This window comes from Bombina bombina, chromosome 1 (assembly GCF_027579735.1).
Source record: "Bombina bombina isolate aBomBom1 chromosome 1, aBomBom1.pri, whole genome shotgun sequence".
NCBI classification, from domain to species: Eukaryota; Metazoa; Chordata; class Amphibia; order Anura; family Bombinatoridae; genus Bombina; species Bombina bombina.
In genome coordinates this window covers 869,309,965-869,439,787 of record NC_069499.1, presented here as the reverse complement: position 1 = coordinate 869,439,787, position 129,823 = coordinate 869,309,965, and the positions used below count along the sequence as shown (strand labels likewise).

General features: G+C 38.6%; 1 protein-coding gene across 1 annotated transcript; it reads left to right on the top strand.

Moving 5' to 3' along the window:
* The first annotated feature begins 39,862 nt into the window (after positions 1-39,862).
* On the top strand, positions 39,863-117,273 carry TMEM231 (transmembrane protein 231). The gene is made up of 8 exons (XM_053699522.1): positions 39,863-39,986; positions 40,333-40,502; positions 40,940-41,106; positions 69,647-69,775; positions 75,217-75,360; positions 79,553-79,634; positions 79,731-79,836; positions 116,499-117,273. The coding sequence occupies exons 2-8, from the start codon at positions 40,364-40,366 to the stop codon at positions 116,668-116,670; spliced, it is 939 nt and encodes a 312-aa protein (XP_053555497.1). The 5' UTR covers positions 39,863-39,986; positions 40,333-40,363; the 3' UTR covers positions 116,671-117,273.
* The last annotated feature ends 12,550 nt before the right edge of the window (positions 117,274-129,823 follow it).

The window sequence follows — 129,823 nt, the reverse complement described above, 5'->3', positions numbered from 1 at the left end:
TTTCCCTCATGGGGATCGGTAAGCCATTTTCTTAGACTTAGAAAGAATAAAGGGCTTATTATGGGCTATTAACTGGTGGACACTCTTAAGGGCTAAATCGATTGTTTATTTAAGTTGTTTGTTAAAGTTTGAAGTAGTTTTCACACTTTTATTGTTTGGGGAACATTTTTATCGCCAGGCACTAGTTTAGACACCTTCTCAGTCAGGAAGGGCCTTTCACTATAGTAGGCAGAGCCTCATTTTCGCGCCATTATTGTGCAGTTTCTTTTGAGTGCAGTGCATGCAGCTGCATGTGTGAGGGTCTGGTATCCACTGAAAACGTTCCTAGAACCCCCCTGGGATAGATGAAGTCGCAACAAAGGCTGTGGCTGGGACTGTAGTGGGGTTAAAATTGCAAACGGCTCTGAATTCCACATTTTAAGGGTTAACAGCTTGAAAATTGGGGTGCAATACTTTGAATGTATTAAGATTGTGGTGAAAATTTGGTAAAGATTGGATAATTCCTTCATAGTTTTTCACATATTCAGTAATAAAGTGTGCCCTGTTTAACATTTAAAGAGACAGTAACGGTTTTGTTTTAAAACGGTTTTTGTGCTTTATTAACCAGTTTAAACCTGTTTAACATGTCTGTACCTTCAGATAGATCATGTTCTGTATGTATGGTAGCCAATGTGGTTCCTCATTCAAATATATGTGATAATTGTGCCATAGCGTCCAAACATAGTAAGGACAGTACTGTCACAAATATTAAAGTTGCCCAGGATGATTCCTCAGATGAAGGAAGTAGAGATAGTTCTATATCTTCTCCTTCTGTGTCTATACCAGTTATGCCCGCGCAGGCGACCCCTAGTACTTCTAGCGCGCCAATGCTTGTTACTATGCAACAATTGACGGCAGTAATGGATAACTCCATAGCTAATATTTTATCCAAAATGCCAGCATTTCAGAGAAAGCGCGATTGCTCTGTTTTAAACACTGTAGAGCAGGAGGGCGCTGATGATATTTTTTCTGTCATACCCTCACACCAGTCTGAAGTGGCAGTGAGGGAGGGTTTGTCAGATGGAGAAATTTCTGATACAGGAAGAATTTCTCAGCAGGCAGAACCTGATGTTGTGACATTTAAATTAGAGCATCTCCGCGCATTACTTAAGGAGGTGCTAACTACGCTGGATGATTGTGACTCCTTGGTCATTCCAGAAAAATTGTGCAAGATGGACAAATTCCTAGAGGTCCCGGTGCACCCTGATGCATTTCCGATACCTAAACGGGTGGCGGACATAGTGAATAAGGAGTGGGAGAAGCCAGGCATACCTTTTGTCCCTCCTCCTATATTTAAGAAATTGTTCCCTATGGTCGACCCCAGGAAGGAAAACAGTCCCTAAGGTCGAGGGGGCGGTTTCTACACTAGCCAAACGCACGACCATTCCCATTGAGGACAATTGTGCTTTCAAAGATCCTATGGATAAAAAGTTGGAGGGTTTGCTTAAAAAGATTTTTGTACAGCAAGGTTACCTCCTTCAACCTATTTTGTGCATTATTCCTGTCACTACAGCGGTGTGGTTCTGGTTCGAGGAACTGGAAAAGTCGCTCAGTAGGGAGACTCCATATTAGGAGGTCATGGAAAGAATTCACGCACTTAAGTTAGCTAATTCCTTTATTTTAGACGCCGCTTTGCAGTTAGCGAGGTTAGCGGCGAAAAATTCAGGGTTTGCAATTGTGGCGCGCAGAGCGCTCTGGCTAAAGTCTTGGTCGGCGGACGTATCTTCCAAGACAAAATTGCTTAATATCCCTTTCAAAGGTAAGACCCTTTTTGGGCCAGAATTGAAAGAGATTATTTCAGACATCACTGGGGGAAAGGGCCATGCCCTCCCACAAGATAGACCTTTCAAGGTTAAGAATAAGTCCAATTTTCATTCCTTTCGCAATTTCAGGAACGGACCGGCTTCCAACTCTGCAGCCTCTAGACAAGAGGGTAACGCTTTCCAGACTAAACCAGCTTGGAAACCAATGCAAGGCTGGAACAAGGGTAAACAGGCCAAGAAGCCTGCTGCTGTTACCAAAACAGCATGAAGGGGTAGCCCCCGATCCGGGACCGGATCTAGTAGGGGGCAGACTCTCTCTCTCTTTGCTCAGGCTTGGGCAAGAGATGTTCAGGATCCCTGGGCACTAGAAATAGTCTCTCAGGGTTATCTTCTAGAATTCAAGGAACTACCCCCATGGGGAAGGTTCCACATGTCTCACTTATCTTCAAACTAAATAAAGAGACAGGCATTCTTACATTGTGTAGAAGACCTGTTAAAGATGGGAGTGATACACCCAGTTCCATCTGTGGAACAAGGTCAGGGGTTTTACTCAAATCTGTTTGCAGTTCTCAAAAAAGAGGGAACTTTCAGACCAATTCTGGATTTAAAAATTCTAAACAAATTTCTCAGAGTTCCATCGTTCAAAATGGAAACCATTCGAACAATTTTACCTACAATCCAGGAGGGTCAATATATGACTACTGTGGATTTAAAGGATGCGTATCTACATATTCCTATCCACAAAGATCATCAGTTCCTAAGGTTCGCCTTTCTAGACAAACATTATCAGTTCGTGGCTCTCCCATTCGGGCTAGCCACTGCTCCCAGAATTTTCTCAAAGGTGCTCGGGTCCCTTCTAGCGGTTCTAAGACCAAGGGGTATTGCAGTGGCACCTTATCTGGACGACATTCTAATTCAAGCGTCGTCTCTTTCCAAGGCAAAGGCTCATACAGACATTGTTCTAGCCTTTCTCAGATCTCACGGGTGGAAGGTGAACGTAGAAAAGAGTTCCCTGTCTCCGTCGACAAGAGTTCCCTTTTTGGGAACAATAATAGATTCTTTAGAAATGAAGATCTTCTTGACAGAGGTCAGAAAGTCAAAGCTTCTAAACGCTTGTCAAGTTCTTCTCTCTATTCTGCAGCCTTCCATAGCTCAGTGCATGGAAGTAGTAGGGTTGATGGTTGCAGCAATGGACATAGTTACTTTTGCTCGAATTCATCTAAGACCATTACAACTGTGCATGCTCAAGCAGTGGAATGGGGACTATACAGACTTGTCTCCAAAGATTCAAGTAGACCAGATGACCAGAGACTCACTCCGTTGGTGGTTGTCCCAGGATCACCTGTCTCAGGGAATGAGTTTCCGCAGGCCAGAGTGGGTCATTGTCACGACCGACGCCAGTCTATTAGGCTGGGGCGCGGTCTGGAATTCCCTGAAAGCTCAGGGTCTATGGTCTCGGGAAGAGTCTCTTCTCCCGATAAACATCCTGGAACTGAGAGCGATATTCAATGCTCTCCGGGCTTGGCCTCAACTAGCGAAGGCCGGATTCATAAGATTCCAGTCAGACAACATGACGACTGTAGCTTACATCAACCATCAGGGGGGAACAAGGAGTTCCTTGGCGATGAGAGAGGTATCCAAAATCATCAAATGGGCGGAGGATCACTCCTGCCACCTATCTGCAATTCACATCCCAGGAGTAGACAACTGGGAGGCGGATTATCTGAGTCGTCAGACTTTCCATCCGGGGGAGTGGGAACTCCACTCGGAGGTTTTTGCCCAGTTGACTCACTTATGGGGCATTCCAGACATGGATCTGATGGCGTCTCGTCAGAACTTCAAGGTTCCTTGCTACGGGTCCAGTTCCAGGGATCCCAAGGCGACTCTAGTGGATGCATTAGTGGCGCCTTGGTCGTTTAACCTTAGGATCAAACAGGAGAAGGCCTCAGTGATTCTGATAGCTCCTGCGTGGCCGCGCAGGACTTGGTATGCAGACCTGGTGAATATGTCATCGGCTCCACCATGGAAGCTACCTTTGAGACAGGATCTTCTAGTACAAGGTCCATTCGAACATCCAAATCTAGTTTCTCTGCAGCTGACTGCTTGGAAATTGAACGTTTGATTTTATCCAAACCTGGGTTTTTCAGATTCAGTGATAGACACTCTGGTCCAAGCCAGAAAAACTGTGACTAGAAAGATTTACCATAAAATATGGAAAAGATATATCTGTTGGTGTGAATCCAAAAGATTCTCCTGGAATAAGATTAAAATTCCTAAGATCCTCTCCTTTCTCCAAGAAGGTTTGGATAAGGGATTGTCAGCGAGTTCTTTTAAAGGACAGATTTCTGCTTTATCTGTCTTGTTACACAAACGCCTGGCAGCTGTGCCAGATGTACAAGCTTTTGTACAGGCTTTGGTAAGAATCAAGCCTGTTTACAGACCCTTGACTCCTCCCTGGAGTCTAAATTTAGTTCTTTCAGTTCTTCAAGGGGTTCCGTTTGAACCTTTACATTCCATAGATATCAAGTTACTATCTTGGAAAGTTCTGTTTTTGGTTGCCATCTCTTCTGCTAGAAGAGTTTCTGAATTATCTACTTTGCAGTGTGATTTACCCTATCTGGTGTTCCATTCAGATAAGGTTGTTTTGCGTACCAAACCTGGTTTTCTTCCAAAAGTTGTTTTCAACAAGAATATTAACCAGGAAATAGTTGTTCCTTCTTTGTGTCCGAATCCAGTTTCAAAGAAGGAACATTTGTTACACAATTTAGATGTAGTCCGTGCTTTAAAGTTCTATTTAGAAGCAACAAAGGATTTCAGACAAACTTTGTTTGTCGTTTATTCTGGTAAGAGGAGAGGACAAAAAGCTACTGCTACCTCTCTTTCTTTCTGGCTGAAAAGCATCATCCGATTGGCTTATGAGACTGCTGGATGGCAGCCTCCTGAACGTATCACAGCTCACTCTACTAGGGCTGTGGCTTCCACATAGGCCTTCAAGAACGAGGCTTCTGTTGATCAGATATGTAAGGCAGCGACTTGGTCTTCTCTGCACACTTTTGCCAAATTCTACAAATTTGATACTTATGCTTCTTCGGAGGCTATTTTTGGGAGAAAGGTTTTGCAAGCCGTGGAGCCTTCTGTTTAGGTAACCTGATTTGCTCCCTCCCTTCATCCGTGTCCTAAAGCTTTGGTATTGGTTCCCACAAGTTATGGATGACGCCGTGGACCGGACACACCAATGTTGGCGAAAACAGAATTTATGCTTACCTGATAAATTACTTTCTCCAACGATGTGTCCGGTCCACGGCCCGCCCTGGTTTTTTAATCAGGTTTAAAAATTTATTTCTCTATACACTACAGTCACCACGGCACCCTATAGTTTCTCCTTATTTTCTACTAACGGTCGGTCGAATGACTGGGGGGGCGGAGCCTGGGAGGGGCTATATGGACAGCTCTTGCTGTGTGCTCTCCTTGCCATTCCCTGTAGGGGAGGAGAATATCCCACAAGTTATGGATGACGCCGTGGACCGGACACACCGTTGGAGAAAGTAATTTATCAGGTAAGCATAAATTCTGTTTTTGCTTATTTTTAAATAACATTGCTCTGATTTTCAGACTCCTAACCAAGCCCCAAAGATTTATGAGAATATCGTCAGCTACCTTCTCCAGCTTGCTCCTCTTTGTGTAAAGGGTCTTTTCATATGCAAAAGAAGGGGGAGGGGGGGAGTGTCTTATTTCCCACTTGCAGTGGGCTTTCCAGCAAACTTTTCAACAGAGCTAAACCGAGAGCTTCTAATACGTTTTTAAACAGTTTTATAGTGGATTTTTATATCGGTATCTGTGCATCTTATTCTTTATAGTAGTGTCTATTACATACAGTTATATGAAAATTAGTGTATACTGTCCCTTTAAGGGGTTTGGTGCCTGAGATTATCCTGATACTTTATAAAAATTAAAAAAACCCCAGTAATAACTAGTACTAGAAGCATTTTTGCTAATAGGAGTATATTGCAAAAATGTTTCTATTTCATATTGAAACACACCCATGCACATGTCAATTTTGACCGTTCTAGTCTACTTTTTTGTGTTAAAAAAATGTGTCTCATTAAAGTGAAAATCAATCCTAGCATTTTTGAAACGCTAGGATTGACTATTGAAACAAATAAAGGGGACTTTCATTCATGAAGTATAAGATTTATTTGTTTCAACCGATTGCCATTCTTAGCTGCTAATGAAGCCCACTGAAAAAAAAATTTTTGCTAAAAGGTGACGTTTTCACCTCTTTAGCCAATAGCCGTGCGGTAAATTTGGCTCCCAAGGGCGCCAAGCCGGATTTACCGCACGGCTATCAACTAAGAGGTGAAAATGTCACCTCTCAAGGAAAACAGCGATCTGCCGTGGGCTTCCTTAGCAGCTCAGAACGGCGATCGGTTGAAACAAATAACAGAGCTTTCTACGTGAATTATCTTATACTTATATCTCCTCTAGTACCTCACCTTTCCATGGGCACTGTCCCTTTTCTCCTCTCAGAGATCCAGTACAGGAGCTCTCTTTTCCACTGGAACCGTTCCTGCCCGGGGCCCTGGGGGTCAGTTTTTACTCTGTCCCGATAAGGGGCTAAGGTCGGGTCATTCAGGGTCTCATGGGCGAAGTTGGAGGGGGATGCCCAGGGGGTTTGGTCGGAAGATGGGGTTGGGGGGTAAAGTTGGGGACAAGGGGAAGTCGGGCGGAATGTCTCACCTGGGTCCCCGGAGCTGGTGCAGTAGCTTGGCGTCTGGCTGGCTTGCTGGCGAGTGGTTACTGAGTAGGCATCTGGGGAGTTATTCCTCACAAAGGCTGAGGCCAGGTGGCCGAGGTCATTTCCCAACAAGACCTCGGCTGGTAGCTGTTGCATGACGCCCACCTCTACATCACAGGAGTCGGCTCCCCAGTTCAGATGTACCCAAGCTGTGGGGGTATGTAACACGGCTCCTCCAGCCACCTGAATGGCAAGGGTCCTCCTGGTTTGACTGGATGTTGGGGGCTAAGTGGGGTTGGATTAGGGAGACGGTGGCACCAGTGTCCCTTAATCCCTGGGCAGCTTGTCCATTGACCCAGACGTCCTGGCGATGGTGCCGGCAGTTATCTTGGGTCACCAAGCTGACTTCATGCATAACGTCAACTTCCTAATCTGGCCATTCTGCATAGCTATCAAGACCCGCTGCATAGACACAGTGGGCAGCGGCCTGGTAGGTCCTGGCTGGAGTGGTCCCCCACTGGGCCGGGAAGGAGTACCTCAGCTGCTGGACTGAGCGTTTTCTTAGCTTTGTTGGACAGAACCGTTGGAAGTGGCCGAGTTGTCCACACTTGTAGCACCTCCCTGTATTGCTGGCCCCGGCCGGGGAAACAGGAGCCGGCGGGGCTTGGGGCTGCCGGGGGACTGTTGGGGGTCAAGCAGGAATGGCAGCAGAGAGGGGTACGGACGGGCATTCTGGGGCCGTCTGGCGCCGGGCATCCACATACTGATCTGCCAGGGCGGCTGCTTCGTCAGCTGTGGTAGGTCTTTTGATCTTGACCCAGTCCCGTACCTCTGCCGGAGTGCGGTTATAAAACTGCTCCAAGAGAACGAGCTGTACCGCTTCATCAAGGGTGGATAGGTGGCAACCCGTGAACCATGCGTTCAAAGACAGGGCTAACTGGTGGGCCCACTCTGTATAGGGCTGCCCCTCTTGTCTTTTCAGTTCTCTGAACTTCAGCCGGTGCACCTGAAAGCACTGCCGGCCAATTCCAGGAGCAGGATAGTGACTCGGTCAGCATCAGCGACCCCCTGCAACCGACACTGGGTCTCAAAAAGCTGAAGAAAGCAGTCAATCTCCTCCCCCCCATCATCGTGGAAAGCCCAGAAGGCGGCATGGGGTAGCTTCTTGGGTCTGGTAGAAGAAGCTAGGGGGTCCGGAACAATTCCCTCCAAATACTTCTGCAGCTCCATCAAGTGTACCTTAGTGGCGTCGGCAATGACTCGAGTAACAATCTCCTCGGGGGGTTAGATTCATAAAGGTCCAGTCACCACTGGATCTGCCTCTGGAGATCCGACATGGTGGTCTCTGGGGTTGAGGCGGTACTGGGCCGTATTGCTTTGGTCGTCATCCGACCCACCCGCTGGCTCGTTAGCCTGATCACCCTCCATCAGCTCAGCTATGAGTGCAGTCTTTGTCTTGTTACCAGCTACTCCTCCTCGGGCTTGCAGTAAACTCTGCAGTTCGTCCTTCCAGAGCCTGTGATACTTTTCCATCCGGCAAGGACTTCAGGTGGTTGTTTGGACGTTCCAGGTAATCGGAAGCAACCCACCGTTGCCATCACTGTGATGGATCCCGGCTACCCCGATTGGGTAGCTCCGCCAATAGATCCTCCCGATGCCTGGAACCTGCCGCTATGTAGCAGAGAAAGTGATTATAGCAGGAGCCCACCCAAATAACTAGGCAGACTAGCATTCAAGTGAAACAAGAACTGATTTTACTGGAAAACACACACTCCTTTTATACACAAATACAGGGTCTTATCTTGCTCCCAAATCTCCCGCAATTCCCGCCCCTCCAGATAAGCTGGCACCTGCCATAGCAGCCACAGTCCCACAGAGACCCAGGACTCAGGGGTGGTGGTCCCCAGATGCCACAGTCCAAAAAGTGGCGTGATTTGTTACTGGGGACTGGAGTTACAGCCCAGTAAAGATAGGGGGTAAGGGTGTCCGAAACCCCTGATTCTCAAAGGAGCTCCCATCCCGCAATCACCCCACTTCTTGTTTTCCCTAGAGGCTTCCAATCCCCAAAAGAGCGGAGCTCTGAGGCAAAGGGCCGCTGGAGCGACCAGGGGTAAAGTTAGCGTTTGTCCAGTGTGAAGCAGCCGACTGGGAGTTCCAGGAGCCCGGCTAGCCTGAGAGGGGTTAGGCGGGTATCCATTGCGGTGCGGCCGGCCAGCAGTTCCAGGAGCCTGGCCAGCCTAGAAGGGTTTTCCCGGGCAGAGATCAGCTTTTCTCTGACAAAGTTCACATTACAAAACAACAGGTCTGGGAGATCACGGTTGCTCTCAGGAGCCCAAATCTGCTGAGAAACAGGAGGGTATGAGGTAGTAGGGTGTAGAGGTTTAACCCTTGCAGTCTGGTATCCGTGACAGGTTTTATCAAGTTTAACAAATAAACAAACAGTTTGAAACTCAAGTCTTTTTTTTGTTAACGTTCTAAAAAGTTAAAATAAAGTAATTTCAAACAATTGCTATTGAATTACTGAACATTAATATTTTTTCCTTGAAATATTTTTTAATAAACATTGTTAATGAACTAGTACAACTGTATTTATTAACTGTAAACTTTTAATTAACAGAATTAAATAATTTCTGATGCCAGTCCATCCATATCAGCAGTATGATAGCCCATGTAAAATGTGTCTGTAGCTGGATAATGTCTACTGATGTTAGCCATGACACAGGCAGGAATAGGCTTTCAGTTTTTTGTGTATTTAGGTTTTGTGCTTTTTTAGGTACTTAAATTTCGGTTCCCCTCTTTTAAATGTTTTAGGTCATTTTTGGTGATAACATTTTGTAAGTCAGTATGTAAAAAAAAAAATCAGGTAGAGCATACTATTTTAAAATAGTTTGCAATTTACTCCTGTTATCTGATTTGCTTTGTTCTCATTTTATTCTTAGTTGCAGAGATATCTAGGTAGGTAGCATGCACATGCCTTGAGCACTACATGACAGTAAAAAAAGCTTATCTTCCATCTTTTCCAAAAATAGATAAGAAGACAAATAAGAAAATTAGATAACAGAAGTAAATTGGAAAGTTGATTTAAAATGATATGTTCTGTGTGAATAACGAAATAAAATTTTTGGTATAATGTCACTTTAAAGGGACATGAAACCCAAAAAATGTCTTTCATGATACAGATAGAACATGGGCCTTTAAAAAAACTTTTCAATTGACTTCTATTATCAAATCTACTTAATTATCTTGGTATCCTTTGTTAAAGGAGAAGCTGTGCACTACTGGAGCTAGCTGAACACATCTGATGCACTAATGAAAAGAGGCATTTGTGTGCAGCCCCCAATCAGCTTCCAGTTATTCATTGCTGCTCCTGAACCTACCCAGGTATGCTTTTCAACTAAAGATACCAAAAGAATTAAGCAAATTGGATAAAAAAAGTAAAGTGGAAAATTGTTTAAAACCGCACGCTCTACCTGATTTATTAAAGAAACTGTTTATGTTTCATGTCCCTTTAACCCCTTAAGAACTTGTCTTTCTATGGGGTTTGTGTTACTAATAGTGGGGTTTTGGTTAATAACAGTCTCGGTCTAATGGCGAAACTGTGCTATTTCCGGTAACCAGAAGGGAGGAGGGAGGGTATAAGAACACTTTTATAAACAAGGAAACCCTTAACGACTGGCAACGTACATAGTACGTCACGTTCGTTAAGGGGTTAATTATCAAATCCACCCTGTTTTCATCAATTATTAATTATACAATCTATATATATTTGTGTAAGTAATAAGAAAAAAATATAAGTAGTAATATAAATAAACCTTTTGTAAAGATCTTGTATGCATCTAAGATGCATTTCGGCCGTGAAGGGCATCGGTCAGAGATTCTGGTGATTTCCTGGTAAAAGAGATATGTTTGTTTCTGGTACTTATAAGCGGGAAACCCCATAACAATCAGCTTGGCATTCATTATTTTGGTGAATTTGGAAGCATCAATTATCTGACTGTATCTAACTCTTTACTGTCATATTTACTATCCTGTATGTGTCATTTTCTGTTTTTTTTTTTTTTTTTATGTTGTAACCACCAGTGGTATTGTATATATTAAATATTTATGTCAAATATATTTTCTTGGTCCTGGTGATACTTAGCTGTTTTAGCGCAAGTACTTGTGTATATTTTATATTGATTTTACTGTGATCGCTTTCAGAGGGCTTACCAATTTTGCTGCTTGCTTGAGTCACGGCAGTTTGAGGAGATTAACCCCACTTTTCTGTTTTTCATCTACTTGACTGCAAAGGGCTCCAATGCACTTATATAGCACTTATATATATATATATATACATACATACATACACACAAATGGAAAAGAAGGAGCTGGTCATTTCAATAAAGTGCCGTTTTAAATGATTAAACAGCACTTTATTGAAATGGTGAGTGCCTTCTTTTCCATGTGTGAATACTACTTGCTGGCACCCTAGCGGACAACTTATAGGTGAGAGTGCGCTCTATTTGACTTTATATATAGATACAGTATATATATATATATATATATATATATATATATATATATATATATATATATATATATATATATATATATATATATATATATATATATATATATATACACAGGGAGTGCAGAATTATTAGGCAAGTTGTATTTTGGAGGATTCATTTTATTATTGAACAACAACCATGTTCTCAATGAACCCAAAAAACTCATTAATATCAAAGCTGAATAGTTTTGGAAGTAGTTTTTAGTTTGTTTTTAGTTATAGCTATTTTAGGGGGATATCTGTGTGTGCAGGTGACTATTACTGTGCATAATTATTAGGCAACTTAACAAAAAACAAATATATACCCATTTCAATTATTTATTTTTACCAGTGAAACCAATATAACATCTCAACATTCACTAATATACATTTCTGACATTCAAAAACAAAACAAAAACAAATCAGTGACCAATATAGCCACCTTTCTTTGCAAGGACACTCAAAAGCCTGCCATCCATGGATTCTGTCAGTGTTTTGATCTGCTCACCATCAACATTGCGTGCAGCAGCAACCACAGCCTCCCAGACACTGTTCAGAGAGGTGTACTGTTTTCCCTCCTTGTAAATCTCACATTTGATGATGGACCACAGGTTCTCAATGGGGTTCAGATCATGTGAACAAGGAGGCCATGTCATTAGATTTTCTTCTTTTATACCCTTTCTTGCCAGCCACGCTGTGGAGTACTTGGACGCGTGTGATGGAGCATTGTCCTGCATGAAAATCATGTTTTTCTTGAAGGATGCAGACCTCTTCCTGTACCACTGATTGAAGAAGGTGTCTTCCAGAAACTGGCAGTAGGACTGGGAGTTGAGCTTGACTCCATCCTCAACCCGAAAAGGCCCCACAAGCTCATCTTTGATGATACCAGCCCAAACCAGTACTCCACCTCCACCTTGCTGGCGTCTGAGTCGGACTGGAGCTCTCTGCCCTTTACCAATCCAGCCACGGGCCCATCCATCTGGCCCATCAAGACTCACTCTCATTTCATCAGTCCATAAAACCTTAGAAAAATCAGTCTTGAGATATTTCTTGGCCCAGTCTTGAAGTTTCAGCTTGTGTGTCTTGTTCAGTGGTGGTCGTCTTTCAGCTTTTCTTACCTTGGCCATGTCTCTGAGTATTGCACATCTTGTGCTTTTGGGCACTCCAGTGATGTTGCAGCTCTGAAATATGGCCAAACTGGTGGCAAGTGGCATCTTGGCAGCTGCACGCTTGACTTTTCTCAGTTCATGGGCAGTTATTTTGCGCCTTGGTTTTTCCACACGCTTCTTGCGACCCTGTTGACTATTTTGAATGAAATGCTTGATTGTTCGATGATCACGCTTCAGAAGCTTTGCAATTTTAAGAGTGCTGCATCCCTCTGCAAGATATCTCACTATTTTTGACTTTTCTGAGCCTCTCAAGTCCTTCTTTTGACCCATTTTGCCAAAGGAAAGGAAGTTGCCTAATAATTATGCACACCTGATATAGGGTGTTGATGTCATTAGACCACACCCCTTCTCATTACAGAGATGCACATCACCTAATATGCTTAATTTGTAGTAGGCTTTCAAGCCTATACAGCTTGGAGTAAGACAACATGCATAAAGAGGATGATGTGGTCAAAATACTCATTTGCCTAATAATTCTGAACTCCCTGTATATATATAAAAATAAATATGTCTTATGTGTGTACATATTGTCAGTATATTTATAAGAATCTTAGCAGTACTCTCCAAACAATGTGTGAGTATATGGCAGGGTTATAACTGAATATATTTAACAATCTTTCTTTAAACTGAACCCACAATCAAATATGCATATGCTAAGACAATAAAATTAATATAAATACCTGAATTCTCTATTATTAGTAAATATCTATGAACACATTGAAATATATATATATTTGTAAGAATCAGAATATGAGTCAATATTATACGTGTTGATTACCTTGATGACCTTTTTCGTTCACGCCCACGGTGCTTTTCCCTTCTCATTGGATACTTTTGGGGAACGCTCCCCATTGGTTCAGTATATATTGTCGCTATGGAAACGCATCTTTTAACAGTTAAAGGGACATTAAACACTTGGAGATGGTAATATAAAATGATAAATTGTATATAATAAAACAACTCTGCAATATACAGTACTTTCATTATTTATTTTGTCCTCTTTGTCTGTAATTCCATTCTGAAATTGTGAGCTTTTCAGTTCCTGTTAGAAATGGAAGTGTAGAACACTGTTAAATAAAGCACAACCATTGGCTGCACACTCTAGTGACCTATTTATAACTGACCCTAATTGGCCACAGCAGAGAAGGTAACACAAGTTACAACATGGCAGCTCCCAGTGTTTTATAGACACTAAAACTTTAGACTTATTTTGTCACTTTTTAAACAACTAATGAAACTTTAAAAAAATACATCTACATGTTAGTCATGGACTAATCTTTTCGTTGAATGCATCATTCTATCTAGCATGTATTTAGTGTTTAATGTCCCTTTAAGTCCCTTGACTGTCATACTGGATTCTGGCCATCGGGGGGCAGCGGACGAACAACACAGCAATACATTTAATAATTTCTAAACATTTTACAATATTTCCCATATAATGATTATATTAAACAATACTATAACATTGCATTAATCACTTACAATATTAATTGTAGATGGGGTAGTATCATATCATTTTTCTGATTATTTTGATATGAAACATCATGTGTCTTTAACATTATATTATATTAAAGTACTTATACTGCTAATTATTAGCTTAAAATCTATTAAAAATTGTATCAATATCCTGGCATTTATATACAAATACAGCCTATATCATATTCAGTACTGCACTGTATTCCAACATGAATATACTATATTTCATATTTCTAATAAATCCTGGATGTATGAATCTTGTCTATGTAGATCTGAAATAAAAGTGTTATTAATAATTTCTTTTTAGGTCCACAAATATCTATTTATATTATTAAAAACACAGAGGCTAAGACATTTTATGCTTTCAATATATATATATATATATATATATATATATATATATATATATATATATATATATATATATATATATATATATATATATATATATATATATATACACACACACACACACATTCATTTCTATGCAGGCAATCTTGTATTTAAAAGAGTTAACAGTTACTCAGCACTCAAAGATAAACAATATGTGAATGCAAAATGTTGAAGTAAAGACCAAGGAGAAACAAACATGACAGTCAGCACCCCTCTCTCCTGTCCTGTGTTGCACTAATTGGAATATAAGCCTAAGAACTTGGGCAACTGTATATTTTATATATATTAGACCATATAATTTAATAACAGGATCTAAGTTAGGGGTTATATTCAGTAATATTCTTCACCTCATTAACCTTTATTCAATCTTGTATTTAGTATTTTCAGTAAATTTCAAAATTACCTTGTAACATGTGTCTATAGCTCACAGGGGGTCACTTAACAGGCAGCTGTCAAAAGCCATAATTTCCTTAATATGCCTGTATCCTCAGATCCATTCCCAGATAGAACGATTCTTTAGCAGGCAGGAAGACCATATATGAGCATGTACCTTTTGAGATTCCAGCAAGCTAATTTCCATCTCATTAGGCCTCAAAGACATATCCCAGACACCCCGTCCCCACTCACTGTATGGGGTAAGGGATGTTTGGAAATGGCTCAATGGTTTTTATCCTATCTCAAATTATAAACTCTGTTCTTTCTCAAAATCACTTTTACAAATTCCTTTAAGTGATTGTTTTAAGTTCAATAGACCAAATGTTTTATTTTCCTCATTTGGATGTTTAAAGCAACTTTGCATACTGAATGTGGGAGGATGGGACATGAGTTTCAAGTAAATTTTTCTGAATGAATCATTTGGAATTGGTTAGTCAAATATATAATATATATATATATATATATATATATATATGTATTAATCTTTACATATACCTTGACAATATGTATTTATGTGTTTATATGTGTATATATGTCTGTAAATACATATATACGCATATACATATTTACACACATAGAAACATATATATATTTGTTTGAGCCTGAGGAGGGGGTGCTAACCCCGAAACGTTGCTCTGTATGTACTGCTGCCTTAAGTAAAAAGTGTTGAATTGACTTTTTGAGTGTCTGCCCATTCTTTTCTACATATATATGTATATGTATGTATCTCTATGTTAAAGCCCTTTGCCTGCCTTTTTTTCCCTAACACCTGAGACCTCATATCTTTGACCCTCTATATGTTTTTTTAATATTTTTGATTAGATAGTGTTATTATGAGTGTAACTGTACTTTGTAATATATTTTTGATGTTTTGTGACACTTTTTTGTTAACCAGAGCTATGAGGTTGTGCTATCCCGACGTGTGTTAACTTCAATTGCGCTCAACCAATTGTGTTTACTTTCAACTTGTAATACGAGAGAAAAACCTGATGCGTGCAAACACCTGGGACAAACCATTGTTGTTTTTTTTTATTCTTTTTATTGAGGTATTTTTACAGCGGTAAAATTAGAAGGAAAAAATAAGACAATCAAAAAAGAGCGGAGTGAATAAATAAAATAACCACTTTGGTGGTGAAATCATACACGAAACATAATCAAAAATACAAATACCTTGTAAAATACCATTAACAAAATGAAAACATATACATATTTTATCAATGAACATTACATCATATTCGATTGTCATATCTTAAGAAAATTTACTTTTCCCAGAAAGAATCACCTTCTGGGATATAGTAGAAATCAAAAATGTTAAATAAACATTAACCCAGAAATTGGGACTGCAACCAAGCGGGGGAGGTGCAAGTGTGACGTCATCACGCAGCGCGGCGAGGTGCAGAGCAGAGCTGCACATGTGAGTTAGCCGACGCTACTCCTAAGGTGGTAAGGAGACGGAATTACGGCGGATATCAGGCCGTGTCTCCAGCCCTGCTTTAGGGAGGCATACTGCTGGATGGATACCGTGAGGCCAGTCCGGTCCAACAGTGGGGCCTGTGAGTAACGCCGGGCAGAGGTGGTGGCCAAGCTGCAGTCACAAAGCACGGGAAAGGTCTATGGGCGTGTGAGGAGCAGGTGCCCTGACCTAGGAGCAGAACCAGGAGTGGAAGTGGTAGGAGGAGGATCCTGGACTGCACTTAGTCTCTCACAGGGAGGCTTTCACCCCCGGATGATAGGGCTGTATGGGCCCTGGATGCATGGACACCTGGATACATGGAGAGAGGTAAAGAGCCCAAGGCTGGAGACTTAAAACTATAGCAAATTGCTGTGACTGTTGAAATATATTCTATACTGTGAATTACTGCCACTTTTTTTTAACAAACTATCCTCTCTCCATCTTATATAAATCGCTAATTCCATTGCTAAGAAAGGGAGAAAAGGGATTTATAAAGCCAATTATCCGCCTGTGTAGAAGTGTAAAAACAGGGGTGAGAAAAACATACTGCTTTCTATCTGTTTTTTTTTCTTCCCTTTTCTTACTGGCTTGGAGACATACTATAAAGATTTTAAAATGCCATTAAAACATATAAGAGTGGCTATCTAAATCCACCTAGTATTTGATTGATGGATAAGTATCTTAAGCAGCAAAAAATGTCTCCTAAGTTAAAGGTCATAGACAAGAAGATCAATAAATCAATAAATTCTCCTAATAAATCCTGCGCAGAAGAAAAAACTTCTGAGGCCTTGGATGCCACAACAATTGCTATGCAGGTATCCGAGCTGATTATACCTAAGATCGAAGAAGTGAATGCACGACTAGACGCCATCATGGGGGAAATAAGAGCTCAAAATGAGAGAATAAGTTATTTGGAACAAAGGATTTCAGACTATGAGGATAGTCAAACCATATTAAATGCAAAGTTGGAAGAAGTAATCTCACAAAACAAAATTCTTACAAATAAGATGGAAGACTCCGAAAACAGAGCAAGGCGCAACAACCTGCGAATAATCGGGCTGCCTGAAACAGTAAAATCTCAGGATCTAAAAAAGTTCGTGGAAGAAACTCTCCCAAGTCTGATGGCTATTCAACAACAAAAGTCAATGTTCACTGTGGAAAGAGTGCACAGATTGGGCAGAGAGCAAGAGGGGACGGAGCAAGGCATAAAGAGATCACGACCAGTGATTGCCAAATATCTTAACTACCAAGGAAAGAATGAGCTTATTCAAGCATTCAGAAAACAACAACCCCTACAATTTAATGGAGCTAGAATCCTAATATTCCAGGACTTCTCAGCAGAGACTTCACTTAAAAGGAGGAAATTTTCCCCTATTTGTTCTCAACTAGCACAGGAGAAGAGATTTTTTTCCTTAATGTACCCTGCCAAACTTAGAATTAAGTCTGGACCCAATACCTATATATTTGAAACCCCAGAAGCCGCACAATTGTTCTTAGAGAATGAATCAAAACATTGAGCTTGATTTAATGAGAGTCCTTGATTTAGTGATTTATAAATATTTTATTTTATTTTTTTATTTTTTTTATTTATTTTTTTTTTCCTTCTCCATGTCTCTTTTAAGGAGAAACGTTTTTTTTTTGTTTTTTTTTTTTTCTTCCTTCTCCATGTCTCTTTTAAGGAGAAACGGTTTTTTTTTTTTTTTTTCCTTCTCCATGTCTCTTTTAAGGAGAAACGGTTTTTTTTTTTTTTTTTTTTTTTCCCCTTAGATATGAAGGTATCTGTACTTGAAACACATACGAAAGGTGCACCTGATGATGATATTACGAATATTTTGACACAATTTTGTGAAATTGAACTAAAAAAGTCTATTTGTTGTTATAGAAATGGTTTCAGCTTCACCCAGTAAACACGATTTTCACTGTTTTATAGATACAATGTATAAAGATATTTATGTATTAGGAATTGAGATATGCACCACAGTTTTAATTAAGGTTAGGATATATACTTTGATTTATTTTTGTGAAATTGTTTTTGAAGGATTTAACTTCGACGATAGAAACGATTTGATGTACAAATTCTATCTACTGGTTTATATCACCATTTTTCTTTTTGTTATAAATGTGTATGTCTGTGGTTCTTTTTTTTGAAACACACACGAAAGGTGCACCCGATGATGATATTACGAATATTTTGACACAACTTTGTGAAATTGAACTAAAAAAGTTTATTTGTTGTTATAGAAATGGTTCCAGCTTCACTCAGTAAACACGATTTTCACTGTTCTATAGATACAATGTATAAAGGTATTTATGTATTAGGAATTGAGATATGCACCACAATTTTAATTAAGGTTAGGATATATACTTTGATTTATTTTTGTGAAATTGTTTTTGAAGGATTTAACTCCGACGATAGAAATGATTTGATGTACAAATTCTATCCACTGGTTTATATCACCATTTTTCTTTTTGTTATAAATGTGTATGTCTGTGGTTCTTTTTTCTTTTTTTTTTTTTTTTCTTTTTTTTCTTTTTTTTTCCTTTCTCCTCCTCTCTCTCCCACCCATCCACATATCCTTGGGCAATTTTTTATATACAGTGTTGCGCCTTCCAATTTGGGTTTTATTCCATCTCTCTATTTAGCGATAAGATATCCTGCAAACCTAGCTTCAAAAATAAATATAGTTAGAAGATAAAGGTTATCTCATGGAATGTGGGAGGAATTCACTCCCCCATTAAAAGGAAAGCGGTGATACATTTTCTAAGTAAGAAGGCACTGGACATCATCTGTCTACAGGAGACCCATCTCTCCGATGCCGAACATAACAAACTTAAGATACGTGGGTTTTCGCAAACATTTTTCGCTTCATATAGGAAAGCAGCCAGAGGGGTGATGATCTTGGTCCATAAAAACCTTGGACAAGAAATCATTAAAGTAGTGAAAGATAGAGAGGCCAGGTATATAATGGTTAGAATGAAGATTCAAAACCAATTCTTCTTAATAGTTAACTTGTATGGCCCCAATAGTCCTGATGTTGCATTCTGGACCCGGTTAATTAAGAATATCTTGAAGTTTGCAAAAGATAACATAATTATAACAGGAGATTTTAATATTACCCCTAACTCGAGCATTGATAGAACTAGAATGGGCCTAAGCAGGAAAAAAGGGAGCTATACAAGAACCCATCATAAATACGAAGAAAAAATCTTTAGTCTATTGACCCAATCAACTAATCTTATAGACATTTGGAGAACTATGAACCCTAATTCTCGGGAGTTTACATGCCATTCTAAATCCCATAATACCATGTCTAGACTAGATCTATACCTAGTATCAGAAATCTTGGCTCCTAGAATCTCTAAATGTGAAATTCTGGACTTCACTCTCTCCGACCATGCCCCTGTAATATTACAAATTCAAGTTAAGAAATCTTATACATCTAACTCTTTTTTCTTCCCAGTCTATTTAGCCAACTCAGATAAATTTAAGTCCTTTTTGGAAAAGGCCTGGGAAGATTACTGCTCCTTTAATGCTCACAGTAGAAATAATACACTTATTTTCTGGGAAACGGCTAAAGTATATCTAAAAGCAGAGATAATATCATATATGGCGAGATTAAAAAAGAAGCAAGTTTCTAGATACCATGATCTATCTAATAAACTTAAAGAGGCTTATGCTAGTTATATGCAGAACCCAACTATAGTAAACAGAGAAATTTACTTCTCTAATAAAAAAAATAGGGATAATTTTCTATTACAACAAGCCCAAGAATCAATACAAATCAAAGCAGCCAAATTTAAAAGATATGGCAATAAAGCAGGCAAATTCTTAGCATCCATCTTTAAAACACAAACTCAGAGAAAGCCTATTGTGGCTATTAGAAAAGATAAGAGTATCACCTCAGATCAGGAACAAATGGCTCTCTTATTCCGTAATTTTTTCACAGACCTTTATGCTTCACAACAACCACAAGCAGAAGACATTGATCGATTTTTAGATTCTATTAAGATACCATTGATATCAGGAACAGACTTGGAAGCGCTAGATAAGCCTATAAGTGACCAGGAGATAGTAAGGGTCATTAAATCACTAGCTAGAGGAAAATCTCCTGGCCCAGACAACCTGCCCTTGGAGTTTTATATGGTACTATTAGAAAAAATTACTCCAGTCCTAAAGGACCTATACAAAGGGTACTTTGAAGAAAACATCAGGGTATCAGAAGATTTTAAGAGAGCAAACATCGTACTAATCCCTAAACCTAATAAGGATCCCCTAGATCTTACAGCTTACAGACCGATATCCCTGCTGAATCTTGATTATAAGATTATGATGAAGATTTTGGCAGAAAAATTGAAGCTAATTGCACCTAAAATTATACACGAGGATCAGGTGGGATTTGTGAGTGGAAGATCATCTGAGAAAAGCATTAGAAAGATACTCCATGCTATCTCTCAGTACAGTGACGGGGATTCTGCTCTGCCGGAGGCCTTCCTGCTATCTTTGGATGCAGAGAGGGCCTTCGACAGAGTGGAATGGCCATTTATGTTCAAAGTTATGGTTAAATACGGATTTGGAAGTAAGTTCTGTACCTTTATTAGAAACATCTATTCAGATGCAAAGGCATCAATTATGATCAATAATGAGTTAACTCAATCTTTTACACTTTTTAGAGGCACGAGACAGGGGTGTCCTCTTTCACCCCTACTTTTCAATTTAGTTCTGGAGCCACTGGCAATCAAATTAAGGGAACTTCTTACAGGAATTAATATAGGTAAGGAATTGCTAAGAATATCCCTATTTGCCGATGATTTACTTTTGTATGTCAGTAATCCAAAAGATACCATGGACATGGTCTTAGAACTTTTAAAGGATTATGGCAATGTCTCAGGGTACAAAACTAATTTGGCAAAATCAAAGGCAATTTGGTTGAAAAGGAGTAATAAACAGCAAACCTTTGAATTTATTGAATCTAATGCCTTGGAATATCTAGGCTTGAAACTCTCTGTTAACCCAGATGACTGGTATCACGACAATATTCTTTCAGTCCTCCAAGAAACCATGATGAAATTAAGAAGTTGGGCAGCGTTACCGGTTTCAATCTCGGGTAAAGTTAATCTCTATAAAATGTTCATAGTCCCAAAAATTTTATATCCATGTAGAATGCTTCCCTTGCTTATAAAAAAAATGGACCTATGGCGCTTCAATCGGGCACTGAGATATTTTCTTTGGAGTGGGAGAAAACCCAGAATAAAATTGGAAATACTATACCAACCATATTTGGGAGGGGGGATATCACTTCCAAACCTGGAATGGTACAATTTAGCAACATTAATAAGATTTCCAATTGAATGGCTTTTTCAGTCATTTAAACTATCTAATAAGTACTTAGAAGAACACATATGTGCTCCCTATTCTATGGGCTTTATATTACATGCAACAAATAAGATTTTGGGCAATACAATTGCTAACCACCCCTTATTGAAGGATATCTTAAAAGCATGGAGGAATACCATGAAGTTGCTTGGACATCCCACAGCGGTCTCTAAATGGCTACCTATTCAAGGTAATTGGCACTTTCCACTAGGTAACTCAGCCAACCCTTTTAGTCTATGGTCACCTTCCAAAGCTCTCTCGATTGCAGAGTTCTATGATTTTAAGACTAGAAAATTTCATAAATTTACAGAATTTCAAAATATCTTTCCGGCAGCACAGAAGAAACATATGTTCTACTTTTTGCAAGCCACAGACTATATACGAAAGTTACTGTATCTGTTTCCTCAGACTTTCCAAGACCACCCATTAATGGATCATCTTAAAATGGAAAAGTGTTCCGTGACTTCTATATATAAAATTTTAAGATCGGCAGAGACGGAAAAATATATAGAATGGGCGAAGGCATACTGGGGAAAGGTAGTAAGCTTGATAGACCCTATAGATCAACTAGAGAACAGTTTAAAGACTGCGTTAGCTATCTCCCCTTCAACTTATCTAAGAGAAACGCAGTTTAAGATTATCAATAGAGACTACCTCACCCCACGGCGGGTAGCTAAGTGGAATTGTAATGTTAAAATTTTTTGTATTAAGTGCCATTTAAATGATCCAGATCTGGGTCACCTACTGTGGGAATGCCCGAAAGTAAACCAATTTTGGCATAAGGTAGCCTATCTTCTTTCCCAAATGACAAATATTGAAGTGAGGCTTTCAATAAATTCTATAATATTACTGAACCCCTGTATTTCATGGGGGAATAAAAAGAGATTCATTCTAACTGCGATACTTAACCTCAGAAAACTTATTTTTGACAACTGGTGCAAACCACGAGCTCCATCAATCAAAGAAGCAAAAAATCTTCTTTTTGATAGTGCAATAATAGCAGCCCATGACTATAGGCTTGAAAGGAAGAAAGATAACTCATATTTAAAAACTTGGAAAGACTTTATTCTAGATCAGGGTAGAGACTTTACTGCTAACATAGAAGGTATCATTAACATTCAAATATAGTGAATATGCCCCGAATTGGAGGTTTAAATGGATAGGTTTGGATGGGGCGGTGAGAAGGGAGGAGATTATGTTAACTTTGCTCTTTTTTTTTTTTTTTCTCCCTCTTGGACTCTCCCCATGAAAGATGCATGATTAATGCAATATAACACTATATAAAATAATGGATGATTAGGCGGCCTAGTTGGGCATAACAGACTCATCACCCCCCCCCCACTTTTAGATTTGCTAACATATATGTAAACTCTTGACAAATGTATTTGGATATATGTGAATATCCTACTTGTAATGTTTATTCTGCCACTGTACTTTTTCAAGATTATAATAAAAATATAAAAAAAAAAAAAAAAAAAAAAAAAAAGAAATCAAAAATGTTAAATAAACATTAACCCAGAAATTGGGACTGCACAAAACTCCTAACACTTAAGTTAATCATCTTAACCATCCTTCGGGAAAAAAAAAAATTAAAAGAAAGAGAGAGAAAACAAAAACAAACAAAAAACAAAACAAAAAAAAAACAAAAAAAAAAAAGAAAAGAAAAAAGGGGAGGGGGAATGGAGCCTCTCCTGTCGCCTCTCCCCCCCTCACCCCCATGTGTCCCCCGCTCTATCCCACCTCTCTGGCATTGGACACCCATAAGGGTGGAAACAACCCATGGAGAACTAGGTCTGCAAAGGTCTGGGAGCTCAAAAATGGCTTCAATATACTCTTCTGCACTGATAATGGGTAGGACTTGATTATCGGAAGCCATCTATGAATAAATTTACTAATGAGTTTTTCGGAAGAGAGCTGAAGATGAAAGGCTTCATAAATTATTTGGAACTGGATTTCTCTAAGAAAAAGGGTAAAGGATGGGGCCTTATGCGAGCGCCAATTTTTAGTTATAAGACACCTGGCCACAAGGATAATAGTTATATACGAATCTACCAGTGATCTTTCTAGATGTGTATTTATTCTAAAAAAAAATACCATGTCAGCAGTAAGACAGCTAGTTAGATCAAAAGACCGATTAACCCAGTACTGGATTTTCAACCAAAATTGCCTTATTTTCGGGCAAGACCAAAACATATGAATTATATTGGCATTCGGATGCGAACAACGCGGACAATGGAAGATTTGTGAAGAGTAACATCGCGCCATTCTGGAAGGGGGGAAATAATATTTATTAATAAGTTTAAAGTGAGACTCTTTTACTGACACAGGAACCATACATTTGTATACTATCTCCAAACTCTGCAAAATCCATTCAGGAGTTATAGCGGTGAACGTATTCTCCCAACTTTTACAGATTTTATCTACTGTTAATGCCCCTTGTTTAGCCAACATTATGTCATATGTAAGTGAAATTGAAGTATAACCTTTTCTAAATTTATCAAAGCAAGTATTGATTTCGTCCCAACGGGACACCCAGTCCCCTGATGGGCGATGCTTAAACACAAAATGCCTAAGTTGAAAATAAGCGAACAGATTGTCCCTGGGTAAATTAAAAAGTTGAAACAACGAACCATATGGACTTATGAATTGAGTCTCTGAAGTGACTTGAGAGACCCGTGACAAACCATTCTCTTCCCATTTCTTAAAAACCTTGTATTGTACCCCAGGCATAAACTCAGGATTGCCTCTTATGGGCAAGAATTTTGAGAAATGAGGATCAACTTCTAAGATTTTACAGAATTTCTGCCAGGCCACAATTATATTTTTAACCAAAGATAATGTTTTAATTTTAGGGGGAAGATGTTTAATTACATTATGCACGACCGCTTTTAATGAAAACGGGGCAATGCATTGTTCTTCTAGTTCAATTGTCGAGAAGTAGTTTGAATCGGTTAGCCAGTCAAATGCAAATTTAGCTAGCGTAGCGATATTATACAGTTTTAAACTAGGAAGGGCTAGGCCAGCAGAACATTTTTTTTGAGTCAATTTCATCAAGGATATTCGAGACTTCTTATTACCCCATATAAATTTAACTATATTTTGATCAAAATTATTTAGATCCTTTTTTAAGAGAAATAACGGTAAGTTTTGTAGGAGATACAAGATCTGGGGGAATACGATAAATTTTATTAAGTTCACTCGTGCTGAGATAGATAAGGGAAAGGAGGCCCATAATTCAAGATTACTCTTGAGCTTCCATAACAATGGTTCAAAATTCAAATTATACCATTTCAACGGGTCTCTGTGGAAAATAATACCAAGATATTTAAGTCTATCTACCACTTTAAAGGGGTGATTAGAGCAGCTTACCCTTGACTTGGAAATCCACAATAGTTCACTTTTTCCATAATTAATTTTGTACCCTGAAAAAGAACTAAAATCCGTCAGGATTTGTAATACTAAGGGTATCTGCGCTTTTGTTTTCTCTAGGAACAATAAGAGGTCGTCAGCATAAAGAAGGGTCTTGAGAGTGTGTGGCCCTATTGATATTCCGGATAACTTTTGCCTTAACCAAATGGCCAAAGGTTCTAGAGCAATATCGAATAGCAGGGGTGATAGCGGACATCCCTGTCTCGTTCCCCTGCCTAATAATATCCTATCAGATAATATGCCATTGATTAAAAGATATGATATTGGTGCCCTATATATTTTATGCACCAAATTCATAAATTGATCGTGAAACCCAAATTGTTCTAGAACCCGAAAAAGATACTGCCATGTAATGGAGTCAAAGGCTTTTTCTGCGTCTAACGTCAGAATAGCCATATCTGTGAGTGCTCAATTTTTTTTTATTTTCTCTCTGTTCCACATGTAATCCAGAAGCATGACTACTTTGCGTATATTTTTAGTAGAATTGCGTCCCTGAATGAAACCCGTCTGATCTGGGTGTATAATCTCGCCTAATCCTTTCACCAGTCTATCTGCAATAATGGAGGTTAAAATTTTATAATCGGTGTTAAGCACCGATATTGGTCTATATGATGCTGGATCTTCTCTTTCCTTGTCTTTTTTAAGAATTAGGGTAATATTAGCAGCTGTAAATAGGCTAGACATGGTTTTATTAGAAGAGAAGTAGGCATTGTATAGCCTTTCCAATGTGAAAGTGACCTCATGAGAATATATTTTATAGTATTCTGAGGGAAGAAAGTCAGGTCCAGCTGCCTTATTTAATTTTTTTTTTTCTATCGCTTTAAAAATTTCTTCCCCCGTGATGTGTGCATTTAGTTCTAAGAGACGATCTTTAGACAATTGGGGAAGTTTGATCTTTGACAAGAAGTTATCCATGTTTAACAAATTAACATCCGTTTTGTTGTAGAGATTTTGATAAAAGTTATGAAAAACCTTTCTAATGTTTTCACTATCCCTGTATCTTTGATTACCTTCTTTAATAGCCATAATGTAGTTTTTACTCTTCCTATTCCTTGTTAAGTTAGCAAGATGTTTTGCTGAGATCCCGTGGTAACCTTTGAACTTTAGGTTCAATTTAAGTTCTTCTCTATGCGATCTTTGCTTGAGAAAGACCTCACGATTATTTTTAGCTTCGCAGTACTTATTCCAATTAATAGCTGACCTAACATTGTAAAAGTTTTTAAGAGCATTTTTCACATGGTGTGCTAATTGAATTTCGGTTGCCCTATTTTTTGTATTCAAAGCGTATAAATAAGATTTAATTTCCCCTCTCAATACAGCCTTAGAGGCCTCCCAGAATAGCTCAATGTCATTTAGTTGGGCAATATTAAAGGTGACATAATCCCTCCATTTTTGCTTTAGCCAGAAAACAAATCTGGGAATATTATAAAGAAACCTCGGGAATGTAAAACTTTGATTTTTGTCTTTTGGCTTGTGCAAAGATGGGAAGGCTAATGGGATAATAGCATGGTCTGATATAATTATATCATTAATTTCAGGTTTAACTTTTAAGATGGATAGAGATTCTGAAATTAAAAACATGTCAATTCTTGAAAATGTATTGTGTACTTTAGACTCGCAGGAAAATGTTATCGAATCTGGATTCTCAATACGCCAGATGTCTAGGAGTTTAAGTTTCTGCGAAAATTGCTTCAAACATTTTGCCCTTTTATTATACTCTTTTTACTTTTTCTGAGTTAATCTATCTATTTCAGGGCATAAAGCGACATTAAAATCACCCCCTAGAATCAGATTCTGAGAAACAAATGGAAATAGCTTAAGTTTGATTTCCTCCCAAAATATGGGAGTATGAGCATTTGGTCCATAAATATTACAAAGTCAACATTGTTAATCACAATTTGTAAAATAATTAATCTAGCTTGCGGATCACGTTCCACTTTTTTAATTGTATACTCCAGATTTTTATGTAAGAGGATAGCTACACCTGCCTTTCTATTATTGACTGGGGTGGCAATGACCTCTCCCACCCATTTTATCTTTAATTTCAGAATCTCTGAATCTTTTAAATGTGTCTCTTGTAAAAATACTACCTCTGGGTGGTGTTTAGCTAGCGTTTTAATAATGAGTTTACGTTTCATTGGGGAAGTTATGCCACCTACGTTCCATGAAAGTATATTAAGGTTTTGGCACATATTTAAAATCAATCAGCTTTTCTAGAGCAAGACGGTTAAAGGAGCCATACACACAAACCGTGTGGAGGGAAGAGACGAGCAAGGAGCGAGGGGAAGAAAAAAAAAAACAAGAGGGAGAAAAAAAAAAAAAAAAAAACATATTTCTAAAATACTAAAAACAAAAAACACCAATACTAAAACAACATACCATTTACCTAAATTCTTAAATGTGCTGAAGCATTCAGACATAATATAGATGAACCACATAGGATATTCAAAATAAATATCTATATTCCTTTCGGGGAGTCTTTCCCTTATATTTCCTTTTCCTTTTCCTCCTCCCCCTTCCTTCAAATAAAACTCCATACAAGGTCAATTGGCCCCTACAATATTCCTAGCTGCCAAAAATTCCTGCGCTTCACCTATAGTATTGAGCGTGATTTGTTTATCTTGAAATTCTAAGACAATTTTAGCCGGATATAATAGACGGGCCTTAAAGCCATTATGAATAAGCTGGGAGCAGTAAGGGGCCATTAATTTCCTCTTAGATGAGGTTTCGCTAGAGAAATCTTGAAATAATAATAGTTTGTTGTTATCTATTATAAGGGCATCCTTCTTCTTATAGGCTTTCATAATTTCCAATTTATCCTGGAATTTCAAATATTTAACTATACTCATCCTATTCCGGGGTGAACCATTTGAGTTATTTTTGGGGGGACCTATCCTGTGGGCTCTTTCCACAATTAGCGGTATTTGAGCAGGGGCAAAACCTAAAGCTTGTGGAAGCGTTACTGATGTGAATTTCATTAGGTCTTTATATTCTATCATTTCGGGCAAACCTATAATTCTTATATTATTTCGCCTGGAGCGATCCTCCAGGCGATTTAGTAGGGTATTAATTTGAGATTCTTGCGCATGAATTTGCGAGTCTTGGGTGTTGGTTAAATCCTCTAAGTCTGAGATCCTATTCTCAGCCTCTGCCAATCTATTAGAAAAATGTCTAACTTCGGTGGAGAGAGCTAAGATGTTGGTAGAGATATTAGCTAGTTCATTTTTAATATCCTTGAATTGAGGCGCTATCAACTCTGATAATTGTGTTAATACAGACTGTGGGTCTGGCAAAGGGTTACCCATCTCTTGATTAACCTCTGAGCCACTAGTGTCTTGAGCTTTTGTTTTCCGATCTTTTATTTTGGGGGGCATTTTTGGTGAACTGTGTTTTCCTTGTGTCATGAATTTTTCCATAGGTCGGTGATAAAACAACTTATAAACAACAAAAATGTGTATATCTATATATGTATATACCTATTTTAAGTGTGATACCCTTTTTATATTTTTTTCCTTTTTCTTCCCCATTCTTCTCTCCCTTTCCCTCCCTCTCTCTTTCCTTTCTTGCTTCTTTCCCCTTCCCCTTTTCTCTCTTCCCTTTCTTGCACCCTCTTACTCTTTTTTGTGTGTGTGCGCGGACCGTTATGGGTCCAGTGTAAGTTAAAGTGTTAGCGTGTAATATTACTTCTTTCTACTAAAACAAAAATCGATCGTGAAAAGGTGAACTATACCTAAAAAATAAAAAATAGAACAATATCTTTAAGTGAACATGCGTGTAAATTAAACCAAAAACAAAAAAAATAAAAAACAGAGTGACCCCCACTATATGGAACAAGATTTGCTCTGCTCGAGATTTTAAACTTCTTTCTTTTTTCTCCTTCCTTCCCTCTCTCCTCTCTCTGCCTCCCCCTCTCTCAGAAAAAGAACCTCATTAATAATAAAGGGCTAAATTTATAATTACTTCTTAGTCAACAATGATCTAGCAATCGCCCTTAGTGAAAAAATTTTCTTCTCTTATCTCTATTTTTCTCACTTTTCCTTCTCCTTACACCTTTTTCCTGTAAGGAATTACTCTTTCAAGAATCTAATTTAGGCTTTACACAAGTAGACTTTTACTCAAACACTGAGAATATAAACTTTAGAAAAGAGCTGATTATTATGTCACAATACACCAGTCCTAACTCTCTAATGGCTGCTTTATTACTTTTAATACTATTCTTGCTTTTTTTTTCTTTTAATACAAAAAATGAGTTTCTGGATAAAGTACAAACAATTCACAAGAAGCTGATTCTACTTTATAGCTGATTCTAATTTCAGCTTTGCAACTTACGAAATGAAATATTTATTCAAACACTAAGAATAGTAAACTTTTAGAAAAGAACTAAAATATTGTATCACAATGCGGCAGTCCTAATTCTCTAATGGCAGCCGTAATACTTTTAATACTATTCTTTCTTCTTTAGCACAATGGAGAGAAAAATAAGGATTAATAGACCTAAACACTCTTAGGTCTTTTTAGCAATGTTCAACTTGTAAATATCTTCTCCAGATATCAGGAACTTCAGGTAACCAAGTGAGTCTCTGAATAAAGTACAAGCAGTTCACGATAAGCTGATACTGCTTTATCACTTCTGTAGCTGAACAAAAGAAAGACACCGTGAAGCTATAGATACTCCAAATAAAAAACTGGTAGACTCTGCAACAACGGTCCCACAATTTGGTAATGATTTATGTAATTGTCACATAGTCAGCTATCAATATAGCAGTAACAGGTGTCACCTCAAAAGCAAACGTACAGTGTCAGGCACCCTCCATTAGTGAGCCCACCGGCTCAAGCGTAAAATACTGGGAACAAGGACTTGGTATAATACTTGCAGTTTCTTTGGGAGTATAAGGATCCAAACCGGTACCACAGTCCGAGTTTCCACTTTGAGAGATCTGAAGAAAGAGCGCGTGCCCACTTGAAGCAAACTGTTGCTTACGGCCGATGATCCGTGTCTCGTCAAACAAGAAATGTTCCTTCGGTAGCCGGCGAGCAAAAGGTTTACTCCAAGGGGATAGGGGGTGACACTCGGATCCCTCCGTGAGTCAGCAACCCCTCTCAACCACAAGCGAGCAACTTCTGCCGCCCGGCCTGGGGCTCGTCACTTACTTTCGACTGAGCCACTACTCCAGTATCGGATATCCTTCTTGCGGATCACTTGCACCTGTGTGATACTTCTGTGGTAGCAGCGGATTACACCGCACGTCTTTAGGCTTCCTACAGCTTGACACCAGAAGGCGACTCTGTGCCCAAACAAGCCCAGGTGAATGTAGGCCTCGGGGCTGTAAGCGTGGGGAGATGGAGCGCGGGTACTCTGTTCCAGCAACCGCTCTGGAGGATCACTTTGACGTGAAGGCTCCTCCCCAAACAGGAAACCACTCAACATTGCAACGGGACAAACCATTGTTAGCGCTCCACTCGTAATCTAGCCCTATATGTTTACAATTTCCACTACAAAGGCAAATTATTAATTGCTCTATTTGAAATAGAAATTAAAACAAATTATGTACCTGTTTAGTCCCAGTACAATGATGACATTGAGGGGACATTCTGCTGTTTTCAATTAATCTAAATTCAGTCTCTCCACCACAAGCAAATGATAAGTAGCTGCGTGGGTATGTTGCTGGGTCAGGTTTGTCTCAGCATGAGGTCGCTGCTAGGAAGAGTATGTATGTGTATTAGCGTTTAAAAATAAATATTAAAGAGCAATATACATTTTGGGGTATTAAAATATCTAACTTACATCGCAATGAAAGTGTCTTGTTTGCACGCTAAATAAACATTAATTGAGGGTGGCTGAGTGCAAATGCGGTGTACTATACTTATGTCAAAGAAGGAAGTGATAAAATTAATTTGCGCACGAGTATATTACTGAATATAACTGCACATGTGCTTGGGTGTGCGCATCAAGTAATTATGTATGCATATTTCCAGTGATTGGATAGGCTGCATATTAAATTAGGTGTAGATTTAAAGGGGCATTCAAACCAAAATTGGAATCCACATGGATACATTTCAGTTTTGAATAGAAGCATTTTTGTAATATTCATGTATAAGCAAACATGCTTCTAATAAAAGCTGTAACTGTTTCAAAAGTGTATGCACCGTGCACAAAACATTTTAAACATAGCACTTACTCAGAGAGCCTAAGATGCTTTTACCAACTGGTAATGACTCGATTTGTTATTTGTTGACATGATTACAACCCCCACTTGCACTCTGAGCAGCTGCAACATTTAAAATGCTGGTGCAGTGAGAATATCTATCTATGCTTCACATGCACATGCAGAGAAAAATGTTAAAGTGATGGTAAAATTTAGACAATAAGAATGCTGCAATAAAAAATATATTTATTTGCAAGTAAAACCACATTTTTTTTTATTATTATTATTGATATATTTTATAATAAAAGATTTATAATCCTAATTGGTATTGTCTGTTCCTCCACCCCCTTCATTTCCTCTTTTTGTCTGGGCTGTGATGTATAGAGCAGTCCCACCCACTCTCTACATAGGCTTTCTATGGGCTTTAAAGGGGCTTGATTTCATGATTGTCAACTGACACACATGTTGATTGGATGTTCACTGGATTTGTCATTTTAAAAAAAAGAGTTCATTCATGTGGGCCTGCATAACATTGTAATAGAAGCATTATTATATGAACTAATGTAACCCTTTCACAGATAGATTAAAAACAAAAAAAAGGTACACATATACTTTTTTAATGGAAAAGATTACATTTATGGCATTTTATTATTTAAAGTTTACAATCACGCTAAACGCTAAAACAATGATAACTTACTAGAAGCATTTTTGCCTGTACATGTATATTGCAAATATGTTTCTATTCAAATATGTAATTCATCTATGTGCATTTAAATGTTGACTGTGTCAGTGTATCTGTGAGTAACATGAAATAAACTACAGATATACCACATGATTTGATATTCCATTTTAGTTAAAGGGACAGTAAACCTAAAAAATAATGTTATATAGTTCTACACATAGTGCAGAATTATATAACATTATTTAGGTGCTATAGCTATAAAACCCTTTTTTCACTTTTAATATTTAAAAAACATATCGCTTTTACAGACCCGCTCTCTGCTGAGCGGGTCTGTTTTTTTTAGTCAGCGCATGGGGCCAGCTGTATAGTCACAGCCCGGCCTGACCGCGCCATAGCATTAAGTGAAGCTCGCTCCTGCTGTCAGACAGAGCAGGAGCGACCTGCACTTAGTCTTATGGCGCGGTCGGGCCGGGCTGTGACTATACAGCTGGCCCGATGCGCTGACTAAAAAAAACAGACCCGCTCAGCAGAGAGCAGAGAGCGGGTCTGTAAAAGCGGTATGTTTTTTAAATATTAAAAGTGAAAAAAGGGTTTTATAGCTATAGCACCTAAATAATGTTATATAATTCTGCACTATGTGCAGAATTATATAACATTATTTTTTAGGTTTACTGTCCCTTTAATATCAAATTTGACATGAATTGTGTGGGCTATAGCCATAATAGATCAACCCCCCTTTTTCCTGATTAACAGAACATCTGAGAACAAAGGAATTGCTTTCAAAGATTTCCTGCCTAAAGTGTGAAGTTAAGGTGCCACTGTAAGTAAATATTTTCTATGCCTGTTACTAACTAACCACCCGAAATACGCTTTTTATCAATAGCATTTCATTAACATATCTCTACCGTATATCAGAAATCTTGTCTGCAAATTTAATTGTTTTCCAAACCCACTCCGTGGGTATCCTTTGCTCTGTACCAATCCGCTTACAATACCTAGGTTTCAAAATGGCGCTTTAAACACAAAGTTATTGGTTTAAGTATTTTGAACATGCAGTGCTGAAAATAGTGGGCAGGATAATGTGACATCATCGGCGAATAAAATATATAACTTTTAGATCATTATGAAACTTCGTTTTGGAGAAAATATAGGTCAGTAGGTTTTAATTAATGTTTATTAACTTTAATATGTTAGTTGTTTAGCTTAAAAATTATAACAGAAAGTAATCCTTTAAAGTTCCTATCAGATCACAAGTCAGAATGTCCCAATTATCCATTTCAAAGGAGGCCTGGGTAAATAATTTTTCCTTATCTTAAAAAACAGTTGCTCCGTCTGTAAGAATAGGGGAATATACAAACTTACTCAGAGGATACAGCTGTTCTCATACAAGTGTTAAATTGTCCCTGCTGAGACCTAATTCACATTCTCAGTTGAAAAGGCTGTTGGCTCAGATAAACAACACTTGAGAAACTAGATCTCAGATAAAGGATTTGTGCCTAATTTTCATGTAGTTTATGATACTCAAATGAATATATATATATATATATATATATATATATATATATATATATATATATATATATATATATATATATATATACAGGGTGAAGGAAGGCACTCACTGGTCTTTTCATCAAATATTTATTTTCAAGCGTGACGTTTCGGGGACACACTCACCTTCCTCAGACTCTTTGGTCTGAGGAAGGGGAGTGTGTCCCCGAAACGTCACGCTTGAAAATAAATATTTGATGAAAAGACCAGTGAGTGCCTTCCTTCACCCTGTATATTTACCTGCTGGCACCCTGGCACTAAAGAACTTTGAAAGTGAGAGTGCTCTCTATATACTATATATATATATATATATATATATATATATATATATATATATATATATATATATATATATATATATATATATATATATATTCAGACAACATATTAAATATGAACACATGAATCTGGGAGATTGTCTATGCCTAAGAAGGGCAATATGGGTACGAATAAATGGATATGAAATTGTCTGTTTGTATAATATTAAATGTGAATGTCTGCTAAATGAAAAATATAAATAACATCATATGTTTTTATACACTCGGCAAGAGATATACAGATATGAAATATTTATATGGGATAGTAATAAATATGAAACCACATCTGATTAATGATCTCAAGGTATGTATGTGATATCAAAATGATAACTGAGATATTAATTAGATCCATGCTAAAAGTATTAAAATCCTTTTAACTACCCATATATTTTAAATGCATAAGAATTACTTTGTATTATGAGAAATATATCATATCTAGTCTTGAAATGCTCAGGATGAGTGGTATGACGTGGTCCAATACACATGGAACATGTGACTTATTGATACTAGAAAATATAATACATTGTAAAAATATATATGAATCTATATGAAACTGTAGCAGCATTGATGGTAAAACTGCATTTCTGGTTATCTGCTGCCAGCTATAGTTCAAAAATGGTATTACAACCAAAAGGCATTTGGCTACTCTGGGAGGCGTTTCCCAAAATAACCTATGAGATGTTCAGATCCGAGGGCAAATCAGAGACAAGCACCGACAAGGGCCTATCAAAATCTTGTGGGAATGATTAAAATAAGGGGTGTCACACACAGTAGACAGAGGACACAGACTCAAAGAAGCATACATTTTGGAGAGGAAAATACATAGAGGCCCATTTACCAAGCTCCGAATGGAGCTTGAGGCAGGGCTGGATTTACATCTCAGGTGCCTGTAGGCACAAAAACCTGAAGCGCCCCCCCCACCCCCCCCACCCCCCCCTAGAAAAAAGTGGAAAAAATGAGGACTTTTTTTTATTATTATTTAGGACAACTAAAAATAAATATTAGATGTAAAATTACATTTTCCCTTTTATGGAGATACACAAATACACACACCAATTGCAATATTTGTTGTAATGGAAGCTACACCAAAAATCAATATTCACTTGACTCAAATGGCCATACAATTTCTATTATGTATAACAAAAACAAATCATGTTAAACTTTGAATGCAAAATATTCTAAAGAAAACCCTATTTAAATGGACATCAAATGTGACAGTTTGCTGGGCATTTTATTATTGCACTAGTGCTTGCAGAGAAGTGTGTTAGCCTCTTGCAAAAGAGTTAAACACATAGTCAATGTCAGTTCTGAGACAGCAATACACATCTGTGCAGACCCAGATGGGCTCATAGGACATGTTTATTGACAAGCCATTAGTGTATTGCTTTTCTGGAGATGACTTTGACTATGTGCTTAACATTTTGTTGGAGTCAAACACAGTTTTGTGTAAACAATAGCAATATTAAAACTAGCAGCATGCAAGCTCATCACCATCAACAACCTGTGCAGCCAGTGGAAGAAAATATAAAATGTAGGGAAAAAAATCTTGTAAACTCTGATATTTTTGGTACAAACACACACAGATGTTACATTTATTTTGTTCTGAAATATAAATATCATATGATGTTGCTCTCAAAGGAAAACATGGAATGTTGTAGATTATATGTAATCCAGGGGTCAACAAATGTGTTTAAAATTAGAATTTAGAAATTCAATGGGAGGGGTTTAGTTTTAATCTTTGCCCCTCTCTCCTTCATGGCTCCCTCAACTGCTGTAACATATTCCCAATGAAACACTCGACTTTGTAGGCACCTGGCAGCACAATTCTTACTAAAATAAATGCCCTCATAAAAAAAAAAAAAAAAAAAAAAAAAATTTTTTTTTTTTTTTTTTTTTTTTTATTATTGACAGGCAGGCGCCCCTCACTGCAAGGCGCCTGTAGGCACATGCCTACTGTGCCTAATGGGAAATCCGGCCCTGGCTTGAGGGCCCGTGTTTCTGCAGGGGGCGGCATTGCACCAGCAGCTCACAAGAGCTGCTGGTGCAATGCTGAATACAGAGAGCGTATTGCTCTCCGCATTCAGCAAGGTCTGTCGGACCTGATCCGCACTGTCGGATCAGGTCCGACAGACCTTTGATAAATAGGCCTCATAGGCTTTGTGCCAAGTAGATTCTCTGCCATTTTGGGACACTTTCTTGAATAAAGGAAGATAACAGTTTAGAGTCCTGTACCTTTGTGATATAGTGGATAAATCCTTCTACATGACCCACATGAAATTCTGGAAACGGAATAATCATTTGGTTATGTGGTAACGTAGGGTAGTGACTATAATATAATATTTTAAAGCAAATACATTCATTGTTGCTACAGTTAATTGAAGTTAATAATTTTAAAAGGGTACTTTGTATTTTATGCTTATATCCATAGTCCTGTGTAGTCTTAGCTAGTCACATAAATTGGCTGTTTGCATTAATAATAATAATATATACAATTTCTGGTGTATTCAATTGAAGTTATATAGAATCATTTGTGGGCTAAATAACTTAATTATACTTGTCTGAAAGTTATCTTAAATCTATTGAAATCAGTAAGATTTGGGTGAAGTATCTTGGTATATTGTTTATCTGAACACTGTGGAGTTTGCGGCCCATATTGTGGTATTTTAATGTAATTCATTGTGAATAAGGTAAATTGTAAAGGTATATTTTTATGATCTTTGTATAGAATATTGTAACAGCATAAGTGTGTATCATCTGATTCATAATCTGGTTTCTATAAATATAATTCAATGTGTTTATAACTTTAACTAATATAAAGAATTTAGGAATAAATATTGATTTTAATTGTTTCGTATATGCATTTTTAAATGGAGGTTTGTTTTTAAGAATAATTATTAAATAAATTATATTATAACCCGGCCATATACTGACAACTGGAATGTCCCTTTAATGTGGGGTGGAGTTTAGAATGCATACACTGGCAATGAACTATGCTCTGTTTAGATCTTATTTTATAATTTGGAGGTAGGTTCAATTTTTTTTTAATACTTTAAAATAAAAGGGACAGGGAGGGATGGGGCAGCTATACTACAGAAAAGGGTTTTTGTTGGTGTGGGGTGCCCTAACTAATGATTGTGGGAGGGAGGAGGAACACTATGCTACAGAAAAAAATAAAATAATAATAAAAAAGTTAAACATTATATATATATATATATATATATATATATATATATATATTTTTTTTTTTTTTAAAGGCAGTGTATAGGCCACAGTTAGGACAGGGTTTAGAGAGCTGTTGGGGGGTGTAAGGGGGGATCCTACACTGCAGAAAATATTAAAAAAAATATATATAGTTTATTAAAAAAAACATACTGGCAGTACTTAAGATGGGGGTGACCGGGGGGGGGGGCAGAGAGCTGTTTGGGAGGAATCAGGTAGGGATCAGGAGTTGGGAAGTGTCAGATGGGAGGGTAATCTCTACACTAAAGCTAAAATTAAATTTTTAAAGGGACCTTAAACACTGAACTTTTAGTCACTAAAGTTTTAATGCTTTTAGTGTAGGTTATAATGTTTTAAACCAAACCCCATTGCTATTTTTTTCATATGTAAGCCTATCTTCTAATAATTCATTTGAAACTCCCCCGTTTCCCCATTTTTTTTTATCAGCCGTGCAGATGCTGCTAATGGTCTGGGCACTATTCCGGATGTGGCTTACTGTGAGTGCGCACGCATGCAAACGTCGCACTATCCAGCATACACACAGCAGTAGCAGCGATCGTAAGCATGTCTCAGGCAAATGAGAGCTGACAGCTAACTGCTCGATAGCGAGTTTCATAGTGATTGAATGTGATCTATGTCAGATGAGAGGATGTAGTAAAATATATATATACACATTACTACATCCGCTCATCTGACATAGATCACATTCAATCACTATGAAGCTCGCTATCGAGCAGTTAGCTGTCAGCTCTCTTTTGCCTGAGACATGCTTACGATCGCTGCTACTGCTGTGTGTATGCTGGATATTGCGATGTTTGCATGCGTGCGCACTCACAGTAAGCCACAAGCCACATCCGGAATAGTGCCCAGACCATTAGCAGCATCTGAGTTTCATGGCTGCAGTCATAAAAGCACGCATGGTTATTAGACACCTCAGGCACACGCATCACGTGATCGCCAATATGAGGAGAGAACGTACGTTACAACATGGCGGCCACCACCGCATTCAGTAGGTGTAAAATTGAAAAATAAAAATATTTGCAAAGAACTTAGATAGCAAAGTAAAAAAACCAAATACAATTCAAATCTATAAACAGTTTGTAAAAATACATCATAATTACATGTAAACAGAAGGTGTTTAGGGTCCCTTTAAGCAGAGATAGGCACAGACAAAGGCTGTGGCAGACATTTTCCAAAGTACAGACATTAGTGAAGGACACCAAGGTACATTTGAAATTACAAACATTATTTAATAGTGCTTGGTGTTATTATACTGATGCGGATACCACTGATCCTATAACCAGCCCTCCTCTGGCTATACCCATGTGCCAGTGTCACTACTGTGTCATTATATAGTGCTGGGTGTTATTTATACTGATGCAGATACCACTGACCCTATAACTAGCTCTCCTCTGGCTATACCCATGTGCCAGTGTCACTACTGTGTCATTATATAGTGCTGGGTGTTAATATACTGATGCGGATACCACTGATCCTATAACCAGCTCTCCTCTGGCTATACCCATGAGCCAGTGTCACTAATGTGTCATTATATAGTGCTAGGTGTTATTATACTGATGCAGATACCACTGATCCTATAACCAGCTCTCCTCTGGCTATACCCATGTGCCAGTGTCACTACTGTGTCATTATATAGTGCTGGGTGTTATTTATACTGATGCAGATACCACTGACCCTATAACTAGCTCTCCTCTGGCTATACCCATGTGCCAGTGTCACTACTGTGTCATTATATAGTGCTGGGTGTTAATATACTGATGCGGATACCACTGATCCTATAACCAGCCCTCCTTTGGCTATACCCATGAGCCAGTGTCACTACTGTGTGATTATATAGTGCTAGGTGTTATTATACTGATGCAGATACCACTGATCCTATAACCAGCTCTCCTCTGGCTATACCCATGTGCCAGTGTCACTACTGTGTCATTATATAGCGCTGGGTGTTATACTGATGCAGGTACCACTGACCCTATAACCAGCCCTTGTCTGGCTATACGCATGTGCCAATGTCACTACTGTGTCTTTGTATAGAGCTGGGTGTTATTATACAGATGCAGATACACATCCAGTATTTCACTCTGGCTTTATTTATTCCATAACTTATCACCCAATATCGCTAGCAGTCTCTTGACAAGCCACTAACTTTATTCACACTACATATTTTTTTTATTCCTATTATTTAATCAGAAAGAAAAGATATACTAAGGTTGTGGCGGACACTGCAAGGGCTAGTCACGGACACAAGTGTCCGTGTACGGACACCTTGCCTATCTCTGCTTTAAGCCACCTAATTAACCCCTTCACTTGCCGTGAATAATAGGTGTGGTACACAGCTGCAATTAGCAGCCTTCTAATTACCAAAAAGCAAGGGCAAAGCCATATATGTCTGCTTTTTCTGAACAAAAGGATGAGAAACTTTTACAACCATGTATGCCATACAGTATGTAAATAATTTCAGTAAGAAACCCAAAGTTTGTGGAAAAAATATACATTTTTTTTTTATTTGATCGCATTTGCCTGTGAAATAGGGGCAGGAAATATACCACAACGGGCCTAGGTCAATACCTTGGGTTGTCTACTTAAAAAAAAAATATATAGTGTATATAGTTTTGACAGATAAATAAAAAAAACAAGACTTTATTTCTGTTTAAATGGAGTGATAGCAAAAATGCTAACAATTTGATGCTATTTTTGGCAAGTTTTTCTCTAGGGGTTAAACAATTTATTTGAAAAAATACATATGAAACTAATGCTAATCTTTGCTTTTATTATTTACTGTTTAATATTTCACTAGTTGCAAATGTTGCATCCTGTAATCAAGAATGTATTGGTTTTTTTTCTTGTCAGTCAGCTATCTCAAACTTCTATTTCAAACATAATATCGTTAGAAAGCTTACATTACTGTAACTAATATACGCTATAAAAAATATGTCTAGTAACAGAAATCTATGATTCACCCAGCAATGCAAGATGAACCAGGATTACGCACATTGCACAAGTTCATTTTTTTTTTAATTAATGTATTGCATCGTTCTGTCACACAGAATAAATAAATAATCGATAAAGCAATTGCTTCCGCTCAGGACCTTATATGCTTCCGGGTAATGGCGTCGGTTGCTATAGCAGCCACAACTATGGAGAGAACGCCAACCGCTCGCGGAGTGTCAGAGATTGCACAGCCCGAGCTTTGAGCAAGAAAGAGAGTAACCGGGAATTATAGCGTGACCGCGCCCGGTGCATTACTGGGAATTAGGTGACGTCACGTGTAGAGTATACCACTAAACTCTTACTGTTTCTAATAACTAAACCTAGCAGGGCACATGCATTGCAGAATATTTTACATATTTACTCTGTAGCCTGATAACAAACACTTACCATGTCCTCTCCTCTCTAAAATTACAGCAACCTTGCTTTTTGTTACAATCCTGACATCCCCCAAATGTAACACAATTACACAACACATATTGCCTCTTGACCTCTTTCTACAAACATGTGCAAGTAATAGTTTTAGTATCATATTATGAACTATTCTTTAGATTACAGCATTGTGTAAAACATTGGTGTATGTTTAATAATATTATGTTCTCACTCATTTGTAGCTCTCAGCACTTGTGGTAAAACAAAGTGACAATGACAATGTATGAAGTCTACGCTCACCCAGCGCTTCAGAGGTACAGAGCTGGCATCTGCTCCAAGGCCACAGTGTTCCTGCTAATAGTCCTAGCGTTAACCTACATTCCACCATTACTAGTTGCATTTCGCAGTCAAGGTGAGATTTTACTATTAAAGGGACAGGTAACCCCAACATTTACTTTCACGATTTGCATAGAACAAACAATTCTAAACAACTTTCCAATTTACTTCTATTATCAAATTTGTTTCATGATCTTGTTATCCTTTGCTGAAGGAACAGCATTGCACTACTAGCAGTTAGTTGAACACATTTAGTTAGCCAATCACAAGAGACAAATATGTGCAGGCACCAATCAGCAGCTGGCTTGTGTAGGATATGTGCGTATTGTCTTTCAGCAAGGGATACCAAGAGCTTGAAGCACATTTGAAAATAGAAGTTATTTTAAAAGTGTATGAAAATTGCATGCACTATCTGAATCATCCAGGTTTCATTTTGAATTTCCTATCCCTTTAAGTTTTGTACATGAAATTATTAAATACAATTTGATTGTTATTTTTGTTTGTGTGTTGTAGGTTTTTGGCTGAAACAAAGTACTTATGAAGAACAACCAAATGTTCGTTTCAAGTATGAGGTTTTGCTAATAGCTCTGAATAGCTCAAGAGGGAGTTATGTGGCTTGGAGCACTTTTCAACAATTTAACAACCTAGTTGGAGACAGACTGAGAATACCTCTGGTGTCGGTAGGTTCTTTTATAAAAAATAAAATTAAACTCCCATTAGGATCCCATTCTTTTTAAAGGGACATGAAGTCTACTTTTTTGTAACACATATCATACAATTTTAAACAACTTTCCAATTTACTTATTTGATCAAATTTGCTTCTTTATCTTGGTATCCTTTATTGAAGGAGCAGCAATGCAGTACTGGTAGCTAGCTGAGCATCAGTCACGAGAGGTATATATGTTTAGCCACCAATCAGTTGCTATCTCCCAGTAGTGCTTTGCTTCACCTAAGCTTACCTAGGTATACTTTCCAGCAAAGGATACCAAGAGAATAAAGCAAATTAGATAATAGAAGTACATTGAAAAGTTATTTAAAGTGCCATAAAACATTTTGAGTTATGTGCATATTATAAAATGGTCAACTGAGGTAAAAGAGTGTGTGAAAAAAATTGTCAAAAAAAAGCTTTTAAGAACTTTAATAAAATTTCCAAAAAATCTGGAATATTACTTACACTTTAGTATTTCCAAGTGTAGCTTGCTCCACCCCTCTTATCAGTGTCCTAGTCCAAACCTTGTGCTATCATGCTATCCTATAACAAAGTGTGCATGTCACGATAGTTACTTAAAATTGAATGCGCTATCTGAATCTTGAACAGTGACATTAAACAGTGCTCTTTTGTTAACAATACATATGTTGAATCAAAGTAAACTTAAAAAACATAATTTATGTAAGAACTTACCTGATAAACTCATTTCTTTCATATTGGTAAGAGTCCATGAGCTAGTGACGTAAAGTTTCCCAAACACAAAAATGCCTATAAACACACCCCTCACCACACCCACAATTCAGTTTAACGAATAGTCAAGTAGTGGGGTGATAAAGAAAGGAGTAAAAAGCATCAACAAAGGAATTTGGAAATAATTGTGCTTTATACAAAAAAAACATAACCACCATAAAAAAGGGGTGGGCCTCATGGACTCTTGCCAATATGAAAGAAATGAATTTATCAGGTAAGTTCTTACATAAATTATGTTTTCTTTCATGTAAATGGCAAGAGTCCATGAGCTAGTGACGTATGGGATAGCAATACCCAAGAAGTGGAACTCCACGCAAAAGTCACTAGAGAGGGAGGGATAAAATAAAAACAGCCATTTCGCTGAAAACAATTAATCCACAACCCAAATATAAGTTTATTCTCATAAATAAATGGAAAAACTTAAATCATAAGCAGAGGAATCAAACTGAAACAGCTGCCTGAAGAACTTTTCTACCAAAAACTGCTTCCGAAGAAGCAAATACATCAAAATGGTAGAATTTTGTAAATGTATGCAAAGAAGACCAAGTTGCTGCTTTGCAAATCTGATCAACTGAAGCTTCATTCTTAAAAGCCCAAGAAGTGGAAACTGATCTAGTAGAATGAGCTGTAATTCTCTGAGGCGGGACTTTACCCGACTCCAAATAAACTTGATGAATCAAAAGCTTTAACCACGATGCCAAAGAAATGGCAGAAGCCTTCTGACCTTTCCTGGAACCAGGAAAAGATAACAAATAGACTAGAAGTCTTCCTGAAATCCTTAGTAGCTTCAACATAATATTTCAGAGCTCTCACCACATCCAAAGAATGTAAAGATCTCTCCAAAGAATTCTTAGGATAAGGACACAAAGAAGGGACAACAATGTCTCTATTAATGTTGTTCGAATTCACAACCTTAGGTAGGAATTTAAATGAAGTCCTCAAAACTGCCTTATCCTGATGAAAAATCAGAAAATCAGATTCACAAGAGAGAGCAGATAATTCAGAAACTCTTCTAGCAGAAGAGATGGCCAAAAGGAACAACACTTTCCAAGAAAGTAGTGTAATATCCAAAGAATGCATAGGCTCAACCGGAGGAGCCTGTAAAGCCTTCAAAACCAAATTAAGACTCCAAGGAGGAGAGATTGATTTAATGAAAGGCTTGATACGAACCAAAGCCTGTACAAAACAGTGAATATCAGGAAGTTTAGCAATTTTTCTGTGGAATAAAACAGAAAGAGCAGAGATTTGTCCTTTCAAGGAACTTGCAGACAAACCTTTATCCAAACCATCCTGAAGAAACTGTAAAATTCTAGGCATTCTAAAAGAATGCCAAGAGAATTTATGAGAGGAACACCATGAAATGTAAGTCTTTCAATTTCGATAATCTTTCTAGAAACAGATTTACGAGCCTGTAACATAGTATTACTGAATCAGAGAAATCTCTATGACTAAGTTCTAGACGTTCAATTTCCATACCTTCAAATTTAATGATTTGAGATCCTGATGGAAAAAACGGACCTTGAGACACAAGGTTCGGTCTTAATGGAAGTGGCCAAGGTTGGCAACTGGACATCCGAACAAGATCTGCATACCAAAACCTGTGAGGCCATGCTGGAGCCACCAGCAACACAAACGATTGTTCCATGATAATTTTGGAGATCACTCTTGGAAGAAGAACTAGAGGCGGGAAAATATAAGCAGGTTGATAACACCAAGGAAGTTTCAACACATCCACTGCTTCCGCCTGAGGATACCTGGACAGGTACCTGGGAAGTTTCTTGTTTAGATGAGATGCCATCAGATCTATTTCTGGAAGGCCCCACATCTGAACAATTTGAGAAAACACATCTGGGTGGAGAGACCACTCTCCCGGATGTGAAGTCTGACGACTGAGATAATCCACTTCCCAATTGTCTATACCTGGGATATGAACTGCAGAAATTAGGCAGGAGCTGGATTCTGCCCAAACAAGTATCCGAGATACTTCTTTCATAGCTTGAGGACTGCGAGTCCCACCCTGATGATTGACATATGCCACAGTTGTGATATTGTCTGTCTGAAAACAAATGAACAGTTCTCTCTTCAATAGAGGCCAAAACTGAAGAGCCCTGAGAATCGCACAGAGTTCCAAAATATTTATTGGTAATCTCGCCTTTTGAGATTTCCACACCCCTTGTGCTGTCAGATATCCCCAAACAGCTCCCCAACCTGAAAGACTCGCATCTGATGTGATCACAGTCCAGGTTGGACGAACAAAAGAGGCCCCTAGAACAATACGATGGTGATCTAACCACCAAGTCAGAGATAGTCGAACATTGGGATTTAAGGATATTAATTGTGATATCCTTGTATAATCCCTGAACCATTGGTTCAGCATTCAAAGCTGGAGAGGTCTCATATGAAAACGAGCAAAGGGGATTGCGTCCGATGCTGCAGTCATGAGACCTAAAACTTCCATGCACATAGCTACTGAAGGGAATGACTGAGACTGAAGGTTTCGACAGGCTGCAACTAAACTTCTCTTGCCCATTAGAGACAAAGTCATGGACACTGAATCTGTCTGGAAACCTAAAAGGTTACCCTTGTCTGAGGAATCAAATAACTTTTTGGTAAATTGATCCTCCAACCATGTTTTTGAAGAAACACTAGTTGATTCGTGTGAGATTTTGCAGACCTTAAAGACTGAGCAAGTACCAAGATATCGTCCAAATAAGGAAAAACCGAAATACCCCGCTCTCTGATTTTAGAGAGTAGGGCACCGAGAACCTTTGAAAAGATTCTTGGAGCTGTCGCTAGGCCAAAAGGAAGAGCAACAAATTGCTAACGCTTGTCTAGAAAAGAGAATCTCAGGAACTGATAGTGATCTGGATGAATCGGAATATGAAGATATGCATCCTGTAAGTCTATTGTGGAAATATAATGCCCTTGCTGAACAAAAGGCAGAATAGTCCTTATAGTCACCATTTTGAAAGTTGGTACTCTTACATATCGATTCAAAATTTTTAGATCCAAAACTGGTCTGAATGAATTTTCTTTCTTTGGGACAATGAATAGATTTGGATAAAACCCCAGACCCTGTTCCTGAAACGGAACTGGCATGATTACCCCTGATAACTCCAGATCTAAAACACACTTCAAGAAAGCCTGAGCCTTTACTGGGTTTGCAGGGATGTGTGAGAGAAAAAATCTTCTCACACGCGGTCTTACTCTGAATCCTATTCTGTATCCCTGAGAGACAATACTCTGAATCCATTGATTTTTGGACCAAATTGGTCCAAACATCTTTGAAAAATCTTAATCTGCCCCCTACCAGCTGAGCTGGAATGAGGGCCGCACCTTCATGCGGACTTGGGGGCTGGCTTTGATTTCTTAAATGGCTTGGATTTATTCCAATTCGAGGAAGGTTTCCAATTGGAAGCAGATTCCTTGGGGGAGGGATTAGGTTTCTGTTCCTTATTTAATCGAAAGGAATGAAAATGGTTAGAAGCTTTAGATTTACCCTTGGGTCTTTTATCCTGAGGCAAAAAAACTCTCTTCCCCCCAGTGACAGTTGAAATTATTGAATCCAACTGAGAACCAAATAACTTATTACCTTGGAAAGAAAGAGATAGCAATCTGGACTTAGAAGTCATGTCAGCATTCCTAGATTTAAGCCATCAATTTTGATGATATAAAAAATGGCATCACAAATAAAATTATTAGCATGTTGAATCAAGATAACAATGCTAGACAAATCATGAGCCAATACTTGTTGCGCTAAAGTTTCCAACCAAAAAGTTGAAGCAGCTGCAACATCAGCCAAATAAATTGCAGGCCTGAGAAGATGACCTGAATATAAATAGGCTTTCCTTAGATAAGATTCAAGTTTCCTGTCTAAAGGATCTTTAAAAGAAGTATTATTGTCCGTAGGAATAGTAGTACGTTAAGCAAGAGTAGAGATAGCCCCATCAACTTTGGGGATCTTTTCCCAAAACTCTATGTAACTGCTGGCAAAGGATACAATTTTTTAAACCTTGAAGAAGGAATAAAAGAAGTACCAGGCCTATTCGATTCCTTAGAAATCATATCATAAATAGCATCAGGAAATGGAAAAACCTCTGGAATAACCACAGGAGGTTTATAAACAGAATTTAAACGTTTACTAGTTTTAATATCGAGAGGACTAGTTTCCTCCATATCCAATGTAATCAACACTTCTTTTAACAAAGAACGGATATACTCCATTTTAAACAAATAAGATGATTTGTCAGTGTCAATATCTGAGGCAGGATCTTCTGAACCAGATAGATCCCCATCAGAGAAGGATAATTCAGCATGTTGGCGGTCATTTGAAATTTCATCAACTTTATGAGAAGTTTTAAAAGACCTTTTACGTTTATTAGAAGGCGGGATAGCAGACAAAGCCTTCTGAATGGAATCGGAAATAAATTCTTTCAAATTTACAGGAATATCTTGTGCATTAGATGTTGAGGGAACAGCAACAGGTAATGAACTACTACTGATGGATACATTCTCTGCATGTAAAAGTTTATCATGACAACTATTACAAACCACAGCAGGAGATATAGGGGCCTATTTATCAAGCCGTCTACTTTACCTGCCTTCGCCGGTTCAATACGCCCGCCTAAGCTCGTCTACTATCGCCGCTGCGGACCTGCAAAATTTCGCCTAAGTTATCAATAAAGCTGTCAAAAAGCCGCGCACCAAGTACGGGGCGATGAGCAGCGGACTGTGAGAGTTATCACTCATCCGATCTCGCTGCTCTTCGTTTTTTTACAGCTTTATTGCTAGCCTGTCACTAAGCACTCACACTATACTACACTGTTCTACCCCCTATATCGGCGCCCCCGGAGCCCCCCGCAACTCAATAAAGTTATTAACCCCTAAACCACCACTCCTAGACCCTGCCGCAACTCTTATAAATGTATTAACCCCTAAACCGCCGCTCCCGGACACCGCCGCCACCTACATTATACCTAGTAACCCCTATCCTGCCCCCCTATACCGTCGCCACCTATAATAAATTTATTAACCCATATCCTGCGGATCCCAGACCTCGCCGCAACTAAATAAATAGTTTAACCCCTAAACCGCCGCTCCCGGACCCCGCCGCAACCTATATTAAACTTATTAACCCCTAATCTGCCCCCCTACACCGTCGCCACCTATAATACATTTATTAACCCCTATCCTGCCCCCCCTACACCGCCGCCACTGTAATAAAATTATTAACCCCTAAACCTAAGTCTAACACTAACCCTAACACCCCCCTAACTTAAATATTAATTAAATAAATCTAAATAATATTTCTCTTATTAACTAAATTAATCTTATTTAAAACTAAATACTTACCTTTAAAATAAACCCTAATATAGCTACAATATAAATAATAATTATATTGTAGCTATTTTAGGATTTATTTTTATTTTACAGGCAACTTTCAATTTATTTTAACTAGGTACAATAGCTATTAAATAGTTATTAACTATTTAATAGCTACCTAGCTAAAATAAAGAGAAATTTACCTGTAAAATAAAAACTAACCGGATGGATGAAGATTGAAGACGCCGCTTGGAAGATGACATCGCCCGGATGGAAGAATTCTTCAGCGCTGCCTGGATGATGACTTCATCGGATGGAAGATTTCTTCAGCGCCCCTTGGATGATGACTTCTGCCGCTCCGGATCTCATCTTTGGTTCCATCGATGGTCGGCTGGCTGAAGACGACTCAAGGTAGGATGATCTTCAAGGGGGTAGTGTTAGGTTTTTTAAGGGGGTTTGGGTTAGATTAGGGGTATGTGGGTGGTGGGTTTTAATGTTGGGGGGGGGGGGTTGTATTTTTCTTTTACAGGCAAAAGAGCTGAATTCTTTCGGCCATGCCCCGCAAAAGGCCCTTTTAAGGGCTGGTAAGGTAAAAGAGCTTTGAACTTTTTTAATTTAGAATAGGGTAGGGCATTTTTTTATTTGGGGGGGGGGGGCTTGTTATTTTATTAGGGGGCTTAGATTAGGTGTAAGTAGCTTAAAATTGTTGTAATATGTTTTAAATGTTTGTAACTTATTTTTTTTATTTTTTGTAACTTAGCTTTTTTTATTTTTTGTACTTTAGTTAGTTTATGTAATTGTATTTAATTGTAATTATTTGTAGGTAATTTATTTAATTAATTTAATGATAGTGTAGTGTTAGGTTTAATTGTAACTTAGGTTAGGATTTATTTTACAGGTAATTTTGTATTTCTTTTAGCTAGGTAGTTATTAAATAGTTAATAACTATGTAATAACTATTCTAACTAGCTAAAATAAATACCAAGTTACCTGTAAAATAAATATAAATCCTAAAATAGCTACAATGTAATTATTAATTATATTGTAGCTTTCTTAGGGTTTATTTTACAGGTAAGTATTTAGTTTTAAATAGAAATAATTTATTAAAGTATAGTGTAGTGTTAGGTGTAATTGTAACTTAGGTTAGTTTTTATTTTACAGGTAAATTTCTCTTTATTTTAGCTAGGTAGCTATTAAATAGTTAATAACTATTTAATAGCTATTGTACCTAGTTAAAATAAATTGAAAGTTGCCTGTAAAATAAATATAAATCCTAAGATAGCTACAATATAATTATTATTTATATTGTAGCTATATTAGGGTTTATTTTAAAGGTATTTAGTTTTAAATAGGATTAATTTATTTAATAAGAGAAATATTATTTAGATTTATTTAATTAATATTTAAGTTAGGGGGGTGTTAGGGTTAGGGTTAGACTTAGGTTTAGGGGTTATTAATTTTATTACAGTGGCGGCGGTGTAGTGGGGGGCAGTATAGGGGTTAATACATTTATTATAGGTGGCGACAGTATAGGGGGGACAGGGTAGGGGTTAATAGGTATTAAGTAGGTGGCGGCGGGGTCTGGGAGCGGCGGTTTAGGGGTTAATACATATATTATAGTTGCGGCGGGGACCGGGAACGGCGGTTTAGAGGTTAACATATTTAGTATAGCTTGCTGTGGGCTCCGGGAGCGGCGGTTTAGGGGTTAACATATTTAGTATAGCTTGCTGTGGGCTCCGGGAGCGGCGGTTTAGGAGTTAATCAGTTTATTAGAGTGGCGGTGGGCTCCGGGAGTGGTGGTTTAGGGGGTAATAAATTTATTTAGTTGCGGCAGTGTAGGGGGGGGGGACAGATTAGGGGTGTTTAGACTCGGGGTACATGTTAGGGTGTTAGGTGTAGACATCTAGCAAACAAAAAGTCCCACACTAAGATAGAGCTATGTGTTGGTCGACTTACCGCGTCCGGTCCTAGGGAGGGGTTCTCTCCTGTTGTTGGTCTGCGGGCTGTATCTTGATTAGCGGTCGTCCGCAATCTGTGTCCGTGTGCCGGTTTCCTTCACCTTAGCCCAAGATTGAGCTCCTTGATTCCGCCGATAACAACCAACTTGAACCCCCGCCCTCCTCAGACGCGTGCGGCTCCTCCTATTGGTCAGCGATCTGTGACATCATCACCCGGTGAGTGTGCCATCCAATACACGGGAGGGGGAGGGGAGGAGGCGCAATACCTCAACTGTGCTCTCCGTAGGGATCCGATAGTTCAAAATAAACAAAGAAAGACAGGAGCACCAGTGGATGTGTTCAGCGTTTTATTCGCCATTAACGCTGTAGTAAAAGCACTCGAAAAACAACAACAAATAACAAATGAAATGTGCTTCAAAAAATGAATGATGAAATGTGCTCCAAAAATGCTGACAGCAGCTGATTGTTCAATGGGATGTGAAAGTGAATGAACAGCTGACGCGTTTCGGCAGTGTTGCCGTAGTCTTAGCTGAATAAAACTTAAAAACAAGCGCCCTTTTTCTAGGGCTAACCTTCCTCCCATTGGACAATCTGTTGAGCCAATCCAGAGCTATTGGTAATTGACAGCTGCGAGTGCAGTTTAACCCCACTGTTACTCCTTGTGCCAGATTGTTATTAATACTTTATGCAATCCAAATAGTTTTAAATCTTGTCAAAGAGATGAAACAAAACAAATTATGCCAAATTCATTAGATATATAAACCAGAAATGCACATATGTCTGGGACCACGGAGTGGTAAAAATAATAATAAACATAATAAATACATTGAAACAAACTCCTGTCTCATGTTTAGCGTAAACCATATGTTATATATGTGCACCTAATAAACCAGGATTACTCTTTTTTTTCCCTTTACTGGGTAGATGAGTTAAATACACTCTAACTATACTCAATTTGTTCATAGTAGTAATTAGAAATAAATATTTGTAAACTGTCTAATGCTTCGCTAAAGGCTCCATTGTATACACCCCTGAAGGTATGTAATCTAAGAAATGTTGGACCTCTTACGCCCCACTCAGTACCAATAGTATCAATAGTGTTGGGACTCTAACAGTCCCTCTCAGTACCAATAATTTATCAAATCATAGGCTGAGTTCAATCCTGAAGGTGTTCTGGTCTTCAATTTGAAGATCCAGAACACCTCCTGTCTACCTAGGGCTTTCTCCCTATCCCCACCTCTAGATGGCAATGGTACATGTTCTATGGCCTTCCACCTAAAACTCTCTGTGCTTTTTGAGTGTTCGAGTGCAAAATGCTGCACTAGTGGTGTACTTGATTTTCCTGCTCTGATGGTAGAGAGATGCTCCCTGATCCGTGATCTGATCTCACGTGTTGTTAACCCTACATATTGGACCTTGCACAGAATGCAGGTAACAAGTATATTACATACTTGGACCTGCACGTGATGCATGTTTTTATTTCAAATTGTTGGCCTGTGACGGTGGACTGAAATGATTCCCCACATTCAACTTTCTCACAGGCCACACAATCTCTGTAATTGCACCTGTGCATGCCTTTTATCACTAGCCATGCTGACCCCCCTGATTGGCTTGTTTTGACCCTAGTGGGCGCTACTGAGTTCCCAATGGTTTTATTTCTCCTGTAAGAGAACTGACAACCCAAGCTGGATATATTTGTTAGATCATCATCTGCAGAGAGCATTTTAAAGTGCCCTCTGATGATGTTGCAGATCCTTGGATATTCTACTGAATAATCTGTAAGAAATGTCAGTCCTTGTCTGAAGGCTTTACTTTCTCTACACTCTTTGGATTTCAATGTGAGTAAGTTGTCTCTATCCAGGTTCCTAACTGACTCTTGGGCGTTCTTTATTGTTGTATGCGGATAACCCCTATCTTTCAACCTTTTAGCCAATGCACCACTCTCTCTCTCAAAATCTCTTGGGAGGCTGCAGTTTCTTTTTACCCTCATAAATTGACCTTTCGCCACTGCTTTGAAGAGGTTCTGAGGGTGACAGCTCCTGGCGTGTAGTAGAGTATTGCCCATAATGGGCTTCCTGTAGATAGTGGACATCACTTTTTCGCCTGTCTTTCCAATTAGAGTCACATCAAGGTAATTGATGTTTGTCTCCCCAACCTCAAAGGTGAATTCTATCCCTTTGTCATTGTTATTGAGATATTCAACGAACCCGGGGATACTGGATAGACCCCCCTTCCACACAAAGAGAAGGTCATCAATAAACCTTTTGTAAAATATTATATCCTTTCGGTGTGGGTTTCTTTCTCCAAATATGTGGTCCTCCTCCCACCAACCCATGAATAGGTTGGCGTAGGAGGGGGCAAACTTGGCCCCCATGGCCGTGCCACATATCTGGAGAAAGAAAAGGCCATTGAACTCAAAAAAGTTGTGGGTGAGTAAAAAGGTGTAGACATCTCCCATAGGAATGAATGGGATGTCTGGCAGCAGCGAACATGAACTTTTGCTATGGTCAGACTCCCATTGATTCCTATGGGATCCGCCGCCTCCAGGGCGGCGGATTGAAAACCAGGTACGCTGGGCCGGAAAAGTGCAGAGCGTACCTGCTAGTTTTTTGATAACTAGCAAAAGTAGTCAGATTGTGCCGCACTTGTGTGCGGAACATCTGGAATGACGTAAGAATCGATCTGTGTCGGACTGAGTCCGGCGGATCAAAGCTTACGTCACTAAATTCTACTTTTGCCGGTATCAAGGGCTTGATAACTAAGGCGAATCAGCCTCGCCACAAATACGCTGCGGAATTTCAGCGTATTTGAGGTTGACGGCTTGATAAATAGGCCCCACAGCCTCCACAAGTTTTCAACAAATGCACTGAGCTTTGGTAGAACTGTTATCATGCAGCAGGGTTCCAACAGTGATTTCTGAGACAGGATCAGATTGAGAGATCTTGCAAATGTAAGAGAAAAAAACAACATATAAAGCAAAATTTATCAATTTCCTTATATGGCAGTTTCAGGAATGGGAAAAAAAGCAAACAGCATAGCCCTCTGATAGAGAAAAAGGCAAGAGACATATAGGAATGGGGTCCTAAAAAATGAAAAATATTTGGCGCCAAGTATGACGCACAACAAACAGAAAAATATTTTTTGGCTCCAAAAACGTCTGGAAATGACACACTGGCGTCACAGATGATGCAACCTTGTGAAGGACGCGGCGTCGAGTAAGACGCCGGAAATGACGAATTTGCGTTAACGAACGTAACTTCATACCAAAAAAATCTTGCTCCAAGAATGACGCAATAAACTTTGACATTTTGCGCCCTCGCAAGCCTAATACTGCCCACGAATTTAAAAGACAGTCAATTTGAAAAAGAGACTATAACCCAGGTAAGAAATACATTTTTCCTAAAAAAAAAAAAGCATTTCCCAGATATGAAACTGACCGTCTGCAAAAGGAAATATACTGAAAACCTGACTCATGGCAAATATAAGTACAAAACATATATTTAGAACTTTATATAAATACATAAAGTGCCAAACCATAGCTTTGAGTGTCGTAATGAAAATATACTTGCCAAAAGACACCCATGAAAATATACTTGCCAAAAGACACCCATCCACATAAAGCAGATAGCCAAACAAGTACTGAAACGGTTATCAGTAGAGGTAATGGAATATGAGAGTATATCGTCGATCTGAAAAGGGAGGCTTCAAAATGCTGAGAAGCGCATACCAATGTAGAAATCTTAGCACAAACTTAATTCACCACCTCCATAGGAGGCAAAGTTTATAAAACTGAATTGTGAGTGTGGTGAGGGGTGTATTTATAGGCATTTTGAGGTTTGGGAAACTTTGCCCCTCCTGGTAGGATTGTATATCCCATACGTCACTAGCTAATGGACTCTTGCAAATTACTTGAAAGAAATAAACAGATTGTGTAAAAAAAAAAAAAAAAGGAAACAACTTGTCATCTTGCAAAATTAGCACTTAGAATTTCTTAATGTAGTCCCAGCCCCCAGTGTGATAAGAGTGGAAACATTTTTAAACTTACGTTTCATTCTGTAGTTCTGGGCAGGAGCAAATCTGACTCCCTGTTTATCTAGTCAATTCACTCAAAGTGATATAAAAAAAAAACATTTTTTGTCTTTCGTGATTTGGATAGGACATACAATTCTAAACCACTTCCCAATTTACTTCTATTATCTTATTTGTTTCGTTCACTTGATTTCCTTTGTTGAAAAGAATACATAGGTAGGCTCTGGAGGAGAAAAGCACTACTGGGAATTAGCTGCTGAATGGTTATCATTTTATTTTTTTCTTTGATCTTTTTGTATCTTTATTTGTAGCCACTAATCAGCAAGCACTATCCACAGAGTGTTGAACCAAAAGTGGGCCGGCTCCTAAGCGTTCATTCCTGCTTTTTCAAATAAAGGTACCAAGAGAACAAAGACAAATTGATAATAGGAGTAAATTAGAAAGTTGCTTAAAATTGCACGCTCTATCTCAATCACTAAAGAAAAAAATTTGGGTTTAGTTTCCCTTTAATGGGACCGTATACACATAATTACTAGACATTTATGTTAGCTGACATGTTCTTCTATAGCAAGACAAGTGTACACAAATTAACTGTGTATGCTACTATTTTTATTAGCCACACTCTATTCAACACTTTCTCTATTTGTAGCTATATTTCGCTAGGGGAGTTGATGCAGCTAGCCATTGTGTAAGCAAAAGCTATATCGTTTTGCAGTTCATTGTGTGATATCCTCTGCTGCAGCTAATTAGATTAGGGACCAATAAGTAGCAGGTACAAGAATCTGAGAATTAAAAAAATTCACAATTTTCTAAGTTAAATTACATGAAAAGAAGGCAAGTAAAAAACAAAAGCATATTACAAAGTTGTTTTATTTATTGTAATTAAACATTTATCGCGCTCCCGCAAACAGGCAAATTTGCCCGTTTTGTGGGCGCAATAAAAATAACCAGCCATTACAAGTCAGATCTCTGGTTAATTTTATAAATGTGCCCCAAATGCTCCTAAAATCAAGTGTTTTCTTTGTTACTTTTAAAAAATTGTAATGTAAACGAAAAAAAGTAAACAAAAAAAAGAAAACTGCACTTAGCAGTTTTGGGGGCTAATATCGGCAGGTGTGGGATGTTAGAAAAGAAACGCCACTGAAAAGTGGCTTTATATTACGGTCTATGGGAACAGTTTGTTCCCTGTAAATATGTATGTATATGCTTACACATATTAACACAAATATATGTGTATATAGTCATACACAGTACATATATATTTACAATATGCTGCCATCGCTGTGCTACTTACCACGTTCGCTGTGCTAGTTCTGATGCCATGTATGACGGCAACAGAACAAGGCTCCCATTGGAGCCTATGGAAGTGCTTTCTGATGAGTGCAATGCTTCCCAGCAATGCGAATGCGAGCTCACGTTCACATTGCTGTCAACTTGTAATACCAGTGCACACTTGCGTGCACTGGTATTACTCAGTGGAGCGCCCTTTATGTTATAATTTCAAGGTGTTTACTCTACCTTTACAGGGACATAAAAAAATACTTTAATTTATTATTGCACTTTTTCTTTAAGATTTCTATGTGCTTAATGCCTGCAAATGGGTTAAACAGAAAGTCACCTTTGGAGTCGCAATGCGCTTTTTGATTCTGTGCAGCTAAACATATTTTTCAACAGTAATTGTAACACAATTTAAGAGAGTGCAGACTTATCGTTGTGGTAACCCGAGGACATCAATACAAGTTAGATTTAGTTTTTTTGTTTTGTTTTAGGATCAAGTAAAGTAGGCTTTTTATAAAACATTTAGCCACAATTTCTTTATTCCTATGGGTAAAGTCTTACCCAGAAATGCAGCTTGGCAGTTTTAATATGTAGCTGCATTATAAGATTATATTACTACCAAGATTTCTCCTGTTATCTTTGATAAAAATTGTACCATTTTGCATATCATCGGATGTTTTATATAATTAGCTAACAATGTCCCTTAAAAGGATAATGTATTTGGGTATACAGGTGAGGTGAAGAGTTCTCAATATTACATTTTTCTGCAGAAACACCCTTTTAAATGGGCTGTCTCATCTCCGCACTGGGAGGCAGATTTCTGCTGCCGCCTCTTGTGTACATAGTTTTTCAATAGCCAATACTGCAGTATTGAAAATTGTATTATATGTTGCAGTTTTTTCAATAGCCAAACAGCAGTTTCAAATAACAAAATAAAGGTAAAGGAGTAAAACAAAAACATTTAATACACCCCAACAAGTAAAATGGATTATTTAGGATCAAATAAGGTTAGAAAATATTTACAATACAATTTTCTTTTAAACTATTTTAAATCTGGGAAATAACATTATCTTCATTATTTAATGTCTACATTTGTTTTCAGACAGTATGAAGGGAGATGCAAAAACATTTTAATTACATTTGCTAGTTAACAATGTGTTTTTTCTTTTATTTTTTTTATGTTTGTTTTCTGGCATGAAGCTGGAACAAGTAAACTCAAATTCTGCACTGTTTATTTGCTCAGAACACATTTTTTAATTTGAAATCTCTTTGAAGCGGTTTCATTTATTAACCCAAGCAGTAAGTACAGGTGTACCTCAGAGATATTGTGGGTTCGGTTTCAGACCACCACAATAAAGCAAATATAGCAATAAAGTGAGTCACACATTTTTTTTGTTTCCCAGTGCATATTAAAGTTATGTTTACACTATACTGTAGTATATTAGGTGTGCAATAAAAAAAACAATATCTGAGCATTTAGTGAATCATAAATCTTATTGCTGGTGGTATGTATATATGTGTGTGTGTATGTATGTATGTATTTATGTATGTGTGTGTATATATATATATATATATATATATATATATATATATATATATATATATATATATATATATATATATATATATATATATATATATATATATATATATATATATATATATATATATACCAGATGGCCCTCGTTTTACAACGGTTCAATTTACACCGTTTCAGAATAACAACCTTTTTTTCCAGTCATGTGACTGCTATTGAAAAGCATTGAGAAGCAGTGCATTTTTAAAAAATAGCCAGTAGGTGGAGCTGTCCGCTTGTGTTGCAGCAAAGTCAAGCAAGCTGAAATTAATCAGTTTAACCAGACCTGAGCTATCAAGCAGATTTCAATGGAACAAGATCTTCCTGTCTATAACTCAGTCCAGATTGGAATGCATAGAAAGAACTGTTTGCAGAAAAATGCAAGTGAAGTCTGTGTTGTGGGATTATTTTATTAGGTGTATAATGCTGTTTAGCAAATGTTTTTGTTCATTTAACTTAGTTTAATTATATATTCTGTGTTGTGTGATTATTTTATTAGGTTTATAATGCTGTCTAGCATTTAACGTCTTCATTTCAAAGCTTTAAAAATAATGTATTAGGTGTTACTTATGACAATTTTGAGAGGGGCCTGGAACCTATCTCCCTCACTTCCCATTGGCTTACATTATAAACTGGGTTTCAATTTACAACGGTTTCGATTTGCAACCATTCCTTCTGGAACCTAACCCCGGCGTAAACTGAGGGCTACCTGTATGTATGTGTATATATATATATATATATATATATATATATATATATATATATATATATATATATATATATAATGTGTGTGTATACATGTGTATTTCTGTGTTATATATGTAGTAAAAATGGAGCAGATAGACTTGCTCGACACAAAGTTGCCACAAACCTACAATTTGTAAAAAGAGCAATATCTGTGAGTCACAATAAAACAAGGTTTGCCTGTATATTATTCTTGACATGCAATAACCCAAGATGTATTATAGTAGTTACAAGTCTACATGTTGAATTAATTAGTAAATAAGTGAAATTATCTGAAAGTGGAGTAAGAAAATATAATAATTTATTTAACTCTATAAGTTATTAGGTAATGATATTTGGCGTGATCATACCCTATTAAAGAGACAGTAAACATCTTTTGAAATGTAAATAAATGGTTTAGTTATGTGTTAACCCTTTCGTGACAGGGTTAAAGTGCCTACATCGGAACAACTGTTCCGATGTAGACAAATTGAAACTACGCGATCGTGCATACGATCGCGAGATTTCAATTATTGGATCGCATCTGGGGGGCGTCCCTACAATCCTAGGAACGCCCTCCAGACCGCGATTAAATCCCTGAAGCACAGAAGGCTTCAGGACAGCCGTTAGTTATGACGTTCCATTCCGTCATAACGGCTTTAAAGCCCAGTCTAATTATGACGGAATGGAACGGCATAACGGCTTTAAAAGGTTAAAAAAACTTTGTAATATATGGAATTGTGGATTTTCTCATTCTCAGAATGTGAAATGCACCCTGCTGACTTCTAAAGGCGAGCCCTGCTACATAGCTGTCTCTAATTAGCTTTAGCATTGAACCACTCCAAAACGATGTACTTTATACGAACAAACTGACAGTGATTAGCCTTGTTGTCAGCAGACTTAAAGGGATACTAAACCCAAATTTTGGTTTAGTATCCCTTTAATCACATATTGTCACCTCCAAATAGAGCAAATGGTAAGGGGGAGGGGTTGGATACTGAAAAGCAATTGCAGCAGTGAACAGTTTATTTGTTTTAAAAATGTTTTGACTAAGCTGATATGCTATTCTATAGTGAGACTTGTAATAATAAGGTGGTTAGAGCCCCTTTTACTATGGTTCATCTATAATCTCATATCTTGTCCATCCACATTCTCCACATTCCCTGTGTTTAAGATTTAGGTTTTCATAAGCATTGACAAGAGTCACATGCACCCCTGAATGCTGGGAACGGTGCACTTTAGTCAAGGTTGACTGTGGTAAATTTGGGAGGAGGCAGAAAGGCAGCAGGAGGTGACTCCCAAAACAGAATAAGAATCAGAGTTTCAGAAGCTGTAGCTTGTAACATTTCCCCAGTCCTGTATCTAATGCAGTTTTTAAAGAGAGAGAAGGGATTCACTTATAGATATACAGTATAAGTAGAATCATCCAAAAATGTATGAAGAAGAAATAACATTTTAAATCCTGTGATTCCCTGACTGCTGACATTTTGTCAATACAAATGCTCAGTGTTAGTGCATTTTATTACTGCACTGTTACTTGTATATAACTGCGTGTTTTCCCCCCTTATATTCAGGACATGAATGCACTACTGGGACCTAGGTGAACCAATGAAAAGAGGCATATATGTACAGCCACCAATCACCAACTAGCTCACTGTAGTGCATTGCTGCTCTTGAGCCTACCTAAGTATGCTTTTCAACAAATCATACCAAGAGAACAAAGTTAATTTGGTAATTGAAGTAAATTGAATAGTCTGCTAAAATGACATGCTTTATCTGAACCACGATTGTTTAAAGTGATGGTCAAGTATGACTAACTACATCGTGCGATCCTAATAGAACTACAAAAATAATGTGACTTTCATTCATCATTTCGCAATATTCATTATACTTTGTGCGATATCTTATATTATTTTCCTACCTTACTAATATCCATCCTCCTCCCGTCGATCGTCCGCCATTGTTTTTTCAGCGGTCACGTGTTTGTATTCTCCAATGACAGTACAGGCCACTCGGGGAATCAGCTCTAAGTCAATACACGCTTAATCAAATCTGCGCATGCCCTAGCTCTGGAATCGCATCCTAACCTCTGTCAATGTATTGAATACAGATTTCTAACGCATGCGTGTACAGCGTAATGAAGGCTGTAATGCCAGGGCAGTGACGTGGGGACGGGCGGGTAGATCTGTCGCCGGGAGGAAGCAAATTCAAGGAAGTTAGTCATGGGGAGGAGCAATGATCGTAACGAGTAAGCACATAAAATAAGTATATATATATTTTGAAATAACATTAGGTACAGTTAATATATGCGATTTTGATTAAAAATACATGTGGATTCGAATTGTAATGAGCAATAGTGTAAAATTGACCATCACTTTAATTATGACCTTCTTGTCCCTTTAACATGAAAACCCATTTTTTTTCTTTTGTGGTTCAAATGGAGGAGGTAATTTTAAGAAATATCCATTTTAATTCTATTAAAGGGACATTAAATCCAATTTTTTTTATTTCATGATTCAGAGCGAGAATTCCATTTTAAACAACTTTCTAATTTACTTCTTTTATCTAATTTGCTTCATTCTCTTGATATTCTTTCCAGAAAAGCATATCTAGATAGGCTCAGTAGCTTCTGATAGGTGGCTGCCTATAGATGCCTCATGTGATTGGCTCACCAATATGCATTGATATTTCTTTAACGAACGATATCTAAAGATTGCAGCAAATGAGGTAATAGAAGTAAATTGGAATGTTGTTTAAAATTGTATTCTCTATCTGAATCATGAAAGAAAAAATTGGGGTTTAATGACCCTTTAAATTTACTTTATTGTTTAAAAAATACCTAGGAAGGCAGCATGCATGTGTAGGGAGACCTATATGGCAGCAGTTTTGCAAGAATGCTTTTGAGCACTAGATGGCAAACAACACTTGCACAATGTGTAACATTATTAAAAGCATTCTTGCAAAACTGCTGTCATATAGTGCTCCTTAGCCCACTTAGGTATGACTTTCAACAAAGGATTCTAAGAGAATGAAGTTTTATATCAAAAGTAAATTGGACACTTTTTCACAATTATATGGTCTATCTGAATTTTGGAAGAAGCAAATTGGACAGTAAACTTCACAGCACATTTTGCCAACTGGATGGCATTAAAGGGACAGGAAACCAAAAACAAACATTTTTTTCATGATTTGGATAGAACATAACATTTTAAACAACTTTTCAATTTCCTTCTATTATCAAAATTACTTCATTATCTGCTTATCCTTTGTTGAAGGAACAGTCGGTCATAGATACCTTGATTCAGGCTCGAAAGCCTGTCACCAGGAAAATTTATCATAAGATATGGCGTAAATATCTTTATTGGTGCGAATCCAAAGGCTACTCATGGAGTAAGATCAGGATTCCTAGGATTTTGTCCTATCAGCTACTTCCTTAAAGGGACAGATATCTGCTTTATCAATTCTACTGCACAAACGTCTGGCAGATGTTCCAGACGTTCAGTCGTTCTGTCAGGCTTTAGTTAGAATCAAGCCTGTGTTTAAACCTGTTGCTCCGCCATGGAGTTTGAATTTAGTTCTTAAGGTTCTTCATGGGGTTCCGTTTGAACCTATGCATTCCATAGATATTAAGCTTCTATCTTGGAAAGTTCTGTTTTTAGTTGCTATCTCTTCGGCTCGAAGAGTTTCTGAACTATCTGCATTGCAATGCGACTCGCCTTATCTTGTTTTCCATGCTGATAAGGTGGTTTTGCGTACCAAACCTGGATTCCTTCCTAAGGTTGTTACTAATAAGAATATTAATCAGAAAATTGTTGTTCCTTCTCTGTGTCCTAATCCTTCCTCTAAGAAGGAGCGTCGATTGCACAACTTGGACGTGGTTCGTGCTTTAAAGTTTTACTTGCAAGCGACCAAAGATTTTCGTCAAACATCTTCTTTGTTTGTTGTCTATTCTGGAAAACGTAGAGGTCAAAAAGCTACGGCTACCTCTCTTGCCTTTTGGCTAAAAAGCATCATCCGTTTGGCTTACGAGACTGCTGGACAGCAGCCTCCTGAAAGAATTACAGCTCACTCTACTAGAGCGGTGGCTTCCACATGGGCTTTTAAAAATGATGCTTCTGTTGAACAGATTTGTAAGGCTGCGACTTGGTCTTCGCTTCATACCTTTTCCAAATTTTACAAATTTGATACCTTTGCTTCTTCGGAGGCTGTTTTTGGGAGAAAAGTTCTTCAATCAGTGGTGCCTTCTGTTTAACCATCTGTCTTGTCCCTCCCGTTCATCCGTGTCCTGTAGCTTTGGTATTGTATCCCACAAGTAAAGGATGAATCCGTGGACTCGTCTTACCTTTATAGAAGAAAACTAAATGTATGCTTACCTGATAAATTGATTTCTTCTATGGTAAGACGAGTCCACGGCCCGCCCTGTCATTTTAAGACAGATTAAATTTTTTTGATTTAAACTCAGTCATCTCTGCACCTTGTAGTTTCTCCTTTTTCTTCCTGTACCTTCAGTCGAATGCAACAAAAAAAAGAACAAATCCAGACAGGTAGCCAGTGCAGATAGAGTTTATTTGCAAGGTAGTAGATAACAGGAACAGCTCAAACCATCTGACATGTTTCGCGCATGTTCACATTCGGTCGAATGACTGGGGGGTGGAGCTAAGGGAGGAGCTATATAGACAGCTCTGCTGTGGTGCTCTTTTCCACTTCCTGTAGGGAAGGATAATATCCCACAAGTAAAGTGTGAATCCATGGACTCGTCTTACCATAGAAGAAATCAATTTATCAGGTAAGCATAAATTTAGTTTTTTATACTGGCAGACTTTCTGCCAATACTTAAGATGGCGGTGACAATTGTGAGGTGGGGGAGGGAAGAGAGCTATTTGAGGGGGGTCAGGGAGGGATCAGGGGGTGAGATGTGTCAGGTGGAAGGCTAATCTCTACACTAAAGCTAATATTAACCCTACAAGATACCTAACTCCTTAACTGGGCATAATACAAGTGGGGTGCGCAGCAGCATTTAGCTGCCTTCTAATTACCAAAATGCAATGCCAAAGCCATATATATCTGCTATTTCTGAACAAAGGGGATCCCAGAGAAGCATTTACAACCATTTGTGCCATAATTGCACAAGCTGTTTGTAAATAATTTCAGTGAGAAAGCTAAAGTTTGTGAAAAAGTTAGTGAAAAAGTGAACAATTTTTTTATTTGATTGCATTTGGCGGTGAAATGGTGGCATGAAATATATCAAAATGGGCCTAGATCAATAATTTGGGTTGTCTACTAAAAAAAATATATACATGTCAAGGGATATTCAGGGATTCCTGAAATATATCAGTGTTCCAATGTAACTATTATAATTTTGAAGAAAAAAAAATGGTTTGGAAATAGCAAAGTGCTACTTGTACTTATTGCCCTATAACTTGAAAAAAAAAACAAAGAACATGTAAACATTGGGTAGTTTTAAACTCAAGACAAAATTTAGAAACTATTTAGGATGGGTGTTTTTTGGTGGTTGTAGATGTTTTTTTTTCCCCATCATATTTTATAAAATTTTTTTTATAGTACATTATAAGATATGATGAAAATAATGGTATCTTTAGAAAGTCCATTTAATGGCGAGACAAATGGTATATAATATGTGTGAGTACAGTAAATGAGTAAGAGGAAAATTACAGCTAAACACAAACAAAGCAGAAATGTAAAACTAACCCTGGTCCTTTAAGGATAAGAACATTGAAAAATGGTCTGGTCACTAAGGGGTTAAGCAACTTGTCAATATACTTCTATTATCAAATTGACTTTGTATTCCTAGTATACTTTGTTTAAAAGCATATGTACATATCCTCAGCAGCAGCAATGCACTTCTAGGAGATAGCTGCTGATTAGTGGCTACACAATATTGTCTCTTGTCATTGACTCACCAGATGTGTTCAGACACATCGCAGTAGTGGATTGCTGCTCTGGGACTGATTTTACCAATGTGTTTAACCCCTTTGCAGTGGTTAATTAAATAGTTAGGGTATTTTATTATTGTACTGTTGCTAACATATACAATTTTGTGCTGTTTATGTCCCTTTAATTGCTGTAGTTTAGACAATTACCATTTTCTTCTTTAAATGTCAATCGCCCTTTTTTCTCGTGGTGTCAGCACTCTGTACTTTCACATTCTCCATGTTCTCTTGTTAAAGCTTTTGTATCCTTTTCGGGTCAATTTATCAAAGGCTTTCGCCAGCCTTTGAGCTCTTACGGCTGCAGGTTCTCACAAGAAAACCTGCGCTCCATATTTAACAAGCGGCGGTCATCAGCTCGCTGCTCTCCTAACATTTTGCCACTTCTAAAGTGGCGAAAAACAATCTCCGCGGTCTAGTCCGACCGGGGAGATTGACAGCTCCTGCCCGCACCTGATAGGCTGTGCCGTCATGGTGTGGGATTGCACGCGAGTGCAAAATAGCGCTCGTGTGCAATGCTAAATTCCGCCAGGGGAATTCATACGCGCCCCTGTCCGCCTCAGCTTGATAAATTGCCCCCTTTGTCTTGTTAAAGCTTTTTGTGTGTTTAACAGGAATTAGTGTCCACATTCTTAAAAACAGTCAAGATAGGTGTACATCTTTAAAGTGAATGTAACTTTTGATGCTAAAGTGCCCAGTTTTTAAAAATTTTATTAAAGCCAGGGGCACTTTTAATTCATCAAAATTTTTACATTTCACTTGTGAAAAAACCCCATACCTTTTAAACTTGACAGCAGCTCCAGCTTCCTCCAGTCGTCGCAAGCCATTTCTGATGTCAGAAATGGATAGGTCATCCTCCAATCACGGCTTCCCCCCTGGGGGAATCAGTGTCTGATTCAATGGCGTGATTGGAGGAAGCTGGATTCCTCATTTTAGAACCAGGAAGAGGCTTTGCGATGAGTGGAGGAAGCTGGAGCTGCTGTCAAGATTAAAAGGTAAGTTTTTTTTTTTTTTTTTTTCACAACACGATTGAAATGTAAATTTTGATGAATTAAAGTGCCCCTGTTTTTAATCAAATTTTTAAAAACCAGGCACTTTAGCATCAAAATTTACATTCACTTTAAACTAGGTCTAATTCTTTTGTCATATTGCTAATTTCGAACTTGCAGTGTATATATACTGTTCTCCATAGAAACCTTTGTCGGATTGGAGGCATTATCAAGTAGCGATTTAAAGGGACACTAAACCCATTTTTTCTTTCTTTCATGATTCAGGTAAAGAATACAATTTTAAGCAACATTACAATTTACTTCTATTATCTAATTTGCTTCATTCTTTACAAATCCTTTGTTGAAGAAATAGCGATGCACATATGTGAGCCAATCACACAAGGCATCTGTGCTAAAGCCACCAATCAGCAGCTACTGAGCCTATCTAGATTTGCTTTTCAGCAAAGGTTATCAAGAGAATTAAGTAAATTAGACAATATAAATAAATTAGAAAGTTGTTTAAAATTACATGCTTTTTCTAAATCATGAAAGAAAAAATTGGGGTTTCATGCCCCTTTAAGAAGCCACAAAATATTTCAGAAAAAAACTCTGAAGTATCACGTTTGCACGTTTGTCTGGTCTCGTCTCTGATTCCATATTCAGTAGATGTTTCAGTACATACAGTATATACATATAGATCTATATACACCTCTGTTTTGTCAGTGGTGTTTATGACAATACTTTTAACAATCACAGAATCCGATCCAATACAACTTAGTGATTATGGTGAAATGTGTGTATATGTGTGTGTGTGTATATATATATATATATATATATATTATTACATCAAGTGCTGCAAAAGTCTTATTACATTAGCCAGGCGCTCCACAGAGAGAGATTTGTTGGGTCTAAAAGGTGTGCCTCTATGGGAAAACTTGATTTAAGCAAACCTTTTAGTCACACATCACAGAATGTATTAAAAAAATACCTTTTTATTATAAAACCAAACTTAAATTTCCTGTAGCTCCTAATTAAACTTGGTGATGTGTTTTGGAACAACTCTGTCATGGACTGGGTTATCAAGCTGTTTATGGTCTGAGCTGTGCTGGCCATTTATAAAATCCTAAGGCGTTATTTGACTTGGTCTGTCTTAAAGAGATAAAGGTATATTACAAAAAGGCTTCTATTTCAAATTGAAATGCTGGTATGCACATTTTATTTTTGACCTTTAAGTAGTGCCTTTAAGGACAGTTATGTCTATAATTTAGGTTCCTTTTGAAAGCAGAAGTAACTTGTTCTACTAACCGCCACACATTTTGTTTTATAGATTTTTGCTATTTCCCATGTATTTTATTGTTAATAAATTTTTTTCTTGTATATAGGTGGCAAGAGTCCACAAGCTGTTACGTATGGGATATACATTCCTACCAGGAGGAGGCAAAGTTTCCCAAACTCCAAAAGCCTATAAATACCCCTCCCACCTCACACATACCTCAGTTTTAAACTTTGCCTCCTTAGGAGGTGGCTGAAGCATGATGTGCTTGATTTCTTCAGTGAAAGGTGCTTCAGAACATTTTGAAGCCCGGTGCTTGTCACAGGGAAGTGAAGGGAGTACTGCCTCACAGGAAATCTTCTCATGGGCTCTTTGTAAATTCGGTAGCAGGGATTCATCTTCTGCCTTCCTTTACAGATCAATGTTATACACCTATTCCGCCACCTCTGCTGATATGTTTCAGTACTGGTTTGGCTGTCTGCTATTAGTGGACGAGTTTCTAAAGATAAGTATATTTTAATTCCTTTATGTGGCACTTTTTAAAGAAAATTGATACTATGTGCATGCATGTGTTTATGTGTGTGTGTGTATGTGTGTATATATATATATATATATATATATATATATATATATATGTTCAGAGTGGAATTGCCTGGTATTTCGGCGCTGGAGTGACCGTAATAGGCGGGATCAGACTGATATACTACAGGAAAGTTCTTCTCTGTGAAAAGCATTACTGGGCTAAAAAGCTGCACCCAGGTGGTAAATTGCCATAGAACAGGCTAACAATGGTATTGAGCCAGTTGTTTGTTCCTGTGAGTGCACTTATCTCTCTGTGTGTGTGTGTGTGTGTATGTATGTATGTATGTATGTATATATGTGTGTGTGTGTGTGTATATATATATATATATATATATATATATATATATATATATACACACAGTGCTCAGCATAAATGAGTACACCCCTTTTAAAAAGTAAGATTTTTATCAATATCTTAATGAACACAAGAACAATTTCCAGAATCTTGACTAAACTGAGTCTTATAGAACATTTATTTAGCTCATTACATGGTAAGGTTAATAATATAACATAGATTACAAAATCTTCAGGTTTACTCAAAATAGGTGATGCACAAATGAATACACCCCACAACAAAAACTGCTACATGATATTTCTCCATGATTTGTAAGGACAAATGGTTGAAACTTTTGATTGACAAAGCTTATTTGGAGGCGGGTCAGTCTCTTCTAGCTCGGTTGCCACATCTTGGTCTTTCAAGAATGAGGCTTCAGTTGATCAAATTTGCAAAGCAGCCACTTGGTTTTCTCTGCATACCTTTTTACTAAATTTTACCATTTTATGTTTTTGCCTCGTCAGCAGCTTTTGGTAGAAAACTCCTTCAGGCAGTTGTCTTAGTTTGATAATTGTGCCTATAATTTTTATTTTTTTGGTCATAAATTACATTATTTTGGGGGGAGTTTTGGATTTATTTTCTCAGCAAAAAAAGCTGTTTTTATTTTATCCCTCCCTTTATTGTTACTTGTGAACTTCCACATATTGGGTATTATATCCCATATGTAACAGCTCATGGACTCTCGCCACCTATATGAAAGAAAACATAATTTATGTAAGAACTTACCCGATAAAGTAAGAGTCCACAAAGCCCCAACCATTTGGGGTTATATTTTTGTTTAAAGCATATATTCTTTTTTTTTTTTTTTTCCTTTCCTGCTCCTCATTATTGGCTTTTACTCCTTAAACACCTTACTTCTTGGCTATTCAAAAAACTGAGGTTTGTGCGAGGTGGGAGGGGTATTTATAGGCTTTTGGGGTTTGGGAAACTTTGCCTCCTCCTGGTAGGAATGTATATCCCATATGTAACAGCTTGTGAACCTTCGCTACCATGAAAGAAATTAATTTTTCAGGTAAGTTCTTACATAAATAATGTTTTTTAACCTAATTTTGGAGTTGATTTAAATTTTGGCTCCACGGTGAAAAGTGCCATTCACGGTAACGTTTCTATTTTGAAGTAACTTAAACCTTTCAAATTATAGGGGCATTCAAGGTAAACGCATCTATTATAATTTATAGAAGAGCAAAAATAAATGTAATTTTAAATAATTACATTATTTTTTAGGGCCAGATTACAAATGGAGCGCAAATGATCACTTTCGTGAAATCTATATTTGCGCTCCACTGTGTAATACCAGCGCGCGCTATTGTGCTCTGGCATTACAAGTTGAGCATAATGCGATTCGCATTACATGGAAGCTTTACGCTCACGAGAGCGCGCTTCCATAGGCTCCAATGGGCGTAAGTAGCGCAGCGATGGCCAGCAATATATATATTTATGTGTATATACACACATTGACACATAAATATATATGTATATAGGCATATACATATATATTTACAGGGAACACGCAGTTCCCATAGACTGCAATGTAAAGGCAATCTTCAGGGTCAGTTTTTTTCTAACACTCCACAAATTTGCCTGTCTGTGCGCGCGTGATAAATTAGCGCTCCACTTGTAATCTAGCTCTTAGTTATTTGCATGGAAAAAAGGAACAATTCACCATGCTTCACCAGTGTGAGACTTTCCATTAAGAAAAATCTATAGAGATATAAGAATGAAGATCTGTTTTGAACAGTGCCTGCTTTTTAAATGTATTATGACATATCTGGGAGTTTCTCATGTCTCTTGGGCTGGAAAAATATTACTGTAGGAAATAGACGTACTAACTAATTAATTAATTAAAACAAATAAAACAGAACTCTCCAGTGGCTTTTTCCAGCCCCACTATTTTTTTTTATCATCACCTTCATGAAATAAATGAATGAATCATATATCTGAATTTTACTAAAAAGATTTTAAAGGAAGACATGAATTCAATAATAAAAAATGCTCTAATTTGATAGAGCATTTTATTGTTAAACAAATGTACATTGGTAACTGTGTTTCACGCCCACATAGTTAAAGGGACAGTAAAGTCAAAATTAAAGGGACATTCAACACCAGAATTGTTTGTTTTAAAAGATAGATAATCCCTTTATTACCCATTCCCCAGTTTTGCATAACCAACACAGTTATATTAATATACATTTTACCTCTGTGATTAACTTACTGCTCCTTCAACAAAGGATACAAAGTGAATGAAGCAAATTAGATAATAGAAGTAAAAAACATTATTATTATTATTATTATTTTTTATTATTTGTATGCTGTATCTGAGTCATGAAAGAGAAATTTGGGAGTTTTCATGTCCCTGGGTGTTGGGCAGGATTTCGCTGGTGATTGGCGGCAATATGTGTATACTGCTCCTAATTGGCTCACTGCCGTGTCCTGTACAAGAATGGCAATGCATTATGGCTCCTAAATGGGAGTTTAACTTCTTTTTTTAAACCCCTTTGCTGGGTTTAAACACATAGTTACTAAGTAGCATTCCTGCAGCAATAAAATGTTCTAGCATTTAGAGCGTTTTATTATTACATGAATATTTGTCCATATACGGTTTCAAAAGAATGTATACGTAATGATAAAAGTGACTGGCAGTAGCAAGTGTGAAGAATAGTTGTAAAATAATTACAGTGGAATATAAGATTAGAAGTGTTACGCCACAAGCAAATGTGCGTCATGTCAATGATTTATAAAGAATATACTTAGGTTTAACAAACACTGACATTTTGTACTAACGACAAGTCAATATTGTTATTACACATACACGAAACCCACATTTTCTAATCCATTATCTAATTTGTATTTTTATCTTTGTATCTTTTTCTTTTCTTCAAAAGTATACCTAGGTAGGCTCATGATCAGCAATGCAATATTGGGAACTAGCTGCTGATTGGTGGCTACTCATCTATGCGTCTTGTCATTGGCTCACCTGATGTGTTCAGCTTGCCCCCAGTACTGCACCTTCAGCGAAGGATACCAAGAGAATTAAGCAAATTTGATAATATAAATACACTGGAAAGTTTCTTAAAATCGTATCTGCTATCTGAGTCATGAAAGAAACCTTTTTGAAGGGACAGTAAATGTAAAAAAATGTTTATAATTCTGCACATAGTGCACAATTCTGTAACATTATCTTAGCGACAGCTTGTTGTTAAATCGAAAGATTTTAAGAGATTTTATCCCCTAAAGTTATACTTACCTCATCTCCTCTCCAGGCTCTTCTGATCAGGTCTTCTTTTCAAAACCAGTTCGCGGGCGTTCTGTCTAAACACAGCACGCCAGACCGCGCTATTAAACTATATGTAGCGCGCTCCCACTCAGGTCTGGTAGCGGGAGCGAGCTACATTCAATTCAATAACGCGATCGGGTGCTCTGTGATTAGACAGCGTGCCCTCCACCGCTTTTGAAAAGAAGACCTGATCAGAAGAGCCTGGAGTGGAGATGAGGTAAGTATAAATTTAGGGGATAAAATCTCTCAAAATGTTTTGATTTTCTAACAAGCTTTCGCTAAGATAATGTTACATAATTGTGTTCTATGTGCAGAATTATGTAACATTACATCCAAATGTTTCGTGCTCTTGTCCCTTTTAAGGGTTATGTATGTTCACATTGTCTGTATGTTGCACAGCCTCATCTATAGATGTTGTTGAAGTAGTTTCATATGAAAACATGGCCCCTCTAAATGTATTCTGCATATTTCTTAGGCCAGAGAAGAAGATAAAAACAATGACGGGAAAATGGATCAGCTTTATTTAAAACTGGAGCTTCCTGTACAAGCCTTGGAGGATATATATGGTGTGCAGCTTATTCTAACGTTCTCATACCAACTCTACGTAAGTGAAAATACCAAATACATTTATATTTAAAATGCTGCACTAAACTATATATATATGTTTGGTCAGTAAACATCATGCAGGTATCAAGTCATTACATGGTGACAGTTTAGTATAACTTAAAGTGATGCTAAACTCTCCCCTCTATAAAAACAGATCTAGAATGTTAGTGATATTTTAGATGGATTTTAATCGCTATATCTTACTTTTTAATATAGATATTAAATTCAAATACCCCAGGCTCCACCACCCACTTCAAAAGTAAATTTTTCTATATTTGAATTGTTGTCCGATTAGCACTCTAGCTACAACAAAAGTGCCATATGAGGAGAACGCTGATTGGAGAACAATTCAAAACGTTAGAACACAGAAAAATGTAGGTTTAAAGTGGGTAGCGGAGCGCAGGGAATTTGAATTTCATATCTATATAAGAAAGCAAGTTATAGCGCATCTTCATTATAACTGATGAATTCAACTCCATCTAAAATACCACTAACATTCCGGATCTCATTTTAAAAAGGTGAGAGTTTATCATCACTTTAACCGCTGCTAAATTGTAAAGAGTTCTTTTGAAAGAAAGTCATGAGGAAATACATTTGTTATGAAAAAAAGAAAAAATATTGATCTAAAATTATTGCTTTATTACAAAAAAAATCTGTGTTGTGCAAATGTATTAATTTCTAAATGTTTGTTGATCATTTTTAAACTTATGCTAAGGATCAGTCAATGTCAGTGCATATAAGGGCTCGTGTTAAGGAATCCCAAGGACATAAATATGAATATATATCAAACAGAAAGTCAAGTGAACATGATACCATAACTAGGGAACAATATGAATATTGGAGTTAAGACTCTCATCTGGATTTAGAAATACAGGTAGAAAACCTTTATCCAAACTGCTTTGGAAAGGAAAAGGTTTGGGTTTTGGAATATTTGTGTCTGTAAAATGGTACAGTTTAGAGAGGGGACGGAACCAAGTGTAATCGATAATATCTTAAAGGGACAGTCTACACCTTAGTCATCTTAAAGTCATACCTTAGATTAAGCTGCAAATAGCCTTCTGCACCCTTTCTATATCATGCAGCAGGAACGGTAAAAGAGTTATTTTGAAATTAATATTGTTTCTGGCCAGTTTAAAATGGTTGCCAAGCTCCACCCACTGATGACATCACGATCTGGGCTGCATATTGCTTCCAATCACAAAAGGCTCACTAGTTGGATTCAATAGACCTTCAATGCTATTTATCAGAGTGAATAGATGCAGCCCGGATCATGATGTCATCGGTGGGTGGAGCTTGGCAGCCATTTCAAACTGTCCAGAAACAATATTCATTTTAAAATAACTTTTTTACTATTCCTGCTGCATGATATAGAAGGAGTACAGGAGACTATTTGCAGCTTAATCTAAGGTAAGACTTTAAGATGACTAAGGTGTAGACTGTCCCTTTAAGTCATTTTGGCAATATTTACATGTCGTAATACAGCTTAAACATGTAACCTTTGTATACATGGTACAGAAACTGTACTTAATTAAAAATATTAATTAAAAAGTTTGCATTTCAGAATAAGTTTGTCTTTTGGAATTCCGGATTTGGGAATATGTTTTATGATTCAGGGAAGTTAAGACAAGGGAGTGATGAGATAAAACCTATAAGGGAATTTAGTCAAATTTAGTATGGGATAGGAAAGGTGCTATCTGAATATAATATTAAAAGGATGCGAAACCCAAAAATTATATATTTAAGTTCTAATTTACGTCTATTATCATATTTGCTTTGTTGTCATGATATTCTTTGTTGAAGAGTTACCTAGGTTAGTGTCTGGAGCCCAGTGCACTACATGTCAGGAAATAATGCTGCCATCTAGTGCTCTTGCACATGGATAACATTCTTCCAAAACTGTTGCTGTGTACTGCTCAAGACATCTCTGCGTTTCAAGAAAAGATACAAATAGAACAAAGAAAAATGGATCGAAATAAATTAGAAAGTTGTTAAAAAGTGCATGCTCTATCTAAATCACAAAATCATTTTGTTTGCGTTTCATATCCCTTTAAGTTAAAGGACCAAATAGAAAATGATATTGAGCCACCTAGTAATAAAACAGGTTATTTTTGGGGTGTAAGCCAAGCAAACTGTACCTGGCATGCTCTAATATTAAAGAGAAGAAAACGTGGACATATGGTGTTTAGCCAGGCTCGTCCTAGAAAACCTAAAGATTAGATGATATTACATTTATTTTGGCGGGCAGATGTTAGCGGTCTATGCTCTTTGCTTAAAATCTCTCATGGAGTTGAAATCAACTCTACTTCCTTAACTTTTTCTAGGTGATCACAAATACCGTCGTGTTTTAAGAAACTCTTCTTGTACCTTAAAGTGATTGTAAACGTTCATGAATTAGTGCCCGGTTTTTAAAAATACCGTTAAAAACAGGGGCGCTTTAATTCATGGAAGTTTACATTGCAGCGTATTTTTACAAATACTTACCTTTCTCTTCAGCGACGCAGGATCGGCGATCGCCCGCTTCTCATGCTGTACTTTCACAGCAATGGTGAAACTGGTTTCCTCCAATCACGGCGTGGCCTCACGAGATGGACGCTCTGGGGGGAAGCCATGATTGGAGGAAGCCGGTTTTGTCATTGGTGACGTAAGTACAGAGGAGCTGCGGGCGGGGGACCACCGATCCGGCTTTGCTGAAGAGAAAGGTAAGTATTTGTAAAAATACGCTGCAATGTAAACTTTCATGAATGAAAGTGCCCCTGTTTTTAATAGTATTTTTAAAAATCCAGGCATCAATTCATGAAAGTTTACATTCAGTTTAACAGAGGATTCTAAGAGGAAGAAAAAGATAAACACTAAAAATACAAAACCTCGCTCTAATTGACAATTAATAATTATAATATCAATAATCCTAATATCAAGTAAGAAAGAGAGGGAGAAAACCAATCTTTTAAAGGGACATGAAACCCAACATTTTTCTTTCATGATTCACATAGAACATACATTTTAGACACAATGCCAATTTACTTCTATTACCAAATTTGCTTAATTCTCTTGTTCGTCATTTGCTAATGAAGCAGCAATGTACTAATGGGAACTAGCTGAACACATTCACAAGAGACAAATGTGTACAGGCACCAATCAGCAGCTAGTTCCCAATAATCTAGGATATGTACATAATTTTTTTTTCAACAATGGATGGCAAGAGAACAAAGTACATTTGAAAATAGAAGCAAATTTAAAAGTGTCTTAAAATGACATGCTCTACCTGAATCATGCAAATTTAATTTTGACTTTCCTATCCCTTTAAGCTCACCTACAATACAAATGTAATACCATAAAACCTATACATGATGTGTTAAAGGAGAAAAAAAAGAGAAAAATATTAAAGGGACCTGAAAGTTTTTCGTTCATGATTCAGATAGAGAATACAATTTTAATTTTTTTTTTTTACTTCTATTATCAAATTTGCTTTATTCACATATTGTTCTTTGTTGAAGCAATATCTAGATAGGTAGTGTGCAGATGTCTGGAGCACTACATGATAGGAAATGGTGCTGCCATTTAGTGCTCTTGCTAATGTATAACACTGCTGCCATATAGTGACACTGCTCTTTCCTGGATTCACTCCTATCTTTCTCAGATATTTTTCTGTGTCATTTGCCGGCGTCTCCTCCTCTCCAATGCCTCTGTCTGTTGGAATACCTCAAAGATCTGTTCTGGGTCCTCTACTCTTCTCCATTTATACTTCTTCACTGGGTAAACTTATCAGCAGTTATGGCTTCAAATATCACCTCTATGCTGATGACACCCAGATCTACCTCTCCACCCCTGCTCTCTCTCCCTCTGTCCTTTCTCATGTCAGCGACTGCTTATCTGGTATTTCTTCCTGGATGGCCTCTCACCACCTAAAGATTAACATGTCCAAGACTGAGCTCCTTCTTATCCCCCCTCAAGCTCTAAGCCGACTTCAGACTTCTCTATCCCTATTGACGGCATCACCATTTTCCCATCGCCCCAAGTCCGCTGCCTCAGAGTTACACTTGACTCAAATCTATCCTTCGTCCCCCATATCCAGTCGATTTCTACATCCTGCTGCAACCATCTATGCAATATTTCCAAGATTCGATCTTTTCTGGTCGCTAACACTACAAAGCAAATAATCCGCTCCCTTGTTATTTCCCGACTTGACTACTGCAATAACCTACTTACTGGCCTTCCTCTTTCCCGCCTCTCCCCCTCTAATCCATCCTAAATGCCTCTGCCAGGCTGATCCACCTTTCCCGTCGCTCTGCATCTGCTGCACCTCTCTGCGAGTCCCTTCATTGGCTCCCCATACACAGCAGAATTCAATTCAAAATTCTCACCCTTGCATACGAAGCGCTCACCAACACCACTCCCCTCTACCTATCCTCTCTAATCAACAAGTATACTCCAGCCCGCCCACTAAGATCCAACAATGACCTGCTCCTTGCGTCTGCGACTATCTCCTCTTCTCATGCTAGACTGCAGGACTTCTGTCGTGCAGCACCTACCCTCTGGAACACTCCGTCGTGCTGTCAGGCTTTGCCCTAATCTTTCTTCCTTTAAATGCTCTCGGAAGACTTTTCTGTTCAGGGAAGCCGACCACCCAACTCAATAATATTTCTCTTACCTAACAACATTTCCCTCATTCAATCTTGCAGTCCTCACCTCCTGTTTCTCAACCTCCTACCCTTCTAGATTGTAAGTTCCCACGGGAATAGGGCCCTCAATTCCTCCTGTATGTGTTTGTAAATTTTATCCTGTCTCCTACAAGTTTTATATTATTGTTTTATTTAAATTAACTGTATCCATGGACAGCACTGCGGAATATGATGGCGCTTCGTAAATAAAGTATAATAATAATAATAGTAGTACTGGCGACATGTGCACGCTCCTGGACTTTCATCCCAGCCTTTCAACAAAGGATAACAAGAAAACTAAGAATTTTTTATAATAGAAGTAAATTGGAAAGTTGTTTAAAATTGTATGTTCTATCTGAATCATGAAAAAAAAAATTGTTTTATGTTCCCTTTTAATTCTTTAAAAATTAAAGTGATTTATAAAGTGTTTTTGTTAAATATATATTTTTATTAATAATTCAATAAGGCTTTAAATGGCCATCATAGGGAAAACATTACATGCTCTAATTTGAGATGTAATTTTAGCACTAGCAACCCTGCAACTCTGTGTTTATTTATGGGTTATAGGTTAAACGCACAAAGTACTGATCAGGAGCCGCAGAAACTGCTCTCTATTAGACCCAATCAGCAGCGGCCATCACACAACCCAGCTGCAGCTGTAATTGTTTTGACTATACTGGCCCTTTAAGAACTGTAAACTTTACATCTAAATGTGTAGCCAGTATCTCCTGAAGACGGGACGTATTTACTTGTATGATATGTTTTGCTATTTGTCTTCTAGAGAATGTCAACCTTTGTCATGCAAAGCATGGCCTTCATTCAGTATTCCTCTCCTATTCCTGGAGCCCAGCTTTACATTAATGGGGATCTGAAACTTCAGCAACGGCAGCCGCTTAATCACCAGGGACTGGATACAAGATACAATGTAATTACTATATTTTGAAAAATGAATTTATTGAAAAGTTCTCTTACACTATTTGTAAAAGCACTTGGTACTTAGCTTATAGAATGTAAGCTCTTCAGAAAAGTATACTATTTCTTCTGTATCAATTTGTCTTGTTGAAGGGATAGAAAGGTCAAAAATTAAATTTATAGTGGAAGAAAATAAAATATACAAGTATGCATTACCACTACTATCTTAAATAGGGCTAAAGCCAATTGTGTGCAATTTTAAACAGTGCTGATCAGATCAAGAAGTCAAACTTAAATCTCTCAAAAGATACAATCAATTTTTACAAAATCTCAGAATCACTGACAATACAAACTGTGATGACAGTACTGTATGCGATATACCAACAATTAAAGAGCAATATAATTTTTTTTTTAAATTATTAGTTATTTGTAGAGTGCCAACAGATTTCACAGCGCTATAAACATAGACGGTATACACGGTAACATTTATAGGGATTAAATGGGTAGGGAGCCCTGCCAAGAGTCGCACAAGGTAATATTTATATGGATCAAATGGGTAGAGGGCCCTGCCCAGAGTTGCACTGTTGTAGGCAGCTCTTATGAAGGGGATCTGCAAACAGTTGGGCTCTTAGGCTTACATGCTAAGGGGATTCATGGTGGATAGCAATGGAGGAGATGAACTGGTATTAGGAAAGGTTAGTATAGGTTGTATGCATCCCTGAATAGTAGATTCTTTAGGGAGCGCTTGAAGCTTTCCAAACTAGGGGAGAGTTATGTGGAGCGAGGCAGAGAGTTCCACAAGAGCTAGTTTGGAGAAGTCCTCTAAACGGGAATGTGAGGAGGTAACGAGAGGAGGAGAGTAGGAGGTTGTGATCAAAGCGAAGGGGACGGGAGGGAGTGTATATCTGGAGACGAGGTCTGAGATATAGGGGGAGCAGTGCAGTTGAGGGCCTTGTATGTCAGTCAGAATTTTGTGTTTAATCCTGGAGGCAAGAGGAAGCCAGTGAAGGAATTGGCAGAGGGGTGCAGCAGATGAAGAGTGACGTGTAAGGAAGATGAGCCTGGCAGAGGCATTCATTATGGATTGTAAAGGAGCTAGCCTGCAGCTAGGGAGACCAGAGAGGATGGAGTTGCAGTAGTCGAGGCGGGAAAGGATGAGAGAGTGGATTAAAATCTTAGTTGTGTCTTGTGTAAGGAAATGTCTAATTTTAGAGATGTTTTTAAGGTGGAAGCTGCAGGATTTAGCCAAGGACTGAATGTGAGGAGTGAAAGAAAGATCGGAGTCAAATGTGACCCCAAGACATTGGGCATGCGGGCTAAGGGTAATGAGTTGTCGACAGTTATAGAGAGATGTAGGGTGGAGATTTTAGAAGAAGGAGAAAATAAGGAGCTAAGTTTTGGAGAGATTTAGCTTAAGGTAGTGAGAGGACATTCAGGAAAAGATGTGAGAGATACAGTTAGTGACACAGGTTAACAAGGAAGAAGATAGATCTGGTGCAGGGACGTAGATTTGTGTGTCATCTGCATACAAATGATATTGAAACCCGTGGGACTTTATTAAGAAACCTAATGATGAAGTGTAGATTGAGAAGAGAAGGGGACCGAGGACAGAGCCTTGCGCTACCCCAACAGAAAGTGGTGACAGGGCAGAGGTAGCCCCAGAGAAGGCTACACCAAAGGTACGGTTAGACAGGTAGAAAGATAACCACGACAGGGCTGTGTCACAAATGCTGAAGGATTGGAGCAAAAGAGGGTGGTCAACAGTTTTAAAGGCTGCAGACAGATCATGGAGAATAGGAAGAGATAAGTGGCATCTGGATTTTGCTGTAAGTAGGTCATTGGTAACCCCAACGATTGCTGTCTCTGTAGAGTCAAGGGGGCGAAATCCAGATTGCAGTGGGTCAAGGAGGGAGTTTAATGTAAGGAACTGGGATAGGCGTGCATATAACAGCTTTTCAAGAAGCTTTGAGGCAAGAAGGAGTAGGGAAATAGGGCGGTAGTTGGATGGGGAGGTTGGATCGAGAGAAGGTTTTTTGAAGATAGGTGTGACCAGTGCATGTTTTAGAGATAAGGGAAATATATTGGTGCAGATGGAGGGGTTATAAATGTGTGTGAGTATAGGGGTAAGTGGAGAAGAGAGGGAGGGGCGTTAGCTGTGAGGGGATGGGGTCGAGGGGACAGGTAGTGAGGTGAGAGCACAGTATAAGTGCAGAAACGTCTTCCTCAGTAACAGAGGCAAAAGAGCTAAATATATGGCTATGTGGGTTTTGGTTGATTGCAAGCTTTTGAGGGGGTGAGAGACTAGAAGTATGTTAGGAGCTGATTTAGTTTCTGATGGAATCAATTTTGTTATTGAAATGGCTGGCAAAATCTTGAGCTGACAGAGAAGTTGTATTAGGAAGTGGGGGAGGGCGGAGAAGAGTATTGAAAGTTGGAGAACAGATGTTTTGGGTTTGAATAAAGAGTTGAGATAAGAGTAGAAAAGTAATGTTGCTTATAAAGATTAAGGGCAGAGTAGTAGTAGTAGTTCAAGATGAACTTATAGTGAAGAAAGTCAGCTGAACTCCGTGATTTTCTCCAGTGCCGCTCATCAGTACGGGAACATCTGATTAGGTACCGTGTCAGAGGAGTATGCCAGGGCTCAGGGTGAGTGTGTGATTTCCGAGCTATGGTAGGAGGGGCCAGATTGTCAAGGGACCGATGTAAGGGTGGAATTATAGTGGCAGATTGGTCAGGGCAGGAAAAGGAGATGGATGGATGAGAGGGGAAGTTCGAGAGAACTAGCAAGATGTTGCTGATCTAAGGACATAATGCTTCTATGAAGTTTGATGTGAGGGGTAGAAGGAGGGAGAGTTGTAGGAACGGATGAGATGTTGCAAGTGAGGAGATGGTGGTCAGAAAAAGGAAAAGGGGAGTTTGTGAAGTCTGAAATAGTGCACTGATAGCTAAAGATCAGATCAAGGGAGTGACCAACCTTGTGAGTGGGAGAGTCCAACCTTGTGAGTGGGAGAATCAGTCCATTGTGACAGACTGAAAGATGAAGTGAGTTGCAGAAGCTGTTTTGCAGAGGAGGCAGTGGCATTGTCAAGAGGGATGTTGAAGTCGCCAAGAATGAGGGCAGGGGTGTCTGAGGAAAGGAAATAAGGTAGCCAGGCAGCAAAGTGATCTAGAAATTGAATTGAGGAGCCAGGGGGGCACTATATGACTGCAACACATACAGAGAGAGGGGAGAATAAGCGAATCATGTGGGTTTCAAATGAGGTAAATGTGAGGTGTAACAATAATGAAAACAGCACTGTGTGTGCCTGGCCAGCTTTTCATTATCCTGCCCCTTCTTCAGGTGTCACACTAGCAGGATAACATTGGGGGACAGATTTTTCTGTGAATATTTTTTTATTTGTAAATGGTTACTCCATACTCACTGTTGTCTTTGCGTCTTATATTATTTTTGTCCTATATTGGGCAATGCAGACGTGCTATACATGTAAAAAAATACTTTCATACTCCCTTTTATAAGATGGCACTGACCTTTTGCTCAGTCAAATTAAGGCAAAACCATTGATAAACATTTAATGGGACTTGAAACCCATAGGTTTTCTTTCATGTTACAGATAGAGAACACCGTTTTAAAAATAAGTTTCCAATTTTACTTCTATTAACAAATTTCCTTTGTTCCTTTTGTTATTCTTTGTTGAAGAGATATCTAGATAGGTAGGTAACATGCACGTGCCTGGAGCACTACATAACAGGAAATAGTGTTGCCATCTAGTGCTCTTGCTAATGTATAACATTGTAGCAAAACTACTGCCATATAGAGCTGCAGACACATGCACACGCCTGAGCTTACACCCCTGCTTTTCAACAAAGGATAACACAAAAACGAAGATTATTTATTTTATATACGTAACTTGGAAATTTGTTTTAAATTATATGTTCTATCTCAATAACGAAAGAAAAGTTTTGGGTTTCCTATCCCTTTCATTTTTAACCCATAGAGATAGCACACAGATCCCTTTCCAGTTTCTTGGTGCATGGTACATACAGTATGTTTATTCTGTCATGTTTGCTGCTGTCCTTGGCTTGGCTGCTCATTGGTCTGAAACATATAGAAGTTGTTTTGTAATGAGAAGGGAACAACAAGTTGAATATACATATTTATACTATAATATCATGGCAGAATTTACATATCCGTCTCATACTCACAGGTATCTGTGATCAATGGAACAAGCCCTTTTGCCAGTGCATATGAACTCACAAATATTGTGTCATCCTATCAGGAGAGAAACAGTAAGTCATTAGTACAGTAAGATTGTTGTATTTGGTCAGTAAATAGCATGCTATGACTTTACAAATGCCTGACTGAATTTTTTTTTGGTTTTGTAGTCACTACAGTCCTTTATGATCCCAGCCCAGTTTGGCTTGTTGGAAGAGCTACGTCAGATCCATTTGTGATTACTGCAAATATCCGGTATCCTGTGGAATCTATATCATATCCTTTTATTGCTACTGAACTTCATTTTGTCCTCCCTAGAATTTGTGGTCTTCTACATACAGGTTTGCTGAATCTTCAAGAGTAAATTGTTCCTTAATAATCATTTGCTTAGTTTATCCATCAGGGAATGGGAGTTGTGAATCATTTACACAATCAGGAGTGGAAGTCACACAATGGCTGGTCATTGTCTTCTCCAAAACAGACAGCTGCGGTAAAACACATAGCTATCTAGGTCAGTAATACAAAAATGAAATCCCTAATAAATAAGATTTCTGTCTATGTATTTCGGCGTCCACTTGTCTCCTCCCTAAACAATCTTCAGTTTTCCAGCGTTTGCCTCTTTTCCAAGGCAAACGCCTCAGGTAAAAGAAACCAACATATAGTGTAGTTTACAGACAGAAAGAGAAGCGCTCTACCAGGAATGAACAACAGCTTAGTAGCCTGTTATATGGCGAGTTACCACCTAGGAGCAGCTTCTTTTAGCCCAATTGTGCTTTTCACAGAGAAGAACTTTCCTGAAGTACATCTGTCTGATCTGGGTTCCTGTAATGTTTCCCTACCGCATTACGTTTTCCTACCTACGGCCACGCCTACAATAAACTTGCAAATATTCTTTGCACACATGCGCTCACTGCCACAGTCGACAAATATTACAGAACACTGTTCACAATTTGGGCACTAGCTTGGGACATCAAAATACTGTTGTCAAGAAAAGGCTTCCTACAACTGTTATTAAATTCTGTATATTCAATATTATTATACTGATTTCTTTGATTAAAGGAGTGAACGTATTTCAATAAAGCAGACATAATATAAGTAGTTACAAACATTTGCTTTCATGATGAAACGCTAATACATGCCTATTTTGTAACTATTTATATTATGTCTGCTTTATTGAAATACGTTCACTCCTTTAATCAAAGAAATCAGTATAATAATATTGAATATACAGAATAAAATAACATAGTTGTAGGAAGCCTGATGTCCCCAGCTAGTGCCAAAATGGTGGACGGTGTTCTATAATGTTTGCCAACTGTAGCAGTGAGCGCATGCATACAAAGGGTATTTGCAAGTTTATTGTAGGAGTGGCCATAAGCTCTACGTAGGTAGGAAAACATAACGCGGTAGGGAAACATTACAGAACACCGGCCTAACAAGGTCAGTCCAGTCCCAAAATGCCAGGCAATCCCCCTATGAACAAAAAATGTGACAACCATGATCTTTTCGGCCTTCTTTGAGCCTCGTCAGTGAGGTGCAGTGTTTAACTTCAAAAGGATATTAAGTGGAAAGTACTAACAGAATGCTTGTATCTGCAATAGTACAACTTGCAACACATTAGGATGGAAATACATATTTTACACACTTTTTATTAAAAACAGTTAAAAGGCTTCCAAAGGCTCATGACTTATAGAATATAGTTACACAGGAGTCCGGAACCGCACACAGATATTATTTCTAAAATTGGCAGCGGGAAACCAAGAAGCTGGCAAAAATAAATGCAGTTTACAAGGTGCCTGCAGAACATAAAGATTCATAACCAGAAGAGATTGTCTATGAACACTGGAGCTAAAGTGGTAACCAAGGATGTGGTGCAATGTGCACATGGGACATGCTGTGGAACTCAGCTGGTGAGAGAATCCTACACCTGAGAAGTCATCCCCTGACAGTTTTGAGCTCTGACTTCTACACCTTTTTGCAAATTCTGTCTGAGGAACAAAGTGTCCAAATAAGCTACTTTGACAAGCGCAGTCTCAATGGCTTTTATCAGTGACTGGCAGAACTCTCTACACAGCCTACTACTGTCTGTGTGCCCGGCTCTTCTACAACCCATAATGCATTACGTGCTAATGCTGCCCACAATGCTTTGCAGTACCTCAAGATCATTCAAGGGAGCATGAAAGTGAGGGTGGAGGGGGCAAGAACTGCTGCCCTATTCTTGTATCAAGGAAGCAAATAACACTACAGTGTTATCCTATTTATGCAATACAAGGACTCGGGTATCATTTGGTATTAAACTCTCTACAAGTAAGTTGAAGGAGCTTTACATTTTAAGCCTACTAAATTCTAGTATGAGTCAGAGCATGAAGACACAGGATTTGCATTGTTGAAATGATAGTAAGTTGATCCTCTGCTGCTGAAAGGACGATTTCCTTCGAACTGTAAAACACCATTCTTGCTGCAGATATTTTTCTTATGTATAGATTTAAAGCTAAATCCAAGAGTGGGGTTTTCAAATGGGTACTCCTATGAATAACCCACATTATTACAGTGAGGCCTCAAGGGATGCACCTGATACTTCAGTAGTTAAGTCTCCCACATACCCTATCATTCCGAGACAGTCCCGTTCAACCAAATTATTTTAAGACATAAATAAATGAAAGCAAAAAAAAGGAGCCCTTTAACTGTTTTTAATGAAATGTGTGTTGCACGCTGTACTCTGGCAGAGCTTACTGGATATTGTTGAACTGTGACAAGCATTCTGTTAGTACTTTCCACTTTATATACTTTTTGAAGCTATGGGCCAGATATCGAGTGGATCGCTATTTAATTCTCACACTTGAGCGTCGACTGCGCTAGAAGTAAGCTTTTTGTAAGCTTCGGGTTGCGCTCTTATTAGTTGAAAGTAAACTGTTTTCACTTGCACGCTAACCTGACGAGCGCAAAAAGCCGAACTTAGGATATTGCGTGCGCGTTCACGTAGTTCCCCATAACTGTCAATGGTGCAAAAAAGTGGGGGGAAAAAGCATAATACCTAACTAGCACCAAAAACCCAATCGCATATTATCATGTGCACTAACCTGATATGATATATTGATATATACGGATATATATATATATATATATATATATATAGGAATATCTATTTATAAATACATAGAACATATTCTGCTATGTGCAGAACATTGGAACGTGATGTATTTACAGTAAATACACAGTATGTTTTTACAGGTTTTCATCTACTAAACTGCAAATGTCTATTTATGTATACATATCTGTTTGTGTTTTATATGTGTATATATGTCTGTAAATACATATATACACGTAGAAATACATGGAAATGTCACCTCATTAAAGAACGCACTGTGCCGTGGGAGGCTGGAAGCACCGAGTTAGGGATATACTTTCCTTGCAGATAGAGGGGAATTTTAATGCAGTTTTTTTGGAAATTATGGCAAAACCTAATGTTTATTTTTAGTAATGGTAAATCCTAGCCGCTTGGTTTTTTTTTTTTTTTTTGTTTTTTTAGAGAATATTTTTTTTAAACTGTTATTTATGAGTGTAACTGTATTTGTGATGTGTTTTATAACACTTTTTAGCTTTGGGAAACGGTTAACCAGAGTTCTGAGGATGCATCATTCTATCTTAAATTGTGATTGCGCTCAAGCGATCAAATTTTCTTTCAACTCTTAATACCAGCAGTAAACCCCTTTTCTCCAACATTGGTGTGTCCGGTCCACGGCGTCATCCTTACTTGTGGGAATATCTCTTCCCCAACAGGAAATGGCAAAGAGTCCCAGCAAAGCTGGCCATATAGTCCCTCCTAGGCTCAGCCCACCCCAGTCATTCTCTTTGCCGTTGCACAGGCAACATCTCCACGGAGATGGTTAAGAGTTTTTTGGTGTTTAAATGTAGTTTTTTATTCTTCTATCAAGTGTTTGTTATTTTAAAATAGTGCTGGTATGTACTATTTACTCTGAAACAGAAAAGGATGAAGATTTCTGTTTGTGAGAGGAAGATGATTTTAGCAGACAGTAACTAAAATCGATTGCTGTTTCCACATAGGACTGTTGAGATGAAGTAACTTCAGTTGGGGGAAACAGTTAGCAGACTTTTCTGCTTAAGGTATGACTAGCCATATTTCTAACAAGACTGTGTAATGCTGGAAGGCTGTCATTTCCCCTCATGGGGACCGGTAAGCCATTTTCTTAGTCAAACAAACAGAATAAAGGGCTTAATATGGGCTATAAAACTGGTAGACACTTTTATGGGCTAAATCGATTGCTTTATTTGGGCATTTTATTCATGTTTATGCTGATAATTCACATTTATAAACTTGGGGAACGTTTATTAACGGCAGGCACTATGTTAGACACCTTTTCCAGTCAGGGAGGGCCTTCCCAGTTGTAGGCTGAGCCTCATTTTCGCGCCATTACTGCGCAGTTGTTTTTGAGAGCAAGACATGCAGATGCATGTGTGAGGATCTGAAAGTAGCTGGAAAAGTTTCTAGAAGGCGTCACTTGGTATCGTATTCCCCTCTGGGCTTGGTTAGGTCTCAGCAAAGGCTATAGCTGGGACTGTATAGGGGTTAAATTTGTAAACGGCTCCGGTTCCATTATTTTAAGGGTTAAAGCTCTGAAATTTGGTGTGCAATACTCTTAATGCTTTAAGACACTGTGGTGAAATTTAAAATTTAAAGAGACAGTAACGGTTTTGTTTTAAAACGTTTTTTGTGCTTTATTGACAAGTTTAAGCCTGTTTAACATGTCTGTGCCTTCGGATAAGCTATGTTCTATATGTATGAAAGCCAATGTGTCTCCTCATTTAAATTTGTGTGATAATTGTGCCATAGCATCCAAACAAAGTAAGGACAGTACTGCCACAGATAATGAAATTGCCCAAGATGATTCCTCAGATGAGGGGAGTAAACAGGATACTACATCATCTCCTACTGTGTCTACACCAGTTTTGCCCACGCAGGAGGCCCCTAGTACATCTAGCGCGCCAATGCTTATTACCATGCAACAATTGACGGCTGTCATTTTATCCAAAATGCCTACATATCAGAGAAAGCGCGATTGCTCTGTTTTAAACACTGAAGAGCAGGAGGGCGCTGATGATAATTGTTCTGTCATACCCTCACACCAATCTGAAGTGGCCATGAGGGAGGTTTTGTCAGATGGGGAAATTTCAGATTCAGGAAAAATTTCTCAACAAGCTGAACCTGATGTTGTGACATTTAAATTTAAATTAGAACATCTCCGCGCACTGCTTAAGGAGGTGTTATCTACTCTGGATGATTTTGACAACTTGGTCATTCCAGAGAAATTATGCAAGATGGACAAGTTCCTAGAGGTTCCAGTGCACCCCGACGCTTTTCCTATACCCAAGCGGGTGGCGGACATAGTGAATAAGGAGTGGGAAAAGCCCGGCATACCTTTTGTCCCCCCCCCCCTATATTTAAGAAATTATTTCTTATGGTCGACCCCAGAAAGGACTTATGGCAGACAGTCCCTAAGGTCGAGGGGGCAGTTTCTACTCTAAACAAACGCACTACTATTCCTATCAAGGACAGTTGTGCTTTCAAAGATCCTATGGATAAAAAATTGGAGGGTTTGCTTAAGAAGATTTTTGTACAGCAAGGTTACCTTCTACAACCCATTTCGTGCATTGTTCCTGTCACTACAGCAGCGTGGTTCTGGTTTGAGGAACTAGAAAAGTCGCTCAGTAGAGAGACTCCATATGAGGAGGTTATGGACAGAGTTCACGCACTTAAGTTGGCTAACTCTTTTATTTTAGATGCCGCTTTGCAATTAGCTAGATTAGCGGCGAAAAATTCAGGGTTTGCAATCGTGGCGCGCAGAGCGCTTTGGCTAAAGTCTTGGTCAGCGGATGAGTCATCCAAGACAAAATTGCTTAACATCCCTTTCAAAGGTAAAACTCTATTTGGACCAGAATTGAAAGAGATTATCTCAGACATCACTGGGGGAAAGGGCCACGCCCTTCCACAAGATAGGCCTTTCAAGGCCAAGAATAAGTCTAATTTTCGTTCCTTTCGCAATTTCAGGAACGGACCGGCCTCTAATTCTGCATCCTCTAAGCAAGAGGGTAATGCCTCACAACCCAAACCAGCCTGGAAACCGATGCAAGGCTGGAACAAGGGTAAGCAGGCCAAGAAGCCTGCTGCTGCTAACAAAACAGCATGAAGGAGTAGCCCCCGATCCGGGACCGGATCTAGTAGGGGGCAGACTCTCTCTCTTTGCTCAGGCTTGGGCAAGAGATGTTCAGGATCCCTGGGCGCTAGAAATAGTTTCTCAGGGTTATCTCCTGGAATTCAGGGAACTACCCCCAAGGGGAAGGTTCCACATGTCTCACTTATCCTTAAACCAAATAAAGAGACAGGCGTTCTTACATTGTGTAGAAGACCTGTTAAAGATGGGAGTGATACACCCAGTTCCAATAAAGGAACAAGGAATGGGATTTTATTCCAATCTGTTCGTAGTTCCCAAAAAAGAGGGAACTTTCAGACCAATTTTGGATTTGAAGATCCTAAACAAATTTCTCAGGGTACCATCGTTCAAGATGGAAACCATTCGAACGATTCTACCCACTATCCAGGAAGGTCAATTTATGACTACCGTGGATCTAAAGGATGCGTACCTACATATTCCTATCCACAAAGAACATCATCAGTTCCTAAGGTTCGCCTTTCTGGACAAACATTACCAGTTTGTGGCCCTCCCATTCGGGTTAGCCACTGCTCCAAGGATTTTCACAAAGGTACTAGGGTCCCTTCTAGCGGTTCTAAGACCGAGGGGCATTGCAGTAGTACCTTACTTGGACGACATTCTAATACAAGCGTTGTCCCTGTCAACAGCAAAGGCTCATACAGACATCGTTCTGGCCTTTCTCAGATCACACGGATGGAAGGTGAACATAGAAAAAAGTTCTCTGTCTCCGTCAACAAGAGTTCCCTTCTTGGGAACAATAATAGATTCCTTAGAAATTAGGATTTTTCTGACAGAGGTCAGAAAGTCAAAACTTCTAAGCACTTGTCAAGTTCTTCATTCTGTTCCACGTCCTTCCATAGCGCAGTGCATGGAAGTAGTAGGGTTGATGGTTGCAGCAATGGACATAGTTCCTTTTGCACAAATTCATCTAAGACCATTACAACTGTGCATGCTCAAACAGTGGAATGGGGACTATACAGACTTGTCTCCAATGATTCAAGTAGATCAGAAGACCAGAGATTCACTCCGTTGGTGGCTGACCCTGGACCATCTATCCCAGGGAATGAAAAACAAAAGTAGCAGACGCACCACAAAGTCCTTATGCAGAGGTTCTCTTTATTGTCACAAACTGGGAGCCAGGAAAGTAGAACAACGTTTCGGGCTACAAACCCTTATTCATGTTCATAACTTGTACATCACACATAATCACCTTAAATACCTACAACCAGGTAAAACCACACCTTTTTAATTTAACCCTTTACAAGGCACAAAGAAGGCCTGTCATAATGACCTCTAGTGGTTTATACCTGAAAATACATATTTTTCACCACATTTATTTAAAAACATTTTTTTTAATAAAAAATACAAAGTTAAAAAGCATTTAACAGATGTCATAGCAAGATATTATACAAAGAATTCAAAAAGCCAGAGAAACAAGGATTATCACATAACTCTTAGTATTTGTCAGATCCTTCCTTTTTTCTCTGCTCACTGCCCCTTTAATGAATGCACCTGCCTATTTAAGACACACCTTTGCCTCTCTTCTATGCTGGATTATCTGCAATTCTCAGTGAACTGTGTGTGAAACTGAGCCAATCCGGCTCCACCTAAATTTCTCCAGCATCTCAGAGCGGCACTCTCGCTCTCGCTACTAACCGCAGCTTGTACTTTCGGCTTGTCTCAGACCAGTATCGGCTGCTACCCGCTGACGTCATCAGCTACCGCCTGGAGCCATTCTCACACAGCTCCACGCTGCAAGCCGCAACCTCCGCGGTCTCTCATTTAACTTTGCACACCTCTGTTTCCAGAACTGATTATCAGGTCGTATGTTTACCAATACTATTACTTGATACCTTATTTTACATTCGCTTCAGTATCTACTTTGATCAATATCTCACTGATTATCTGGACAGTATTATTGCATGAACCTGAACTTTAACCCTGCCTAATTAGTTTACTGCAGACTACAGTGTTTGTAGGATAAAACTATCTAGTTGGCAAATATTAACACAGATAGGTTAACCTAGCAAAAGTCTTATTCTGTTAACCAACCTGTAACACTATACATATTTTTTGTCAATTCCTATAATAATTGCTATAAGAAATCCTGTATGTTTCGCTTCCCATAGTGAACAAACAAACAAGAAATATAATTATAACAGTATAATCCAGCCCCTAAATACAGGTATAGCACTATGGATATGACAGAAATTGCAAACCAAATTGCCACTTTAACTCAACGTATGGATTCTGTAAATTTAACTCTCAGAGATGTGCAAACTGAAAATCAGGTGCTCAAAGATTGCCTTAGAGATATGTATACTGCTAAAACTGCACATTCAGAAGCACATCCTGAACCACAGGTGTCTTTTCCTGACAAATTTAGTGGTAATAGAGCAATGTTTAAGGAATTTAGAAATGCTTGTCTTTTGATGTTTGAACTAAAACCCAGAACTTATAGCACTGATAGAATTAAGGTGTTGACTACTATCTCTTATTTAAGGGGTGAACCCCGTGTCTGGGCGGATAGTTTGTTTGAAAATCAGAATCCCATTCTAAACTCTATACAGGATTTTCTAAAGGCTCTATCCTCACTATATGAAGATCCTTTTAAACAGGAATCTGCCGAATCCTCTCTCAGGGCCTTCAGACAGGGCAGACAACCCGTAGAAAATTATATATCACAATTTAAAATCTATGCAATTGAATCAAAGTGGAATGAACCCTCGCTTAGACATCAGTTCAGGATTGGGCTATCAGAAGACATCAAAGATGAGCTCTCCCGTACTGGTGTACCAGAGCATTTGGAGGATCTCTTCACACATTGTACTACAATTGATAGGCGTATAAGGGAACGCAAACAAGAGAGGGCAAACACCCCAACCTCATACAAGAGACAGAATACTCCACCAGTACCCTCTAGGGATAATGAGACTCCAATGGATATTGGATTTATCAGAGGTCCTTTATCACCTGAGGAGAAGGGCAGAAGACGCACTCATCGTCTGTGTATGTACTGCGCTGCCCCTGAGCATGACCTGACAGCTTGTCCTCTCTTAAAAAAGACAAAAAACGGTAAGACTTCTTCAACATTTCTTAGTCTTTCACTAAACAGACCAAAACAACCACATATTTCTATGTCTTTTACTTTACAGTGGGATCTACATTGCCTAAAGATTGATGCGATTATTGATACAGGCGCTTCAGGAAATTACATTGATTGTGATTTTGTAAATAGAAATAAAATACCCTCACAAGCAAAAATGTCTCCTGTTTCTATAAATTTGGTTGATGGGTCTTCATTATCCTATGGTCCAGTAACTCTTGAAACCACTCCCTTACTTATGTGCACCTCCACAGGACATAGAGAATCTATCAGCTTTGACATTATACCTAGTCCTCTATATCCTGTTATATTAGGTCTTACTTGGTTACAACTCCATAAACCTATCTTTGACTGGCACAAATTGACTGTAGACCTAACGTCTTCCTACTGCTCTCAAACTTGTTTCCCTCTCAATAACATTCTTCTCTCATCTACTTCTCAGTTGCCATCCGAATATACTGATTTCCAAGACGTATTTAACAAGACTGATGCACAGACACTTCCGCCACACAGGACCTACGACTGTCCTATAGACCTCTTACCTGGCTCCACAATACCAGTGGGTCACATATACCCCCTATCTAAACCCGAATTAGATCACCTAAAATTATATCTACAGGAAAATCTAGCAAAAGGGTTTATTAGACCTTCCACCTCACCTGCTGGCGCAGGTATATTTTTTGTTAAAAACAAAGATCAGTCACTCAGACCAATTATTGACTACAGGGAGTTAAACAAACGTACCAAGAAAAATCGCTACCCATTACCCCTCATCCCTGAATTGATAGAAAGATTGCGCACTGCCAAAGTCTTCACAAAATTGGACCTCAGGGGTGCTTACAATCTTATAAGAATGAGAGCTGGAGACGAATGGTTAACAGCTTTCAGAACTCGTTATGGCTTGTATGAATATACCGTTATGCCTTTTGGGTTATGTAACGCTCCAGCTACATTCCAATGTTTCATAAATGACATTTTTAAAGACATCTTGGACACCTTTATAGTAGTTTATCTTGACGACATCTTGATCTATTCTGATACTATACAACAACATGTGACCCACGTGAGAACAGTGTTAGCAAGACTTCGTCAACATAAGTTATACGCTAAACTAGAAAAGTGTGAATTTCATTGCAGTCAAGTCACTTTCTTGGGTTACATTATATCGAACACTGGTATTAAGATGGATGACTCTAAAATCCATGCTATCACTCAGTGGCCTACCCCAAAAAAATCGCAAACAAGTACAAAGATTCCTTGGTTTTGCGAATTTCTATCGAAAGTTTATTCGTAATTTCGCCCAGACTGCTAAACCACTTACTGATTTAACAAAACACACAAACACTTTTAACTGGACATCTGACTGTCAGAGAGTCTTCCAACAGTTGAAAACTGACTTCACCACGGCACCTATTCTTAAATTCCCAGACCCAGATTTACAATTTATTGTAGAGGTTGATGCGTCAGATTATGCTCTGGGGGCAGTGTTGTCACAGAAACAATCACTTACTGATGTGATGCATCCTGTCGCCTATCTTTCCAGGCTCATGCTACCAGCTGAACGAAATTACCCCATAGGGGAAAAGGAATTACTGGCCATCAAAACTGCATTTGAGCAATGGCGACATCTATTAGAGGGAGCTTTACACCCTATTATCGTTATTACAGATCACAAAAATTTACAATATTTACAACAAAGTAGGACTCTCTCCTCCAGACAACTCCGCTGGAATCTCTATTTCTCACGATTCAATTATCTCATCACCTACAGACCTGGTAGTCGAAACGGCAAAGCTGACGCCCTCTCCCGCAAAGACATTAGACCGCTCAATGTGGAAACCCCGTCTACAGTTATACCCTCATCAAACTTTTTAGGTCTACTCGTTCATAAAGATCCTCAGTTCCAGAAAGCTCAAAATCAGGATTCCACAAAACCAACTCATCTTCTGCAAAGAAATCCAGATGGTTTATATTACCATGGTAAACATCTATACATACCACCTCAGTATAGAATTTCTCTTTTACGAGCTCATCATGATTCCCCACTCACGGGACACTTAGGCATACAAAAAACTCTAGAGCTACTTAAGCGTAATTACTGGTGGCCAACTATGCTTTCCTCTGTAGAAGACTATATTTCAAATTGTGGTATTTGTGCCACGTGTAAACCATCACATCAATCTCCAATGGGACTTCTACAACCATATCCAGTTCCAGAAACTCCTTGGACTCATCTCGCAATGGATTTTATTGTCGATCTACCAAAATCTTTGTCCTACACCTCCATTTTTGTAGTAGTTGATTTACTAACAAAGATGGCGCATTTCATACCAGCTATAGGAGTACCTACTGCACAACAAACTTGCGACTTGTTTATCAGGAACGTTGTTAGATTACATGGGTTGCCTATGGTACTCCTTTCGGACAGAGGATCACAATTCACCTCTCGCTTTTGGAGACATTTATGTAATACTCTACAAGTAACTCAAAAGCTCACAACTTCATATCATCCACAAACGAATGGACAGGCAGAGCGCACCAATCAGTGGTTGGAGCAGTACCTTCGCTGCTTTTGCTCCAACCAACAGGATCAATGGGCTGACCATCTAGCTCTGGCAGAATTCGCCTACAACAACGCTAAGAATTCTTCAACTGGCTTTAGCCCTTTCTTTCTCAATCATGGACTCCATCCCAGAATCAGCTTCCTTCCTTATACACCATCTCCCTGTCCTAAAGTCAACGACACTGTGAATGACATCTCCCAGACCTTGTCAGTTGCTCGAGACAACATAAAACATGCACAAGCATCCCATAAACGTTATTATGACTTGCGGCATAAGCCTCAACCTGTCTACCAGGTTGGACAACTAGTCTGGTTGTCAACAAAAAATTTGCGCTTACATACACCCTCCAAGAAAATGAGTAAGCTATTTATAGGTCCTTTTCCTATAATTGCCGTTAGGAATCCAGCTACTGTCACTCTACAACTGCCTCACTCATATAAGTTGCACCCGACTTTCCATGTTTCCCTGGTTAAACCCTGTCTTTCCGACAGATTTACCGTGGATTCCGTTACACATGTTCTTTCCCAGGATTTGGAATATGAGATAGAAGCTATTCTTGACTCCAGGAGGCGAAGGGGTGTTTTGGAATATCTAGTACGATGGAAAGGGTATGATCATTCTGAAGACTCATGGGAACCTGCTACTTCAGTCACGGCCCCCAGGTGTGTTTCACTTTTCCACCGTAGAAATCCGGAAAGACCTTGTCCTTAGAACCCTCGCTGTGGGTGTTCTTGGGGGGGGGATATGTCAGATCCTTCCTTTTTTCTCTGCTCACTGCCCCTTTAATGAATGCACCTGCCTATTTAAGACACACCTTTGCCTCTCTTCTATGCTGGATTATCTGCAATTCTCAGTGAACTGTGTGTGAAACTGAGCCAATCCGGCTCCACCTAAATTTCTCCAGCATCTCAGAGCGGCACTCTCGCTCTCGCTACTAACCGCAGCTTGTACTTTCGGCTTGTCTCAGACCAGTATCGGCTGCTACCCGCTGACGTCATCAGCTACCGCCTGGAGCCATTCTCACACAGCTCCACGCTGCAAGCCGCAACCTCCGCGGTCTCTCATTTAACTTTGCACACCTCTGTTTCCAGAACTGATTATCAGGTCGTATGTTTACCAATACTATTACTTGATACCTTATTTTACATTCGCTTCAGTATCTACTTTGATCAATATCTCACTGATTATCTGGACAGTATTATTGCATGAACCTGAACTTTAACCCTGCCTAATTAGTTTACTGCAGACTACAGTGTTTGTAGGATAAAACTATCTAGTTGGCAAATATTAACACAGATAGGTTAACCTAGCAAAAGTCTTATTCTGTTAACCAACCTGTAACACTATACATATTTTTTGTCAATTCCTATAATAATTGCTATAAGAAATCCTGTATGTTTCGCTTCCCATAGTGAACAAACAAACAAGAAATATAATTATAACAGTATTATTACACCTCTTAAAGGAACACACTCAAATCCAATTCTCTATTCATTCCATTGGGAGCTAATGTGTTTAACTTATTGATCCAGAAGGCCTCACGTTTTTGTAGCAATAATTCTCTATTACCACGACGCCTAGGGCTTTGTACAGAATCTATAATTTGAAAGCGTAGTTGTGCAATTGTGTGGTTGCAGCTCAAAAAATGATAGGCTACAGGTGCATTTAAATTATTGGTCCTTATGTTGGATTTATGCTGTATAATTCTATCTCTGACCCGCTGGGTCGTTTCACCTATATAAATTAACCCACACGGACACTTAATTAAGTATATTACAAAGTTTGCATTACAATTAAAGTAGCCCCTAATCCTGAATTTCTGACCCGTTTGGGGATGTATAAAAAGGTCACCTTTTATCATATTGTTGCAATTTGAACAATTCAGGCAAGGGAAGCAACCATTATTTTCTGATGTAATAAAACCTTATTTAGATTTCTTATTTGACCCAACATCAGCTTTAATTAATTTATCCCTAAGACTGGGTAATCTAGTGTAGGCTGGCATAGGAGGCTGTTGGAATGCTGCAACCTCTGGATTACATTCCTTCAAAACATTCCAATGTTTACGAACAATTTTTTGTATTGCTGCACTGTTAGCACTGTATTCTGAGACAAAAACCAGTCTATTAGGGTCCTTTTTCTTTTTAACATCTGTCATATTGACCCTATTTTTTGGTGTCTGTAGAACTTTTCTCAAAATTGTCTGTATCATATCATAAGGATACCCACGCTCAATAAATCTCACACCCATTTCTTCTAACCTTTGCAGGGCCAATTTTTCATCTTTAACAATACGTTTAACCCTAAGCATTTGACTATATGGTAGTGACTGGATTAGAGAAGGGGCATGGGCACTAGAAAAGTGTAGAAGGCTATTCCTGTCTGTTTGTTTCCTATATAAATCTGTCTTTAGACATGAACCATCCTTATAGACTTTAGTGTCCAAAAAATTAATTGATTCTTCACTCCAAGATAGGGTAAACTTAATACATCTAGAAGCCATATTGAGATCTGTAACAAACTGCTGAAGGGAGCCAACGTCGCCCCACCAAATGCCAAATATATCATCTATGTAGCGCCACCAGGTGGCGCCACACAGATGAAATAGATTGTTCTCATAGACAAACTTTTCCTCGAATACACTCATAAAAATGTTGGCATAGGTAGGGGCGACGTTGGACCCCATAGCAGTGCCCTGCTTCTGTACAAAATAAGAATCTTCAAACAAGAAGTAATTACAGTATAACACAATCTCCATTAATTCAATAATAAACTGCTGCTGCATAACTGTAAATTTATTACTTCTAGCCATCATTAACCTAATAGAATCTAACCCACTAGTGTGGGGTATAGCAGTGTACAGACTCACAATATCGAGACTATATAGAATACATTTATCCATATTACCTGGTAAGTTCTCAATTTTAGATAGAAAGTCATCTGTATCTTTGATATATGACATTGCTTGTGACACAAAAGGTCTCAAGAGCTTATCCAGGTAGATGGATATGTTTGTGCAGATAGAATCAGTGCCAGCTACAATGGGGCGTCCTGGTGGTGCCCCAAGGTTTTTATGAACCTTGGGCAGTGTGTATAATACTGGAACAATAAACTCATTTTTAATTAGAAATTTCCTTGTTTCGCTGTCAATCAAACCATTCAGGTAAGCTCGCTCAACACATTTTTTTATATCACACTGGATCTTGGAAGAGGGATCATATGTTAAAGGCATATATACATCAGTTTTGGCAAGCTGACCTTTTATTTCATTTACATAATAATCTCTCTCCATGATCACAGTGGCTCCGCCTTTGTCGGCCTGTTTACAAATTAACCCCTTGTTATCAATCAGTGTTTTTAAAGCCACATTATCTTTTTTAGACATGTTTGGTATAAATTTTTCCTTTAGTTGTTTTTTCTTTAAAGCATCTAAATCACGTTTTATTAATTTCATATACACATCAATACTCGGGTCATATGCTGTTGGAACAAAACCACTTTTATTTCTCAATCCAAGATTCTTAATAGTTAACATGTCACCAGTTCCCTGCACTTGCTTACTAAACACTTCTCTGCTATCTGTGTTGGAAAAAAAGGATTTTAGCTTTAAACTTCTGTTAAATTTGTACAGGTCCTGTTCTAATTTAAACCAGTTACATCTCTCTAGTTTACAGAAGGATAGTCCCTTTTCCAATACCTTACTTTGATCTTCAGTAAGCACAGTGTCAGAGATGTTGATAACTAAAGTCTCTTCCCCTGGCGGGTCTTCCTCTGAGTAACTCGGGCTGGCTTGCTGTTTGACGGAATTGCGGCTATGTTTCCTGCCGCCACGTCTCCTCCGGCGTCTGATTCCCCCGACGAGGACTCGGTGGTCATATCGGAGCTGTTCACCTCCTTCTGGGCTCTCCGTTCCCGTCGGCGTGCGTTACCGGAAGTAGTATTCCTCATACTTCCGGTTGGGTCCCGGGTCCACCGGTAAACTGCTCCGGTCAGATAATCATGCTCGTCACGACTAAATTTGACCCTCTTTTTGTTTTCAAGCTCCTTCTTCATCTCATTAATTTTTGCATTAATTTCTTTCAGAGCTTTATCGACATCCAGATCGCCTGCATCAGCCTGTGCATCTATGGCTTTCTGTAGAAACTCAACTGTAAGTACAATGATGTCTAAGGAGCATTTGTTAAGAATATGCTCAAACTTAGTACAATATTCTTTATTATTGGCAAGTAACGTTGGTCTTGTATTCATCCTAAGCCCCCTAGGGATCCGCTTGATCCTATAGTATTCAGCTAGGGTGGATGCATGCAGTTGGTATGACATATTCCTTTTTACCAGTCTCTCATAGTTACTCATGTTCACTTCAGTCTGGGGGGTCCTAAGATCTCAATATGGCTTCTAGATGTATTAAGTTTACCCTATCTTGGAGTGAAGAATCAATTAATTTTTTGGACACTAAAGTCTATAAGGATGGTTCATGTCTAAAGACAGATTTATATAGGAAACAAACAGACAGGAATAGCCTTCTACACTTTTCTAGTGCCCATGCCCCTTCTCTAATCCAGTCACTACCATATAGTCAAATGCTTAGGGTTAAACGTATTGTTAAAGATGAAAAATTGGCCCTGCAAAGGTTAGAAGAAATGGGTATAAGATTTATTGAGCGTGGGTATCCTTATGATATGATACAGACAATTTTGAGAAAAGTTCTACAGACACCAAAAAATAGGGTCAATATGACAGATGTTAAAAAGAAAAAGGACCCTAATAGACTGTTTTTTGTCTCAGAATACAGTGCTAACAGTGCAGCAATACAAAAAATTGTTCGTAAACATTGGAATGTTTTGAAGGAATGTAATCCAGAGGTTGCAGCATTCCAACAGCCTCCTATGCCAGCCTACACTAGATTACCCAGTCTTAGGGATAAATTAATTAAAGCTGATGTTGGGTCAAATAAGAAATCTAAACAAGGTTTTATTACATCAGAAAATAATGGTTGCTTCCCTTGCCTGAATTGTTCAAATTGCAACAATATGATAAAAGGTGACCTTTTTATACATCCCCAAACGGGTCAGAAATTCAGGATTAGGGGCTACTTTAATTGTAATGCAAACTTTGTAATATACTTAATTAAGTGTGGGTTAATTTATATAGGTGAAACGACCCAGCGGGTCAGAGATAGAATTATACAGCATAAATCCAACATGCAAACTTTGTAATATACTTAAGTGTCCGTGTGGGTTAATTTATATAGGTGAAACGACCCAGCGGGTCAGAGATAGAATTATACAGCATAAATCCAACATAAGGACCAATAATTTAAATGCACCTGTAGCCTATCATTTTTTGAGCTGCAACCACACAATTGCACAACTACGCTTTCAAATGATAGATTCTGTACAAAGCCCTAGGCGTCGTGGTAATAGAGAATTATTGCTACAAAAACGTGAGGCCTTCTGGATCAATAAGTTAAACACATTAGCTCCCAATGGAATGAATAGAGAATTGGATTTGAGTGTGTTCCTTTAAGAGGTGTAATAATACTAAGAGTTATGTGATAATCCTTGTTTCTCTGGCTTTTTGAATTCTTTGTATAATATCTTGCTATGACATCTGTTAAATGCTTTTTAACTTTGTATTTTTTATTAAAAAAAATGTTTTTAAATAAATGTGGTGAAAAATATGTATTTTCAGGTATAAACCACTAGAGGTCATTATGACAGGCCTTCTTTGTGCCTTGTAAAGGGTTAAATTAAAAAGGTGTGGTTTTACCTGGTTGTAGGTATTTAAGGTGATTATGTGTGATGTACAAGTTATGAACATGAATAAGGGTTTGTAGCCCGAAACGTTGTTCTGCTTTCCTGGCTCCCAGTTTGTGACAATAAAGAGAACCTCTGCATAAGGACTTTGTGGTGCGTCTGCTACTTTTGTTTTACATTACTTTGAGGATTTTTGCAGTAATCCTACTGCAGTATGCACCCTATCAAGGATTGAAGTGCTGGATTTCTGAATTGCTTCTACCTATCCCAGGGAATGAGCTTCCGCAGACCAGAGTGAGTCATTGTCACGACCGACGCCAGTCTAGTGGGATGGGGCGCGGTCTGGGAATCCCTGAAAGCTCAGGGACTATGGTCTCGGGAAGAGTCTCTTCTCCTGATAAACATTCTGGAACTAAGAGCGATCTTCAATGCTCTCAGGGCTTGGCCTCAGCTAGCAAAGGCCAGATTCATAAGATTCCAATCAGACAACATGACGACCGTTGCGTATATCAATCATCAGGGGGGAACAAGGAGTTCCCTGGCGATGAAAGAAGTGACCAAAATAATTCAATGGGCGGAGGATCACTCCTGCCACCTATCTGCGATCCACATCCCAGGTGTGGAAAACTGGGAAGCGGATTATCTGAGTCGTCAGACATTCCATCCGGGGGAGTGGGAACTCCACCCGGAGATCTTTGCCCAACTAACTCAATTATGGGGCATTCCAGACATGGATCTGATGGCGTCTCGTCAGAACTTCAAGGTTCCTTGCTACGGGTCCAGATCCAGGGATCCCAAGGCGACTCTAGTAGATGCACTAGTAGCACCTTGGACCTTCAACCTAGCTTATGTATTTCCACCGTTTCCTCTCATTCCCAGGCTGGTAGCCAGGATCAAACAGGAGAGGGCCTCGGTGATCTTGATAGCTCCTGCGTGGCCACGCAGGACTTGGTATGCAGACCTGGTGAATATGTCATCGGTTCCACCATGGAAGCTACCTTTGAGACAGGACCTTCTTGTTCAGGGTCCATTCGAACATCCAAATCTGGTCTCCCTCCAGCTGACGGCTTGGAGATTGAACGCTTGATTCTATCGAAGCGTGGGTTTTCAGATTCTGTGATAGATACTCTGGTTCAGGCCAGAAAACCGGTAACTAGAAAGATTTACCATAAAATATGGAAAAGATATATCTGTTGGTGTGAATCCAAAGGATTCCCATGGAATAAAATAAAAATTCCTAAGATTCTCTCCTTTCTACAAGAGGGTTTGGAGAAAGGATTATCTGCAAGTTCTCTAAAGGGACAGATCTCTGCTTTATCTGTCTTACTACACAAAAGACTGGCAGCTGTGCCAGATGTTCAAGCATTTGTTCAGGCTCTGGTTAGGATCAAGCCTGTTTACAGACCTTTGACTCCTCCCTGGAGTCTAAATCTAGTTCTTTCAGTTCTTCAAGGGGTTCCGTTTGAACCTTTACATTCCATAGATATTAAGTTACTATCTTGGAAAGTTTTGTTTTTGGTTGCTATTTCTTCTGCTAGAAGAGTTTCAGAGTTATCTGCTCTGCAGTGTTCTCCGCCCTATCTGGTGTTCCATGCAGATAAGGTGGTTTTGCGTACTAAGCCTGGTTTTCTTCCAAAGGTTGTTTCTAACAAGAATATTAACCAGGAGATAGTTGTACCTTCTTTATGTCCGAATCCAGTTTCAAAGAAGGAATGTTTGTTACACAATTTGGACGTAGTCCGTGCTCTAAAATTCTATTTAGAGGCTACAAAAGATTTCAGACAAACATCTTCTTTGTTTGTTGTCTATTCTGGTAAAAGGAGAGGTCAAAAAGCGACTTCTACCTCCCTTTCCTTTTGGCTTAAAAGCATCATCCGATTGGCTTATGAGACTGCCGGATGGCAGCCTCCTGAAAGAATCACAGCTCACTCCACTAGGGCTGTGGCTTCCACATGGGCCTTCAAGAACGAGGCTTCTGTTGACCAGATATGTAAGGCAGCGACTTGATCTTCACTGCACACTTTTGCCAAATTTTACAAATTTGATACTTTTGCTTCTTCGGAGGCTATTTTTGGGAGAAAGGTTTTGCAAGCCGTGGTGCCTTCCGTTTAGGTAACCTGATTTGCTCCCTCCCTTCATCCGTGTCCTAAAGCTTTGGTATTGGTTCCCACAAGTAAGGATGACGCCGTGTACCGGACACACCAATGTTGGAGAAAACAGAATTTATGCTTACCTGATAAATTACTTTCTCCAACGGTGTGTCCGGTCCACGGCCCGCCCTGGTTTTTTAATCAGGTCTGATGAATTATTTTCTCTAACTACAGTCACCACGGTACCATATGGTTTCTCCTATATATTTCCTCCTATCCGTCGGTCGAATGACTGGGGTGGGCGGAGTCTAGGAGGGACTATATGGCCAGCTTTGCTGGGACTCTTTGCCATTTCCTGTTGGGGAAGAGATATTCCCACAAGTAAGGATGACGCCGTGGACCGGACACACCGTTGGAGAAAGTAATTTATCAGGTAAGCATAAATTCTGTTATCGCTCGCGGGCAAACATTAGTGCTCCACTCTTAATCTGTCCCTATATGTAACTTTGTTTTTCTTGAGGCTACCATCTTGGCTGCCATAGAGACATGCGTTGAATCCAGCTGGAGTGAAACTGAGGCTGTCTACAACCTTTAACTTGTTGTTTAGAGAGGTAGACAGAGAGTTATCAGCCAGGCAGTGAAAGGTCTTTTCTCAGTGGGAAATATCACAGGCTGCTCAGGGGAGATATGGACTTGTCCACCAATTCCCTGGTCTAAATTTAGCTGCTCCTTGTGGATCCACAGCCCTCGCCAGGTGATATATGGACTTGTCCACCAATCTCCTGGATTGTAGATGCTGTTACTGATTTAGATCCTTGGCCTAGAATGGGCAAGTTGCTGCAGCCGAGGTAAGCAAAGTGGACAACAGTGCTGTGAGCTAAGTACTTGCATCTTCATAACCCACTGGCAATTACTATGAACTTGTTCTCATGCTTCACATCGTCTAGTGACATATATTTGTACAGCATGCACCTTATACAACCAGTGTGTAGCACTTTTGGGTACTTTTTAAAAACGTTGCTTCTGAGCTGTACACAGTAAGTTTTCCTTCACCTGTGCTAAGTTTTGTCTTGTTCACTTCGGGTTCTTGGCTTCAGCACTCGCCGGTAACACAGGTGCGCTAAGGATTAACAGTTTTAGCTTGCTTTTTTAGCGCCTTTTCTGTAATAAAATCCTTTTCTGTTCCTGTGCTGCAGTAACATTCTCATCATGTAGGAAGACTCTCAGGACCAGTGGAGGTGGTAAGACGCTGATCAACAGAGCTTTGTTTCAAAGTTGGAGTACACATTTTGTTTAACCCAGTATGTGCTGTTATTTGCTATCAAAATATTAGGATACAATAATGGCTTCAAGCCCAGTGTAGAATTACACACTAAATTTTACAAAAAGTTGATTAAAATTATAACACTTTATTGAAAGAACATGGACACAACAGTAATCTAAAATTGGGTATTGGGAAAGGGTATATCACAACCAGTCCTCATATTCATATGTTACCCAACACTAAGTTAAAAACATAAAGTTAGGCCTGGTAGCTAGAGGGTGTGTGTAGGTGATGAATAGTGCTTACAAGAAGATAAAGGGGTAGAGCAAATATTCAAACATTCAATACAGGCACTCCTATGCGCTCAAAGGCATCCTCCTGCCTGCAGGCTTCGTGGGAGTTACCCAGCCAGCCGATTTCTGACAGTCGGTAACCCCCACGAAGCTTGCAGGCAGGAGGACCCCTTTGAGCGCATAGAAGTGCCTGTATTGAATGTTTGAATATTTGCTCTACCCCTATATCTTCTTGTAAGCACTATTCATCACCTAAACACACAACTCTGAGGATTCTTATTCTGCGGATAGTCTCTCTGAATTTCAGGACCCTGCTGCTGTGGCAGAGGATGTGTCCTTTAATTTTAGGCTTGAGCATATTCATGCTTTATTGTGGGAAGTTTTTTTTTTTTTTTTTTTTTTATTTGTTTTTAATATCCAACATTGAGTGCAGAAAATACAGCAGGATACGCCACGCAGGGCTTGATATCAAAAGATAAAAAACAAATCTCTACATATAATAATGGAGAGATTGCTCTCTCCTCATTTCTATAATTGGTGAGATACTCGTTACCCGTTAACCAGTCTAGGGCGTTTTTTGCTAGACTTACCCAGTTATAGAATTTCAAATTTGGGAAAGCTAATCCTCCATCTAATCTCGTATGAGACAAATTTTCCAGAGCTATTCGTGGTTTTCCCTTCTTCCATAAGAATTGGAGGCATTGTGTATTGAACCGCCGCAGGTCTTTTGCTGGGATGAAGGCAGGGATATTTTGCATCAAGAAAAGAATTTTCGGGAACAGCATCATTTTAACAATTGTCACTTTAGCAGACAGAGATAGGGGTAGTTTAGTCCAATTTTTAAGCAATTCAAAACATTTCTGCCAGAGCGAGTCATAGTTCAAATTGTACCAGTCTGCTGGATTTTTAGATAGAATTATTCCTAGATAACGTATATTAGAGGATACCTGTTTAAATGGGTTTTGTACTAAACTATTTTTTCTCTTGATGACCCATAGAATTTCCGATTTATCTACATTTATTTTATAACCCGAAAAACTGCTGAAATCCTTAATGATCTCTAGTAAGCAGGGTATATTTTTTTTTTGTGTTACTTATATAAAATAAAATATCATCTGCATACATTGACATAGTGATCTTTTTACTATCTAGCATGGTTCCCTCTAACTTTTCTCTGCATAATATTGCTAATGGTTCTAGAGATAGATTAAATAGGAGTGGGGATAGTGGGCAACCCTGTCTAGTTCCTTTCTGTAGATTAAGGCTAGGAGATCTTAGCCCATTCATCTTAATATAGGAAACTGGGTTTCGATATATTAATTGGCGAGGTTGCCCACTATCCCAAACTTCCCCAGAGTGTTAAATAGATGGTTCCACGAGATGGAGTCGAATGCCTTGGCGGCGGCGACCGTCAATAGAGCAAAGTCAACCTGTTTAAACCTCTTATCTTTCTGCTTATGGAGCATCGATTCAATGGGAAACATTGCAGTCCTAATATTTTTCTGTATCGTTCTCTTTGGCATGAACCCACTCTGATCCGGATGGATTAAATCTCCAAGAACTCTTTTTAACCTGTCTGCTAAGACACTGGCTATTATCTTATAATCTGCATTAAGCAGGGAAATAGGTCGGTAGGAATCTATAGCTTCTCTATCCTTATCTTTCTTATGGATTAGAGTGATGTTGGCCTCAGTAAAATAATTTGAGGGTGACAGATTCTTAAAGAAGTAGGAGTTATAAAGGCGTACTAATACTTGGCTAACCTCTTCTTGTAGAATTTTATAAAATTCCATAGGGATCAAGTCTGGGCCCGGCGACTTACCGCAGGCTGTAGTTTTTATAACTTGTATTATTTCTTGTACTGTTATTTCCTTATTTAAGTTCTCTAACTGTTCCGGACTGATTTTCGGTGTCTCGATTTTATTCCAAAATGTAGTCATTTTTCCTGCGTCTAATTCACCCCTAGTATAAAGTGTCTGATAAAAAGAGTGGAATTTAGCTATGATGTCTTTTGGTGAAGTGTACCTATTGCCATTCAACTCAATAGCGCCAAAATAATTATTTTTCCTTTTGCTTTCAACTATTTTGGCTAAGAATTTAGCCGTCTCTGGCGTGAATTTACTAAATTTAACTCTACTATTAATGTCTCTCTGGAAGATCTGCTGATTAAGAAAGATTTCCCGCTCTGTCTTTGCCTCTTGATATTTTTGCCAATTTACCCATGATGCATTCTCTAGATATTTTGTGTATCTGTTTTTTAACTGATTTGAGAGCTGATCCTCTCTTAGCCTTAAATTATTTTTTCTTGCACACATATATGCCTTAATTTGTCCTCTTAGAAACGCCTTAGCTGTTTCCCAGAAGATTTCAATCTTTGATAGATAACTACTGTTATGAAATGCAAATTCTTTCCATTTAGAAAGTAACCAATTCCTGAATTTAAAATTAGCTAAGAGAAAAGAGGGGAAGAAAAAACTCGCCTTATTCTCTGGGGGGGGGGGACTCAATTGACCTATTGAGACAGATGTAACAGCGTGATCAGAGACAATAATATTAGCGATTTCTGATGAGATCTCAGCACCCAGAAGTGATTCACTTACAAGAATCATATCTATCCTGGAGAAGCTTTTATACGTCTTAGATTCACAAGTGAAAGTTCTCTCATCTGGATGCTGGGTCCTCCATATATCCCTCAATTTTAAACTCTTTATAAAACTGTCAAGACTCTTTGCCTCCCTAGAGTACCTAACACATCGTGAGTACTTTAGCCTATCTAGTAATGGGTTAAAAACTCTATTAAAATCGCCTCCTAATATAATCTGGGTATCTATATATTCTATAAGCTTAGCATACAGGTTTTCCCCAAAAATCGGACAATATTCGTTTGGCGCATATATTGAACAAACTGTTGTATTAAGACCCTGTACGTTCACTCTTAATATTAAATACCTCCCCTCTTTATCCAAGAACTTTGATATGATTTTATAGTCTAGATTTTTATTGAAAAGACAGGCCACCCCCCTTTTCCTACCAATTGCTGGAGCAGCTATAACCTCTCCAATCCACCCCATCTTTAATTTCCCCGCTTCATTCTCGTTAAGATGAGTCTCTTGAATTAAAGCTATATCGGGGAGAAAACTTTTTAAGTGATGAATGATTTTCTTTCTTTTAGCTGGGGAGGAAATGCCACCCACATTCCAAGAACTTATATGTAGCGCTTGAACCATCTAATTCCCTCTAATCCTGCCATAACCCTGTGCCACTCAAGGGCAACACGCTCCTATCCACCATGCAATAGGTTAGGGGAACGGAGAAGGGAGGGGAGAGAGGGTGGGGGCATAGAGAGAGAGAAAAGAGAGGAAAAAAAAAAAGAGAAAAACCCAGATCATACAAAAAACTCACAAAGACAAATACAGGAGATAGCCTATACAATATAGACCTCTCCTTACAGCCTTGTATCTCATTATTATATGTCATAAGAAAGTCACCTTGTGTAGCACTTACAGAAGTACAATACTAACAATAATAAGGATAGAGCCATTATATTTTTTCCCTTTGTGAAGTGACCTTTTTGATGAATTGTTTAGCCTCTTCTGGATTATCAATAAATAATGTCTCATTATTGAATACAATTTTCAATTTAGCAGGATAAATCAAATTGGTTTTAATGCCAAGATCAATCAATTGGGAACATAGCGGGGAGATTTCTCTCCTTTTAGTAGTTGTTTCTGCGGAAAAGTCCTGGAAAATCAGGATTTTTTTGTTATTAAATTCAAACGGATATTGTTTCCGATAAAGCATTAAAATTTTTGATTTATCTTGAAAATCAAGAAATTTTGCTATTATGGATCTGTGAACATTCAGAGTGCCATCCTTTGACCTTACAGGGCCCAGTCTATGTACTCTCTCGATTTTGATCGGGAGTGAATCTATTGGATATCCTAAAGCTCTAGGTAACTGCATTGATATTAGATCCATTATGTCTACAGCTCCTTCTACATCATTGAAGCCTATGAATCTTAGATTGTTTCTCCTAGCCCTGTCTTCCAAGTCCTCAACTCGAGATTGGAGAGTGTGTATCAGTTTACCTTGAGAGTCTATGGAGGTCTGTTGACTAAATTGCCGATCATCTATGTCTGAAATTCTAGATTCCATCTCGGTCAACCTATGTGAAAATTGCTTTATTTCATTAGACATGACCATAATTTCTCTTTTCAAGTTTTCAAATTGAGGCAGGAATATATCAGACATTTGTTTGACCAAGCTTTCCGCGTCAATAGACTGACTCATGGAAGGTATTTTCTCAGTTTGATCTATGTCTGTCAAACCAGTACTATTTCTAGGTTTCCGCTCCTTATTTGGCTTGGGGGGCATTATGTCGTTAATTTTTTTTGAACCAATCACAAATCTATCCATCTAACGATACAATTAGAAGGTGGCAGCAATCCGCGTGTGTAGAAAGATATGAGAGAGAAGTGAATAAGTTGAATAAAAGTGTTATTATATGTGCAGGGCTGTGAGATCAGTGTGAAAAGAAGTGCCCCAAGTGTGGTTTACTGCATGTGAAAACTAATTGTGTTTACATAATCTCAAATAGTGTGGCTATTCCCTTGAGGGATGTGGGAAGTAGTGTATTACGATAAAAAAAAAAAAACCTGTGTCAAATACAAATTTACCTATGATATGCGGGCTGCTGCCTCTCTTATTCTTAGACTGGCTTCTGCAGGCTAGACCATCTCTGCTGCCTCCCTAATTAAATTTCAATAATTTATATGACAGATAGTTGTAGAGTAGTCACCTGCCGGTTGCTGCTACTTATTTGATTACATGTCCAAATTTACTTTCACAATAGATCTATTCCTAAATAACGATAGTGTCTCCCCTAACTCGCAAGTTGTCAGATACACCCTACTGCCCTACTTACAGTCACCTACAGTGTGTGCAGATCTTTCTGCCCGTTCAGGCCCTTTTTCTTTTCTTTTTCCCCTCTCCCCCTTCCTCTTTCTCTTTTCTTTTCTTTAAACCTTTTTCCTGAGGGAAGTATTTTTATCTACAAAACATCAACACAATTGCATAGCCCTGTACTGCTCCCCCTAGCAAGTTATCAAGACAACCCTGATCCTTATGGGATTAAATTGTGTAGCTCCAATATAACATCCTAATTTGTTTCATTTTTTCAAAACAGAAAAGCAAAAATCACACAAAAAAATAAAAAATCAGTTTCAGGCTAGCTGAGAAACAAGAGACACCAAAATATACTTATACATTTATGAACACAATGATTGTTGCAAGAGACCCGCATCTTTTTCTGCTTAGTGAACAATCTTTATACACCATGCTATCTTCTGCAAGATTGCCAGTCCTTAATTACTCTCAAAAAGGCACTTAATTAGGCATCATAGTCTTACAATCAATCTAGGGTCCCAGCAAACCCTTGCTTAAGTCTTTTCTTTTCTTCTTTTCTTTAATAACAATATTTATATACACTTGACACGAAGATAATCTTAGACAAAAAGACCTCTAAGTTGTGGCACTTTTTCCGTTAGCCCCCAATGTAGACACACTTTTGCTGAAAAAACCCTCAAGTAAATGTTCCTTAGGAGCTATATAGTATTTGCTTAGGCCTGGACTGTACTGCCAGCTTCAAAAAATAACCACCAGCCTTATGATTGCTTTGTGTCATACATTGTTACTATTGCAAAAGTCAGCAAGTCTCCTTTAACAGCTGCTGGGACGCTTGCCTTTAATTGTATATCAAGACTGAACATTCACTGCTTGTCACATAAGAGTCTTTATCTACTTCAACCAGCCTTAGCACAAAATGTTAATACTTATCTTTGGGCTTGCTTGATCCTGGACGGCCCCCACACTTAGTAGCGGTATTACCCACTCCTCTCCCGCGGTCGCCCCGGGGGTCGGGGGAGGTTTTTCCTCTTTTGCCACCAGCTCACCTCTTTGGCTTTCTTTCAGCCCAACTCAGCGGCTGCTGCTGTCAAGCACCCGGTGCCAAACGTTTAGATGCTTCCCTTCAAAACTCTGCAGCTTTTCCTAATGGCCCCCTTGCTTTTTCGTTTTGTGCGAACAGGCTGTGGCTCCAGCGACTGAGCCTGGTACGCTCTGCTTGCAGATCCGGACTTGGCTGACGGCTCCTTCTGTAGTCGTCGGCGTGCTCCGGGGCCTTGGTACTAGCCCCAAGGAGATCAAGTTAAGCGGGTAGTGGAGCTGCAGTGGTAGCGGTTACCCTAGACGCTACTTTCGCGCTCCAGCTCTATCTCCTCCCACTTCCGGAAGCCTATTGTGGGAAGTTTTAATTGCTTTATGGTAGAGGATTGCCCTGCTTACAAAGCAACCTGTTAAAGGGCCACTGTAAGTAAATATTTTCTATGCCTGTTACTAACTAACTACCCCAAATACGCTTTTTATCAATAGCATTTCATTAACATATCTCTACCGTATATCAGAAATCTTGTCTGCAAATTTAATTGTTTTCCAAACCCACTCCGTGGGTATCCTTTGCTCTGTACCAATCCGTTTACAATACCTAGGTTTCAAAATGGCGCTTTAAACACAAAGTTATTGGTTTAAGTATTTTGAACATGCAGTGCTGAAAATAGTGGGCAGGATAACATGACATCATCGGCGAATAAAAGATATAACTTTTAGAACGTTATGAAACTTCGTTTTGGAGAAAATATAGGTCAGTAGGTTTTAATTAATGTTTATTAACTTTAATATGTTAGTTGTTTAGCTTAAAAATTATAACAGAAAGTAATCCTTTAAGAGGATTGGACTTTTTTTTTTTTTTTTTTACAGTAGCCTTCCTATTTTCTAGTGCCTGATTGCCTTTCTGAACTTATTTAGAAGGAATGGCAAAAGCCAGGTATTCCTTTTGTTCTATCTATAAACAAAACACAAACAGCGCTACAAATACAGATCCAATCATCTATTTATGTTTTAAAATACATTAAAAACATAAACAAGAGATAAAATTACTGTTGTCCATAGGCTACCATAGTACTGGTAAATCAAAATCAATTTCCCGGAACAGACTAAAAGTAAAAAAATACTTGTTAAGAGACTTAGAATCTCTTCAAACTCCTGATTAATGTCTGGCCAGACTAAATAAGAACACATAGCGTTTCAAGGACACGCCTCTTAACCTGGCAAATATTTTGGCCTTTAGTTTATGCTGGGAAATTTAATATTGTTTTTTTTTTGCCAATATTATGGTAACCTATCAAAATAGTAAATTTTCTCTCTCATTTTATATATTCTATTTTTAAATATTAATAAATAGATCGTTAATTAATGCTCCTGCTTGAGCGTCAACTCCACTAAAAGTAAGCTTTTTGTGTGCATCGCGTTGTGCTTGTATTATGAGTTGAAAGTAAACTGTTTTTGCTCGCGACCTAACCTGACAAGTGCAAAATGCTGAACTTTCAATATTGCGTGTTTCGCTAAACAGTTAACCAGAGCTCTGATGACGTGGTAATCAATCTAGCGTATATCGCGATTGTGCTCAAGTGATTGCATTTACTTTAAACTCACAATACCAGTGGTATGCCCGATGCGAGCAAACACCTGAGATAAACCCCATATCGCTTGCGCTCAAACCTTTGCGCTTCACTTGTAATCTGGCCCATTATTAGCTCTGTATTTGTAGCACTGTTTTTTGTATACATTTTAATATAGCAATCTAGGTAATTATATTTGTTTTAAAATAGTAGCTATGAATTCTTTTTTGGAACAGTATCCTTTTTTCCTCTTAGAGTTCACTGCTACATATTTGCTGTGAAGTTTAAATCTGTTTCCTCTCCCTTCTGTTAATATAGAGATTGTAAAACTGTTTCTAAGGTAGCTATTTTCCACTATGGTCTGGCGTACCACTATTCCTTTAGAGGATAATTCTTCTTTTAAGGATCTTTTAGATGGAAATCTTGAAGGTTTTCATGGGTGATCCTTTCAGCTTGCAGGTTTTATGTTCAGACCTGCAGCCTGTTTGAGATCTCAAAATATTGTACAAATTCTTTAAAGTTCCTACTTTCAAGATGGAGGCACTTGGCAGGAAGGTCAGTTTAAGTCTTCCATAGACCTAAAGATGCTTATTTGTATACCCATATTCACATGAATCATGTCAAGTTCCTGAGATTTGCTTTTCTAGACAAGCATTTTCAGTTTGTTGCCCTCCCTCACAGTCTGGCTACTGCTTCTAGAATGTTTACAAAAGTATTTGAAGTGCTATTATCTGTATCTCGAGCATAAGGAATTCCTGTAGTTCTTTACTGGTTCAGGTTCACTCTTTTCATCTGGCTGTGTCTCACACTCAGATGGTACTTCAGTTGCTTCACAGTCACAGTTGGACAATACATTTTCCAAAAAGCACTTTAGACCTTGTGTCTTTTCTGGGGTTTGATTTTGTGATTATGCATTTATCCCTGGCAGATCAGAGCAGACTGAAGCTGCAACAGGCCTGTGCCCTTCTACAGTTCAATCCTCTCCCTTCTGTTGTTCAGTGCATGGAAGTTGTGGGTTTCATGGTGACAGCCTTGGAAGCAATTCCATTTGCTATATTTAATCTTCAGGCCCTACAATGGGGACCACAAAGATCTGTCTCAGAGGATTCTGTTAGATCACAGGACAATATAGTCCCTGACTCACCTGTCCTTGACTTAGGGAGCCTCCTTTTTTGGACCAGTGTGGGTTGTAATCTCTACAGATGCCAGCCTTTTAGGTTGGGGTGCAGTCTGAGTGTCTGAGATTTCAGTTAGACAGTGTCACAGTATTGGCTTATGTCAATCTTCATGTAGGAACTGGCAGTGCCTTAGCGTCCTGCATCATCAGTTGGTTAGAGCGCCATTACTGCATCCACATTTGGGAGGCAGACTTTCTCAGTCACCAGTCTCTTTACCCAAGAGAATGGTCTCTGATTCAGGAAGTTTTTGACTAAACTGTGAGATGTTGGCATCTGCCAGAGAGAGATCTCATGGCCTCTCATTTGAATCACAAATTGCCTTTGTATCTTACCAGGTCTCTGGACATTCAAACAATAGATGCCCTAGTGGTTCCCATGGTGGTTCAACCTGATTTACATATTTCCTCCGTTTGTGTTGTTATCCAGTGTGATAGCCATAATTAAGCAGAAACTAGCCTCAGCAATTTTTCCATTTTATCATTTTTATTTAATTTCACAAAAATTTACCTCCACTGCAATGTATAGCGGATATCAGAAAAAAATGTAATCTTGTTACACTCTTATCTTAACAAAGTAATAGCCACATTAACTATATTGTTCATATGAGAATCAAACTGTTCTATAGTTAGATGAGAAGTAATTTTCTTAACAAACAGAGCTATAGTAGGTTGTTTCCATGATTTCCTAAAACTCAAAATAATGTTACGTCCAACTAGAATAGCTAGATTTATCAGAACTACAGAATCCTAGACCAAAAGGATGCAATTTTTGGACAGCTCCAAAAAACATGTCCTAGATCTGCCTTGGTTGCACTACATCTGGGAAATACATTATCATTCCTCCTGTTCCATCTATTCAATAAATGTGGAGTAATATATGATTAAGGCAATAGTTTGAAATGTAATTCCGTGAAAGCCATTGATTTAGTCACATTGATTGCTGATTTCAGACTCTGTTCTACATCTTCACTGTTTATATTATACCATATAAATTTTCCAATACCTTCCTGTAAATGTTGTTTCTGCAAATGCCCTAATGTATGCATAACAAGTCTGTACCAAAATTCAATTTTCTGTTTTCCCTTTTTATAATTTTCAATACAGCCATCTACCTCGGACCATCCCCAGTTAGTCCCGAATCTTTGAATAAGAGCCTTTAAAAATTGTCTAATCTGAAGGAATGCAAAATAAATCTTTTTTAGTTATTGCAAATTCATCCCTAAGATTTTGAAAATATTTAATTGAGCCATCTTCCTTATTCCTACATTCATCTATAGTAATTAGGCTTTTATCTCTCTAGTTCCTGAAAGCCCTAGAATTACAACCCTCTGGGAACTCTGGATTGCCAATTATGGGTAGGAATTTGGAGCTTTGAAAGTTAACATTAAGATCTTTACACATTTTCTGCTATGCCATGGTCACATTATTTAAAACTTTCAGATTGTTTACTTCAGGAGGAATCTTATCTAAGGGTACATATAATAATGTTTTAATAGAGAAATTATTAGTTAGATTGTTTTCTATCTTAAACCATAAAACAGTATTTGCTTCTATCAAGCAATCTGTGGCTATTATCACAAGACAAATCCAGATATATATTTTGAAAGATGGGAATGACAAACCTCCAAATTCCCAGGGTTGGGATACTTTATTCAATGCAATACCTATCTTTTTCCCATGCCATGTGCATGTTCTACTAAATTGTTTTGTACCATAAATAGTGGAAGACTAATCATCAAATGTAAAAATGTAGGCAAAATGATCATATTAATCCGTGCTGTCAGCGAGATCGGAAAATATATCCATTTATCCAGATCTGATTTAATTCTAGCATATAGAGGTCTATAATTCAATCTATACCAATCTTTAGGATTTAATCCCACCTTAATACCTAAATAAGTAATCCAATCCTGAACTTCTTTGAACAGAACTGAATTTAAACTATTACCATCTTTATAAATCCACAAGATTTTAGATTTCTGCGCATTGATCTTTGTTTATCCAGTGTGATAGCCAGAATCAAGCAGGAACAAGCCTCAGTAATTTTGATTGCTCCTTTGTGACCTCAAAGGATTTGGTGCAGATATCCTCACACCTGCCTTGTAGGCTTTTTCTAAGAAAGGGTCTTCTCTCTTAAGGTCCTTTGTTTTATCATGATCTCACAACTCTGAATTTCACAGAATTGTGGTTTGAACACTTCTGCCTCATATGGGTTTTTCTGACAAGATTAATACCCTGAATCAGACTAGGAAACCTGTTACCAGACGTATTTATCATAAGTACTGGAAAATCTTTTTTTACATGGTTTTCTTACAATGGTTATCAATGGAATTAATTAACAATTTCTAGGGTTCTTGAGTTCCAGCAGAAAGGTTTAAAAAAGGGTTGTCCGTTATTTTGCTGAAGGGTCAGATTTTGGCTCTTTGCGTTTTGTTTCATAAGAAGATTGCTAAAATTCCTGACACTTTAGGCCTTTGTTCAGACTCAACCAGTTATTCGTCCTGTTTCTCCTTGGAATCTTAATCTCTTAATTTCAGGGTTGTTCAAACTCCTCCTTTTGAGCCAATGTTTGGTTTAGACCTTCAGCTTTTATCCTGGAAGGTTCTTTTTCTTCTAGATATTTCTTTGGGTAGAAGGGTTTCTGAGCTTTCAGCTTCATTTTTCTGATATTTCATCAGGATTAGGCTATCCTTCGCACTAGCTGTTCTTTTCTTCCTAAGGTAGTACAGATACTATTGATAATGAAATTGTTGTTCTTTTTGTTCTCATCCTAAGAAATCTAAGGGGTACCTTCTCCACAATTTGAATGTTGTGAGAGCTCTTAAATATTATGTGAAAGCCGCAAGATTTCAGACTTTCTTCCATTTTTGTTTATTTTTATGGGCCTCGCTAAAGTCAGAAATGGCTGTTACTTTGCCAGTTTGGCGTAAAGCTTTAGTTCACAAGGCTTGGTTGATCACAGGAAAACTCTTCCTGAACACATTTCTGCTCATTCCACTAGTGCATTTTCCTCTTTTTGGGCCTTTCGCATGGAGGCTTATATTGATCAGATTTGTAAATCAGCTACTTGGGCTTCTTAACTTACTTTTGTATTACTTTAATGTGTATGCTTCTTCTGAGGCTGCTTTTTGCAGGAAAGTTCTGCAGGCCTTAGTGCCTGATTAGTAACTTCTTTCCTTCACTTTTTGTCCCCCCTATATTTCACCATTTACTTTCACCATCATAAAAAAAGGATATTAATTTATCAGGTAAGCATAAACTTTGCTTTCTTTCATCGAAGGATCTATGAGTCCTGTCCTTTGTTTGTTGTTGTGACGGCAGTACTTGTTTTTGCACTTTTTCGCCCCCTGTTTTATCTTTCCTTCTTTTCTGTTTTTTTTCTTATCTACTTGGCTATATCTATGACTGAGAATCATGGCAAGTTGGAGGTATTTTTAAATTTTGGTGTTGAGGTGTCTTTTGCCTCCTCCTAGTGCTCAGGAGAGGAATTTCTAACACGTGATGACTCGTGGACTCTCACCATCATGAAAGAAATTAATTTAGCAGGTAAGCATAAACTTTTTTGGTTTCCGAATCTGAATGCACATGTCTAGTTGCCAGTTTGATTGGAATGTAATTCAGACACATTAGGGAGTACTTTTGAATATTAGATTAATTATGCACCTTTTTAATAAGGTTTGTAATAACCTATAAGCTACAAAATGTGCAAGTTCTGTTTAGCCGAACTTCTGTTAAGCCGGACATTGTTTTGCCCGTTTGCACAAGTTTGGTTTATCAGGATTCCAATGTGTGTGTTTAACTCCTTTGCAAAGGTTACATACACAGATACAGTATATATTCTAATCCTAAAAGGGACAGTTTACCCAAAAATGCTCTCCCCTTTAAATTGTTCCCAATGATCAATTTTACCTGCTTGAGTGTATTAAATTGTTTATAAGTATTTAGTTTACCCTTATTTCAGCATTTGAAATAGCAGATTTAGCCTGTGGTATTCCAACCTACACTGAAAGTGTCTATACTGGTGGCTATGCTATTGATAAGCCTAAGTAAACACAGCCAGCAGAAGAAATTACACTCCCAGTGGGGTGCAGGATAGTTGAGTAATAAAATGTTAATTTTCCAGTGTTCCCTCTAAGTATTGAGCTTTGGTTTACAGACATATATTATGAGGAAGCATGTGTGTGTATAAAAGTGATAACATAATGAGATCTGATATTAAGTCCAAGCTCAACTCATTTCAATAGGCTGTGGTTTAAAAGCAAAAAAACAGCAACTCATATACACAAATAAACCTGAAAATGCAATTTCTAGTACATTTTACACACTGCAGTTGTTATAACAAGTAATTGAAACTACATTAGGGAAAAACAATTTTAACCCCTTAGTGACAAAACCATTTTTCAATTTTCTTACCCTTAAGGAACAGGGCTATTTTTACATTTTTGCGGTGTTTTTGTTTAGCTGTAATTTTCCTCTTACTCATTTACTGTACCCACACATATTATACACCGCTTTTCTCGCCATTAAATGGACTTTCTAAAGATACCATTATTTTCATCATATCATTTAATTTACTATAAAAAATGAGAAAAAACCCCAACACTTTTTCTAACTTTGACCCCCAAAATCTGTTACACATCTACAACCACCAAAAAAACACCCATGCTAAATAGTTTCTAAATTTTTTCCTGAGTTTAGAAATACCCAATGTTTACATGTTCTTTGCTTTTTTGCAAGTTATAGGGCAATAAATACAAGTAGCACTTTGCTATTTCCAAACCATTTGTATAGATCTAGGCCCATTTTGGTATATTTCATGCCACTATTTCACCGCCAAATGTGATCAAATAAAAAAAAGTTTACTTTTTCACAAACTTTAGGTTTCTCAAAGAAATTATTTACAAACAGATTGTTCAATTATGGCACAAATGGTTTTAAATTCTTCTCTGGGATCCCCTTTGTTCAGAAATAGCAGACATTTATGGCTTTGGCATTACTTTTTGGTAATTAGAAGGCCACTGCGTGCCGCACTTGTATGATGCCCAGCAGTGAAGGGGTTAATTAGGAAACTTGTAGGGTTAATTTTAGCTTTAGAGTAGATATCAGCCTCCTACCTGACACATCCCACCCTCTGATCTTTCCCTGACCCCTCTCAAAAAGCTCTCTTCTCTCCCCCACCTCACAATTGTCACCGGCATCTTAAGTACTGGCAGAAAGTCTGCCAGTATAAATTTTTTTTATTATATATTTTCTGCAGTGTAGGATCTCCCCAGACCCCCCCCCCCCAGAAAGCTCTCTAACCCTCCCCCCTCTACCTATTTGCCTCTACCTCTCCCTCCTCCCTTTATCCCACTCACTAGCCGTGATCACTGATCGCATGTAGCATGGCTGTAGCAGTCCCACCCGCTCCCGGCCCCTTCCCGCCCTCCTCCCACCTCCTCCAGCGATAGGCGCCCACCCACCTCCCTCCATGCCCTCTCATGCCAACAACGATCAGCGCTATCGCTGGCCGGTGCAGACAGGGCAACAGTGTGGCCCTCTCTGCATCTGTGTTTTAGGAAAGGGTATTGCACGATGCTTCAATATTGAGGCATCGCTGCAATACCCTTAAAGCGTCTGGAAGCGTTCACGGTCACTTCCAGTGCTTGAAACCCCAGAGGACATGCCAGGCACGTCCTTGGTCCTTAACGACCACTTTTTGTGAGACTACCTGTCACGTCCTCGGTCGTTAAGTGGTTAAAGTATACTGTCCCTTTAAGAAAAGCTTATCAAGGCATGTTATTCTACAGAAATCACTGTTAAAATCTATTGAAATGTTTGTTGATTAAATCATAATGTGCTTATCTAAAGGTTAGAATATACCATAAAATTAGTACTTCTATAATAACAATATTCTAGCACATTAACCCTTTAAGTGTTAAGCTGGATTTTTTTTAGTTTTTTAATATTACCTTTCCAACGGTGGGACTTGGGGGTCTGTAGCTGCTTAGATGCCTAAGATACAGGCTTCTAAGCAGCATGCCCCCTTTCCCTATACTTTGTTTTGTAAATTTTAAATAAAGTTGCGTGGTGACGTCATTGCGCTTGACGTCACTGCACGTAATGGGAAGCCCCGGCGATGCCTGTCACTATACAGGCCAGATCGCCAGGTTGAGTGTCGGTAGGAGCCCCCAGATTGCAAAAATAGGTGTTTGAATGCTAGCGACGGCTCTGAGCCGTCATTAGTACTCAAGGGGTGGACAAACTAGTCAAAATTAAACTTTTATGGTTCAGATAGGGCATGCCGTTTTAAACAACTTGCCAATCTACTTTTATCATCATATTTGCTTTGTTCTTTTGGTATTTTTTGTTGAAAGCTAAACCTAGGTAGGCTCATATACTAATGTCTAAGCCCTTGAAGGCCTCCTCTTATCTCAGTGCATTTTGACAGTTTTTTCACAGCTAAACAGCGCTATTTTATGTGTGCCAAAATTGTGCTCACTCCTGTGGAGTTCTTTATGACTCAGCACTAATTGGCTAAAATGCAAGTCTGACACAAGAACTGAGAGAAGGGGCAGTTTGCAGAGGCTTAGTTACAAGGTAATCACAGAGGTAAAAAGTGTATTATTATAACTGTGTTGGTTATGCAAAACTGGGGAATGGATAATAAAGGGATTATCTTTTTTTCACAATAACAATTCTGGAGTAGACTGTCCCTTTTAAACATTCTATTCTTGCTCTATTATTATTATTTGTAGAGCGCCAACAGATACAGCGGCATGTCCCTTTAAAAACTGTCCTGCCTCTGTATTCAGGCTCTCAACTCAAAATATTTATTACAGATATCACCTGCCATTTATTTCCTGTTTTGTATTTGTTTTTCCACCATAATTTCCTACTGACCCTTTCTACCATATGTGCCATGTGTGTGTTTTTTCCCCAGTTTTCTTTTCCTTAATAATATGCACATATATCCCTGGGTTTTGGGAGATGATCAAATACGCCTGGATTCAGTATGTCAGCATCTTGCTCATCTTCCTGTGGGTGTTTGAGAGAGTTAAAATTTTTGTTTTCCAGAATCAAGTGTTAACTACAGTACCACTTCCTTTAGTCGCTCCATCCAAACCTCACCAGTCTTGACCACTAACTGCTGCGGGTATATAAAGCAAGGCTCTTGCAAGAACTGGCACTTAAGAACAGTGTGGAAATCTTGACATTTTATATTCGTGTTTGCTTCACTCTTTTAATTATTGTTTGGTTTGCAAATACGTAAAATTCCAGAAATCCAGTTAAGTTAAATAAATACATTGCGTTTTTTTCTGCTCTTAGAATAGCACCTAGTTATGTTAAAATTACAGTTTTCTTTTGTCATTATCGAAGTTCTTTTATTCACAATAGTGCATTTCTCTGTACTTATGTCCATAGGCAACACAGAAGTCCTGCGATAAAAAAGCATTTTAACTCTTGCTAAAATGCTTAAAATAATCCTTTATAATTTTGTAATAATTTTTTTTTAAAGTGTGGTCTGCCTCTTAAAGGGGCATAAAAATTGAGAATATGCTGGGGCTGCTATAAAATAGCGTTGAAGATCATCATTGTGCGTGTGAATGTTAGTACTTTCAGAGGCTGGCCGATAAGTATATTCCATGGGATGAGCCTGGAACATACAAATCGGCATCAGTCACAGCCCGTCATCCAATTAAAATAAATAAATAAAATAAAGCGGATTTTGTTTTAAATAAACGTTGAATTGCAAAGTGCCTTGCATTAATATCTGACTTCCATGTATTTAGTGCATTGTTTCCTGTGTAATGTGTGAATGGAATTGTAAGAGTTTTCCTAGTGGCACAGCTGAACAACTGCAAGTGAAGAGTTAACGCACTTGACCAGTTTGGCAGAAACAACAGGTCATCTGACAACAATTGGGACAGTTTATCATCTCATTATAATGGTCCTCGCATGTCAGCAGAAATGTCTGTTATTGGCTCCTTAAAAGACAGATGGTCCTCTGTTTTACCCCTTTAGAATGTAATAACTCCTTAAGCACATAATGCTCTTTGATCTTAAGCAGAAACGAAAGGAACCAAAAGACCAGCAAATTAAATACAAATGCTACGGTATAATTGTTACTATTAAATAGCATTTTCTTTTCCTTGTTCATCAAAATGTATTTCATTTTATATTACAATTCTCTTTTGTAGTGAAAGTTAAGCAGTACATAATAACGTATAAAAATGATCTTTCTGTATTCTCACAGCAAATCTAGTGTAACTATCAGTTATTGTTTGTGTGCTCTACTTCCAGGCATTTTGTATTTCCTATATAACATTATTTAGACCTGTTTAAAGGGACTTATTAGACATATTCTACGTCAGTTAAAGGTCATGGAGCATATCTGTAAAAATCTGACTAGAAATGATCACATGAACATCTCTGTGTAGAAAAGGAATGCATTTTAACTCGATTTCTTCAGGTCACCAAAGAGTAAGTACTCTGGCTATGTTGATCAAAGATTCTCCGTCTTGGAGAGAAATTATAGTGTAGACTTCACAGGGGCTGAACTATCTGAATTCTGTAAGAAAAAGAGGGAAACCAGGAAGTACCATAGAAATGCCTCCCATAAAGCTCTCCGCTAAGATGAAATGATCTAAAATTATCCTCCAGCACTGTAAGATTCTAGAAAGGCAAATTTTGCTATACTTCTCTAAGGGCTGTTCCCTGCATTTCGATATGCGAAGGGGAGACTAGCTTAGTCCAATTTAGCAATGCATGAGATGAGTTTTGTTACCCTTACAGTTTACACTTTGTATTTTATATTACTTTGGACTTCAAGTTGGGGCCTTTAAGTTTTATTACATTTAAACTTTGCGCTTTGTTTTGTGTTTTAATGCATTTATATTCTTTATACAACAGTGATTTTACAAATTCTGTTTTTTCTTTGAAAGTTTGTGTTACTTTAACAAATTAAGATCATACTTTGCATGTTTCTGTGTATCTTTTACAAATGACATTGCACTTTGTTTTATGTAAAATAAGTTTCAGAAAGTGGGAGGGAAGCAGGTCTTCCAAGCTGTATGCAGGTGAAGTTTGCTCAAAATTCACACTAAACTTATTTAACTGACAGAAAGGTAATGTATTCTCAAGTAGAGGCAAATGCAAGTTCAATAGTAGTCAAAACACTTCAGTTTAATTTGTATTTTCTGCAAACTGAGACTTTATATCAGTGTTAGGTGCTCCCCTGTTTGATTCTATGGGGCCGAACTATCAAGCTCCGAATGGCGCTTGATGTAACTGTTTCCATGTGAGCCTTCAGGCTTGCCGGAAACAGTAGTTATGAAGCAGCGGTCTAAAGACCGCTACTCCATAACTTGTCCGTCTGCTCTGAGGCAGTGGACAGAAATCAAACCTGCTAGCGGCCAATTTGTCGCGAATCTGCAGGGGGCGGCATTCACAAGAACTGCTTGTGTAATGATAAAAGCGTATGCTGTCTGCATTTATCGCTGTGCGGCGGACATGATACACTAGATCGTATCATGTCTGCTTGCACTTTAATAAATTGGCTCCTTTATCTCAGAGAGCCTCATTAATGTCTATGGAAAGCAAATTCATTGAGTGCTGCCCCAGTGAAGTCTGCACTTTAATTTCTCTCGAAGCTGGAGACTCTTTGCTCTTCAGACCTATAAAACGTAATGAAGCTGCCTGGGATACAGGATCTTTAAGGGAGATTGAAGTTGACCCAAAATTGTTTTCATGATTCAGATGGAGTATACTATTTTAAACAACGTTCTGATTTATTTTTCTGATCAATTTTTCTTCATTCCCTATATTTTCTACTGGGGCTGGGTGAGCCAATGACAAGAGGCATATATATGCAGCCGCTAAGCAGCTAGCTACCAGTAGTGCATTTTTTCTCCTACCTATGTATCATTTTCAACAAAGGATGCCAAAAGAGCAAAGCATATTATATAATAGAAGTAAATTGGAAATGTGTTTACAGTTGTATGCTTTATCTGAATCATAAAATAAACATTTGGGTTTCATGTCCCTTTAACAGGGGAGTACCTGACACTGATATAAATTCTCAGTTTGCAGCAAACACAAATTAAACTAAAATGTTTTCAATTTAACTTGCATTTGCTTCTAGTTTAGTACACATTACATTTCCATAATTTAAATAAGTGTATTGTAAATGTTGAGCACACTTCACCTGCATACAGCTGACAAGATTAATTAGTGAGACTTGTAGGTGTAAAATGCTTAGAACATATTGTGAGAGAGATTTAGACATACTCGGGAAACTCCCTTGTCACTCCCTCTTTCTGAAACTGACAGATTTATTTTACATTTAACAAATACAAAGTAACATGTAATTGTGTAAAAGATACACATAACTATGCAAAATATCCTATTTTGTTAAAGTTACACAGAAACTGTCAAAACATAATCAGAATTTCTACAATCACAATCCTAAATGCACTGCTGTATACAGAATCTAAATGCATTAAAATACAAAATAGTAAGTTCAAATCTTAAATGTAATAAAACTTAAAGGACACAGTCTGAAGTGTAATACATTTACTTTTCATATTTTATAATAAAACTTTAATTTAATGCAATATTGTATTTTATTGCACTGGGTTTGTCTCTTGCAGTGCTGGAGGATCATTTTAGATCATCTCATCTGAGCGGAGAGCTTTAGAAATCTGGTCCTTGTGAGCAGTTATCTTTCAGCTACTCGTTTTACTGTTATCTTCATGGTGAAAACAGCCAAGAGCATCATCAGTGCTGAGTTCACACTTTGCTTTACCGTGTACTTTGAGGTTAAATATCTTCCTATTTTTTTACATAGAGATATTCATGGGATATATTCTAGTCAGCTTTTTACAAATATACTACATCAATTTCAAGTGATTTAGCATTACGGTAACATTTTCCTTCAACCATGAGGGCTATTTATAGTGGACTAGATGTATAGAATAAAACAGGAAACGGAAAAACTAGACACTTAGTTTCACTCTTAAAGGGATATAAAACACAACAAAAAAATTGTTATTCAGAACATAGAATTAAAAAAAAAAAAAGATTCCAATTTTACTTTTATTATCAAATTTGCTTTATTCCCATGGTATTCTTTGTTGAAGAGATACCTAGGTAGGTGTCTGAAACACTACATGGCAGGAAATAGTGCTGCTGGATAGTGCTCTTGCAAATTGACCCGTGCACGCTACTGGGCTTAAGTCCCTACTTTACAACAAAGATACCAAGAGAATGAAGAAAATGTGATAATAGTAGTGAATTAGAAAGTTGAATTAAATGTTGGATTGAATGTCTCTTTAATGAATATAGAGTGTTGTTTCCAAGGATCTTTAAAAAATTAATACGGTGAGGAACATGCAAGAATCTCCACTCTAATGTTATTTTATTTTCAAAACTTCTGTGTAATGTAAATAAGAATTTAAATTTGACAGTGTTAATGGCTTTTATTTGATAAATGCTTTGTCTAAAATGTATTTTAGTTTTTAGAACTCATTATCTACACATAAATAATACGTCTTACCACATTTATTATAATAGTAATATATATTTTTATTAGTAATATTGTAATTCTTCTTTCATATTTAATTATAAATTCCCCGGCACATTATCATGCGCTAGTTAAAGGGACATCAAAGTCAAAATTGTACTTTCATGATTCAGATAGAGGATGCAATTCAAAATAACTTTCTAATTTGATTACATTGCCAAATTGACTTTGTTCTCTTTTGGTTGAAGAGTATACCTAGGTTTGCACAGGAACTTCCACATGTCCTGAGCACTATATGGCAGCAGTGTTTGTAATTAATTTTAACAATGTCATACGATGTTGCAAATCCTGCTGCCCTCTAGTGATTCACAATGTATAGCATTGCTAAAAACATTGTTACAAACACTGCTACCATAAGTGCTCAAGACATGTGAATGCTCCTGATGCTACGAATGTTAATTCTTAAACAACAGATACCAAGTACATTTGAACCAATATGAAAACAGACAATTCAGATAGAGCATGCAATTTAAAACAACTTTCCCATTTACTTGTTTTATCGAATTTGCTTTGTTCTCTTGGTATTTTCTCTTGTTAAGTGTATCCAGTCCACGGATCATCCATTACTTATGGGATATTAACTCCTCCCCAACAGGAAGTGCAAGAGGATTCACCCAGCAGAGCTGCTATATAGCTCCTCCCCTAACTGCCATTACCAGTCATTCTCTTGCACCCAACGAATAGATAGGATGTGTGAGAGGTCTGTGGTGATTATACTTAGTTTCATACCTTCAATCAAAAGTTTGTTATTTTATAATAGCACCGGAGTGTGTTATTCCTTCTCTGGTAGAATTTGAAGAAGAATCTACCTGAGTTTTTCTATGATTTTAGCCGGAGTAGTTAAGATCATATTGCTGTTTCTCGGCCATCTGAGGAGAGGTAAACTTCAGATCAGGGGACAGCGGGCAGATTAATCTGCAAAGAGGTATGTAGCAGCTTATTATTTTCTGACAATGGAATTGATGAGAAAATTCTGCCATACCGATATAATGTAAACTCAGCCTTAAATGCAGTAGCAGCAACTGGTATCAGGCTGTCATGTATGTATATTTTACACTTCAGTATTCTGGGGAATGGCACTTCACTGGAATTATACTGTATGCATAAAACTTTAGCCTAATTTGCAGGGACTAGCAACAGGCTTTTTAATAACACTCAATTTATTAATGTTAAACGTTTTTTGCTGGCATGTAAAATCGTTTAATTTTCTGAGGTACTGGGTGAAAAAATGTTTTGGGCACTATTTTTTTTTTTCCACTTGGCAGTCGTTTTATTTAATTTATGACAGTTTACTGATCTCTCTCACTGTTATGTTATGTTAGTTATCCTTTGCTAATGGGAGCAATCCTTTGCTAAAATTGTGTTTTTTACAAAGATTTGATGCTATAACTTTTCAGTTTATTAATTTTCAACTGTCATAACTTTTTCTGTGCTTCTTATAGGCACAGTACGTTTTCATATTATAGTAAATTACTTGAAAAGTATTTCCAAGTTGCTAGTTTATTTGCTAGTGTGTTAAACATGTCTGATTCAGAGGAAGATATCTGTGCTATATGTGCTAAAGCCAAAGTGGAGCCCAATAGAAATTTATGTACTAACTGTATTGATGCTACTTTAAATAAAAGTCAATCTGTACAAATTGAATATATTTCACCAAACAACGAGGGGAGAGTTATGCCGACTAACTCGCCTCACGTGTCAGTACCTGCATCTCCCGCTCGGGAGGTGCGTGATATTGTAGCGCCGAGTACATCTGGGCGGCCATTACAAATCACATTACAGGATATGGCTACTGTTATGACTGAAGTTTTGGCTAAATTACCAGAACTAAGAGGTAAGCGTGATCACTCTGGGGTGAGAACAGAGTGCGCTGATAATATTAGGGCCATGTCAGACACTGCGTCACAATTTGCAGAACATGAGGACGGAGAGCTTCATTCTGCGGGTGACGGTTCTGATCCAAACAAACTGGATTCAGATATTTCAAATTTTAAATTTAAGCTGGAAAACCTCCGTGTATTACTAGGGGAGGTGTTAGCGGCTCTGAATGATTGTAACACAGTTGCAATACCAGAGAAAATGTGTAGGTTGGATAAATATTTTGCGGTACCGGCGAGTACTGACGTTTTTCCTATACCTAAGAGACTTACTGAAATTGTTACTAAGGAGTGGGATAGACCCGGTGTGCCGTTCTCACCCCCTCCGATATTTAGAAAGATGTTTCCAATAGACGCCACCACACGGGACTTATGGCAAACTGTCCCTAAGGTGGAGGGAGCAGTTTCTACTTTAGCTAAGCGTACCACTATCCCGGTGGAGGATAGCTGTGCCTTTTCAGATCCAATGGATAAAAAGTTAGAGGGTTACCTTAAGAAAATGTTTGTTCAACAAGGTTTTATATTGCAACCTCTTGCATGCATTGCGCCTGTCACGGCTGCAGCAGCATTTTGGTTTGAGTCTCTGGAAGAGACACTTGAATCAGCTCCATTAGATGAGATTACACACAAGCTTAAAGCCCTTAAGTTAGCTAACTCATTTATTTCAGATGCCGTAGTACATTTAACTAAACTTACGGCTAAGAATTCCGGATTCGCCATTCAGGCACGCAGAGCACTGTGGCTAAAATCCTGGTCAGCTGACGTTACTTCTAAATCTAAATTGCTTAATATACCTTTCAAAGGGCAGACCTTATTCGGGCCCGGGTTGAAAGAAATTATCGCTGACATTACAGGAGGTAAAGGCCATGCCCTGCCTCAAGACAGAGCCAAACCTAAGGCTAGACAGTCTAATTTTCGTTCCTTTCGTAATTTCAAAGCAGGAGCAGCATCAACTTCCTCTGCACCAAAACAGGAAGGAGCTGTTGCTCGCTACAGACAAGGCTGGAGACCTAACCAGTCCTGGAACAAGGGCAAGCAGGCCAGGAAACCTGCTGCTGCCCCTAAGACAGCATGAATCGAGGGCCCCCGATCCGGGAACGGATCTAGTGGGGGGCAGACTTTCTCTCTTCGCCCAGGCTTGGGCAAGAGATGTCCAGGATCCCTGGGCGTTAGAGATCATATCTCAGGGATACCTTCTAGACTTCAAATTCTCTCCCCCAAGAGGGAGATTTCATCTGTCAAGGTTGTCAACAAACCAAATAAAGAAAGAGGCGTTTCTACGCTGCGTACAAGATCTTTTATTAATGGGAGTGATCCATCCGGTTCCGCGGTCGGAACAAGGACAAGGGTTTTACTCAAATCTGTTTGTGGTTCCCAAAAAAGAGGGAACTTTCAGGCCAATCTTGGATTTAAAGATCCTAAACAAATTCCTAAGAGTTCCATCGTTCAAAATGGAAACTATTCGGACAATTTTACCCATGATCCAAAAGGGTCAGTACATGACCACAGTGGATTTAAAGGATGCTTACCTTCACATACCGATTCACAAAGATCATTACCGGTATCTAAGGTTTGCCTTTCTAGACAGGCATTACCAGTTTGTAGCTCTTCCATTCGGATTGGCTACGGCTCCGAGAATCTTCACAAAGGTTCTGGGTGCTCTTCTGGCGGTACTAAGACCGCGAGGAATTGCGGTAGCTCCGTACCTAGACGACATTCTGATACAAGCTTCAAGCTTTCAAACTGCCAAGTCTCATACAGAGTTAGTACTGGCATTTCTAAGGTCGCATGGATGGAAGGTGAACGAAAAGAAGAGTTCTCTCTTTCCACTCACAAGAGTTCCCTTCTTGGGGACTCTTATAGATTCTGTAGAAATGAAGATTTACCTGACAGAAGACAGGTTAACAAAGCTTCAAAATGCATGCCGTGTCCTTCATTCCATTCAACACCCGTCAGTAGCTCAATGCATGGAGGTGATCGGCTTAATGGTAGCAGCAATGGACATAGTACCCTTTGCACGCCTACATCTCAGACCGCTGCAATTGTGCATGCTAAGTCAGTGGAATGGGGATTACTCAGACTTGTCCCCTACTCTGAATCTGGATCAAGAGACCAGAAATTCTCTTCTATGGTGGCTTTCTCGGCCACATCTGTCCAGGGGGATGCCATTCAGCAGGCCGGACTGGACAATTGTAACAACAGACGCCAGCCTACTAGGTTGGGGCGCTGTCTGGAATTCTCTGAAGGCTCAGGGACAATGGAATCAGGAGGAGAGTCTCCTACCAATAAACATTCTGGAATTGAGAGCAGTTCTCAATGCCCTTCTGGCTTGGCCCCAGTTAACAACTCGGGGGTTCATCAGGTTTCAGTCGGACAACATCACGACTGTAGCTTACATCAACCATCAGGGAGGGACAAGAAGCTCCCTAGCAATGATGGAAGTATCAAAGATAATTCGCTGGGCAGAGTCTCACTCTTGCCACCTGTCTGCAATCCACATCCCGGAGTGGAGAACTGGGAGGCGGATTTCTTAAGTCGTCAGACTTTTCATCCAGGGGAGTGGGAACTTCATCCGGAGGTCTTTGCCCAAATACTTCGACGTTGGGGCAAACCAGAGATAGATCTCATGGCGTCTCGACAGAACGCCAAGCTTCCTCGTTACGGGTCCAGATCCAGGGATCCGGGAGCGGTTCTGATAGATGCTTTGACAGCACCTTGGACCTTCGGGATGGCTTATGTGTTTCCACCCTTCCCGATGCTTCCTCGATTGATTGCCAGAATCAAACAGGAGAGAGCATCAGTGATTCTAATAGCGCCTGCATGGCCACGCAGGACTTGGTATGCAGATCTAGTGGACACGTCATCCTGTCCACCTTGGTCGCTACCTCTGAAACAGGACCTTCTGATCCAGGGTCCCTTCAAACATCAAAATCTAATTTCTCTGAAGCTGACTGCTTGGAAATTGAACGCTTGATTTTATCAAAACGTGGTTTTTCTGAGTCAGTTATTGATACCTTAATACAGGCTAGGAAGCCTGTTACCAGAAAGATTTACCATAAGATATGGCGCAAATACTTATATTGGTGCGAATCCAAGAGTTACTCATGGAGTAAGGTTAGGATTCCGAGGATATTGTCTTTTCTACAAGAAGGTTTAGAAAAGGGTTTATCCGCTAGTTCCTTAAAGGGACAGATTTCAGCTCTGTCCATTCTTTTACACAAACGTCTGTCAGAAGTTCCGGACGTTCAAGCTTTTTGTCAGGCTTTAGCTAGGATCAAGCCTGTGTTTAAAACTGTTGCTCCACCATGGAGTTTGAACTTAGTTCTTAATGTTTTACAGGGGGTTCCGTTTGTACCCCTTCATTCCATTGATATCAAGTTGTTATCTTGGAAAGTTCTGTTTTTAATGGCGATTTCCTCGGCTCGAAGAGTCTCTGAGTTATCTGCCTTACATTGTGATTCTCCTTATCTGATTTTTCATTCAGACAAGGTAGTTCTGCGTACTAAACCTGGGTTCCTACCTAAGGTGGTCACTAACAGGAATATCAATCAAGAGATTGTGGTTCCATCTTTGTGTCCTAATCCTTCTTCGAAAAAGGAACGTCTGCTACACAATCTAGATGTAGTCCGTGCCCTGAAATTTTATCTACAGGCAACTAAGGATTTTCAACAAACGTCTTCCCTGTTTGTCGTTTATTCTGGTCAGAGGAGAGGTCAAAAAGCTTCGGCTACCTCTCTCTCCTTTTGGCTTCGTAGCATAATACGGTTAGCCTATGAGACTGCTGGACAGCAGCCTCCTGAAAGAATTACAGCACATTCTACTAGAGCTGTGGCTTCCACTTGGGCCTTTAAGAATGAGGCTTCTGTTGAACAGATTTGCAAGGCTGCAACTTGGTCTTCTCTTCATACTTTTTCCAAATTTTACAAATTTGACACTTTTGCTTCTTCGGAGGCTGTTTTTGGGAGAAAGGTTCTTCAGGCAGTGGTTCCTTCCGTATAAAGAGCCTGCCTGTCCCTCCCGTCATCCGTGTACTTTAGCTTTGGTATTGGTATCCCATAAGTAATGGATGATCCGTGGACTGGATACACTTAACAAGAGAAAACATAATTTATGCTTACCTGATAAATTTATTTCTCTTGTAGTGTATCCAGTCCACGGCCCGCCCTGTCACTTTAAGGCAGGTAATTTTTCCATTAAACTACAGTCACCACTGCACCCTATGGTTTTCCTTTCTCTGCATGTTTTCGGTCGAATGACTGGTAATGGCAGTTAGGGGAGGAGCTATATAGCAGCTCTGCTGGGTGAATCCTCTTGCACTTCCTGTTGGGGAGGAGTTAATATCCCATAAGTAATGGATGATCCGTGGACTGGATACACTACAAGAGAAATAAATTTATCAGGTAAGCATAAATTATGTTTTTGTTGAAAAGCATACCTATGTAGCCTCGGGAGCAGCAATGCTCTACTGGGAGCTAGCTGATGATTTTTGCTGCACAGGTAGGTTTCTTAGCATTGGATCATCGGATGTGTTAAGCTCGCTCCCAGTAGAGCGTTGCTGCACCTTTAACAAACAATGCCAGGAGAATGAAGCAAAATTGATAATAGAAGTAAATTGTAAAGTTGTTTAAATGTGTTTGCTCTGTCTGACTCAAGTCTGAAAATTGTGGGTTTTCCGCATATATTGCTCTTCTCATTGGCTGACCCAATGTTTTCAACTAGATTTCAGTAGTGCAATTCTGCTCATTCAACAAAGGATACAAGAAGAATGAAGCAAATTTGATAATGAAGTAAATTGGAATTGCATGCTCTGTCTGAATCATGAAAAAAACATTTTTTTCTTTCATGATAGAAGTACATTCGGAAGGGCAGCAGTATTTGCAGACACGCAATATTTGTAAGATTCAATTAATCATATGACCATTTGCCAAAATATGACTGAAAGCTTTACTTTATTTTATTTTTATTTATTTTTGTTCTATTGCTGAAATAACACTAATGTTGTACATTAAAAAATTGTATGCTTTTGTACAATTTTTGTAACAGATTTCATAAATAAAGATGCATCTTTAAACTTGCGGTCATTGTTTCAAAGTATTTAATTTTATATTACTTGTTGTAGTTGAAATATACAAGCAAATACAGATCAACGCTGTATCACCCAAACCATTAGTGTGAACAGGAAAGCATTTCACAGAGGCAGAGGAAGGACTCTTTCTTCGTTATCTCCTCTGTATTGCCCTCTTTCTCTCCTCCTCTCCTAATCCCCCTCTCTGTATCCCCCCTCTCTGTATCCCCCTTCTCTGTATCCCCCTTCTCTGTATCCCCCTTCTCTGTATCCCCCTTCTCTGTATCCCCCTTCTCTGTATCCCCCTTCTCTGTATCCCCCTTCTCTGTATCCCCCTTCTCTGTATCTCCCTTCTCTGTATCCCCCCTCTCTGTATCCCCCCTCTCTGTATCCCCCTTCTCTGTATCCCCCTTCTCTGTATTCCCCTTCTCTGTATTCCCCTTCTCTGTATCCCCCTCTCTGTATCCCCCCTCTCTGTATCCTCCCTCTCTGTATCCCCCCTCTCTGTATCCCCCCTCTCTGTATCCCCCCTCTCTGTATCCCCCCTCTCAGTATCACTCCTCTCTGTATTTCCCCTCCGTGTATCCCCCCTCTCTGTACCTCCCCTTCTCAGTATCTCCCCTTTCAGTATCTCCCATCTCTGAATACCCCTCTTAGTATCTCCCCTCTCTGTATCTCCCTTTGTATACCCCACTCTTGTACTCCCCTCTCTGTATACCCGTCTCTGCATGTCTCCTCAGTATCTCTCTCCTCTCAGTATATCCCCTTCTCAGTATCGCCCCTCTCTGTATCTCCCGTTCTCAGTATCTCCCCTTTTCAGTATCTCCCCTTTTCAGTATCTCCCCTTTTCAGTATCTCCCCTTTTCAGTATCTCCCCTTTTCAGTATCTCCCCTTCTCAGTATCTCCCCTTTTCAGTATCTCCCCTTCTCAGTATCTCCCCTTCTCAGTATCTCCCCTTCTCTGTATCTCCCCTTCTCTGTATCTCCCCTTCTCTGTATCTCCCCTTCTCAGTATCTCCCCTTCTCTGTATCTCCCCTTCTCTGTATCTCCCCTTCTCTGTATCTCCCCTTCTCTGTATCTCCCCTTCTCTGTATCTCCCCTTCTCTGTATCTCCCCTTCTCTGTATCTCCCCTTCTCTGTATCTCCCCTTCTCTGTATCTCCCCTTCTCTGTATCTCCCCTTCTCTGTATCTCCCCTTCTCAGTATCTCCCCTTCTCTGTATCTCCCCTTCTCTGTATCTCCCCTTCTCTGTATCTCCCCTTCTCTGTATCTCCCCTTCTCTGTATCTCCCCTTCTCTGTATCTCCCCTTCTCTGTATCTCCCCTTCTCTGTATCTCCCCTTCTCTGTATCTCTCACTTCTCTTCACCCATCTCTTCATTGCCTTCCCTTCGTCTTCCCTACTCTCACCATAGTGTCTTGAAGCATTTTTTATTTTTCCTGTGCTTATATATTGAATGTTAAAGGGACACTGAACCCAAATTTTTTCTTTCGTGATGCAGATAGAGCATGAAATTTTAAGCAACTTTCTATTTTACTCCTATTATCAAATTTTCTTAATTCTCTTGATATCTTTATTTGAAATGCAAGAATGTAAGTTTAGATGCTGGCCCATTTTTGGTGAACAACCTGGGTTCTTGCTGATTGGTGGATAAATTCACCCACTAATAAACAAGTGCTGTCCAGAGTCCTGAACCAACAAATAGCTTCGATGCCTTCTTTTTCAAATAAAGATAGTAAGGGAACAAAGAAAAATTGATAATAGGAG

What these genes read in the sequence shown, in the direction of transcription:
- TMEM231 (XM_053699522.1), top strand. Translation starts at nt 40,364, where the DNA reads ATGACAATGTATGAAGTCTACGCTCACCCAGCGCTTCAGAGGTACAGA. An exon ending in TGAGAATACCTCTGGTGTCG is followed by an intron (nt 41,107 to 69,646) that starts GTAGGTTCTTTT and finishes CATATTTCTTAG; the next exon opens with GCCAGAGAAGAAGATAAAAA. An exon ending in TATCCTGTGGAATCTATATC is followed by an intron (nt 79,837 to 116,498) that starts ATATCCTTTTAT and finishes AATAATATGCAC; the next exon opens with ATATATCCCTGGGTTTTGGG.